At 35.5% G+C, this 144,179-nt stretch overlaps 7 protein-coding genes, 1 long non-coding RNA gene and 4 pseudogenes across 9 annotated transcripts; 3 read left to right on the plus strand and 9 right to left on the minus strand.

Annotated features, from left to right (window-relative positions):
* Nucleotides 1–15,242: 15,242 nt before the first annotated feature.
* On the minus strand, nucleotides 15,243–18,133 carry LOC148588123 (uncharacterized; annotated as a pseudogene).
* A 6,258-nt stretch (nucleotides 18,134–24,391) lies between these two features.
* LOC148588124 (uncharacterized) lies at nucleotides 24,392–30,180 on the minus strand (annotated as a pseudogene).
* A 1,054-nt stretch (nucleotides 30,181–31,234) lies between these two features.
* Nucleotides 31,235–38,984, minus strand: LOC132170771 (endoplasmic reticulum oxidoreductin-2). 2 transcript variants are annotated; one of them, XM_059581873.2, is made up of 11 exons: nucleotides 38,700–38,984; nucleotides 37,525–37,740; nucleotides 36,981–37,100; nucleotides 35,951–36,197; nucleotides 35,701–35,811; nucleotides 34,311–34,429; nucleotides 33,700–33,804; nucleotides 33,263–33,465; nucleotides 32,351–32,474; nucleotides 31,698–31,874; nucleotides 31,235–31,589 (listed from the first exon to the last, which is right to left on the minus strand). In XM_059581873.2, the coding sequence occupies exons 2-11, from the start codon at nucleotides 37,684–37,686 to the stop codon at nucleotides 31,578–31,580; spliced, it is 1,380 nt and encodes a 459-aa protein (XP_059437856.2). In that variant the 5' UTR covers nucleotides 37,687–37,740; nucleotides 38,700–38,984; the 3' UTR covers nucleotides 31,235–31,577. The 2 variants fall into 2 exon arrangements, with proteins under 2 accessions (XP_059437856.2, XP_059437855.2); XM_059581872.2 differs by having other exon boundaries at nucleotides 31,698–31,880.
* Nucleotides 38,985–48,872: 9,888 nt separating this feature from the next.
* Nucleotides 48,873–49,651, minus strand: LOC132172805 (glutaredoxin-C9). The gene has a single exon (XM_059584375.1). It carries the CDS (start codon nucleotides 49,534–49,536, stop codon nucleotides 49,129–49,131), a length of 408 nt encoding a protein of 135 aa, XP_059440358.1. The 5' UTR covers nucleotides 49,537–49,651; the 3' UTR covers nucleotides 48,873–49,128.
* A 4,371-nt stretch (nucleotides 49,652–54,022) lies between these two features.
* LOC132171135 (uncharacterized) lies at nucleotides 54,023–57,054 on the minus strand. Its single transcript, XM_059582371.2, has 3 exons — nucleotides 56,697–57,054; nucleotides 55,808–55,920; nucleotides 54,023–54,443 (listed from the first exon to the last, which is right to left on the minus strand). The coding sequence occupies exons 1-3, from the start codon at nucleotides 56,809–56,811 to the stop codon at nucleotides 54,363–54,365; spliced, it is 309 nt and encodes a 102-aa protein (XP_059438354.2). The 5' UTR covers nucleotides 56,812–57,054; the 3' UTR covers nucleotides 54,023–54,362.
* Nucleotides 57,055–58,610: 1,556 nt separating this feature from the next.
* LOC132170690 (Transducin/WD40 repeat-like superfamily protein) lies at nucleotides 58,611–62,742 on the plus strand. The gene is made up of 3 exons (XM_059581769.2): nucleotides 58,611–59,366; nucleotides 61,692–61,995; nucleotides 62,469–62,742. Exons 1-3 carry the CDS (start codon nucleotides 58,716–58,718, stop codon nucleotides 62,537–62,539), a joined length of 1,026 nt encoding a protein of 341 aa, XP_059437752.2. The 5' UTR covers nucleotides 58,611–58,715; the 3' UTR covers nucleotides 62,540–62,742.
* Nucleotides 62,743–63,142: 400 nt separating this feature from the next.
* On the minus strand, nucleotides 63,143–66,136 carry LOC132171713 (pentatricopeptide repeat-containing protein At4g19191, mitochondrial-like). Its single transcript, XM_059583099.2, has one exon. The coding sequence runs from the start codon at nucleotides 66,084–66,086 to the stop codon at nucleotides 63,912–63,914; it is 2,175 nt and encodes a 724-aa protein (XP_059439082.2). The 5' UTR covers nucleotides 66,087–66,136; the 3' UTR covers nucleotides 63,143–63,911.
* A 3,447-nt stretch (nucleotides 66,137–69,583) lies between these two features.
* On the minus strand, nucleotides 69,584–71,749 carry LOC148588125 (uncharacterized; annotated as a pseudogene).
* A 6,215-nt stretch (nucleotides 71,750–77,964) lies between these two features.
* On the minus strand, nucleotides 77,965–81,957 carry LOC132169464 (uncharacterized; annotated as a pseudogene).
* Nucleotides 81,958–86,050: 4,093 nt separating this feature from the next.
* On the plus strand, nucleotides 86,051–96,100 carry LOC132172862 (LEM3 (ligand-effect modulator 3) family protein / CDC50 family protein). The gene is made up of 10 exons (XM_059584430.2): nucleotides 86,051–86,182; nucleotides 86,427–86,526; nucleotides 87,819–87,880; nucleotides 87,978–88,052; nucleotides 88,178–88,294; nucleotides 91,815–91,885; nucleotides 93,265–93,562; nucleotides 94,268–94,557; nucleotides 95,604–95,659; nucleotides 96,006–96,100. The coding sequence occupies exons 2-9, from the start codon at nucleotides 86,451–86,453 to the stop codon at nucleotides 95,653–95,655; spliced, it is 1,041 nt and encodes a 346-aa protein (XP_059440413.2). The 5' UTR covers nucleotides 86,051–86,182; nucleotides 86,427–86,450; the 3' UTR covers nucleotides 95,656–95,659; nucleotides 96,006–96,100.
* A 9,392-nt stretch (nucleotides 96,101–105,492) lies between these two features.
* On the plus strand, nucleotides 105,493–109,253 carry LOC148588126 (uncharacterized). Its single transcript, XR_015909806.1, has 3 exons — nucleotides 105,493–105,628; nucleotides 105,713–105,829; nucleotides 108,920–109,253. It is a non-coding gene; the product is annotated as an uncharacterized LOC148588126 (long non-coding RNA).
* A 14,306-nt stretch (nucleotides 109,254–123,559) lies between these two features.
* RH1 (RNA helicase 1) lies at nucleotides 123,560–132,733 on the minus strand. The gene is made up of 9 exons (XM_059583857.1): nucleotides 132,552–132,733; nucleotides 132,135–132,369; nucleotides 131,670–131,924; nucleotides 130,791–130,945; nucleotides 129,208–129,385; nucleotides 126,450–126,637; nucleotides 125,521–125,725; nucleotides 124,371–124,476; nucleotides 123,560–123,943 (listed from the first exon to the last, which is right to left on the minus strand). Exons 1-9 carry the CDS (start codon nucleotides 132,662–132,664, stop codon nucleotides 123,831–123,833), a joined length of 1,548 nt encoding a protein of 515 aa, XP_059439840.1. The 5' UTR covers nucleotides 132,665–132,733; the 3' UTR covers nucleotides 123,560–123,830.
* Between the last annotated feature and the right edge of the window lie 11,446 nt (nucleotides 132,734–144,179).

The following is a 144,179-nucleotide window of genomic DNA, read 5'->3' on the forward strand; positions in this document are numbered from 1 at the left end:
ATTATATAAAAAAAGAAAAAAAGAAAAAAGAGAGAACAAAATAACACAGATCCAAGCAAAAACAAGAAATTTGTTTGATTAATTAGAATTAATTGTTGTATAAACAGAAAGATACCTGAGTTCTAGCAATGGTTGTAATAATTAGTACAGGTTGGTATAAGTTTTTTTTTTTTTTTTTTTTTTTTTTTTTTTTTTTTTAATAATACTTGGTTTCATTTTTTTTTTCTTCCAATTTTGTATTTGCAATTTCTCTCCAATTGAGTTAATCATATAAACGGGGTTGTTGAGGTATATCCCTTTGCCTAGATCATATAATTAAGGTAAACCTAGAAACTCTAATGACAAATTGATTGACCAACCCTATAATTTATTTTACTGTATAAAGAAAAAAATGTTGGTTTCTAAAGTTTTCTGATGTGATCGAGGATGAAGACAATGATAATGATTATTTGTTAAGAATTATTGTTAGTATTATTATTTAAAATCATTGATATATTTTACTGCTTTGGAGCTGGAATGTGTTGTTCATGCCGCAAATAAAAAAAATGCAAAACAAGTAAGTCAAGAAGGCATGCAAGTTGGCGGACACGTTTTTCATCTAGCATTTGATTTTCGTTTCATAGCTTTAAATGTGTAGTCTTGACATTTGTGTGCTTGGTTTGACTTTATGTGTTGAGAATTCCCTTTATAAGGGATGTATGGTGTGTACGTTTTTCATCAACCAAGAGCTGATCATTCTCTTCAATAATAAAGCAGTGTGTTTCAAATATTTGATTCATCTTGTTTTAGTTTTTTCTTCTATTCTTTGTATGTGAGAAGTGTGAGCGAGAGGTGTGATAGTGTTTGTAAACTTATTACCCATTTATCTTGGTATTAGTTTGTAATTTATATACCAACAAATTGGTATCTAAGCTGGAATATTGTTTCTAGTTTTCTGATATGGCCTCAAATTTGGTGCAAATCCAAGTTCCATTGTTGAAAAAATGAAAATTATGGAAAGTAGTGCATCCAATTCAAAGCAGTGTTTGGATAACAAAATCTCTAGGAGCTGAGGTTGTCAATAGTGGGTATGTTGAATCCACTTCGGAGCAAGAAGTCACCTACACTGCAGAGCGGAAGAGCTCCCACAAAGAACAGAGAAAGAAGGTCAAGAAGGTGTAACAGGTTGAGGAGATGATGGTGGAGCAGCCGGTGTCACTCCTGGCGATTGCTCTTCAGATTCATGTGAGGCAACATTTTCATTGTCCGCCTTTTTACTTTTCCAATTCCATGCCTCTTATTCATTGAAGATAACATCTCTACTAACCACCACTTTATTTGTTAGTGGGTTATAGAGCTTTTATGCCTTTGACTCTTCACTGTAGTCAACAAAGATACACTTTTCACCTCGATCGTCAAGCTTCCTTCTTTTCGCTTTAGGAACTTGAGCATATGCAACACACCCAAATCTGTAGGTGTGCAACACTAGGTTTGTATCTACTCCATGCTTCTTGAGTTGTCATGTTCTTGACACTCTTTGTTGGGCACTAATTCAGTAATGCGCTAAACAAGTAAACATGCTATAGCTTCTGCCCACAACTGCTTTGGCAATCCTTTCTATTTTAGCATGGATCTCGTCATGTCAAGGATAATGGGATTCTTCCTTTTCACTATCCCATCTATGAAGGTAATGAAATACTTGTTACCTCCAAATGATATGGGCTCCAATGGCCCACAAATATCAGTATGCACCAACTGTAGTGGTGCTTTCACTCTCCATGTCGTATCACTTCGAAAAGAGAGTCGAGGTTGCTTGCCCAGTACGCATCCTTCGCACACATAGTTTGCTAAATCAATTTGTGGTCGACCATACACCATTCTACTAGAAGATAATAGCTTCAGGCCATTAAAGTGAAAGATGGTTGAGGTGAAAAGTGTATCTTTGTCGGCTACAGTTACGAGTCAAAAGCATACAAGCTCTATAACCTGCTAACAAATAAAGTGGTGGTTAGTAGAGATGTTATCTTTAGTAAAGAAGAATCATGGAATTGGAGCAGTAAAGAGGCGAACAAAGAACATCTTGTCTTAGATGAATCTGAAGAGTGATTGCGAGGATTAACACTGCCCGCTCCACCATCATCTCCTTAACTTGTTACACCTTCTTCAATGCACATAAGTGCTACATTTGAATCTTCATCTTCCAATAATGAGAGCAAAGGAGGAATTCCAACCCATATCAAGATGGGAAGTCTTAGGGATGTCTATGAACATTTAGAAGAAGGAGAAACCAACATTTTCTATTTGTATGCAAATCAGGAACCATTGACTTTTCAGGAAGCCATTGAAGAAGATTGTTGGAGATGTCCAACAACATAGCTGTTAAGGATTTCACGGGTCGCTATGGTATGACAAGATGCTCTAGAGTCCAAGACCCAAGAATTAATAGGACTGTCAACCGAGAGAAGTAAGGCATCTTACACTTATTCTATTACTACGTTTGCGGAGTCGCTCTCATTCTTCTTCTTTGTATCCTTGCAATTCCTTCTATAGTGGCCAGTCTTGCCACAGTTCCAACATTTTGGTTGTCGTCCAAATCTAGATTTGTTTCTACACTTTTTGGATTTGGTCTGCCTTGAATAAAGTTTATTCCTTGTCCTCTACCCTTTTTCTTGAGGTTTAAGGCCTAACCAAAACTTGAGGTTTCCCTTGCATCTCTTTTGCGAACCTCCTCGCTTAGAATCAGATCTCAAATATCTTCATACTTGAGTTTACTCTTCCTTGCAGAATAGCTCACTGCCATTCTCATGGCCTCCTAATTGTTTGGCAAAGAGGCCAAAACGATCAATGCACGGATCTCATCATCGAAATTAATCTTCATAGAGGACAATTGATTTGTGATGGTATTGAACTCATCTAGATGCTGCACTACTAGAGTACCTTCTGGCATCTTCAAATTAAACAGCTTCTTCATCAAATTCACATTGTTGTTAGAAGAAGGCTTTTTGTACATATCAAACAACGCCGCCACTAGACCTGCTATGGTCTTCGCCTTCACAACATTGTGCACAACTGCTCTTGACATTATTAATCGGACAACTCCCAACACCTGTCTATCAAGTAGGGCCCATTCATTATCCTTCATATTGTTCGGTTTCGTCCCCAAAAGAGGTAGATGTAGTTTCTTCCCACACAGATAATCTTCGATTTGCATCTTCCCATCTGTGCCGCTGAACTTTTCGATTCCTGCCACCTTTCCTTCTTCTCCTGCCATCGCTCCCCCTTGGAACCAAGATTTGATACCTGTTATTAGAAAATTAATCATATTTTCCAAAATTGGTGAGATGTGAAAAGTTAAGAACGCAAAAGGAAGCAATCACAAAACAGAGAGATTTATGTGGGTCGCCACCAAGGGCTATGTCCACAGAGTTTCAACGAGGTTTCATTATTTTCAAGAAAACAATACATGAAGCGTGAATATCCAAGGATATATAAAGTCACACGAAACCCTACTACAAAAGCAATTAGGAATAAAATCCTATCGGCCCAAGCCTCCACTTCATGGACTAAGCCTAAAAAAAAGTCTCATTTAAACTTTAGGGCTTCCAACGTCGAACCGGGTCGAATACAAACTAAGCTCCACATAGTCTAACACTTTTGAGTATTAGTAGTATTAAGTAGTGAAAAATGTAGAATTGATCATTGAGAATTGATTACTATTGTCTTGTGGTTTGTCTTCACTCTCCAACTCCAATTGGAGTTTATTATCAATAATATTTGTTTTGATCGTTGTGGGTTCCCATCAAAATTGCTCAATTATTAATATCCAGTAGCCAATAGGAGCAACAAAGTGTCCTCTAATTTAATAGATGGATAAAGTCTACTTAACCTCCTCAAACTATCACTCTAATGACAATCTACTCCACAAACTATTAATTGCGACAATTTACCCATAAACTACCAAAACAATGACAATGTACTTCCCAATACTAGCAAAATGATGAAATTACCCCTATAGAATTTTCAATAAGACAAAAATACCCTTAAATTTTTTTAAAAAAAAATTTAAATTTTAGTATTTTTGTTTTTATTTTAGTAAGGGTAGTTTTGTCATTTTGTTAAAATTGGGGGTACATTGTCGTTGTTTTTATAGTTTGGGGGGTAAATTATCGTAATTGATAGTTTGTGGGGTAAATTGTCATTGGAGTGATAATTTGAAGGGGTTAAGTAGACTTTACCCTTAATAGATTGATATCTACAAACTTTTGAAGGCTTTTTGGAACCTCTATTACCCTTGACCTCTTTGATGGTCTACTTCCACATTTCCACCATTAGCTCTCCCTTCCTTTGAAAAAGTAATGTATATATAGGTGTTCCAAGACATGACCATAGAAGAGCAGATAGCACATCAAGCAACGTTCATGCTTCGTTCCCCTTGAAGCCATTTACCTCCACCACCCTAAGAGTGCTATTTATACATGGTTGCATACAATAAAACCAGTTGATTTTACACACTAATAGAAGATTCTTGTAACTATATATAGGAAAAAGAAGAAAAAAAGAAAAAGAAAAAGATTGATTTAGAGTGCTACAACAATATTATTAGACAATTGTAAGATATGTACCTAATGAACTCGTCCACCTGTTAAGGGTAAATCCTGACACAACCCGTTTAATTAAATAGTTCAAACCCTTTAACCTTGACACAACCTACGAGTAACCCGACATGGCCCACTTGACATGTTTAATAAAGAGGTCATAAACGGGTTGACCTGTTTAGACCCAAAAGGGATTGTTTAACCCATTTGACCCAATCCAACATAACCCGCTTCACTCAGTTCAACCTACATTTATTATATAAAAATATATATGTAATTTCATAAATGGGTTAAATGGGTCAACTCACAATGTCAAGCAGATTGACCCATTTATAATCCGAACATGTTAATGTCAAATCTAAACCTCTAAATATTTCATATCGAGTTTATGCCAAATTTTTAAATCGTGCCAAAAGTACGAGTCCAACATAAAGTATGTAGAGAATAAAATAAAAAATAAAAACAAAGGTGGTGTAAAACCACAAGAGACGTAGGATGTTTCACAAGTCAAAATGTCAGTACCATGTAGTGACATACTAGAGAAAAAAACAATTGACTTGTTAGAAACTTGAAACTCCAAGTAAGTAGAATTTTGACCTCTGTATAGCCTTAGAGTGTCTCTTCACAATTTTGAAAACCAATTAGACGATCATTATCAATTATTTATAAATGACCTTTTGAATTATTTTATTCATAGCCTTGAATATCTTGTTTGCTCATATACTAATGTTCTCTTTATTCTCTTAAAAAAAAAAAAAAATTATTCTCTTTATATTATTTTGTTCATTTATTTCCAACACTCAAGATTATTAATTATTAGTAATCATAGACATGATATTGACTATTTTGCCATTTTTCTGTCCATTGGATTGAATGTTAGCCTTGGATATTAATGATGTTCTATAAATAATTAAATGATGTCGTAATTACATGGCTATTTTGTCAAGCATTTTTTCTTTGTGAGCTATTGTGTAAACTGTATAGCAATGATTCTAACTAATAGACATGATATTGACTGCCGAACTTCTTTAAAAGTCATGAAAACTTTTCTTAGGGATTAAGCTCTTTGTAAAAGATATCCATTTTTAAACTAATGTATTGAAAACATTTTCTAAAAAAAAAAAAGAAAAATTATTATTTTTCGGTGTTTTGTATAATCGAAAATTTTCGTTAAACCAAAAATATTTTTCGGTTGACCACGAAAACTTCCTTTAAATTGAATAATATATATATATATTTTAAATTGCAGTAAACTATGGGTGAAAAGGCGGTTAAGGTTATTGGCTAAAACTGTTAACCGTAATTGCCTAAGCGGTTAGTAAAATTCACTAACCACCTCTGCTAACCGCCTATGCTATTAATTGACGGTTAGTGGTTTATAACCCTAATAACTGCTTTTTAAAGAATAAAATTAAATTTTTTTTAAAAGTTAGAAAAAAAAAAACCAAACAATGTCGTTTTTATGGTAATATGATAATATTCCTACTACATACGACATCATTTCTATATTTTTATACATTTCTATATACATTTAAACACAAAAATGATGTTGTTTCATGTATTTTTATGCATAAAGGCAGTTAGCGGTTAGCAGGCAGTTATTTCACTCCACAAAGGCGTAAATCATTTTTCGAGTTTAAGCTTCTCATTCTTGCACATTTTACGAACCTAAAACATCTCTATTTTGATAGCAACCCGTAGATATATAACAAGTACTGTTTGGACATTGTGTATATATATAGAAATCATTGTTAAACAATTCCCTTCAGCATACTATATAGTTTGAAGAGAAAGTGAGATACAAGTTATGGTTGGAATTTGTATAATGAAATTTGTGTGGATGATGATGGCATTGAATATTATAGTTGTGTTGCTTGTAGTGCAAGCCCATAACTCTCTTGCTGTCTCTGATCTTCGTGAACATGAAGATTTCAATATCCCTAAAGTTCCCAAATTCCCTCATATTCCAGTTCCGCCAAAAGCGCTGATTATAGGGTTGTGTGTTTATGAGTGCCATGCACTATGCCAGGCAGGAAAACCTAGCATTTTGTACAGGGCTTGTATGTTACAATATTGTTTGCCAAAAAATTGTCGTCCCTCTCGTTTAGACGTTGTTGATGATTGTGCTCTTGCTTGTATGGCTGCAACCACCACCTCTGCCAATGGTATAATCTCTCTCTCTCTCTGTCTCATGAATTTCTATCGTATTATAAATGTTTTTCTTTTCAAAACTTTGGAATATTGATTCATTTCATCAAAATTTATGAATTTAATATTTCAAAAGATATCTTTAAACAGTCTATAATGCTAGAAATCATATCATTGTCCCACCTTGCTAGCGTAGCAAGGTTTAGTATCTCTTGGATCTGCCTTTATTAAAAAAAATAAAAATTTAATGGCTACTAAACCCCACCACGTTTGCAAAATGGAATAATTGCGGGATAGTAGATGTTAGTCCTTGAATTATAAGTTGAATTTCAAATTGTCCATTCATTATTGATGGTTCTAATTTAGTCCTTGGAGTTTGAATATATTCTGATGAGTAATACTATAAGGAGGATTTGAGTCCTCCCAAATGTGATGTGGCATTATTGAATTGATCTATTGGTGATTTTAAATGCCACATTATATTTGGGGGTACTCAATGACGACTCTAAACCTTCTTATGCCATTACTGGTTTAACAAATTTTGTCCGAGTGTTCTTCCAACCCCACTTTATTTTGTCCGAGTGTTCTTCCAACCCCACTTTTTGCCACCCTCATGGTGGGTCCAACTCTTTTCAATTGCTTCTCTTTTGAACTGTCTACATACCACCTCTTATAGTCATCTCTCGCCGGCTCGCCCACCTATCCTCCTCCTCATCCTCTCTTTCTTTTTCTCCTCGTTGCCGCCGCCCATCTGCCTCTGATCATTGGACATATCCACATAATCAATTGGCTCTCCCATTGGTATTACTTTGACCCAAGGGATCGAGTCGATGCCCTACCCTCTAAATATATATATGGTCAATATTTATTTATGTATGTTCTCGTTCTTTTCCCTCTTTATTAATCAAATAGTAAAGGCTTACACACTTCAATCTCATGCATAGACCTGGAATGGATACTTTGGCGTAAGCATATATATATATATATACTTGCGATGGCCGGGTTAGACCATGATCTTATTTAAAACAATATAAAATTCATATATTGAATCTTTCTTTTTTTAACTTCTATATGGCCGCCTTAGGTCAAAGCTTACTTTGATATAAGCAATCTTAAGATGAGTAGTATATATATCCTTCTGGCTCCAACATTGAGTATTTTTATTTTTAGAAAAAAATTATCATCATATCTAAATATTATAATGAGATTTTAAAAATAATCATCCCATTTCAAATATGAGGAATCTTCTTTTAATTTTGTTAAACTACACGTACGTACAGACATATTTAATACAAAAAAACTTATGTTTAATTACTTTTAATCTCACTTGTGCAGATAATGTAGGGGGCTATATTGAAACCTGCTACAAAAATTGCGGCAAGAATCACTAGTTTGTTCTTTTTCTACTTATTGAAAAAATTGAAAGAATGATCAAGTGATGATCAGATGTGTACTTGGAGTGGATTGTCTCTACAACTGCTTTCTATACTACAATGTACATTATTGGCCATGCTTATTTAGGCCACTATTCTATTTAATTATTGAAAAATAAAATAAAATGATGCATATATATGTCCTATATATGTATAATGAGATATATGTACGTGTTGAATACTTTGCCTTTATGATTGCTTTGTATACTACATTAAAGTATTGGTGTCATGGTTGTTTTTGGGCAACTTCTATTGATATATTAATAAAATAAAAAGTATGTCACAATCCCCATATGCTCTATACTGCCTTTTGATTTTGAGATTGAAGTTTCTAATTGGATGAATTTTAGACATGTATTTTAAGCATTTATAAATCGAGATGATCTTTGTTAAGCTTTTCGTCAAATAGATAACAGAATAATTGCAAAAATACAATTATGCCTATCCAAAAACAAAACAAAACCCTACTTCCATGGCTGGTCAACCTCCATGGTTGTGGGGAGACATACGACGATGGGTCACCATGGCCAAAGATGGCCATGACCATAGGTCTTCTCCATGTCGAGGTCCAAGGAGACCCACAATCACAGTCTCTATTGACAAATGAGTAATGTTATTTAATAGACTAATATTATACGATTGCCACACAATTGAAGATGACGTGCTAATACAACTATTATATAGAATTAAGTTGTGTAACAATCGTATAACAATTTACTATATAACATTGCTCTTGAAAAATGCTTAAAACATAGGTCTAAAATTAATAAAATTGGAAACTAAGACCTCAAACTCAAAAGCTATAAAATCACTAAAGAACATTGGGGTTTGGCATATTTTCCTTACTAAATAATGAAATAAAGTTAAAAGATATCACATATTAGTTTTTATCATATCTAGGGGTGGGCAAATTAACCGGTTACCGATTACCGACTGATTACTAAATTTAACCGAATCGATAGTAACCGTAACCGATAGTTAAAGGTCAGTAATCGGTTAAAAATTTTATACCAATAAGCTTATCAGTCGGTTAATAATTTATTATCGAAAAACCGATATGACTGATAAGTTTTTTTAATTTTTAATTTTTTATAATTTTATATTTATTATTGAAACCAAAACTATGTCGTTTTGGTTTTTATTTTATATTGTAGTGGATCAATATTAAAAAAAAAAAAAAAAAAAAAAAGAAAAAGAAGAAGCTATTTTAGCCAAAAATATACCCCAAAATAATTAATTTTTAATAAGCTATTTTAGGCTTTAACCCAACAAAACGTATTTGGGCCTCCAAAACAATTAATTTTTGGCCCAATTAGCAACCAAAGCCCAATAAAAAGCCCACAAAAAATCAATTTAACCGACCGGTTAACCGATTACCGATATGACTGATAATTTTCGGTAACATTTCTTATCAGTCGGTAATCAGTTAGGATTTGGTTAACCGATAGCTTATCGGTTACCGACCGACGGAACCGATATGACCGATACCCAGCCCTAATCATATCTTATAACTATTAGAAACGAAATTAAACAGTATCATGAACAAATTGAATGCCTTAGAATTGATAATTTCAAACATAAGAATTGGTAGTAATTCATGATTTTGCAAAATAAAATGACAAACTATTCCTAAAGCATGAAGAAATTTCAACGGGCAAGCTCTAATTAATTAAGTGAAATTTAAATTGTAGTTTGAATATCTAATTAATTATATTACAAGCCGCATGTGAAAGACATTGGTGCACTCCATCACAATTTTATGAGTAATTATATAAGGAGGACACTAGAGTCTTCATTGAGTCCTCTACAATATGATGTGATTTTTAAAATTATCATTAAATTTAAGATGATCATTAATGAATTTTGATCTATTAGTAATTTTAAAAGCTACATCACATTTGTGAGGACTCAATGAACTTCTAGCATTACACCAATTTTATGGAACTACGAAAAATTCAGTTGAATGATATAAAAGTTCGCTCCAATAGGTTTTGAGTTGTGCATACCACCATAGATAAATAAGAGAAAAATATAAAAAAAGCTCCACATACTACTAGCTGTTTGCAATATAGCCCATAATATTCAAAAGGTACTAAAGTAGCTCCCAAACTACCAAAATGTATCAAAAATGCCACTTATTTTTTTATATTCCTATAATACCCTTATTCTTTTAAGAAATAAAATAATAAAATAATTGAAAAAAAAAACAAACAATTTTTTAAAAATACAAAAAAACCAATGGGCGAACAAATACAACCAAAAAAAGTTTTTTGAAATAAATAAATAATTAGTCACTGTAGTTGGCATAAATTACAAATTGCTTGATGTCGTATTGAAGTAAAATTTCAATGGGCGAATAAAAACAATTTTTTAACTGAATTTGACTCCTAGGACAAAATTGTTTTATTTTTTTATTTTTTGAAATATTTCAAGAACCGTACATTTGATTTTACTTTAATACGACATGAATAGTCACTGTAGTTAGCTTAAATTTTTTATTTATTTCAAAAAAAAAATTTTTCCACAATTATTTTATTATTTTATTTGTTAAAAGAATAGGGGTATTATATGAATATAAAAAAAATAAGTGGCATTTTTGATACATTTTGGTAGTTTTAGGGGTTACTTTAGTACCTTTTGAATATTGGGGGGCTATATTGCAAATGATTGATAGTTTGGGGGGCTTTTTTATATTTTTCCCTAAAAATAAAGCATTTGTGCATGTTTAGAGGATTATTATATGAACAACATCAAGCCAAAAAGTATATAAGGTTGTTTTAGACAAATGTCAAATACTATAGTAGGTGTTATGACAATATAATTTTATTCGGAGTAGATATTAATGTTAGAAATGATATGGTAATCAAATTATTTTGATTTCCACCTTTACCAATTGTAATCTTTTCTATTTAAGTGTGATGGAATAATGAAAAATTATGTTGAAAATTATCTTCAAATTTTGTGTTTGTCAAAAGCTTTAATTAAGTTCCATTAAAACCTAACAGTTTATCCCATTACATGTTTTAAGAAATTATTTACAATCGAATAATTTATCTCGTTACGTGTTTAGTTAAGAAATTATACACATAATAGTAGAACAATCCAGCTCAACAAGACACTCATGATACCTATACGATACTTATGCCTTGCTGGATTATCAAGACACCTAATAATTAATACGTGTTATTGGAAAAGGCTTAAAAAGTAATTGAAGAAGGACATGGACATGATATTTATATATATGAATAATATGATGAAGCAATTAATGATATGAATGCATATATATATATATAATACACAATTGGGAGAATCGAGATGATACGATAACAATGGTGACATATGTATAACGAAATAGCATATGGTATTTTTATAATAATAATATTAGTAGCATAAATAAATAGCACAACCTAAAAGTAGCATCATTCACTTATAATAATAATAATAATAAATAAATAAATAAAAAGTAGCATTATTAATTCAGCAAGCAAAAACAACTAGCGCGATACAGCAAATACTGTACGTCCTCGATCGATTGGTGCATGCATGAGCAACGTCCACGTATGTGCTTTGAGCTCCAATTTGCAATCGTGTATTACAACATGCTACGAAAACAGGTTTAAGACAATAAATTTAAGTGAAGTATTTAAATATTAATTATATTTATTTTAATTTATATACTATATATTTTTATTTAAAAATCACTCTTCTTGTTTTTTGAAATGTAAAATTACAAATTAAATTTTTTGTTTTGACAAAATAAAATTTAGGATCCCCAAAAATGGTAAAGAGCAAAATAAAAATAATCAAATCACACACGACATTAAGACAACTTTTGGATCAGTTTAACAAGCATATATTCACAGACAAAATAACCCAAAAGAAATTACTCAAACTATTAGATGTTTCACAAGTCAAAGTGTCACTACCATGCACTTACGTACGTAGGAGAAAAAACAATTGCCCTATTAGAAACTTGGGGAGTGCTATGCTTATAAACAAATTTTACAAAAAACTTTTACAAACTGATGTGGTACAATATGATTAGGTTTTTCAAAATTTGAACTTATTTTATAGCCAATCATGTTGTACTACATCAGTTTGTAAAAAAATTTTTGTAAAATTTGTTTGTAAGCAGCTAGCATTCCTCTAGAAACTTTTTTTTTTTTTTTGTAAATTTGTTAGAAACTTGAAACTTCAAGTAATTAACAAGGCTTTTGACCTCTTTAATTAGAGCCTTAGAGTGACTCTTCACAATTGTGAAAACCAATTAGACGATTATTATCAATTATTCATACATGACCTTTTGAATTATTTTATTCATACTCATAGACTAATTAATGTTATCTTTATATTATTTTGTTCATTTAATTTCAAAACTCAATAATACTATTAATTATTAGTTATCAACGACAAGATATTGACTATTTTACCCTTTTCTCTTTTTTTTTTCTTTTTTTTTTTTACTAATGGATTGAATCTTAGTCTTGGACATTAATTAATTAATTTTGTTCCATAAATAATTAAAATGATGTCGTAATTACATGACTATTTTGTCAAGCTTTTTTTTTTTTTTTTTTTTTTCTTTCTGCGCTATTGTGTAACTGTAAATAGGGCTGTTAGGTGAGCGAAGCGTCTCGCGAGCAAGCTCGAGTTCGACTCGCATAAGCTCGGCTCATGCTCGACTCGAATATTAAATGAAGCGCTTCATGAACACAAATTCTAGTTCGAATATTAAACTAAGCAAGCTCGGCTCGACTCAGCTAGGCTCGTGAGCAAGCTCGTATAAGCTCGTGTGTGTGTGTGTGTGTATATATATATAAACTAAGTAATACATAATTAATTATAAATCTCATAATTATTAAAATCTTAAAATTGCATTTATATTTAAGCGTTAGAGAATGAAAAATTCTAAACCCTTCGTGATCAAAGAGAGAGAGAGAGAGAGCAATCATTAAAAAGACCTCAATTCAATTAGAGCAAACCCAAACGAAAGAAAGAAGAATCAAGCAGAAACTATTGAGGGAGATTGCAAAAGGCATAAACTATTGAAGAATCATACAGACTCAAACACTATCACTATCTGTTTGATGAGCGAGAGTGAGAGTGGAAAATGAGAATTCAGGTGGAAGATGCGCTATGACTGGTGAGGGGGATTGAGAGAGAGACGTTGAAAAAATAGTTTTTTTGTTGGGGGCGTTGTCCTAATGCAGTCTGAATGCAACCTGTTAACTTGTCCCACATTGTCAAGAAAACGTTAATCTCCAAGTTTGCTTATCTTTAAAATGATGCATATCCTCTCTCTTTGAAACCAAATGCCTTACTGTATTGACTCAGGCTCCATACTCGACTAGCCAGGTTAAGCAAATACTCATATGCAAACTAACTTCTTAAGCCGTTTAAGAGTACTTGAAGTTAAATTTTTTTTAAAAAAAAACAAAAACATTAAATATAAGAGCAAACTCGCGAGCTGGCTCGGTTCGACTTATTATTAGCTTGAGCTCGATTTTTTTGGCTCGCCTTTGAACTCGAGCTCGAGTAAAATTTAAGCGAGCCAAGCCTGAATAAGGGAAGCTCACTCAAACTCGGCTCGTTTACACCCCTAACTGTAAAGCAATGACTCTAACTAATAGACATGATATTTGATTGCCCAACTTTGAAATTCATCATTCTTAAACAATTTAATCATCACATCATAGCTTCTTTTTTTTTCTTTTTTTTTTTTCTTTGGTTTTTAATGTCGTTAATTTACACAAAAATAATGCCAAACTATTTACGTTGTTTCATTTTGAAACGATGTAAATAGGTGTCGTATGTGGCTAAAACGGCATACAAAAATATTATCAACCGAGGGTATTACAGCCAAACTGAAACGACATGGCAAAAATGACGTAAATTGATTGGTGTCGATATTTAATTGCTGATTTTTTTGTAGTGAGCTCTTTGCATGTAAACGATATCATCCATTTGTTCCCAAGAGGTAGTTCAATTGGTTGGGACCACGTCTAATGAAGCGGAGGTCACTAGTTCGAATTCCCTTCCCCCCTCTTGTGCGGACATATATATATATATATATATATCACCATCATCATCCATTTAAAAAAAAAAAAAAAATCTTTATTTTGAAAGTCCCATGGATATATCCATGGGTTACTTTCAAAATAAAGACGTTTTTTTGAAGAGAAAGTGAGAAGCTATGGATGTTGTATAAATGTTGTATATATATATATATATACATCTTCCTCATAATATATAGTTTGAAGAGAAAGTGAGAAGCTATGGATGGAAATGGTAGGATGAAAGTAATTGTGTGGATGATGACACTACAGGAAAATCAGTCTTTAGCGACGACCCCGGGTCGTCGCTAAAAGCCCACATGTCGTCGCTAAAAGCCCACATGTCGTCGCTGATGGTCATTAGCGACGACTATGGTCGTCGCTCCTTGTCGTTGCAAGTAGTTCGTCGTTAAAGACTAAATAGCGACGACATTGCATGTCGTCGCTGATAAGTATTAACAGCGACGACAAAAGTCGTCGCTAATAACTGTAAAAGGTGGTCGCTGAAAATGCTTCATAAAGTCGATGGGGTCGCTGATGTGTTTGTCATCAGCGACGACATTGTCGTCACTGATGACAGACGCATCAGCGACGACATGTGTCGTCGCTGATGACACACGCATCAGCGACGACAAATGTCGTCGCTGATGAGGCACATATCAGCGACGACAAATGTCGTCGCTAATGATGCACATTTTAGCAACAATATTTAGCATGCATTAGTGACAGCAAATGTCGTCGTTGCTGATGATCGTCGTCGTCAACATCAAATGCTTTTCTTTTTGGCCGATTAATGTTTTAAATTGTTTGGTATAAATGATCTAAACATAACAATATATTAAAGCTTACTTAAGAACTCTTTTTCTAATTAAATATGCTAAAAGGTCTAAAACAGAATTAATTACAAGTGAAGAAGTCTCAAAAATGGCATGAGAAAACTACATAATTGTCAAGTTTTAAGCAAGTGCCAAAGAAGGCATACATCAACAACAATGTTCATTGAGAAATTAAACTTCATATATAGCTAAGCAGCAAAAAAAAGGATTACAAAAAAAGCTTTCCAGATGTAAGAACTGATAACCTGTACGACTCATCAATACCATATATAACTGCACAGAGAAGAAGAGCATATATTAGACAAGAAAACTCACTTAAAAACTACAAGCGTGTCTAATATAATAACCACATAGTTGGACAAACAGTTGCTACTCAAACATGAAAAAACGTAGTAGAAAAAGAACATTGTCCATCATGTATCACAGCATAGAGGAATTTCATACCATAATTGATATAGTAAATCATGGCAAGACAAAGCAACAGGTTCCCAACCAAACAATGAAGAAATTGCGGGGCTTGAGACTTGGGACAATGGAAAGCCATATGAACAGGCTGCTAAAGTTGAAGAACAAGATTTATTTGAATGGAAAAAATCTTTCCCTACATGGCACCTTGAGAAAAACCAAATCAAATATCTAAAAATGAAATCAAATATCTTTCCCTACATGGCACAAAGAAACACACATGGTGCAGGCGCCAGGCGTGCAGCTCAACAAACTAAGAAGTAAGAAATAAAATATTTGCTTATTTTCCATTCTTCCTCACTTTTCTAAGCAACCTAATATATACAAAGATCAGATCCGAAAAATCATACAAAATACAAACAAAACCCAAATAAAAGAAAATTATGAACATCAGCAGCAGCTTATGAGAACCACAAGCAGACTTAATGTAATAATTAAAAAAAAAAAAAAAAAAATTCCTGTTTGATTACTGAAGAAAACGAAATGAAAGATGATAGGGCATATTTACAATACCCAGTTTCTAACCAAAAATCATTATGAGAATCCAAGTTCTTATTTCTTTCCTCCAAATTTTATCATCAACGAAATGACCTACAAGATGAAGAACTGCACTGCCAAGACTTTTACTCCACAACCAGCAGCAGTAACGGTGCAAGGAGAGAATGATGTTTGCATATGTTTGGTTTTGATAAGAAAAAAAAAAATCTAACACCAAAACGCCCTGAGTGACTATCGCAAGTGTAAAAATGCCTCATAAGCTGTAAATTTAAATAATTTCCTAAGATAACAGCAGAAGTTCCCAGAGAACACAAAATAAGTAAATCCAAAATGAAGTTTCCTTATAATTATAAACAAGACCCAAATTCCTAGTTTCACATTCCTAACTTTTTTTTAGATAATTAATAAATCAATCTCAATAAAAGAACACATTCCTCACTAACATCCATTTGCAGCCATTGCTGATGGAAAAATACAATTTTCTAGTTTGCACATTACAATTACCTAAAAGGAGAAACAATCAACTGGAGTTGATAGATACTTTAACACATCAACCAAAATCAAACTTCCATCCGAAAATCAATCATCCAAATTCCATCAAAGTAGTAAATAAATCACAAAATGAGCAAAATTCTTACCCATTTTCATGTTTCTTTAAACATTCCAATCAAAATGAGCAATATTCAGACCTTGTGTTCCTATAACATATAGAAAAGAAAAGAAAGATGTCATCAGTAATAAATTAGTTGTTCGGGTTCAATTAAAGCATAACGAAACATATCTATCACACAACTATTTTACCTAAAACACGTGACATTAGGAGATCAAATTGGCGCTTTGATTCTTGTCTAATTTGCTCTATTTGTTCATCCCTTTTTTCTATCTTTTTCCACTAACTCATTTTGCAGTTTCTCTATTTGTTCATCTTTTTTTCTATCTTTTTCCACCAACTCATTTTGCAGTTCCTCTATTTTTCTATTTGTTTCCTCCAACTCAAGGTTGAGTTGGGTGCCATATACTTGCGAAGAAGATGATGGAGTAGGTATGACAAATTTTCCCATCCCTCTAACATGGCCAGAACGTTTCCCACCAAGAGCTTATGTAAATATTTCCTCTTCATCTACTTCTACCTCTTTGTCAGCCAACTTCTCTATCATCAAATTCTTCAGAAGCAACCAAAATCAATAGGTTAGTCGTATAACAATGTGAGACAAGATATTAACAGAGACCAGAAATTTCAACTACTTACGTATCGTTCTTCACACTGCGGAGTCACAAATTTCCCGTCTTTATTTGTGTGAGAGATCTTATAAAAGTCAATTAGATTGGGCTCTTCTTCATCCTCTCCTGCGTACACATAATCGACATATAATTAACATATGCTCTAAACATAATTATTAAAATAATGTAATAGTATAAAATTGTTACCTCACTATGGCGATGATTAAGAAAAGATCTAGAGCCAGATGTGTGATTGGTCTTCAACTCCGATCTATTCTTCTTATTACGTGTGGACTTGTCCTGTGACAAATTTTCACTAAATTATTACAAAATTATACTCCTTTAGATTTGTTGTCAATTTAGTTTAAAAATATTTACCTTTCATTCAAATGACTCGCATATCTTAAGCCACATGGGTTGTGAGATAAGCTTTGGAACTTTTGTCTTCGCGATTGTTGAGTCTTTATCACCACCGAATTTAAGAAAATGACGGTGAAATCCATGACGAAGTGTTCTATAACTATTTGATAAAGCCAACTCAATAGATCCAATATGGTTAGCCAAATGCTCGTCTAAAGTCCACTCAGCCTATATATTATAAATAACAATAGTCTTAGCATTTTATATTATATGTAGTAAATAACATAACCTCAAACATTATAACTCACCAAAACACGAGCTCTTAACCGTTGCTGCTCACTTGGTGAGACACGAGTCCAAGAACTATGCCAGAGCTCGGCGTGTCCACGAACGACATGTGTCACCCTCCTACTAAAATAACTCGCATTTTTTCCTACAGGTCCTCTTGCCTTGAGAGGGATTGTTATCTCAACAGGACGACCATCCTTAAAAAGCTGATTGAACTTAGTGGATTTATTCGGACCTCTTTTCTTCTTGTTGGACATAATAGTTGTGAGACAAAATTTGAAACATAGTTAGTATTTTTGGTGAAGTAGTTTGTTCATAGTCTATACAATAACATAGACAAAATATGTGCACTTACAAGATGCATTGGAGGGCCCCTCAGTCATCGTCTGACATGGTGTTACATCAATTTCAAGAGGCACTTGTGATTCTAAACTTGCATTCTCAACTTCATCATTGAGATGCAATGGTGTAGAACGAGCCACGGACACACGCGATCTTCCTCGATCCATGATCTTCATTGCGTACAACTGATTCCACAATAAAAACAATGAATAAGAAAATATGAAAATACAAACATATATAATAATTGAAAGATTGGTAACGAGACAAACAAATATATAGCCCGTATCATCTTACCATAGAATAAATATTTATTTACAATAATATTCAACACATATCATCATCAGAGTTGCAAGATAACTCCTCTTCATGAGCGGAGTCATCATTGAGGAACATGCTTTCATCATCAAGGTCTTGTTCATCATCAGAGCTTGTTTCGTGCCCCTCATTAGAGAAGTCATCATTGAGGAACATGCTTTCATCAAAGTGCACATATACTTCATCAATAGCTATTGGTTCCACATCATCTCTACGTAACGGAGTTGAGTCTACATTGTTTCCTTGTTGCACAGGTGCATTACCCTCAACCAATTCATCATCTTCTTCCTCATCACCAATGCCTTCATCATCTTCTTCAATCTCTCCCTCTAAAATAGTTGGAACATTGTATATGTTTCTATTGCTCACTTTTTGCACTACTTGCCAATTACCACCCAATTTGGGATCTTTCAAGTAGAATACTTGTGAAGCTTGGCATGCTAGGATAAATGGGTCAGATGTATACCATGTACGAGATGTATTCACACTTGTAAAGTACTCATCTGTTTGTATTCCCGTTCTATGCCCAACATCCCACCAATCGCACTCAAATAGATACACGCGATTTCGACCATAACGTAACACCAAAATGTTCTTCAACTCACCATAGAATTCAATATCCTTCATGTTATGCTCACCTTGAACAATTATACCACTGTTTTGGGTACGTAGAGTTCATTCATAGTCTTTTATATGGAATCTAACCCCATTCACAATACAACCTTTGTACATTACAACTTGATGATCCGATCCGGATGCAAGATCATATAACTGTTTGGACACATTTTCTACATTAGGCCCACATATACGATGTCGAAACCATGTTTCGAACTCAGCTTCATGCTTATGTTGGATGTCCACAGTATAGAAGTAGATGATTGAAATAATTTTGCCTTTTGATATTTTCATTGATACGATGGGTTTATATACATGAGATTACATTTACATAATAGGAAGAAAATACAAATCAAATAAATGATTTCCATTTTAGAAGTAGCCGTTGCTGCATTTATTTTTGATTGATTTGGGTTTCCTTGTTGATGGTAGCCGTTGCTTGATATGTGGTTGCCTTGATTTGGGTTTTAGCCGTTGCTGTAGTTTCCTTAGAGAGAGTGGTTTCTTGTTGAACACATGTAGGTTCAATACGCCCCCGCAAGCGAGACATGGTACACACGATGTGGAGCTTGGACCGCATGGTGAAAAAATGAGGTGAGGCAGTGGGTTTGGTGAAAATGTCAGCGATATTATCTTTGCTAGAGATGAATCGGACGTCAAGAGTCTTGGAGGCGACTTTGTCACGAACAAAGTGAAAGTCGATTTCAATGTGCTTGGTGCGGGCATGAAAGGCAGGGTTGGCAGTGAGGTATGTGGCGCCAATGTTATCACACCAAAGGGTGGGAGGTGTGGGAAGAAAAATGCCAAGTTCGCGGAGCATGGATTGGAGCCATATGAGCTCGGCAGCGGTGGTTGCGAGAGTACGATATTCGGATTCGGTGCTGGATCGAGCAACAGTCCGTTGTTTGCGTGAGGACCATGAGATAAGATTAGGGCCAAGGAAAACACAAAATCCACCGGTGGATTTCCTATCATCGGGGCAGCCAGCCCAGTCAGCGTCAGAATAAGCTTGGAGGGTGCGAGAGGGTGACTTGCGAAGAAGGAGACCAAAGGTGAGTGTAGATTTAAGGTAGCGCAAGATCCGTTTAACAGCTTGAAGATGAAGAGAGGTAGGCCGGTGCATAAACTGGGAGACTTTGTTGACGGCAAAGGAAATGTCAGGTCGAGTGAGGGAGAGGTACTGTAAGGTACCGACGAGACTGCGGTAAGTGGTGGGGTCGGGGAGGGGATCCCCAGTGAAGAGTGAGAGAGAATGTGCGGTGGACATTGGGGTCTTGATAGGCTTGGCTTCGGACATGTTGCTCTTTTTGAGGAGATCAAGGATGTAGCGTTGTTGAGATAAAAGGAGACCATCAGGAGTGGTTATAGCTTCCATACCAAGAAAGAAATGGAGAGGCCCTAAGTCTTTGATGGCGAATTCAGCACGTAGAGAGTTTATGAGGTCAGTTGTGCCATGAGGTCGGGAGCTAGTGATGAGAATGTCGTCAACATAAATAAGGACGTACGTAGTGCATTGAGGTGTGTGGAGGATGAACAAGGAGGAGTCAGAACGGGATCCGACAAAACCAAGTTCCAAGAGGCGATCACTAAGGCGGGAGAACCAGGCACGAGGGGCTTGTTTGAGGCCATAGAGGGCCTTGTGTAATTTGCAGACATGCTGAGGAAACTGAGGATGGATGAAGCCAGGGGGCTGGGCCATGTAGACATCTTCGGAAAGCCAACCATGGAGGAAGGCGTTTTGTACATCAATTTGTCGAATGAGCCAACCTGAGGAGATGGCGAGGGACAGAACAAGTCGAATGGTTGTTGGTCTGATCACAGGGCTATAAGTATCTCCAAAGTCAATGCCAGGTTGTTGGTGGAATCCTTTAGCAACTAGGCGAGCTTTGTGACGATCAATGGATCCATCGGCTTTCCGTTTGAGACGAAAAACCCATTTGCAGCCAACTATATTCATTGTGCAGGTGGGAGGAATGAGAGTCCAGGTGTCATTGCGGAGGAGGGCATCAAACTCGATGTTCATAGCATCACGCCAGGCGGGGTGCTTCGCTGCTTGGGAGTAGCAGCTGGGTTCGATCTCGTCGAGGTTGGCAGTGGCAAGGAGCGCTTTTGGAAGCGGGTAGCGAATTAGACCATCTGGAAGAGACTTGGGCTTGAAAATGTTGTTCTTGGACCGAGTTTGCATTGCATGTCCTGGTTGAGGCATGGGAGGTGCAGAGGCTGGAGAGGTGACAGGAACCTGCAAAGAGTCAGAAGAAGAACTAGTATTAGTAAGGGCAGGTGTGTGAGATGTAGGAGGGGATGGCGGGTCAGGGGATGGAATGGCAGTTGTTCTTGGTGCATCGCAGGGTGAAGTAGATGATAGGGTTGGGGTAGGAGGGTTTGGGAAGGGGGGAAAAATAGTGGTCTGGGAAATGGGGGATGGAATTTGGGGGAGTTTAGGAGGGGAGGTGAATGGAAAAAGTGATTCATCAAAGTTGACGTGTCGGGAGATGTAGATGCGACCGGTTGATGGATGAAGGCATTTGTAGCCACGGTGAGAGGGACTATACCCAATGAAGATGCATGTGTCGGAGCGGAAATCGAGCTTGTGTTTGTTGTAAGGGCGAAGATAGGGCCAACAGGCACATCCGAAGACGCGTAAAAAACTGTAATTTGGTCGGAGAGAGAAAAGTTTTTGAAAGGGTGATGTATTATTGAGGATGGGTGTGGGTAAGCGGTTGATGAGATAGCAAGCGGTTTGAAAGGCCTCAGCCCAATATTTGAGAGGGGCGGAGCAATGGGCCAAAAGGGTGAGGCCCATTTCGACAATATGTCGGTGTTTGCGTTCCACAGACCCATTTTGTTGATGGGTATGTGGGCACGTGAGTCGATGATGGATGCCATGGGATGCAAAGTGGTGACGCAATTTTTGATATTCACCACCTCCATCTGTTTGGATGGATTTAATTTTACGATCAAATTGGCGTTCAACATAAGCCTGAAACTTAGGAAAAATAGAGAAAACATCAGATTTGCATGCAATGGGGTAAAACCACGTGAATTTACTAAAATGGTCGACAAAAATAACATAAAAGCGTGCACCATTATTTGATAAAATAGGGGAAGGTCCCCAAACATCAGAAAAGACAAGTTCAAGTGGGACACTTGATTTATTTTCAGAAATATTAAAAGGAAGCTGATGACTTTTGCCTCGCTGACAGGCCGGGCAAATAGGAGGCTGCTTATTTTTGGTAACTGGAAGTTGAAATCTAGTGACGACATGACGAACAATGCGATCAGCAGGGTGGCCGAGGCGAGCGTGCCAATCCACGAAGTTAGCACGTTCACTAGATAAAATACTAGGGGGTGCAGCTGTAGGTGAAAACCAATGGTAGAGGCCGTGTCTACTCGAGCCGCGGTGCAGAATTTTCCCGGACGTACGATCCTTGACAAAAAAACAAGAAGGGTGAAATTCCATATAAACATTATTATCAGAAGTGAATTTTTGGACTGAAAGTAAATTTTTGGTTATTTTAGGAACATGTAAGACATGACGTAAAAGAAAATTAGGAGAAAGTTTAGAGTTGCCCGTATGTTGGATGGCAAGGTGGGTACCATTGCCCACTTGGATTTCATCGGGTCCATCATACGCTTCAGAGTGGAGATTCAAATTGTTGAGGTCGGAAGTGACATGGTGAGTGGCGCCGGTGTCCGGATACCAGTTGAGATCCCGGGTTTGGGCCTGAGCAGCAGTGTAGGCAGTGAGATTGGGCCCTGTAGTTTGAAATGCTTGGTCAAATCTGTGATAACAAGTCATAGCAGTGTGGCCCAATTTGCCACATACTTGGCAGGTGGGCCGAGGGCCTGGGCCTAAAAGAGAGGGGGACCCATGTGAAGATGAGGAATTGTGAGAGGGAGGCGGAATATTTCCACGCCCCCTTGTTCTGTATTGCCCAAATGAGTTTGGGGCAGAACGGTGCTGCCCATGTGAGGAATGGGTTCTCATGGAATTGAGATGCCGTCCTCTTCCACGATGTGGATTCCGGCCCCGTGAAGCAAGGTTGGCGGTGACAAGGAAAGTGTCGTTCCGGTGGTGTTGTTCGAGTCTGGTTTCGTGAGCTAGCAGATGGCCGAGCAGATCGTCCATGGTGAGAGGTTCAATCCGGGTAGTCAAGGACGTGACGAGGGGGTCGTATTCGGGACCCAGTCCGGCAAGGAGCGACGTGGTGAATTCGTAATCGCTGAGTTTGTGACCGGCGGCAGCAAGGGTGGCGGCGGTTTGCTTGAGCCGTTGAAAATATGCTGTGATGGAGGAATTGCCCTTCTTTGCAGTAGCAATTTCGTAGTGAAGCGTCATGGTACGAGCTCGTGAAGCTGAAGAGAAGGTGCGTGCTAGAGCAGTCCAGAGTTCTCGGGCAGTGCGGCACCCAAGGACTTGGGGCAGCAATTCTTCAGAGATGGTGGACATAAGCATGCTTAAAATAAGCTGGTCCTGACGAAACCACCGAAGTGACTCTGGATCGTTGGAGATGTGGAGAGAGCCATCAATGGCGTTGGAGGTGTGAGGATGGGGAGGCTTGTTGGTTCCATCCACAAAAACATAGAGATCGTGACCTTGAAGAAAGGTTTTAAGTTGATGGTGCCAAACCAGGTAATTGTTTTGGGTGAGTTTAGAAATGGATTGGGCAAAATTTGAGAGAGATGCGGGTGATGGGTTTGAGTTGTTTGGGTTGTTTTCATTTTGGGTAGGGGGAATGAGATTGGTGACATTCTGGGTAGAGGGGTTTGGGTTGTTTTCATTGTGGGTAGGTGAAATGGGGTGGGTGACATTCTCGGCAGAGGGGTGTGGGCTGGTTTCAGAGGAGGTGGAAGAGGCCATTGGGTGTGCAGTTTAAGTGTTTGATAAAACACTTCAGAGAGAGGAAGAAGAAGCAGAAAAAAAAAAAAGGAGACAACGTGGGTTGCTCGTTAGTGCTCTGATACCATATAGAAGTAGATGATTGAAATAATTTTGCCTTTTGATATTTTCATTGATACGATGGGTTTATATACATGAGATTACATTTACATAATAGGAAGAAAATACAAATCAAATAAATGATTTCCATTTTAGAAGTAGCCGTTGCTGCATTTATTTTTGATTGATTTGGGTTTCCTTGTTGATGGTAGCCGTTGCTTGATATGTGGTTGCCTTGATTTGGGTTTTAGCCGTTGCTGTAGTTTCCTTAGAGAGAGTGGTTTCTTGTTGACCACATGTAGGTTCAATACACAGTGCCTTCTCCTTCAATCTTGTCATAGTGTTCACTACATAAAGAATACATAAGTATTCCTCTATATTCTCAAGTAATCATAATTTTTAATAAAAATAAAATAAAAAAATAAAACAAAAAACAAAAAAACACTATAAATCATACACTTACCGAATGTACGAAGTGATTTCGTCACAATTGTTAAGCACATACCATCGAGCCCTTGTGAGAACCTTATCTTCAAGTGTTATAAATTTTGCTGCTCCTAAAGGACGAACTCGTTGAGAGAACACAGACAAGCCTTTACTCCTTCCCACCTGCCGCACATCACTATTCCGTTCTTCACGATTCCATTTTGTCTCAATCCCATTGAGATACATGGAGCAAAATGTCAAACATTCAAATGATAAATATCCCTCGGCAATGGACCCTTCTGGATGTGCTCTATTTCGCACAAATTTCTTACATTTACCAAGCGTTCTTTCCATTGGATACATCCAACGATATTGTACTGGTCCCGCAAGCTCAACTTCTCGTGGTAAATGTACAGCTAGATGTACCATTATATCAAAAAAAGCCGGTGAAAATATCTTTTCCAACTTGTATAAAATCAAAGGAATGTCATCCTTCATTCGACTCACGACATCTAATCTTAATGTTCGTGCACATAATTCCGTAAAAAAGGAACTAAGCTCAGTCACTGTTGTACGTATTTCAGTTGATAAATATAGACGAATTGCAACAGGAAGTAAGCGTTGTAAGAAGACATGACAATCATGGGTTTTCATTCCCGAAATCGTACCTTCTTTGACATTCACACACCGACTAATATTAGATGCATACCCATCAGAGAACTTTACACCTTTCAACCAATCTAAGAAAGTTGTCTTCTCAGCTTTTTGACAAAGTGTAATTTGCATGTGGCATTGATGTAAATGTACCATTTTGTTGTAAGTGCAAATCTTTGCGTATTCCCATCACACACAAATCCTGTCGTGCCTTCAAAGTGTCCTTTGTTTTTCCTTTAATATTCAGCAGTGTACCTAAGAGACTATCACATATGTTCTTCTCAATATGCATGACATCCAAATTGTGTCTCAGTTTCAATGTTGACCAATAAGGCAAATTAAAAAAAATACTCTTCTTCGTCCAATTCAACTCACACTCTTCACGCGTTCTCTTCTTTTTTTTGGTCTCATCTTTTCCAAACGGCAAATTTGGTACATTCTCTAGTTGTTGTAACAATTGATCTCCAGATAATTCATTAGGTGCCATTCTATGCTCCTCAGTACCGTCAAAGAGAGATTTTTTTGTGCGCCATATATGCCCCTGAGGTAAGAACCGACAATGAGCCATGTAGCATGACTTACCTCCAAACTTCAACCTTTTGGACGCTGTATCCTTGTTACATACTGGACACGCCAGGTGTCCCTTAGTCGACCACCCAGACAAGTTTCCATATGCAGGAAAATCATTTATAGTCCATAATAATGCTGCATGCAACTTAAAGTTCTCCTGCGTCGATGAGTCATATGTAAGAATGTCTTCATTCCATAATTCTTGCAAAAATCATAAAAATCGTAAATATGAAATTACAAGGAAAGAGATTTCGGTGATAATACAAAAATCATAAGAATGGAGAAGTTTTATACCAGGAAGGCGAAAGCTGAAGAAACCCTCAGCAAAAATCCAGCGGGTATTCTGCCGTGGAGGGAGGAGGAAGCTGCTCTGTTTCTTTACGGAGGAGGAAGCTGCTGTGTCACAAAAGAGAATGTGAAAGGTGTTCTTTTAGGGCTTCTTTTCAAAATGGTATTATCATTATTCATTAACCGTCCAAAATGGTATCAAAGAAATTTTGGGTAAAAATGGCAGCCAAAGTCTCTCCCGCGCCCTTATGAAATTAATAATCGCGCCAGAAATTTCATTAAAATTAATTAGCGACGACAATTGTCGTCCCTAAAAAAAAAAATTTAATTTTTTTCGTAAACTAATTAGCAACGACACCTGTCGTCGCTAATTAGGAATTCGATTTTTTCCTTCGTTATTTCGCGACGACACTGTCGTTGCTAATTGAAATACTTATTAGCGACGACAGGGGTCGTCGCTAATGATCTGAACCCCTGTCACAATTTTTTTGGTGCGCCTTTTCACGCTTGGGGAAAAATATTATTTCGCCATTAGCGACTGCATATTAGCGACGACATCTAGTCGTCGCTGTTAACACATTTTTTTTATGGAATTAGCGACGACAAGAAATTGTCGTCGCTGATATTGAGAAATAGCGACGACTTTTGAGTCGTCGCTAAAAATATGGTCGCTAAAGACCAATTTTCTTGTAGTGTGATGATGATGGCATTGATGAATAACCCTCCTGCTGTCTCTCCAACTTCCCTTTCCTATCATCATCATCCTGAAGATGCAGATTTTAAATTACCAAAAATCCCACATATTCCAGTTCCACCAAAAGTGCTAATTGTAGGGCTGTGTATTTATGAGTGCCATGCAATATGCCAGGATGGACAACCTAGCATTTTGTACAGGGCTTGTATGTTACATTGTTTGCCAAAAAAATGTCGTCCCTCTCATTTAGACGTCGTTGATGATTGTGCTCTTGCTTGTATGGCTGCAACCACCACCTCTGCAAATGGTATATTCTCTCTCTCTCTCTCAAGTTTTTACAAGAACTCTAATTTAATTTAGTCATGATGAAAATTTTAAGCATTTTTTTTTAAAAAAAAATTTTATGTAGACACATCAGTTCAAGTTCAAGGGGAGTGTACTATATATCATTACTCTTTAATATAAAAAAAAAAAAAAAAAAAAAAAAAAAAAAAAAAAGAGTAATTCTACGTACTCTTCAAACTCATATATTACATTTATTTCACATTGATTGATGTGGTGTGTTTTAGTTGAAATATGATCATCTCCATTCCAAAAGAAATTGAGAGTATCCCGTTAGATGTTAGTGTTTTCTAAAAGGATAAAATTGTCATATTAATTTTTTGGACAATTTTACCCCTTTAAAATACACTAACGAGATACTTTCCATTTTATTAGAAATGGAGTTTTAGTTGGCTTTCCTTTTCTTTTCTTTTTTTAAGTGGCTGACATGGAAAGTGTCTTAAAACACGCAAGCCATTTAAAACACGTCACATTAACCAGTGTGATAAATAGGTGTGGAGTATAACATTACTCATATATTAATACTCAACTTTCATCTTACCACCAGAATTCACTGGGCTGATGTAGTCATGCCCATTAGTTGTTGAATTTTTTACTTTTTAAATAAAGGCTAATTCCAAAGGCTGATGTAACATTACTCATACCCTTGCATAATGCAAGGTCTCTTCATTGTCTTCATTGGACACATGTCCTCTCCATTTCCATCCGGCTTCTCTCCATTTCATTTGAAATTGAGAGGTTTCATTTCTGTCTTTATAAGTTGAAACTTTAATAATCTTAAATATAAAACTCTGCTTTGAGTGGAGTTGTGCTTCAACACCTACTTGATTAAAATATTAATACCAGTTGTTTTAGATATAAAATTTATATATTTAATACTTTTTTTGAAATTCTATGACTACAATTTCTGTAGTGTGAGCCCCCTTAGGTCAAAGCTTACTTCAATATAAGTACTTGATCTTAAAGTGAGTAGTATATATATCTCCTTGTGGCCCCAACATTGAGTATTTTTATTTTGAGAAAAAAAAAAATTATCTTATTTAAATATTATAATCAGATTTAAAAAATAATCGTCCCATTTCAAATATGAAAAAGCTTCTTCTAATTTTGTGAAATTATATATATACACACATATTTAATACAAAAAACTTATGTTAATTACTTTTAATCTCACTCTTGCAGATAAAGTAGAGGGCTATATTGAAACCTGCTACAAAAATTGCGGAAAGAATTATTGAATAATACTAAAAGTCACTCTTGTGTTACTGCATAATGTCGCTCGCTCTTAAAATTACTATTAAGCTTGTGATTGATCATTATTGAATTTTGATCAAATAGTAATTTTAAAAATCACGTCATTTTAGAGTGACACAAGATGAAATTTTAGAATTATTCATAATTAGTAGTTTGTTCTCTTTCTATCAAAAATATTAAATAAAATGTTGTATACATGCCAAGTGTATGCAGATGATCGACATCAAGTGAGATGTGTGGAGTAGATTGTCTCCACAGTTGCTTTGTTACTTGTATTCTAGAATACATTATGGGCCATGCTTATTTCGGCCAATATTCTACTTATTGATAAAAATAAAATAGAATTATGCCATCATGGGTGCTTTGTATACTGCATGAAATTATTGGTCATGGTTGTTCCGGCCAACTTTTATTGATATTAATAGAAGTGAAAGTGGAAACTTCGTAAAGGACCCTTAAACTATCATTTGTTTACCCTCTAAATCTCAAAAACCTTTAATTTCACCTTTTGAACTTTTAATTTGATGCAATTTATCTCATTCCGTCAATTTTTGCTATTAAACCAAAATAAAAACCCTTAAAAAGACCAAATTACCCTTTGATTTTTTTTTTTTTTTTTTAAAAATGAAAAACATGAAGAACAAAAAAGATGGTCACAAGGTGACACACGGTTAGGTCACCTTGTGATTTTGTTTTAATAATAACATTTTTTATTTTTTATTTGAAATTAAGGGTAAATTTGGAATTTTAAAAAAGTTAGGGGTATAATGGTCATTTTATCACTTTTAACGTTTAAAAACTGACGAAAGGGATACATTGTATCAAATTAAAAGTTCATGGGGTGAATTCGAGAGTTTTTTAAATTTATGGATGTCTTCTCAAAGAAGAGTGCTACACATCCCAAATTTTTCTCCCAAAAGTTAATTCTCAAATGATGTGTCACTATCTCATGAGATTTATTATTTTGAGAAGTGTGTTACCAATTCATGGGATGGTGATACATCATTTGGGAACTAACTTTTGGAAGAAAAAAAATTAAGATCGATGTGTAGCATTTCTCTTTCTCAAAAACCCAGGTAGTTTAGGGGTGTAAAATGAAGTTTTACCAAAGAGAAAATATATATCATGGGTCTTCTTAGCCATGGCTGCTATGGAGGTTGATCATCAGCCAAGAAGATGTGGTTTTGCCTTTTCTTTTTCTTTTTTTAATTATTTTTTTATATAATGGACATAAGCACATCACATAGTCGCGAATTTTTATTGTCACGTCATCACAATTATATAATGGGCGTATACTATTTGGAAAAGATTTTGATGGCATCGAAGTCTTGACGGTGGTATTATATTAGTTCCTTACGCAATAATTGGTCTTTTGTATTTGTATAAATGAAATAAGACACAAAAGAAAGAAAAGCTGCACAGAAGAAAGATAATCAATGACCCATATTGCCTTCTCTGTGGGTTGGCAACCGTAACCAATTTTCATATCCTGTGGGATTGTCCCTCTGCGCGAGATGTGTGGAGCGCTTGTGGGAGAAAAATCCAAAAGAGTTGTTTCAACAGGCCAGAGTTCCTGGAGGTGGTGAACGGGATTTTTTAAAAAATGCGAGGAGGAGGATATAAACCTCTTTGTCGGGATAGCAAGGAAGATATGGGGCAGAAGGAACGAAGTGGTCCACGGAGGCCCTTTCACCCACCCAAACATTTTGGTTCAACGTGCTAAGGAAGCTGTGACTGAGTTCAGAGCTGCCAATATGCAAGCAGATCATGGTGGGGAGGGGACTAGCAGGCTGCAAATGGGTAGGACCAAGCCCAGGGTGGCACAAGCTCAATTGGGATGCTGCAGTGTGCAAAACAATTGGCATGGGGGCGATGGTTCGGGATGAGGTGGGCGCTGTGGTGGCGGCACGATGTCTAGTGGGGCTGGGTTTCTTGGATCCCTGTGCTGCGGAGGCTTGGGCGGGAGTGCAGGCCAGACGGTGGGGACTGGAGCTTGGGCTAGCTGCTATCCAGTTGGAAGGGGACGCAAGGAATGTGATGGAAGCCATTAATTCAAGAGAGGACATGAACCAGCTCTTGAGCAACCTTACCCAGTGGAAAGTGGACGTGGTGAGTCGTGATGCTAATAACGCAGCTCATATTCTAGCCAAATTGGCAGTCTCTCATGGAGTGGATAGATTATAGATGGGGTTACCCCTGATTGTATTCGAGAGGTTGTTCTATCAGAGCAATCTAATCTTACAGTCTGATTTCCATCAATGATATATGTTTTAGTGTAAATAAAATAAAAATAAAAATGAAAAATAAGACACTATAAGCTTCTTGGAAATAAAATCAAAATTTCCACTGTTATAATTATTATGATACATGAACATGCTAACACTCATAAGCAAACTAATTTCTTAAACATTTTCAATATGCCTGAAAACTTATTTCCCCATTTTGTTTTACCATGCAACATGCCCAATTAGCTATTTTGACTTGGATCCTCTCTCCAACCCTAGTATGAATTTGAAATCTTGGCTAGATCCAGAAAGTTGTGTGTACTTTCTGAATCAATGTAATGGATATCTTGAAAAATGAAATGATTATATTTTTTAGTTATAAAATTGCATGGAAATAAAATAACTTTTCTATCCAACTTTATGGTTACCAGGCCTCCAGTTCTAAGTCGGTTCAATGCCCAACTATAACAGTTGAAAAGGTCTTAGATATGGTTGAAAAATCTTAGAATTGGTTTGCTTTACTGCTGCCCCAATTCAAACCTCAACTAATAATTTTCCCAATTAATAATAATAGAGTAGAAAATAAAAGATTGAGGCCTTTTGTAAACCCTTTATACCCAGGAGTAAAGACATTGTTCTAACTTGTAGTAAACCAAAGAGAAATAAAGAAAAAGAAGAAAATTCAGTATGTATGTACTATAATGTTCTTCACCTTTCAAAATTTTCATATACGACGAATAATGCGAAAAATCATATTTTTATCTTACAACTATCTCACAATGTTGACGTTTCGGTCTCTATCAACTAAATTTAAGGGTTGATTGAGATTGTCACGCCAATATTGTGAAATAGTTGTGAAATAAAAATGTAGTTTCCAATGTTACCCGATGCAAATTTACCATCTGCACATGTCTTTGAAATGATTCTTATACAAGTATATTCTATCCTTTCATGGGCCATTTCTTTCTGAAACCTACACTGCTTTCCTGATAATTATCTCTCTCTTGGAAGTAATCTATGGTTGTTTCAAACCGAGCTCAACTACTTACCTGCAAGTAAAATAAACACAAACGCAGAACACAGCCTGCTAAGCTACCTTAAAAAAGCAAAGAGCCAAACTAAAAAGAAACATGCTAAATAGAGTGGGGTATATATACCTTGGTTTTAACTATGAATGACAAAATCCTTTGCCATATGTTATTTGGAGCACTGAGTGAAGAAATCTGCCCTTCCATGATCCTTTCAACTGAAGGTCCCATTTCATGGACAAATCTGACAGACTCTGACAGTCGATTTAGTAGGTTCATCAAGGCAATCACTTCATTCCTTTGCAACTGCAGCTGAAGGCCAATGCAACATGATTTAGTGTTTAGAAAAGAAAAAGTACTGTTTGCTCACCGATGGGCCTTGTTTTTTTTTTTCGTTTTCTTCTGATTTTTTTTTCTACTACATCTCGGAGAGTAATGCTACTCTTCATATCATTTATCACACTCACTCTACACTAACTGATGTGACATAATTTAAGTGAAACACTTTTGGTTTTTTTAAGTGACTAAAATAGGATGCTACTTAAAACACGCCACATCAATGGGTGTAAAATGAATGTGATAAAGGGATGTGATGAGTAGCATTACTTTATCCCGTACTCGTGTCAGCACACTAAAAATGCTGATCTTGTAGGAAAAATTGAGTGGCTTCTAACTTAATAATCTTTCGGATAATATTATAGATACTTACCACTTAAGGAAGAATATTTCAGTGACATAAAATTGGAATTTGGAATTTCAAGTTAACTGTAGAAGATACTTACATTCTGAGCAGAGTGTTCCTGACCATCGACAGAGAAGAGGATTTTCAATGCAGTACCAAGACCAAGGACCTGAAGCTTTCCCCACAGACGACACTTCTCACATCCTACACAGTCCATCAATGCACTGCAATGGCAATCATCATTGCAACAAGGTTGAGCCAATCAAATTAGTAGTAATATAATCAAAGTGAAAGTGGAACTACGTAGGGTAAAACTTGTCATTCAGCATTTTATCCTGCTGAGAGGAATATTTAAAACCAAGAGTGGTAACACTCATTGGGGATTCTTCCTTCCAACCAAAATATTAAAACAAAAAAGGATTGAGTTCATACTTTTACACACATGATACCAGACAAGTAGTGAGAACTCCATTCTAAACAAATGATAGTAACTTTGCAGTGCTTTGGTTTGGTATAAGAGCAGTAAATGCAAAAAATGAGGGAAAAGGTGTGAGAAACAGGGAAGGGGGATAATTTGGGCAGTCCACCAGGGCCCAACTTTTTGTGTCTGCCCGAATTGGACTGAAAGGAAGGCAAAGGAAGCAGCAATACCATGATATTACCACCATGCCCCTTATTCTCTATTCCACCATATTCCCTTGTATAAGAGAATATAAGTCGAACAAAGATATAGTTATCATTTCCCTTCTCTCGACAAACCAAAGAAGAGAAAATTATTATCTTCCCCTTTTCTTCTTTCTTTTGTTTTCTCTATCCAAACATACAAATGAAGAAACCTCTTCCCTTCCCCCCTCCTTTGATCTTTTTTTTTTCCAAATTCATTTCCTCAGATGCCACCAAACAGTGTGTTAAGAATGAATTCTACAAACTCCTTGAGACACTACCCATACCTTTTCTTTTGATTTCTTTATAAGTAAAAATGACCATTAATCAAATGGGTTACGAGAAGCACCTTATGTTTCTGAATTGCTTTTGTATTTGCTGCTTTAATTCAGGTCCACGTTGACCTTTCCACAATTTGGCTTCATCAAATGGGACTGGACATGCAGCTTGTAGTTTGGGATTGAAAAGTAGCTGTCTCATCAAGGACTGCGTCTTCAGATCTTCATTCGGGTTTCCAGTATTGTACTCAGCATATTCCAAATAATCTGCTGCCTAAAATGCATTCAGCCAGTGATTGCAATCAGGATGAATTTTATTCATCATTATAGACCCATCAGGATACACAGTTTATACAACACCTTTTTTTAAATAAAATAAGTACAGTTCATATAACAATACATTATAACATATTCCATCAAGTGAAATATTTCTCATATATTACGATACCTTACACTAACAAAAAAATATAGGGCTTGAAGAAGGAATCAAGAGTTAACTAACACTCACCTTTGTCACGGCTCGAAGAACAAAGAGAAAAGTGAAGTACAAGTTTCTGACACGATCTGGGTAACTTAGGACCCGATCATACATCAAGGAGAGATTTTGACCCCACTGAAATTGAAAAGATAAAAAGGCAAAATTAAAGAATGGTCAGATCTTTCAATACATTATTATTGCTACAAGTCTTAGGGAAGGTTATACTTTGGCCCCTATGCTGGGCAAAGTTTCTTGCACCTGAAACTACCCACTTCTAATGTAAGATTTTTCTATAAAGCAAGTTGCAGCATAGATCATGTAAATGAAACATCAGTTACCAACTAAAATTTTGAAATATCTATAGTGAAATATACCAACAGAGCTCTATCTTTTAATCATTTTTTTATTATTATTTTATAAGTAAATGGAAGGAAAAATTAGAACAGCTTTACCGAAATTTAAAAATAAAATTTTTAGGGTGCAACATAGAGGGTTCAGAAAATAAGTTGCATTGACCATGGGCTAAGAAAATATACTGGTCAAAATGGGTAAAATATGTAATTTGGAAAATCTATGTGAACTATCAGTTGGCAAGAGTAAAATGGCAAGTGTCTAAGGGTATGATAAATCAGAATTTGTACCGAGTTTATAGCTTCATCGAGTAGATAATCAGCAGCTATATGGATAGAAATCGATGAGTGAAGACCAGATATCAGTTTGTACAAAATTTTTTCCTCGTGGCATAACTCTTCAGATGGATCTGCAGAAGTTGAACCAGCACAACATTGTTGTAATAAGGGTCATGTTAAGAAGAACTCACATCATAACTGCTCAATATCTAGAAAATGAATGAATTCTCATAGAAGACAATAATTAAATTCTAACAATTACAACTGGCCACTTGATGATTGAGTATAAACACAACATTAAATGGGCAACATGAAAGCCCAGTATTTTAACAATAATAAGAAAATACCATTGACTTCAAAACCTTATCATATTAGAAAAAGAAAAATAAACCACTTTTAATTCTTTGAAACTTCAACGAAAGTGAGGATGCTATGTCCTGTATCCAACATCAGAAATGAAAAATCATTTATTGGAGCTAAATGGGCACTGAAAGTAAAGGAAACAAGGATTGCAGTGGGAACCCAGCATTCAGATGAAGCAGGAACATTAAACACCAATTTTACGAGTATCATTCTAGCTCCTCCCAAATGAATTCAGTAAAGGGGCAGAGGACAACCTCCCCCCCCCCCCGCAAAAAAAAAAATACCCATGGCAAGAGCTTAGCAACCTTTGTTCAATAAAAACATAACAACAACAACAATAACAAAGGAAAAGTATATCTCCCTCGACTTTTCACAAAATAATACACTGAGCAGTAGCATCCACCACATGAAGAAACGAAACTTTTTGTTAACATAAAAATTTCAATTGGAAATTGATTAAAATGTATACAATACTATTTTGCCTTTAAATGGGCAACATTATTATACTTAATAACCATTGCACTAACCATCAGGAGCTAAAATTATTAAGGGAGCTTAGTACCAATTGGACTATTTCAGCTTATATTCTTACAAACCTGTTGCTCCTCACTCAATCTTGAAGTCCTGGTTAAATTTCATATTATTGAAATTAAACTACATTTTGAAGAATTTTACTTCGTAGAACATAATTTTTTAAATTATTAAAAGTAGAAAAAAACCAGAAATCAAGTGTCAACTATCATTTTTGGGAAAAATTATTTTTGCTTTGGTTTTTTGTGTGTAGATCGGTAAGTCAATTGGAAAAATTGGTTTTTAGTGGCTCAAAGGTGACTGGTGTATAAGGATTAAGGGAGGTTAGTATCTAATTCAAAACATGGAGGAAATGTTAAGTAATTTTGCGAAAGCTTGAGGGAGGTTAATGTAATTTTCCAAAGTAAAAATATTAACAGTAATGAAAACCATTAAAAACAATTACTTTGAAAGAGAGAAAATGCATTATCCAAAAATATGCGGCATAGAACAGAAAATGAGAACTCACATTTTGGGCAGTTCTCACTGTAGATAGCATCCCATATCCTTCTGGCGGATGGACCAGTGTAACCAGTATAGCGCTCAGGATTCAGTTGAAGGTTAACATATGTCATCTCAGCTGCAAATATAGATGGAATGTCAGTTGTAAGCCATAATAATCTTCAGGGATTAAAGTCATCCAACAACAAACGTAATCCACAACTGTCGTATTAACATTTGACATTAACATCAACACTTAATTCAAATATGATACAAACAATTGTCGGTTTCATCATCATATGTCCAGGGGTTGTCTGCTTCTGTCCAGCCTCTGAAAGATTTACTATCTATTGTACGGTCCACAGCTGCTTGCGGCTTTCCCTCTTGACAGATAGGATCCTCTTGTGAATGGGGCATCTTAAATGATTCAGGGAACTCGCTATCTGGGCATTCACAGACACTGCAATCCCGCAGACGGCACATTCCATCATCAGGCCAGAAAGGGCAGTCACACCACAACTTAGCCTACCATTAATTAGATTCACAAGGACTTTCAGCCAAGTAAAACAATTATTTCAAGAATAGAAGCAAGTAACAATGCTTGAAAGGGGGGAAAAAGATTATATTTACATTGATAATTTACACTCTAGATAAAAAAAGACCTAAGGTTGTATTTATGGCAAGGGATTTCACATATGTAATCGGTCATATAGGTTAATACTTGCTATATCTGGACCAGAAAAACTTTAAACATCTGCAAAGACATGGCTTGTTTTCATTCTGGTACCTTGGTATCATGCCAATATTTATATTATTATCAGAGTAAAGTTCTATTACAAGTATTCTGTTTCCTAAATGGATAAATACAAGTATTCCTAGGCCAGACAAAGGAAATATCTTTTTAAAAAATCTACCAATATTTGTGTGTGTGTGCATGCATGTGTGGGCATGTGCGTATATGGAGCATTTCTATATTGATACAACATACACGTTCCAAAATGTACATTGTAACTAATATGAGAAGGCATCTCATTTCAGTCCACACACACTCATGAGTTTAAAAGCACATTAGCTCTTTGAAACAACTTGCAAACGATAGGTATTATGATAGGTATAGACCATTTTTATTAGGTAGTTAAAAAATAAAAAATAAAAAACATTTTTATCAGTAAAGCCTCATATAGTGTAACCATTTTCTTTATATCCTACTTAAACACTACATGAAAATAGTACAACAGAAAAGGACCACATAGTAGTTCCTCATATAATTAGCCTACTCCTAAATAATAAATTAAAAAACTAGAGTACCTTGAAATACCGGAAGAACGCGGTTTTAACAAGCTCTTGAAGCGATGGATGCAACAGTTCCTCATTAAGACGGTCCACAGTTTCATAATCACAACAACAATCTTCGACAATCCCGCTATACTGCACAATTGTAAAACCAAAAACCAATTAACAATCAAAAATCACAAAGTACTAAATTTGAATCAAATTCAACTCTAATTCCCCACTCAGGTTTTACAGAACAAAGAAAAACAATAAAAAATAGCCATCACAAAATCAGTTCAAAATATAATTGATTTGGCGAAAACACAAAGAAAAGCAGAAACATTGATCAATTTTTTTGAAATTACAAAATATTTTGGACTAAGAAATGGAAAACCGCTTCACTCAATCAAGCCTAATACAAAACAATTTAGCTCAATTGTCCTAAAGTCTTCCCAAGAATCTAAGATTTCCATTCTTCCAATGCATTTTCCATCATTTTCTCAGTAGCCAACCAGAACCTCTAAGAAAATGAAAAATGAAACTTCCAAAAAAAAAAAAAAAACCAAGGAGAAGAATTCACCTTAGCACAAAGACAAGGCGTGCGAGTTAGTCCGAAGAGCGACAAATTCGGAGAGGTCCTCGAAGACACAGCCACAGCGACAAAGATGGCAATGAGAGCTCCAGCCACCACCCAATTCCATCGCTTTCTACGGCCCGTGTTCTCAGCCTTTGCCTTCTCCATCACCAGCCTCAATCAAACAATGCCGAAACGTATCCCAGCCCTCTGTTTGGCTCCCTAGAAAACGAAGGAAAATGTGATATCAGTGGCAAACTCAAAGTTGTGGGTTGGTCAATTGTGGAATAAGCGGTGGACTTAGAGCATCTCCAGCAACATTATATATTTTAGCTATCCAAAAATCCACATTCTCTACTATAGCTACTTACTTTTTCAATACATACTCCAATAGATTTTCTATTCTCTTCTTTATTTTCTTTAAATGTTATTTTTTTCATTTTCATTTATTTCCAAAAATAACATTTTCAAACAGCAACATATGACATGCTTTTCCGAAGGCATTAGGTCTTGAACAGCCAATAACTGAGATGAGATCAAAAATTATAATACAACAGCCCAAAATCTGTCCCAACAAAAGGCTAATATGAACATAGGTGTCACAATGAGTAATCCGAATCTTCCTCTAAAGAAATGAGGAATAAAAAGGCCCTAAAGCTATTATCTCAACTGTGGCTCATTTAACCATCAATCTATGTTCATATTAGCCTGAATACTAATATAAGAAACATATAACTTGCTAAGGACCATGAATGCTACATAAAAGGAAAAATGGGAGCCCCTACCAGTATGAGAAACATACAACTTTCCCAGCCATTTCTTGTCTGAGAAGAACATTACAGGAAAATGGAACAAATTTGTAAGGCATAAAATTCACGACAATCGGATGCAAGTTATCGAAAAACTCATGAACGCCAAAAACCAAAGGTACAAACAAAACAAACAGAGCAAGCGACAGATCAACGAGCGAATTCTAAAAATCCAACAAAACCCATCAAAGAGGGTGTGCCTCAAACAATCATATACGAATTTAAAAGCCCCAGAACCCAAATTTCCAAAAACCCATCAACTATCATTGACAATTCGACTACCAAAAATCAAAATTTTCCCTCATGCATTGAAATCTTAAAGGCCGACCATGAATGAGAAGAAACACAAGCTCACGGAGCTCAAAGACTCACCTTCAACCGAGCGAATGAGGGAGAGGAATTGTGCCACCTTCAACAGAGCGAGCGAAGAGAAGAGAAGAGAAGAGAAGAGGGACAGAGAAAGGAAGAAGGTATTTCAGAGACAGCGATGAAGAGGGAGAGGAAGACGGGGGAGAAGCGATTAAGAAATGTAGAAGTTGCAGTCGTAGAAATATGATTCGAAAGGAAAGTCAAGTCGGTGGGTGTCGCCGACGGTATTCGTTCGTTAAATTCAACGGCTGGCAAGTCAGAGAAGAAAGTTGGAAAACCAACGGCAGGGACTTCGGCTGAAATGCAGTAAATGCTATTTTGCATATTAGTAAAATGTTATTTTGGATTTAATTTTTTTTAAAAAGAAATATGAACAAATTTATGTTAATTTGGGTTTGTAGATTTTCAATGCCATGGCCCATTTGTGCTAAAGTCAACAAAATTTTAAATGTAATTAATTTGGTATTAAAATCAACTTATAAATTATTGAGATATGCCCAAACCCCACCAAAAAAAAAAAAAAAAAAAGGTTCTTACAGTCAAATTACGTCCACTAATTTAACAGATTATATTAGTGTGACACTAAGTTAAGTAAAACAAGTGTCACAATTTTATTGGTTTTAACGTTTTATGCTTTATGAATCTAATAAGTTGGTGAACATAATTTGACTGTAGGAACTAAATTATTTTTTTGGCATATTTTGGGGACTTATGAGTTCATTTTGATTCTACATGAAATTAATTATAAACCAAATAAATCACAAAGACTGATTTTACATTTTCTCCAACTCTTTATATATATATATATTGTGTGTGAAATTTGAGTGATATAAGTAGCTACAGCTCATGCAAACTAATAGAAAAATACGATCATGAAGGGGTAATCGTCTCCTCATTCACATGATGAGATCACATACATCTAATTTGGGCACATCGTTTTTGGAAAGGACTAAGAAGTTACCTATTTGATGAGCAATTGAATCACACACGTAGGCTAATTTTAGTATAATATATTTGAAATAAAACTAAACGAAGACGATCCTTTACACCTGTTTTATCCCATCCACCTCACACCGTTGGCGTGGCATGAGCTGAATGGATATATCAAGTTCTGTTTTTTTAAGTGACCACTCAACCGTATAAAGTAGGGAAAAGGATCCTTCTATGTAGACGTGACAAAATAAATGTAAAGAATAAATTTATTGTGCCAAATATATTGTAGGTTGTATACACCTACAAGTGTGTGCAATTAAGTTTCCGAGAGGTAGCTCAATCGACTAAGACCACGTCTCATGAAGCAGAAGTCACTAGTTCGAATCTCCCTTCCCACTTGTGCAGACATTGTCAAAAAAAAAAAAAAAAAAGTGTGTGCAATTAAGTCTTGAATGGGTAATAGTCAAAATAATGGATATAATTAGGGAGGGAATAGTTAAGAGTCAAAATAGGTTGTGATTGGTGACGTATGTAATTTAAGCTCCGGCTATAATTTACTTCATAGCTTTTAATTTGTTCTGTTTGTAAGAGTTTTTTGCTCGCAACTTTTATAAATGAATGAGAATGAAATGCTTCCTTTTCGAAATAGGTTGTGTTTCCTAATTTTAAAATTTGTGCATAATTTAAGACACAACCAGATGATAAGCAATAGTTGTGCTTTCCCTACCTGAATCTCTTGATTGACTATTAGGCAAAAAAATAATGACTTAAATTAAAACGCTCCAAATGCGCAGCTCCAACCAATCCCTTCTATTGCGACTCATGAGTGAGCGCTATCATAAAGAAAAAAATGTTTGAAATACTACAATTTTTACTATAAAAGTTATTTATAAATTGAAGTTTATCATTGGTGAAATTTAAGAGATATTGATATGCCATATTTTATTTACTTAATTATTTCACCATTCATCATATCATATATATATATATATATAAGCCGAGTTTTGACTTAGAGAGTACTTAGAATTATGACACATGTCCTAAACCCATGTGTTTTTGTAAATGAATGGCCGGTCCTCTTAGAGAGTGCCAAGAATTGCGACATTTGACATTTTTAAAGAAAACCTCCATTTAGGTGAGACAATTAAAACGTAATGCATTTAAAACATATGGGTTTTATTTGTAATGCATTTAAATGTTTTAATGAAGAAAACAAAAGGTTTCTAAATTCTCTCTATCTTTATTTAATTTTCTTTTTATTTTCTCTTTCCAAGTTTTGGCTTAGAGAATGCTTAGAATAACGACACGTATCCTGAACTCATGTGTGTTTTGTAAGTGAACCGGTTCTCTTAAAGAGTGCTTAGAATTGCGACAGCTAGCGTTTTTGAAGTAAACTTCCATTTAGGTGAGACAATTAAAACATAATGCATTTAAAACATATGAGTTTTATTTGTAATGCATTTAAGTGTTTTAATGTTGAAAATAAAATATTTCCAAATTCTCTCTCTCTTTATTTAATTTTCTTTTTATCTTCCTTTATTGAGTTTTGGATTAGAGAGTGCTTAGAATTATGACATGTGTCCTGAACCTATCTATTTTTGCAAGTGAACTGATCCTCTTAGAGAGTACATAGAATTGCGACATGTGGCGTTTTTGAAGAAAACTTCCATATAGGTGAGACAATTAAAACTTCATGCATTTAAAACATATGGATTTTATTGTAATGCATTTAAGTGTTTTAATGAAGAAAACAAAAGGTTTCTAAATTCTGAATCTGGATTCACAAAAATTCCTAGGGGAATTTCAGTTTCTGAAATTTCAGATCCAAGTTGTCCATTTCCATTCAAGGGCTAATGTCCTGCCACATGTCCCACTAATAATAAAATAATAAAATAATATTTAAAATTTAAAAAGAAAATAAATAAATAAATAAAATAATGGCCACCCCAAAAAAATTTGGGTTTGGCCCTTGGGGGTGGGATCACCCCCAAGGGCCAAACCCAAATTTTTTTGGGCAAAATGGTTTATTTATTTACTTTTATATTTTCTTTTTAAATTTTAAATATTATTTTATTATTAGTGAGACACGTGGCAGGACATTGGCCCTTAGATGGTGGACGGCCTAGATCTAGAATTCCAGAAACTGGAATTTCCCTAGAAATTTAAGTGCATCCAGATCCTCAAATTCTCTCTCTCTCTCTCTCTCTCTATTTAATTTTCTTTTTATATTTTCTTGATTTCTATTTATATAACAATGTGAGACAATTAAAACGTAAGAGTTTTATTTATAATATATTTAATTGTATTAATAAAGAAAACAAAAGGTTCTCAAATTTTCTTCTTTTTTTTCTATTTTTCTTTTTATCTTTTCTTGCTTTCTGTTTATATCTTCAATATGAGTCAATTAAGAGAAAGAGAGAAAGAGAGAGAGAGTTTTTCGTCGTTGTTTCTCAATGAAAAATATATACTAAAATTCTTTATTTATTTATTTATTTTTAAAAAAATTATAACAGTTCTTTTCAATTATATTAATATTTTCATTTTTTTCGTTTTTTATCTTTTTTCCAGTGGTTATGTTCTTCCATTTTTATTTGTGTCCCTTATATATATATATATATATATATATATATATTTTTTTTTTTTTCTAATTTATATATATATATATTTTTATTCAAATGGATTACTTCTCTTTTGCAAATTTTACATTGAATTCGGAAAATTTTCCAATTAAAACGTAAAGATTTTATTTGTAATAGATTTAATTGTCTTAATGAAGAAAATAAAAAATTTTCAAATTTTATCTTTCTCTATCTATTTTTCTTTTTATCTTCTATTGCCTTCTCTTTATATTCTACAATTAAAATGTATGAGTTTTATTTGAAATGCATTTAATTGATGTCTTAGTAAAGAAAACAAAAGATTCTCAAATTCTCTCTCTTTTTATTTTTCTTTTGTAAATTTTACACTCAATTTAGGAAAAAGAAGAGAGAGAGTTTTCAATTGTTGTTTCACAATGAAAAAATATACTACAATTCTTTTCTTTCTTACTTTTTTTTTTTTGCTAGAACAGTTCTTTTCAATTATATTAGTATTTTCTTTTCTTTTCTTTTTTTCTTTTTTCTTTTTTAATCTTTATCCTGTGGTTATGTTCTTCCATTTTCATTTTTGTCCCTTATATTTTTTTCTTTCTAATTTATATATTATTTTTATTCAAATTGATTACTTTTCTATTATAAATTTTATATTGAATTCGGGAAATGATAGTAAAAGATAGTTTCCTATCATTATTTTCAGTTGACGATTTTTTAGTTTGTGTTGTTGTTCATTGAGTAATTCGTTTTTCTGTTTATATGCTTAATTAATGGACGACATTGGTTTTTAAGGTTTCATTGGAATTGGGAAACGTATAAGTAGAAAAAAAAAAGACAATTTCTACTAATTTATATATTATTTTTTATTCAAATTGATTATTTTTGTTTTATAAATTTTACATTGAACTAAAGAAAATGATAGCGAAAGAGAGTTTCCTATCGTCATTTTTGGTATGAGCGGACAGCGGTATGACTTTTTTTAGATTATGTTGATGTTCAATGAGTTTTTTTTTTTTTTGGTCCTGAAAGTAACCTTTTCCGTTATATATGTGAACTATTTTTAGATTATGTTGATGTTCAATGAGTGTTTTTTTTTTGGTCCTGAAAGTAACCTTTTCCGTTATATATGTGAAGGATATAAAACTTTATTTGATAAGACTTTTTCCTATACCCCTGAATAAAAAATATGATGGACATGTGTGTTTAAACTTTGAAATTAAATTATAATGAATAATTCTGCGCATTACGCGGGTTGTGAGCTAGTTATGTACGAATGTGAAAGTTGTAATACCCGTAGCACCACTCTAGTCGTATGTTTTTTTTTTTTTTTTTTTTTGTGGAAAAACAAGAAGGGAAGGGGGGAATCTCAAGGAAGGGAATGGTTACACCAAATAAAACAAAAAACGAAGAAAAAAAAAAAGCTAAGCAATCCAACAATAAGCCCATATACAACAAGATCACTAAAAGAAAACATAAATTGATAGGGAATGTGTCAAATGTATGACACAGCCCTATTTATTCTTGGCACAAACGCCTAAAATATTGGTCTTCATTTAAGGTTGTTTAAGAGGGCATACTAGGGATAGCACACCCAAAAGAAAAACCGTTGCAGCTACACACAGAAGCGAGAACCATAGAAGTTAAGGGGGCACTGATGGAGATTGGATTGAAGCCACCGATATGAGGCACCACCTTGGTATCTGTAGAACAGCTCAAAAAAATTTGCAACCAGATCTAAAGAACACCATAGGCAAAAACCGCTAACTACTAACCGTTAACCGCTAACCAAAAGTCAAAATAACACTCTTTTTACAAAAATCAAATCAAACGTGTTAAACCAAGACACGTGTATAAACAACAATGGAAGCTAACTATGGGCTATTAAGACATCACTTCTAGCTTAAAATCTAAATTAATGGGCATGTTGTCTACTCAAGTATATTAACCATCATTTTTCTTTATATTTTTTCAATATGAAACTTGAATCTCACGAGTGTATACACAACCCACGTCATATTTATATTCAATTAAATATTTCATTTCTTGAGCATGATGGACAATAAGGAGGAGTGTTAGAATACTTCCTCTATTTTCATTCCACTAGTTAACTTCTAGATTTATTTTTCTGAAAATCTTATTATTAGTTATGAAAATATCAATAACATACACAATTTTTGCCTCTGCTTTTAAGAGTTAGACTGTATATTTATTTATTTAATCAATAAATAAATAAAAAGATTAGCAAATATTCTACTTGTTAATTTTCTTGTCTTTTTGTCACGTGCCAACAACAGTAAAAAGAGCAACACCTACCATCTGATAGGTCTGCTTCAGTACTTTTAAGTACTTTGGAGCAAGAAAGTTAAAAGTGATCAATAATACTTGATATTATCAATATCTGGTGAAATTATCCCACCTCATTGGAATTATATTTTAAAATAATTTACTGTCTTGTAGTTTTTTAACCTAAGTTTTTAAGTTTAGCCCACATCAAATGAGAGATTTTTAAAATTTTACTAATTTTTTTTTTTTAATCAAGAAATGAGGATCAAAATAATTAAGTTAGAGAAATATGCTAATAAGCTCGGAGTAAATCTAAAAACTTAACTCTTATACGACTTCTATATAATTGGGCTGATGCGGAGTGCTTATAAACTATTGAAATTTATGAGCTTTTTTTTAATAAAGGTTGATCGAATAGTTTATGTTACGATATCACTAATCCAAAAAGTAGGATGAGGTAAATTTAATAATTTAATAAATACTTTAATATTTTCCCTCAAGTGTGAACTCAAACTCCCTTTTAATAGGTGATACCCAACACGTACCAGTTATTTCAAAAGCTTAAATTTAACCGTTTATGAGCATTTCACATTAGCTAAGTTATACAGAAGTTGTATAAGAGTTAAGTTTATAGCATTGTTCATAAATTTCACATCATTTTGATACTCATCTCTTACTAAAAAATTTGATGTACCCATAACATTTTCTAAAAATTTTAGGGTTAATTAAATTCCATATTGCTTCCATTAAATCTGGATAATTATTGATATTAAAAAATAGATATTGTTAAAAAATAATAATAATAATAATAAAATCAAGACAACGGATTCAAAAGATGAGTTTGAAAATGGGCAACGCAGTTCTGGAATACTTAATTAAAAATTCACAAGTATTCTATTTTCTGGAAATAGAAAAGTCATGGTCAAATTTCATATCTGCCTTATGATTTCATTGTGGATATTCACAAATCCAGAAAATAAAAATAAAAATAAAAACTAATTAATTTTTCTCCAAGCAATCATTCCCTGCTGGCCCCTCTGCTTATCCTGTCGTACAAACTGCCTCTCTCTCTCTCTGATCCTCTCTCAGTGTGTCTCATTCTCTCCCTCATCGTGTTTCTCTGTTGATTCGGATAGCAATAATTAATAACATATTTCATAATTTATAAAATAATTATCAATTTATTTGTGTTATTTGTGTATTTTTTTTGCAAATGAAAATATTGTTATTTATTTATTTTTGAGTGATTATTCTATAGTCATTTGGGTTTATAATATTTATTTTTTGTATCATTTTTCTTGAATCTTATAGATCGTGTTTAGCTTATTTTGCTAACTGTTTATATTATTGTGTGTTTGTTATGCCATGAGATTAAATTTAAGACTTCTATGTTTTTATTTTATATAAACGCGACAAACACACATACAAAAAAATTATATGTATTTATGTGATTTTTTATTTATATAAATCAATGTTCCCAACTTATCAAACAAAACAAAAACAAAAATTCCGTCCCTCCACACCAAACTCCAATATTTTAAATGAAATGAAAAAAAAAATATTCATTTTATGTTCAAGATTTGATGCTGAGTTTGGATGAAATTTAATTCAACTCACTATAATAAATGCAAAGTGTCTTCTAACCCTAAAAAATCGAATGTTTTGGTTCTTATAGGTTAGCAGAATGGTAATAAATGACTGTTAAAAATGTTAAAGAAAATATATGCATCTCACATGTTAGATGACAATTAGTATTTATTAGAATGAGTTTGAGAAAATTTTCTTAAATGTCCTTTAATGTTAGTACATCAAACGGTTTTCAATGTGACGTTAAAATGTGTGAACATAAGTATCATATACGAATTACGATCATGATCTTCAGTTTAGTTAGTTATATTTGATTGGTATTTTTTATCTCTAAAAAGTGAAAAAAAAAAAAAAAAACAAAACAAAACAAAAAAAACAAAAAACAAAAACAAAAACAAAAATACCCTTAAAATATAACTAACTAGAAAATTCAGTTCTACCATATAGTGCACTATTAAATACATCAACAATCATTACCGAGTTCATCAAAATGGCCAACTTGCTGGTTTTTTTATTGTTATTAGTATTATTATTTTATCATTTTCCATTGGAAGATGAACTTCAACTTTTTAAATATTTTTAATAGGTGAGTTGACCAAATTCTGCCACTAAAGAGAACATTGTTATTACCCCACTCATTGTGCTGGATTATTGTTCGTACTCACATGGACAACGTTATTTCCCCCGCAAATTATGCTGGATTATTGCTGGTACTCCCTCAAAAATTTCATCCCCCGTAGTCCGTACTACAACCTTTTCTCCTTCTCAAACGTGTCTAATTAAATCAATGCAAGCTGTGAACGAGCAGAAGAGGGCGATTAACTGTAACTTCTTTTTTTAAGTGTGTTTATAGTAATTATTGTGTAAATACTTGTGAGATTTGTGTTCAACATTAAAAAAGTATAAAGAAGAAGGGTAATTAATATACGTAAATGGATTCAAATCCATTAACTTAGGCTTTTAGGTTAAAAGTGATGTCCTAATATATATATATATATTAATTTACTTTTGCTTAACTTCTGCTGCTGATACGAGTGTCTTGATTTGACGCATTTAATTTAATTCCGATAAAAAGAGTGTCGTTTCTTTTGAAGTATGCATGACGAGAGAATTTGGTCAATGTTTAAATTGTGGGTCCTCATTTAAATCCGATTGAACCACAGTTTAACTCAACCCAACCGAATAACACTAAAATCTAAAACAACTAATTAATACTACTCAAATTAATGTAAGAATTTTAATTGCGAGACCACGTCATGGAAGTGCATTTACGAGACTATATTGTAAACGTGTCCAAAGGACCAAAGCAATAAGTGAATGAGACCAATATCAGATTAGACCTGGTACTACTGTCTGTCTATTATCAAAATTAATGTGTCACGAGCAATATAAGTGAACATAGAGCCAGCCCCTCTAGCTAGCTAGCTACTTGCTGCATCATCGCTTTACATGAAGCAGGCATGAGGAATCAATTAATTAATCAAAATATATATTTATATATATTATATGGTAGCATATAAATTACCATGCACTGTGATGATCAAAACAAATTAAGAAACAGAGATAATTAATTAAGGCCCAAAATATATAATTAGGTTTGCCACGATGTTTTATTAACGTGGGAGAAAAAAAATGATTAGCTGAAATTGGGATGCCATGCAATCATTTTGTTTGCAGATGCCGTCAGTTTAATTAATCCGTAACTCTGCAGTTTCGCGTGCCATGCAAGCCCTCAGTATTTCATACGGACCATGACGTATGAAACACTTTATTGTCCGCCGACGACCGACCACTTTTTGCATGGCTCTATTCTAACCTCTTTATTCCACCGCCGGCACCACAAATTCCGGCAGCCTGGTCCTCAATTTTTTTTCTCTTGCTCATGACTATCTTTTACAAATCCTCTCCAATTAATTGAGTTCTTTAATTTTAAATTTTATAAAAAAATAAAATAAAATAAAAAAATTAGAAAATTTTCTAAAATGACATTTAACAAGCTCTCAGGGTCGGGACGTTGCAACCCTAAAACGATCTCTCTAAGAAAGAAGAATCGTTTTACTATTAAAATGAACTCATGTGGAGACGTTTTGTTAAAAAGGCTTCGTTAAAAAATGTCTCTAAAACTTGATTATTTTTTTACCATCTTTACCAATCTATTTCATATTTAACTTTTGTTGATAAAACTCTTCAAATCATAGTTTTTTAGGATTATATATTCATTTCCTTTCTTTCTCTCATCTACCAAAAACAAATAAAGAATAATAATAAAAAATTGACTTTGATATTGGATTCATTTTAAAAGTAACTATTTAAATTAAAAATAAGTTTTTCTCTCTGAATTTAATTTTGATTTGAAGAAGTCAATGACAATATTGATCTAATGAAGCTGTTGTAGGCTTGCTCCTCGATCGTTATCAAAAATAGAAAATGCAAAGGATGAAATACCCCAAAAACTAAACTTTGCTGCTGTTGATTGTTGATTTGTATATTATGTGTTTCCTTTATAAAATACTCATTCATCAAATTAATATATATTCAAAATTAAAGTTTTATTAGAATATCTAATTAAATTCATTCATCTCTTCTTATCTTCTCCTTAATAATGATTTAAGGTATGAGCATTAGCAAGAGATGAATTTAATTAATGATATATTATAAATTTGAAGTGTCCCAAGAACCGAAAAGGCAAGCTTAATTAGCCGCAAATATTTAACATGAAATGTGTAAAATAGTTCAATAACCCAACAAAGGCTTTGATGATAATAAGATAATGTGTCAGATTTCATATATAATGTTCAATACATTCACTTCACTGCATCTATTGCAAATTAAACAAACTCTTTTTCTTTCGTCTTCGGAGTGAAGAACCGGAAGATAAAGAAACAAAGCTCCGGCCGGTCGGTCTGTCACTCCGTACGTTGTACGACCACATCCTACGTAATATAAAAAAGATAGACAAAGACGGTCAAAGAGAAACATAGCATATGAAAAAAAGTTAAAGGACAGTTAGGTAATTAAGCATATTCTGGTCATCAATGTCAGAGCCAGAGAGCTCCGGCGTCCTTGAGGAGAGGCACGAGGGAGCCATTGATGTGGCATGCCATGAGGGTTTCGACGCCGCCCAAGAACTTGCCGCCGACGAACACCGCCGGGACCGGCTTCTGGCCGTCGGGGCAGAGCTCGTAGAGCACGGCCTGAATGTCCGGGCCGGCCGAGTGCTCGTCGAGCTCGATGATGACGGGGCCGACGCCGAGGCCGAAGAGGAGCCGCTTGGCCACAGTGCACATGCAACAGCCGCTCATGCTGAACACCACCACCGCGTTGCAAGCCGCCAGCTGTCGCACTGTCTCGTACGGGCTGTCCAGCTTAACGGCATCCGACGTGTCGCCGTTGATGGAAGCGATGCTGCCGTCCATTCCGATCCCGGATTTCTTCACCACCTGCATGCTTGAGCTAGCAAGCGCTGTAGAAAATAAAGCTATTTAGGTTTAACGTTTTAAATGGACTGCTTTATACGATTAAAGAGAAGAAGAAAAAAAAAGGTGGCCAAGAAACGAAGGGTTGAAGTTCTAAGGCTCTGAGTTATGAAAAAGAGAGAGAGATAGCAGTGGGTTTTATGGTACAAGTTGGGAACCCCAATGAAGCAAAAATGAACACCAAAAAGTTTTCTAGGGTTAGCAAATATTTAAATAATCTATTCACTAAGACAGATTTTTATCATTTAGCCTTTCATAGAGTGACATGTGTCTCTTAAAATATAAAAAAGTACATACTTTTTTAAAATACCACATGCATGCATGTTTCTCACATATTTTGCATTAATAAAATAAAATAAAAATTATAAAATTAATTCTTTCAATAAATAGATGAATTCACCATTAAATTTGTGTGAGACTCATATGAGTTCACAAATTTAATAGTTAATCCGATGCAGGGGTGGAGCCAGGGGCTTTGCCCGCCATTTTTTTTTTTTCTTCATATGGGAAAGGAGAAAAAGAAATTATACCTTGATAGTTAAGTTGAGTTTAGCATGTTAACAATCGACACACATTATATATATATATATAACCGAAACTCATAAACTGTGTTGCATGTGATTTGGCGATATCAAATTTGTGATTTGTAAATTTAATCAGCCAAATTTCTCTTCTTCAAGCCATTAAACAATTCAAATAAAGTGTTTAATTATTTTTTCTGATAGGCATGTAATCAAATTTTTACACTAATTTATTATTAAATTGGTCAATATATATTAATTGTTTATGAATATAAAATAAATAAATTATAATTTACATTTATATGTTTTAAACAATAATTAACTTTTATTTATTTATTTTGTTAACTATATATTTTTTTTAATAAATTTTTGTTCAATTTTATTTTTTAATCTTGACCCCTCTTAACCAAAATCCTGACTCCACCACTAGTGAATATTTGAATTTGTTAAAAAAAAAAAATGTTAAAAGATATCTCATAAGAAAACATATACTTTGTACATATTGATAATATACGTGTCATTTTTAAAAGTTGAATTTTATGAACTCTTACCACCCAATTCATAAGAAACTTTTGTTAAACTAAACAAATATTAAAAAAAAAAAAAAACTCATTCATATATATATATATATATATATATATATATATATATTGAGAGAGAGAGAGAGAGAGAGAGAGAGAGAGAGAGGGGGGATCAAAACCTTTGGAGCAGGCAAACTCTGACGGCTTGATCTCTGCTTATTTCTTCTACTGTACGGACACACCTCAATGAATAATAATCCACCTCGAGAGAGCCAGAGGCATGCCCTTGTGTTTGTTTTGTTTTTTTGACGTGAAAATATTACACAGAGAGAGAGAGAGAGAGAAAGTCAGAGAGTCAAAGCGGAGACCAAAGAAACATGCATATAAGGGCAATTCACACACAAACAACTGGGCCCTGACAAAATGGGACCCGCGGAGGAAAAATCCCAACGGAAAACAAAAGAAAATCTGTCACGCGGAAAATACAAGGAACGCGCGGTCTGAGGGCCTACCGGAGAGGGACACGTGTTCAACGGCCACCGCCGTTGCTTAGTCATGCACTGCGAGTCTGCGACTCTCTTTTGACGCGTGACTCCTGCTGCGTACGCCCTTTTTTCAACGGCTAAAAGGCTTTGAACGAGAACGAAAAATATTTTCCCAAATTAGAATTTTTTTTAATTTTCTTTTGTTTATTTTGGGAAAATGTTGTTTGCCCTTAATGGTGGATATTATGGGTAAGGGAACCGACAGGCCGACAAACAAGGCCTGAAACGCCGTCGTTGGACGGTCAGCCTGGCTGAGCCTATTGTGTCCTACTTCTCGAGGACAGTGACGCCGTCAGTTTATGCCTTCATCTCCCTCTCTCTTGTGCTATGTTTGAACGAACCGAACCCCACTGCTTTTACCCTAGGATCCCACAAAATATATCCGACTCCCACCCATTTTGTCCTATTTTATGTTTTTCCGAGCCTTTTTCTGTCCTATTTTATTGTTTTCTCCTTCAATTTATTCTCTCTATTTTTTTTTTTTAAAAAAAAAAAAAATTAACTTGTGACAAAAAATCCACTTCTTAAAAACTTTTGATAGACTTATATAAAATTAAAAAATAAAACTTTTGATATTATATGCGGATGTAATTAACAGCAATACCGTTAATCACTATTTGCTATTTATGTTACTGTATGCAAATACGATTAGTAAAAACTACTAATTGCATGTGTAGATGCGAAGAACAATTTTAAGGTAGACGAAACAATTTTAAGGTAGATGAAACCTCCCACGCTGCACGACTACATCTCAACAATCTTTGCATAGGTGTGTGTTTAATCAACTGAATTTTTATATATAGACTGTTTTTATTTTACTGCACTGCTTGAGATTTTCATTAATTGGAGGCTTTGTTTTCATCGCTTTGATTGATCTTTTCGATTCATGTTCTAGACTATTTATTTTTTTATGTTTATGTTTATTTTATTTTTTCTAATCTATAGACTGGTTTTAAGATGGTATTGTTATGCATTAATGTTTGAAGATTGCTAAGTAAAAAGAGAAAAAAAAAAAAAAAAAAAAAAAAAGGTTTTAGAATACAACAACAACCATTTTAAATAAATATGTGGTGAGCATGAAAGGATGGTCTTTCACCTCCTTTGCTTCACTTTCTATTCAAACCGTACAAAACGATGGCAAGAAGAGGAAAATAAAAGAAAAATGGTTTGTGAACCATACATATTCACAAAGTTGTGCTAAGATCAATAAGATGCTAGAAATTAGCCTAATAATAATAGGCTTTAATAGAGGCCCATTTTCTTTTCTTTTTTTTCCAAAATCACTTAAAATAAGCGGTAATATAGAGCTAAAGAAGTTTCGAAAGACTATAATAAGCTTGAAATGCCCATCACTTGATATGCAGATAGCCATGCATATAACAGTTGGGAAGAACATGACGTAGATGTGATTACTTAAAAGTGAACCGCATAATGCGACGCGCTTATTGCCAATAAGCGTATCCACATGTACAACCTTACTACATGATTTGACAATTAATATACAAATAGATATTTTATTTCACAAGGTAATTTTTTTTTTTTTAAAAAAAAAAATGGAGAAATGCTAGGAGTACGAATTCTTTTACTAACCTGATGTGAAGCTTATTTGTTGGTATTCGTAACATTTTTTTTATTAATTGTTTTGATCATCTCCAATGAAAAAGCTCCGCATCATGTTAATACCCATATGTTAGTAAATGAGTTAATACCCATAGCATTTCTCTAAAAAACAAAAGTTAAAATAAAAATTACAAAAATGTAACTAATGAAATGAATAAACAATTTATAAAAAAAGAATTAATTATTGTTTAAAACATATAAATATAATTTATATTTGAGGTGGATCACTAACAAAAATAGTTTTTTTATCGGTCATCACATCACCTCCCCATATGGTGTTTATTTTACATGGCCCAACACCTAGTAGGATGAAACCAAGATGTTTATTTAGGAAGAAATATATAATTTTAAAAATATAGTTTTCTAACAATTGATTTATGACTAAATTTTCAAGTTTTTTTTATACAAAAACATGATTTATATAGTACTACTATTCATGTAAAAAAGTATATAATATAACTCAAAAGCACATATAAAAATACATATTGGTCAACTTTAAATTCATATGTAAATAAATAAATAAAAAAAAGGAGAGAGAATAAAAATAACATTAATTCTGATAATTGGACATGCTCCTTCAACGAAAATAAATCATTAATTTTCTCGGTGAAAATCTGGACCTCATCAAATCAAGGGTTTGGAAAATAAACTTCCAAAAATTTTATTCAAGAACTTTATTTAAATAGACTTGCAACCACAGCAAGACTAATCTTCATGTAAAATAAGCTCAAGACTCCTAACCATGACTGAAACAAATAACAACTTCTACTCAAACTAAACTACTCAAGAGGCAGGTAGAGAAACAAAGAGATAAGATGAACTTCTTGCCAGAATAGTCTTCTAAGCATGCACTTCTCTAGTGACAATAAACATTTTAATCCCAAGCATTCGCAGACACTTTAGTAAGAATACATAAACATCATAGATCTTGTGGCGAAGTGTCGACTAAAGATGCACTTTATACCAATTTTATCATACTCACTTCACACTGTTCAGCCAGTGTGAAGTAAGCACAATAAAATGGGTGTTACGAATAAATTTATTCCGAAATATCTAATAAGCACGATAAAATGGGTGTTAAGAATAAATTTATTCCGAAATATCTAATGGCACGAGCTTTTGAAACCACATCAACGTGTTGCTAGTCAAACATAACAAATCAAATCCATAACTATGCAGAAAACGCACGAAAAAGCAAAAGCATTAAAGAGCCACGAAGCACTCTGGCATCCAAATAGCACACAGTAGATGAATCATATAGGGTTACATTTGTGATTATATCAAATCAAACGACTGCCTATTTAATGAAAGCATCCATGTATGATATGTACAATACAGTGCACCAGTAATGGTACACATCTCTTAATGAACAACAGGTGTTAAATTTGTTAACACTCTCTCCGTCTGCCCACTTCATATAGTACGAACTAGCAAAAAAAAGAGCTTATATGTAGGATGCAAGGAATCCATGAAACAGTTGTTGCATCTAAGCATCTAACAGAAACTTCAAAAACAAATACATGTGGTTGCCTCAATGGTGCAACCGAGGCGAGATCAAGATACAAATCTTACACGTCAGTATCAACTGTCTAGCGGGATTTCTTTAGTCGTTTGGGGGGCCGCATTGGTTCTTTCCTTGAATCCTCAGGAGGCTTTAAGTCAATAAATGGCTGCAAGCATTTGAAATCCACTAAAGTCAGAAATAATTAATATGTGAAACGGTACATCATATTGTAAAATCACCAATTAGCATAGAAACACAGCAACAAAATTTCTTCAGTTGAAAAAAGATGGTTTTGCCAGTAAAAATCTTCTGATGTCAAAAAGTTGCATTGTTTCCAAAAGTAATATCAAGCTATGACAGCATGATTATAACAAGTCAGATATACAAAACCTCTCTATTATAGCAGCACTTTTTCTCTAATCTGCACATCAAGTTGGACATTATGACTGATCAAGTACAGCAGTAAACATAATTCAATCCTGCTCAATGGGAAAAGGATCAAACGGAGATATCAAGAAATCAAATGGGACTTAACCAACCCACACTAGCCATATAAACGTCACACCATGAGAGTGTACTGGCCCGTTGGCTCCAACATTATCTATCTCAGTAGTTAATGGTTGGTCATATTTGGTCCACTCTAAGCTATGAAAAAGACATTCTCCCTTTTAGCATCTGTCTAATCTTCTTGTGCTTCCTAATCCTATTAATGAAGACTCTACAACAATGATTCCAAACAAATGTCTTTTTACATTTCATAAACCTATGATCATTCTGTTCAACAAAAATGCAATGAACTAATCAAAATTCTTTAAAGTTCTCATAGGACGTAAAATTTCATCATTCTAAAGCTATAAAATGCAAGGTGGTCTCCCCAAATGTCCATCATGTCTCACCTAGACCCTTCACCACCCTTCCATTGAAAAAACATGACATGAGTAATGGTATGTCTATTGGATATCCAAAGCAATGGAAAATATCTCTGAAGAACATAACAATCCAAACCCAACAACCCCACCTCACTCAACCCTTATAGACAATAACTCAAAGATTTTACCTCTCCAAATTAGGAGATCCGGGTTAAAAAGAGTTCCGAGATAATCTTCTGAAGGTTTAAAAGGACTTATCAAAACAATATAATTAAGACCATACACGATTTGCCCTTTATAAACCCAAAAAGAACTCCAAATCAAGGTCCTTTAAGACCAGTTCAAAAGTAGTAAGTATCAAAGCAAAACCACAAGATATTCATAACCAATTAGATATTCCAATTCCGCACCCTGAAGTCTCCAAGTATTCTATACAAATAGCTAGCTAAAGTCAACATATGGACAGAATCACCTTGGAAACATGCAAGGAGACCAATAAGTAGCTTGAGTAAGTTATTATCTACTCAATTGTTAAAAAGAAACTATTTACATTGATCACTACAAATGAACATGCCTAAATTATGAAACATAGCACCTAACAAACGAGCGAAAATAGTAATATATAAATGCACAACTGAAATAGGAGGACATCATTTCTAACCTCTTCCCATTTTCTTTGAAGCTCCAAAAGCTCTTGACAATATACAAGGCACTCCGCATGGTATGCTGCAGCTAACTCTTTTATTAAAGCCTTCCTTTTAATAATGCCAATCACTTCAAAGAAAAATATGGCAAGTGTGAGATAAAGAGTAGGATGATTGTAAGTCAGTTTCTATATATTTAAATAAAAAATAATAAAAATTAAAAATTAAAAATTAAAAAAAAAAAAAAAAAAAAAAAAACCATAAAAGTCCAGAATCCTCCAAAGAACAAAATTAGGCCAAATACAACTCATTAACAAGCAAAATTTTGATGCTTTCTTGATGATTATCATTATCTTCTAAATACCCATGCCTGCCGATCTAACATCAATGACACTTGTTCAAAATTAGGACCTACAATGCCATCAAGCCATGATTACTAATTCATTACCTTCAAAAGACCGAATAGATGAAATCGTTTCTCGAGAAACCATGTCTAGAAAACTTGAAACAAACACAAAATTCGGTAACTTCAAAGAAACTTGCTACGTACTTTTCCAAGAATCACTTGTGGATCGATTAATTGCATCATAGAGAGGGAAAACCATGTCGTTGTTTTTTTTTTTTTGTGGGTAATCAAGGAAACCATGTTGACCCACAATTGCAATCGAGTTTGTTAATGATTCAGAGTCAATTTCAGTGCTGTGGAAGGCAAAAACAAAGAAGAGATAGAACCAACCCCACAAAAATCCAAATTGAAACCCTAAAAATCCTCAACACAAATAGAAGAGAAAGAATTCCCAATAATCCAAAAACAAACATCAAGAAAATCAAACCAAACTGAACATGCATTATCACTACTCTAATTACAACACAAAACAGCAGCAAGAGGGAGAGAGAGAGAGTTACTTCGACTAGGATCGAACGGCGGCGGCGGTGTTGGCGGCTGTTGAGGAGGGTCGGCTTGAGTGGAAGGCTGCAGAGGCGGCGGCTCAGGAGGAGATTGTTTTGGGTCTTGGACCATGTTGCCGGTGGGATCCTGGAAACGACGTCGGAGGTGGTGTTGAGGGTGTTGTTCAGGAGGCGGACATTATGGGACGGAGCGAAAAGGTTTATAATATAGTAAAGTGGGTGATACCGTGAGATTGAGAGACGCTGCTCCGACCCATGTTGGATTTCTATTTACATCTCCGGAACCCGTTCCGTTACCAATTCAAACTCAAGGACATCGAGACAGACACAGAGAGAGAGAGAGAGATTCTGGTTTCCAAAGGAGGAAAACTTTTTATGTTACAGATTGGTGAAAATACATTATAATATATATTTAAATTAAAGGCTTTAATTTGTAACTACATATATATATTTGTAATTTATTCTTGTATTTTTTTTTATATATAAATTACTTTATTCTAATGAACCTAAGTGTCCGTTTGTGTTTGCGATTTTAAAAAGTGTAATTTAAAAATAATAATTTAAAATGTGCATGATTTTTAAAAATATAATTAAGAGCTTGTTTGAAATTGTGTTTGAGTGGCCTAAAAGTGTTTTTAACACTCAAAAAGTCCGTATAAAAAAAAAAAAAGTATTTGTTTGGTAAAAAAATTAAAATCGCTTTTAAGGGTCCAAAAAGCTTAAAAATGACCAAAACACACTTTTTATAAAAGCTTAAAAATAAAGTCTTTACCAAAAAACTCTTTTTATCCAAAAGCTGTTTTTTAACAATCTTTCCTTTTTCTATTTGTGAGAAAACAAAAGTAACTAAAAAGGACGAGTAATGATATAAGGAAGATTAAAATCCTCATAAATGTAATGTAATTTTTAAAATCATTATTAAATTTAGAGATGATTATTATTGAATTTTAATCTATTAGTGATTTTAAAAACTATGTCACATTTAGGAGAACTTTAAAAAGAATCTAATCCTTCTTATTTCATCACTCAAAATTCAAAAAGAATAGAAAGACATGAGGGTTTTTTTAATTGTAGAGTATTGTGGATAAAGCTCTATTTTACTTGAAAATATAAGAAATTGCTTTTTATTGCACCTAATGAGATACATAATATACATACGAGTCCTGCTTTTTTCTCTTTCATCATATCGTGGATATTTTTTTTTTTTAAAAAAAAAAAAAAAATTTAAAAAATGTCATGTTGTGAACCTTTTGAGTTGCATTATAATTTTACACATGTATGATGGATTTCACTTCTTTATATCCAAAATTAGGTGTGATAATTTATATTTGCGTATTTAATTTGGATTGTGTTCAGATATAGGTTATACACGTCAATCCTAATCCGATCTATTAAATTAAACTGTTAAACTCGTGAACCCTAACTTACTAATTTCATGTTAAGTTGTGTTAGGTTCACAAGTTACATAAAAAATTATCAGCTTTAAATATCGAATGTCGAGTTCATATTGTGTCGAAACATGTATATAAGCCTATATAAATCAATTATAACATGCTTCATTAAATTAAACATGTCAAATCCCTCGATTTTAATAACATATTGAACTCACAAATTGCATAAACAACTGTCAATTATATCAAAAAAAATATTTTTGCATATAAATTTAGGGTGCCCAAATAGGTAAAGCGCTAATTTCAGTATCGCTTCCACTATAACTTATAAGTACTTCTTATATTTATCTTACGTTACTCCAAAAATAATATAATTTTTAAAATCACCATTAAATTTGTCATTCATCACTATTTTACACTCTTTCTCACTTCTTTCTTCTTTTTTTTTTTTTTTCTTTTTTTTTTTTTGGGAAACAAAAACAAAAAAAAATTAAACCTAAACCCAAAACTAAAACCTCGGCCTTTTTTATTCTTCCCCAGAGGGTTTTCGTTCCTTTGCCTCCCCTGTCCAGTGACTCAGTGAGGCAATCAAAAGTAGAGAGACAGAGAGCTCCAGCAACCAACCATGAGTCTGATTGCAGGCTCATACGAGAAATACATATGGGGTTTCAAGCTCAAACCCCACAAAGCCCCAAGCCTCTCCCTCACCCCACTCTTCTCCTATCCATCCCACCAATCCCCCATCACCACCGTCGCCGCCTTTGGAAACGTCGCTGCCTCTGGCGGCGCCGACGACACCATTCATCTCTATGACCTGCCTTCAGCCTCCTACCTTGGCTCTCTTCATGACCACTCCGCCTCCATCACCTCCCTCTCCTTCTTCTCCCCTCCCCACCTCTCCTTCCCTCGCAATCTCATCTCCGCCGCTGCCGACGGCTCCGTGTCCATCTTTGACGCCGACCCTTTTGTCCTCCTCAAGTCTCTTCGCCCCCACAGGAAGGCCGTCAACGATCTCTCTGTGCACCCATCTGGGAAGCTGGCTCTGACTGTGAGCAGGGACGGGTGCTTGGCGATGCTCAACTTGGTGCGTGGTAAGAGGAGCTTTTGTGGTAGGATCGGGAAGGAGGCCAGCTTGGTGAAATTTGATGTGGGTGGGGACAGGTTCTTCATGGTTGCGGAGGACAAGGTCGGAGTGCACGAGGCCGAGGACGCCAGGTTGGTCTGCGAGTTGGAGAATCCTAAGCAAAAGCGGGTCCTCTGTGCCGCGCCCGGCGAGGTTTGTTTTTGTAGGGATCTCTGTGATTTTGGGTATTGATGGTTGCTGATTTCCTTTTGCTTTCAGTAGTTGTGCATATTGATTGTTGACCTTCTTGTGCGGGAAATAAATGAAATTTTGGGTGTTAGGTATTTGGGGCTGAAACAGCTGTTCATATTTGAGCAATTTCATGTGAATGCTAGTGATTGGAAGTGCATATATGAGTAGTATTATTTTTTTTCTGAGTTATTAGATCTTAGAAAGAGATATTATTAGGTATTTGGGGCTGAAACAGCTTTTGATAGTTGAGCCATTTCATGTGATTTCTGGTGATTCGAAGTGCATATATATGAAGAAGGAATTCATAACAAAGTCTGGACATTACTGCATCAGGAAAGAATAATGAAGAAGGAATTCTAGTGACACCGCTTGTTAATGGGCACAACACAAGTAGTATATGGTATTACTTTTTTTTGCCCAATTCCTGCAGTTTTGAGTCACAGCATGCCACCTTTGAACTGCTAGTCTTTCTTGCAACTTGAAGAAGACTCTTTTTGTTCAAATACTGCTTCCAATTTCGTGTGAATTCTGGTGATTCAAAGTGCATGTATTAGTAGTATTATTGTTTCTGAGTTATTAGATCTTACATGGCAATATTATGTTATGCAAGTTCTTCATGTGTAGAGACAATTTCATATGGCATGAGCTGTATTTTCCATTCACTTGGTAGCTGATTGATACTCCATGCATACTTCATTGCCAATTTGTGGATTTTAATAAGTTATGCCTGATGAAGCTTTATGCGTGAGAGAATGGCATTCACAGGTTCCTTGGTTTTTATCCAGTAGAATTCCTATCCTTGTTCGTTCTTGTTTCACAAGCTTTGTTTCTGTTTTTCCAACTATGCGACTAGTGCCATTGTCATGTTCCTTGAAATCCTCTACAATTTGTTCTGCCTTTTTTTTTTTTTTTTTTTTTTTTGGGTAGAAATTGTTCATTAGTGAAGGAAAGATAAATCTCTCTACTTTCTTTGCTCTAATTTTAAGAGCAAAGTTTAAGCTGCTTTTATATCCTCGTGGTGATGCTTCTATTATAAATAGAGACAAAATGGATTCAATTCAAATGCAACCAGACCAAAACGGAATCTTGTAGTAGTGTTTATCTTACCCTTGTTCATGGCATGCTGCTGTTAATAATATTATTCTTAGTTCAGACATGATGCAATGTCTGTTTTTTTTTTTTTTTTAGTGTTCGAAATAAAGTTGGGCGAGATTTAATTTTTGTCATACTAAAGAAAAATATTAAAGAAGTTGCTGAACCCGATAAAGTGAAATACCTAATTGATCATAAGGAGCCTCTAAAACCCACATGACAAGGTATATCATGCTTTTCTGTGTGTATATATATATATATATATATATATATATATATTGTTCTAAATGAAATGGTCCCAAACCATAATGTAACTTATATGCCATGAGAAAGAAAAATAAAAAAGGAATAAGGGGTATTCCCCTTGGCCATCTTGATATTAGCATTATAACATGACTAAGTGGTAGGGAGTTATTAGTGTAGTTTTATTCTTGTAATTAATATAGACGGTTGATATTGCGAAGTATCACCATTTTTAGGCTTACATGCGATCTTTCATGTTTATGGGAGTCAATATTTTATTCTCAGTTACTAGGATTGTTTTCTGGAGATGGAAAACAACTAAATGGATTATTCGGATACTATTTGGATAACTTGAGAAAGAGACACGTCACTGTGGCGGATTGGTGTTGTATGTGTAAATAGAGTAGGCTAACCATTCATCATCTTTTGATCCATTGTGAAGTGTCCAGAGACTTGTGAATATTGATTTTCCGTCTTCTTGGGATTGAGTAGGTTATGCTCCAATGGGTGGTCAAGTTGTTGGCTTGTTGGAGAGGTCAATTTAGAAGCCATGCAATATCGAAGTTTGAAAGATGATTCCTCTGTGATTAATGTGGTGCATTTAGAGATAATGCAACGCAAAGCTCAATACTTCAAATATTGTGAAGAGACGGTGATAGAGTTAAAAGTCATTATGACTTATCAAAAAAAGAGTTAAAAGTCATTATGTTCAAAACTCTTTATGTTTGGATAGCTACTTACAACAGTTTTCTTTTTTTCTGACTTCTTAGAGTTTTTTATGTGTGTTTTTCTTGTATACTCCCCGTGTACTTGGGTTGTATTCCTCTTCTACCTTTTATGAGATTGAATTACATATCAAAAGTTATGAGCTAAGTTCCATTAAACCCATTTTAGATTTTCTTTGCAAATTGTGTCTCATTTCAATTACTAAAATTTGTTTAAAATTGACAGAATGGACTTCTATATACTGGTGGTGAGGACCGGACTATCACTGCATGGGACACAAAAAGTGGCAAGATTGCATATAGCATTGAGGATGCACATTCTAACCGTTTGAAAGGTATTGTGGTTCTCACAAGGAGTGATGGTACTGCTTCTGGTGAGGATCCGTATCTAGTGGCATCTGCATCGTCGAATGGGATTATACGTGTCTGGGATGTTCGCATGGCCGTTAAAGAAAAGCCAAACCCATTGGCTGAGGCTGATACAAAGTCAAGGCTTACTTGTCTTGCTGGATCATCTATCAAAAAAAAATGTGAGTCTAATAAGTTCCCTCTTATTATGAACCCTATGACAAATTGCTGTGCTTTCAGCAAAACAACTGCTAATGTTTCTTATTTATAATTGCTTAGATTATTATTATTGACATGATATGTTTGTTTACAACAAACAATAAGTAGTTATCATCTTGGATAGTTTATGTTTTTCTTTTTTGGGTTCTTCTTTTGTTATTTTCAGTCATTATTCATTGATTTGGGCTTGTTAGGTCATAGCACTTCAGAAAATGATTGAATCATCTCAAATTTGATTGTCAAAGTTATTCGTTTTAGTAATTGGGAATGGTATTATCTAATGGTTATTTTATTTAGGTACTGTTTTAGAATTATATGAAGTCCTGCATGAATATAACTTTTAGTGACCTTTGATTTCCATGCTTTATACTTCCATGATCTTGCTTCATGTTCTTGTAAATTGTGAGTCATTAACATGTTCTTTATCCTCTTCCAGCTTTCAAACCACCTGCAAGCAGCAGTATTCCAAAAGAAGAGCAGGCTGCAGAGAAGGAAGAAGGTTCATAGCATAAACAAAATTTTGGTTCCAAATGAAAGAAGTTGCTGGTTGAGGAAATTGGCTTAAACTTGTTGAATGGCTTATGGGTTCTTGCTGACAAATTTTGTTTGTCCAACTCAAATGTTGGGCTCAACCAGTCCCAACTGATTAATTTTGACATTTATGATACTTACTTATATTAATTTAAATACGTAGGCTACATTGGTTATTAGTTAATGTTCTTTTAGGGTGTTTTTTTGTTTCTTATTTGAAAGAGTGTTCTAATGTAACATAAAGGTGAAAACAGTATTTTGTGTTTTAGATTGTTTGTTAATGTTTTTATTTTGAAGAGAAAAAGTTTTAACAAACAAAGCTGTTTCTTTTGAGTTTCCGGCGGTCTTTCCAAATTCTTTTCTTGGGTTTGCTTTTGTAAAATATTCTTGAAACTGAGACATAGCAAAAGGCCCTAATGGATCCTGTGTCTCAACTCTCGAGTTGTGGCTGAAGTTTCAAGTTCCTGCAATTTCAACTGTACGAGTGATATTCACCAGTCAGGACTCAGAATATTGCCATCATAGAGTCATGTTACATGGCTATTTTCCTATCCAAATTCGGAATCTTATCATCTCCATTAATTTCTTCTAAAAAGTCTATCATGTTCATATAAATACCCTCATCCCTGTGCACACCAGAACATAATTTTTTTTTGCTGCACTTATTGCAGTAACTCAATTTCCACATTCGTAAAACAATGCAAACATGAGAATCCAGATACTTGTAGTGGTGAAACTGGAAAAAAGAAACAAAGTGACTTAGCATAGTTGATTTGTCCAGGCCTCTCATTCCATGCGAATATGCAAGACAACTTTTAGGCATCCACGTAATCGGTTTTATATTGATAGGGTAAAAGCAAATTCTCAGAAACCATTCCTTGTTGGGATTGGAAATAAGACAATTCAGTGGCAGTTTTATATTGAGCCGCTGTCTCTCCCGGGACAAGTCAGTATAGTTTTAGAAGGATGAATCCAGGTACTGAGAAAGAATTCTAGGGTTCTCTTGGAATTCTGCAATAGCTTGTTCCCCAAAGTACTCTTCCAATCACTAAAGCAGCCTTACCTTTTCCATGAAAGTAATATCCAAGGCAAACCATGAAAAGAAGCCTCTGAACATGAAAATTGGCTTACCTTAGGTGGCTGCTAATCAAAAAAGCTCCATGAAATGGTAGCTAAAATTTTGAACTCTACTAAAACTCTTCTTGTGATATTACCTATTTTGATATCAACCCATATGAATCCATCTCAGTACAAGGCTGTTAATGGCATTCAGATGCACTCTGCATTTAGAGACATCATAAGAGGGTAAAATCTTTTCAAAAACTTCTCCAACGAACAAAATTGAAGTCTAAGACACTGTTTCTGAACTCTTCTTTCTAACCTCCTTGATTTCGAACTCCAGGTTTCTTAAAATGGTGTATATATCATCCGAACTACGATGCGATTGATCGGCAACACGGAACTCATGTACATGTCCATTTACTTCTAGCCAGCTAGAGCCAGGGGTTTTCTTCAATCCTCGATCTCTAAGAAAGGTCCTCATTTTAGCGACCCCATCCCACTTTCCAGCTGCAGCATAAATATTGGAGAGCAATATGTAATTTCCAGCGTTTTTCGGTTCCATAGTTATAAGCTTCTCAGCGGCAAACTCCGCAGCCATGGTTTCCGAGTGCATCTTACAAGCACTTAACAATGGTCCCCATACCTGAGCATCTGGTTTGAACGGCATAGTTTCTATAAGTTCTCTGGCTTCATCCATCTGCCCAGCACGCCCTAATAAATCAACCATGCAAGCATAGTGCTCTTGGGTTGGCCGGAAACCATAGGTTTCCATCATCTCCTTGAAACACTCCCTCCCTTCTTTAACGAGGCCTGAATTTACACATGCTGTCAATAGCCCAAGAAAGGTGACTTGATCTGGTTTAAAATTAGAATGCTTCATTTTGTTGTACAACTCAAAACATTTAGACCAGTCTCCATGCTTAGCATATGCACTGATCATAGAGTTCCACATGATTAGATCTTTTCCATTGATTTTCTCCTCATCGAAAATCATCCGGGCCATTTCTATGCATCCACATTTTGCATAGCTGATGAGCAGTGCCGTATTAACAGAGGAAAGTAGGTTGAGGCCAAATTTCAATGAGTAACCATGAAGGTATTTTACAGTTTCTAATGCCCCAATATTCACACAAGCAGGCAAAATGTTAATAACTATAACAAAATCAACTCTTACTCCTCCTGCTTTCATCATGGCAAAGAGAGACAAAGCATCGACAGAGTGATCATGGGTCACATATCCTTTAATGATTGCGCTCCATGAAACCACAGTCTTGTTTATCAATGAGTCAAAAATCTTCCTTGCAGAATTCAAATTATCACATTCACTATACATGTCAATAAGAGAATTATGGACTGATACTTGATAGTCTGAACCGTTTCTTATCACATGGGCATGCAATTGTTTGCCCCACTCAATAGACTTTAACTGTGTAATTGAAGAAATCACAGGTAATGCTGTGAATAAATCAGGTCTAACCCCTGATCTTACCATACACCTTAATAGTTCAAGGGATTTCTCGAGGTACCCCTTTCGAGAATATGCTGATATCGTTATATTCCAAACAACAGTGTCCTTCTCGGGCATTTTCTCAAATAGCAATTGTGCATCTTCCAAACTACCCAACTTGGCATACATGGACAATAGTGCTGTATTCACTGCCAAATCCTTACACAAGTTGCTCACAACAACCAAACAGTGAATAACCTTTCCCGCCAGTAACGAGCTCAGATCAACGCTTGACCTTAACAAGTTAATTATAGTAACCGAATCCGGCTCGACTCTCTTCATTCTCATTCTCTCAAAAAGCCGAAAACACTCCTGGGCATTTCCTTCTCGAGAAGCCTCAAAAATCAAAGAATTCCAAGAATCCAAATCACATACAGACTTTCTCACAACCAGTTCGTGCTCATTGTCAAAATCACCGCAGTTCCTATACACCTCTACCAAAGCAGTATCCACCAAATCAAATGAATCAAAACCGAGTTTCACCACATGCCCATGAATCCTTTTCCCATATTGAACATCTGGCAAACAAGAACATGACTTCAGAACAAAAGGGTAAGTATTTTCATCTGGGTACATGGAATTCATGACCATTTCTTGGTACACCAAAAGGGTTCTCTCATGTTCACCAAAATTTGACAAACTTCTCAAATTCGCGTTGTAAAGAAGTGAACTTGGGTTGCTAATGGAATTGAAGACTTGTTGGGAGAGATGGAGGAGGCCAAGATTGGCATAGGAGTCGATGAGTTTGGAAGAGAGTGCTGGGTTTTGGTGAAGGCCATGAAGGGTGAACCTGGCATGGATTTGTTGAAGGTGTTGGGGTTTTGTGCAGAGGTTCAAGAGGGAAGATGGCGTGCTGAAAGGTTTTGTTTGGGTGGCGCGAAAGTGTGGGAATTTGAGTGGGAAATGGTTGGGAACGAAACGCCTTAACTGTTGAATTTGATGCATGTTGGGCATTACCTAAATAGCATTTTTCTGACAATGCCGCCTGCTGATAATGTTATTTTGTTCGTCGTCCCTGCAAACGAGCGATATATGTTTATTAATTATGATAGCTTTGGGATCAAGAGGTGGCTTAATCGGCTGGGACCACGCTTAATGAAGTGGTGATCACTAGTTTGAATCCTCCTCCTCCTATACGGACATGTCAAAAAAAAAATTATGATCGCTTTGAGATCTTTTGCAACCTCTTATTACTTCTGTTTTTTCTTTTTCTACTTTCTACCTTTTTTTTATTTATAGCAAAAATACAAACAAATAACAGAAAAGAAAACAAATGCTAAACTAGGGAAAGAACAAGAAAGGGGAATCTAGGGGGTTTAAATGAGTTGAAGGACTACAACAATTGGGAGAAAGAACTAATACGATGCCTAATTCAATCGGTCAAAAATCAATTTTTGGGCCCAACTACCAAAAGCTTGTTGGGCCTCCAAAGTAAGAAATTCGATGCAATGAATGTCCCTCGGGGGCAAGAACGAAAAGGGTTGATAGGAGGGCCTATTATTGGTTGTGATCTTGGTGCATCCTAATCGTGTCTCCTTTAATTTATATATAGGAAAAATTACAGTTTATCCCCTTAAAGTGGTCAGTAATTTGCAATTCGACCTCTAAAGTTTCAATTTTTGCAATCCACCCAACTTTCAATTTTTTTCAATTCAGGCATTCCGTCAGTCAAAGCCGTTTTGATTGACGGAACAGTGATCACGTGCGTGATCACTTTATGCGTTTTAGTACCGAAAATACCCCCATCAACATTACCACCCTCACGCACGCCCTAGCCAACTTAACTCATGCCTAACCCATCTGACCCATGCCCAACCCAACCCAACCCAATCAATGTTTAGGGTTTACTTACTTTAAATAACAAATAAACAAGTCAAAATAGAAGTACGAGTTGAAGAAGCTGCTGACTCACAATAGAAAGGGACGCGACAGAGGAGAACCCACCTCCTCAACAACCACTCGACAACCTGCACGACAAGTCGACAACCACTCGAGAACCACCCAAACTTTGAACTTTTGCGCATTTGTGTACGACGAAGTAAGTTTTTACCCTTTTGGATTCGTATATTCGCACGAAACTGTGTAGTAGAAAACTGGGGTTTTGGGTAGACAACTTGCCCGATAACCACTCGAGAACCACCAAAACTTTGAACTTTTGCGCATTTGTGTACAACGAAGTAAGTTTTTGCCCTTTTGGATTCGTATATTCGCACGAAACTGTGTAGTAGAAAACTAGGGTTTTTGGTAATTTGGGATTTTCGTGAGGGGGTTTTTCTTTGGTTATCTTTTAGTCTGTGATGTTGATTTATTGTTAACAAAAGTTGTTTTGTGTTATATTTGGATTTATTGCGAAGAGAGAGAGAGAGAGAGAAACGATGGAGTATACGTCGCGTTCTGGAGCTTCATCTTCACCCCAGAGGCTTTGCTACTGTGAGCGGCCGATGGTTGTAAACATAGCTCAAACAAAACACAATTTCGGGAGTAGGTTCATGAGTTGCGAAAATTTGGGCAAGTTTTTCGAACACATAATTTCTTGTTTAGGGTTCTAATTTTTGTTGTGGGTTCTTTAGGGTTTAAGATGAGTATTGATAATTTCCTGTTTTAATTTCTTGTTTATGGTTTTAATTTTCGTTGTTGGTTACGTGTTTAGGATGAGTATTGATAATTAGGGTTTAGGGTTATGGTTGTGGGTTCTTTGTTTTGTTCTTTGTTTAGGATGTGCTATAATATTGTTTGGAAAATTTGTAGGGAAGAGTGCTTTGAATCTACGCACATGAGTGGTTTCAACATGTCATACTTCTCGCGCATGACTTTTATTGTCAATATATAAGAGCATCCAGAAGGTTTATGCATTTTAAAATTTTATGTGTAATGGTTTAGGCGTGATGCTTATGTAATGGTTTTTCATCATTTAGCTATCGAGTTTTATGTGTAATGGTTTTTCAACTACACTATTGAATTTTATCATATTCGATAGCGTAGTTGAAAAAAAAAATGATTGTGAAAAAACTTCACCATTTAGCTATTTTAAATGTAAAATTTGTTGTACATGAATTCTGACCATTATGTTATATAAATAAGACCGTAATTAAAGTTCCAACTATTATGTACTCATTACTTTAATTTTGAGTGAAAACCCTAATTAAAAGGGAATGTCATTAACTGCTTTTGTCATTAGAAAGTAATATTTTATGTGTTTAGATTGGTGATTAATATTTGTTTACTATTTTACAGATCAACCGAGATTGTTGTTACTTTGAATGGATTGATCCTGAGCTGTGTGCGAGATGTAAAATGGTTGAAACTTTGTTCTGGCGAAAGCACCAAAAATTGTTGTCAGAAGCAAAACGGTGTGAAGACATGGTTGAAGTTGAAGTCAGTAAGGTGAAGGTAGAAATGGAGAGAGAAAATCTGTGTGTGAAGGTAGAAATTGATAAAGAAATTGCCAGGTATCAGAAGGAAGTAGAGATTGGGGAGATCAAACTCCATGCAGTTAAGAAGAATTACCAAACAATTCTTGCATGTTCCTGAGTAGTTTGTTTAAGTGTCATTTTCGTTTTGTTGTTTGGATACACTCAAAGTGGTCCGTATGAATGCAAGCTTGGCCATATGAAGTTGAACTGAGGTGTATGTAATTTTGAGATCACATTGTGGTTTTTTATGTTTATGACTTTATGTGTCATTTTGGGAGCACAATGTGTTACTTTGTTTAGGGTTTAGGGAGTACAATGTGGTATTTTGTACTTGTGTAATTGTGGGAGCACAATATCGTTTGTTGTAGAGTCGTGTAATTCTAGAAGCTTATCTGAAATGTAATGTAGTTTTTAATGAAGTTATTAGTTGCTATATGAACGTAATTTCCTGTTTTATGTAAACATGAATTGAGTGTATGCCATGCCTTTGACCATAAAGTCACTTGGTTTATTGAGTTGGATTTTTTACCTTTAAATTTTTTTTTATCATTACAGCTGATGCACCTTATTACAAAATTCTCCTGTGCACTTATAATTTAAATGGGTGATATAATGACGATTTACCAAAGAATTATAACGCTCGTGCCTGATAATTCCAATACCGACTTGCAAATTATCTAAAAGGAAAACCTATACCATAAAAAAGAAATCAAGGTATACGAAAATCTATACCCTTCAGTAACGATTTTATGAAAGACATATATGAAATACAATCTAAGCAGCTTCACATCATAAGCAAAAAAAAAAAGCTGCAACAGGTAACTAAGCCTACAACACATTCACAAATTCCGTACAAAATATGTCCATATTTCCTACCTACTTCCAACCAGGTAAAAAGTTATCCATATACATTACCAACTTCCAACCACATATATTGTTATCCATACACATTACCAACTTCCAAAGACACTAACAATTTAACAAAAAATGTAACATAGCAAAGCAACAAAAAACACATAAGGCTAATTGTCCATGACTTTAGGGCTTCCATCTTGGATTCAGCCGTTTTCTCTTGGCTTCCACAATTTCAATATCATTTTCTATTGTTGTTACAATGCGTTCTTCCAACTTTGCAATAGTATCAGACTTTGTTGCAGCACCAGTACTTGCAGCTGTAGCACTAGTAGGTGCAGCTATACCACTTTTGCCTGCACCACTAATGCCTACACCACCTCTTCCTGCACCACTTCTGTCTCCACCACCCCTCACTACGAAACTTTTGCCTCCACCACCTCGAACTGCAAATCCCCCCCCCCCCCCCAATTTTAGCCCCTCTAGGTCTACCACCTATAGTTTTCCGTCTAGTTCCACCACCTCTAGTGTTAGGCCCTGTATTTGAAGGTTGAGTTGCAGTAGGGACCTCTTCAGTGAGGTCAATATGTACAGGAGCCCTTGTAAGTGTACTATGAAAAATACATCTAACCTTATCAGATATATGAGTCTTTGATGCAGGACCTCCTGTGACCATTACATGAATTTCTATATCTTCTATACCTTCCATCTTGCCCCATACTAGAGGTAAGATAATTCCTGCTCCAGTTTCAAAGGGGGTGAGATTGCTATATTAGTCTTCAACAGGTGGAGGTCTTACTCCTCTTTCAGGTCCAAATTCAGGGGGAGGTGTGTGCTCTCTTTCATCAACAAGACTGGGGATTACAGATCCACGTGGAGAGATCCACGTGGAGCATGTGTAGGCTGAACTTTCCCCTTACCCTTCTACAAAAACAACAAATGAAACAAAATAAAATAAATAAGTAGTAGATGGTAGCAAAGATCCTATCTGTCATCTTAGGGTTTAGGTGAATAAATGTACAAAGTAAAGAGGGCTAGCATATAATTAAGTACCTTGAGTATGATATATGCTTGTGGACTAGTGGTTGACCCAGATGCTGTATTCTTGCTGTTTAAGTCCTCCTTATCCTTAACAAGACCAAAAAAAAATTATAAAGTAAAAAAAATAGCAAATGCGTGGGTATGAGAAAACCTAAAACTAAAACAACATCCTTGCTAAGTACCTTTACTGCAGTTGATAACTGGTTGGGACCACAACTACCACAATTTTTCACCGTCTTAGCTTTCTACTAACATCAAATGTACCAATTTTCAGTCTAAAAATTTACTTACAAACCCTAAAAAAGGGGCAGTACAAGCGCCAAAAAATGTCTACCTTGCACACAATTCGTGCCTTGCTTTTACCCGTAGTTCGAGTATTGGACGCAACACTTTGTGATTGCATAAAAAATGGCACAAAATATTAGCATATTCATGTGAAGTCTAAAACAAGCTAGTTAAAACCAAGGTTATCTATTAAGGACGATTTAATAGGGTTCAGTAACACTTACACTTGCTGTAGGGGGTATTAAGCTGACTTCCTGAAGATTGATTAAGTGGACAACTCCTCTTATTATGACCCAAACCAGTACACTTTCCTCATCTCATCCTTGCTCCATATTTCCTCATTCGGTTTGGATTTTTGGGGTCATTACTCTCATTAGGAACCCTCTTTCTTAGCCTCATTGGTCTCCCGGGGGTCACTCTAATTCTAGGTGGTTCCAAATGATCATGTCTGGTCTTCATCCATTGCTCCTCACTAGGCATTGGGTAAATTATTGGTACATATGCCTTTTTGTACCTCTTGATTGTGTAACATTCATCAACATAGTCCTCAGGATTCCCACAATTATAGAGTACAGCAGCAAATGCATGGGGACAGGGGATTCCAGTGATTTCCCATTGCTTGCATCCACATTGTCTTCTACGTAGGTCTACCACATACTGTTTGTTGCTGGGAGCAGTAACCTCAAACATTCCATCACCAGCATAGGTTGCAATGCAGTCCATTGCGTCTAACTCAATTGCCTCCAACTTTTGCACAATTCTAGGGCACAACCTACCAGTCAACTTCTCAATCCCTTCTCTCTTAACCTGATATCTCCTCAACAACTTTTTCCTTATCATCTCAAACAATGTCAAAATAGGCTTATCACGAGCCTTGAGGATGTATGAGTTGAAACACTCACATATATTGTTCACCAGCAACTCACACCTTGGAGATTCATTAAACCAAGCCCGAGACCACCCACTGTGATCAATCTTATTCAAGTACTCGTATGCATCCTTGCTAAGTTTTTTCAATTCTTCCATATGAGCTGTAAACTCATGTTGAGTGTATGCGGTTGCTGCAGCCCACAACTGTTCTTTCAATGCCAATCCTTTATGCCCTTCTAAGTCTCTGAAGTTGGCATACAGATGCCTAACACAAATTCTATGACCTGCCATTGGAAGCACAGCCTCTAAAACTGGCATGAGACCCTACAGAACAAATTCATAATGCATGAAAAAATGACCAAAATTCTAAAATTATTGAACAAATTTATTTAAGTGTGATATAAAATTATTGACCAAAAATTAAATGTAATATAACTTACCTTTTGTCTATCTGAAATGAATGTTAGTCTGTAGCTCCGTTCATGTACTCCAAGATCAGACACAAGGATTTCCAAAAACCATGTCCAAAAGTCTTTTGTCTCAGCTTCGACAACAGCAATTGGATACATATTGTTATTCCTATCCTTTCCAACTGCAACTAACAGTTGTCCTTTGAATGACCCTTTCAAGAAGCATCCATCCACCTCTATAACAGGACTACAACCATCCAGAAACCCCTTCTTCATTGCAGTAAGAGAAAAATACAATATTCCAAATTTTGGAAGCACATTTGGGTTTGGTTTGTCAACCTTCATCATCACACAACTTCCCTTATTAGTTTGTCTCACTGTCTCGCAATAATCCCACAAATGACTATATTGGTCTTCAAGCTTCCCGTATATTTTTTGACATGCCTTGACCCTAGCCCTGTACATCATACTTGGAGTTACATTCACTTTCCACTTTTCCTTCACTTCGTGTTGTATGACATTCAAGGGCATATTAGGCTGAATTCAAAACTTCTCAATCAACTTGTTGGATATCCAAGTTGAGTTCACGATGTAGTTCTTGTATTGCTTACCTCACACATGTTTAGACTGCATAGATCTTATCTAAAATGTTTGTTCATTAGAAACCTGCCTTGCATATACTTGGTACTAACACTTGTCATCCTTACACACAATGATAGACTTTCTTCTTTCATTCTTTTTGAACCTAATTTCCTTGCCCCTCAAAAGATTGTACTCTTTAACAGCTTCTCTAAATGTTTGTATGTCTGGAAAACTCATGTAGAGATGCAGCACTGGGTTAACTAGGTCCATTCGGTGAAATTCGGGAGTTTTTGCAGATGGAACTTCAGCTTCCTTATCACTATTCAGTGGTGACTCCAGTATGTCACTTCTAGCCATTTCAGAGTTTGTATCATCATCTACTTCTTCAAATTTTTTCTTATTCTTAGGCCCACTTTCGGACCTAACATAATCATCACTTGGATGGGCCTCATCATGGTTCCCATCTTCTTCATCATCTTCATGTACATCATTTGTTTCTTCCTCATCACCCTCATTCTCATTATCACCATCACCATCACCAATGGTTCCAGCTTCACTAGTTCCAGCTCCAATTGTTCCAGTTCTGGTATCACCTACGTCGAGATCTACATTAAATAAATCCTCATCATCACTGAGTTTGTCTTTCCACCAAGGGTCATTGTAATCAACCCTCCCCTCCTCTTCATCATCATCTTCTTCTTCGTATTCCTCAACATCACCCTGACCCTCCCCAAAACACACAACATATAAATGCACAATAAATTGTCCTTTATGGCAGCCAACCATGAACAATACGTTGTCATCAGAGCTTATTAAATGCAAACCATCCATTAACGTCTTATCAAGTTCTCTGAAGTACATTAGATCTCCTGCCTTGTACTCGTAGTCTTTACAAATATCTTCAAGTTCAAAAAAAGACAAGTTATCATGATCGTATCCTTCACCATGAACAGTAACTTCTCCACCCACGTACTTGCAACTAGAACTCCTGTCGAATCTATACCCCAATAACTAACCTTGAACACTAGCTTTAAAGACATCCTACAAAATTAATGAATAAAATATATGACAAGCAACTTTAAATACCTTTACAAATATAATTACTGCTTAAGAATTAAGTTATGCAAATCTAAACTAAAACTAAAATTACATGCAAATATTTTGGAAGCAAGACAACCAGGTGATAATTCAAATATTTTTTAGGGTTAGGGTTTAGGGTTTAGCTTTCTTAATCACTCACTTGATATTCAAATCGTAGTTTGGACTTAAGTGGTAGAAAAAGACTAATTACTCATGCTAGAAATATAAAAACTTTTGATTTCAACTCTGCGCACCGTTAATGCCTTTTAGGTTTTAAAAGGGTTATACATTTTTACCACTAAAAAATGCTACGGTACAACAAAAGCTCCACCCCTAAAAAAATGAAATTGTTTGTGTTTTAAGAAAGAGTAATGTTACCCGTAAGTCCGTTTTATACATTCCACGTGTTAATGTGACAATCACATTGAAGTGCCGTATCAACCATAAAATTATTTGCATTCAAAGATAATTGGTGATCAACCACCAGATCCCACTAAACCCTAAACCCTTTATTTGTATACATTCCAAATGTTCATTTGTCACTTCATCAAAATCAAAATGAACAGAATGATTTAAACTTTTTTTTAAGAACTACTATGCCATTTACAACATATATGTTATGAAAAGGGCATCGAATTAGAAATAGGAAGTGAAACATATATGAATAATGAACTCCAGCGAGCACCCCATTAATAGACACAAAATTTGATATAGAACTAAATAATAAATAGAAAAAAATCCTGTAAGATAATTTACATTAGAATTTGACTGGTTACATACAAAAATGAGGTTTGTGGGGAATCGACACAATATTACTAAGATGAGAAACTTTATCTGCCTAATACAAACGCTTTCGACAGTCTTGCGCACCACAATAGCAAGATAAATTTACAATGATATTAAAAAGTGAACATTGAGTGTACTCCAATTTACCGAAAACCCTAGTTTCATGGTAAGCCAGTTAAAAATCTCTATCCAACAAGATTGTACACTTTGGGGACCACTTTTGTTCCAACACAAACAACCAACTTCACCCAATGTCGCAATAAATGCAAGTACAATACAAAACAACTTTTGTTAACAATAAATCAACATCACAGACTAAAGGATAACCAAAGAAAACTCCCCTCACGAAAACCCCAAATTACCAAAAACCCTAGTTTTCTATTACACAGTTTCGTTTGAATATACGAATCCAAAAGGGCAAAAACTTACCTCTTCGTACACAAATGCGCGAAAGTTCAAAGTTTGGGTGGTTCTCGAGTGGTTGTCGAGATGGTGGGTTCTCCTCCGTCACGTCCCTTTCCATCGTGAGTCAGCATCTTCTTCAACTCGTGCTTCTGCTTTGACTTGTTTATTTGTTGTTTAAAGTAAGTAAACCCTAAACATTAGATGGGTTAGGTTGGGCGTGGGTAAAATGAGTTAGGCATGAGTTAAGTTGGCTAGAGCGTGCGTGAGGGTGGTAATGTTGATGGGCGTATTTTTGGTAATAAAACGCATAAAGTGATCACGTGCGTCACACATGATCACTGTAACGACGCAATTAATAAAACATGACTAAAAAATTTTCTTTTAAAAAGCATTACCCACAACAAAGCGGATTGTCACAGTGGCATGGGGATACCGCAATATGTCATGAACCCATGCATTAACCTAATTGACAGTATAATATGCCACACAGAGCTACATGCATCATCAATGATTTGTCAAAGTTCATATCTTTGCAGCAGAATATAAATAGCATTAGGCATACGTATCACATCAAAGCTAATTAATACATCTAAGTGATTAAAGCTTACATACAAAACAATAGCTATACAAAAGTGTCACATGCGACACGAGCCATATACAAAATAATAATGCTTAAGCATATATATGAATGCTCTACAAAAGAGGGCTATCAACTAGTCTAACAAAATAAACACCTAATGTATCCAGGCCTCAAACACCATGGTGACCTAGATACATGGCCGCAGGGTCATCGTCTATTGTCCAAGTACCTGCATTAATAACATTGTCTGCACAATGAGAATCACCACCACCCATGATACAGGCGGAATTATGAGCCCGCTGTCTCCATAAAATAGAGACGCTCAGCAATATAAAACTTACTAGTTTAATTCAAAATAACAATTGAACTTTGTTCACACTTACAAGATACATAGCTCAACGATAAAACATAGGGAAGTCATCATGCAATGTCTAGCCATAACAATATACATATATGTTCCGTCCCATACCAATCGCATATGCATATTGATACATCTAGTATAAAAATCATACAAAATCAATCATCATCATCATACAATCATATGCTATGCATGCTTATGCTCATGCTCATCATCTTGTGCTAGTTCCATTGCGAGGCCAGTTCTCAGTAGTGAGACAATACTCAATTACCACTAGAGTTATACATGAGGCCAGCTCAACGATAGTGAGACCATACTCAATCACCACCGGAGTCATATATGAGGCCAACTCTCGGTAGTGAGACCACACTCAATCACCACCGGAGTTGACACCCCATTTTCCATTATGCATTGGGCTAACTCCACGGTAGTTATGCCATACTCAATCACCACCAGAGTTGTCACCCTGATTTCACTGTTCTGTTAGTCAAAGCGGCTATGACTGACGAAATGCTTGAATTGAAAAAAATTGAAACTTTGGAAGTCGAATTGCAAATCGCTGATAACTTTGGGAGGGTAAACTGTAATTTTCCCTTATATATATATATATATATATATATATATATATATATATATATATATATATATATATATATATGGAGCAGCTCACTGCCATGGCTCAGCGGTAGATTACCATGGAGGAGTGTTAGGTGACTATTCAGGCACTCATTTAGAGTCATGGGAATAAATTGGAGGAGCTAAAGCAAGGGATGTGGAGATATGAAAATGGATGTGGAGTAAAACATGTCTCATGTGAAGACTGGCATTCACATTGTGTTACCTGAAGAAGACAAAGCCGTCATGTCTTGATGATTTGTTATGATAGTGATGCATTTTGGGATGTTGTCATTTATGCTACACTTTGATATTTGTGACATGATTTGATATAATTTTTGTGGATGTTCTGTTACTTTGTCATGTTTGAGTTGGGTTTGGTTTTCGTTGTTTGATGTAAAAAACTGAGTTCCAGCTTTCTTGCCGATGTGTTTGGGTATTTTGTTTGTGCTTGAATGAAAATTCTTTTCATAATATATATATATATATATATATATATATATATACTTGTGGTTTCATTCAAGACCAAGAAAAATATACTTGTGGCAATGTGGTTTGATAGATTGGGACATCAAAGTACATGTTTCTTGTAATGTTTGGACATCAAAGTACATGCTTCTTGTGATGTCCGAACTTGATTAGCTTTGATGAATAATGTCTGGACACGAATCTTCATAGGGAGTGCATATTTTCTGAGCTATTGGGACATGCCTAGGTTAAGAACCATCACTAGTAGTGATGTTTGGACATGGAGGACACATGTCCAAACATGGTTTAGACCAAAAGAGTGCATGTTCCCTTGCATGTGCCTTGATGTTCAAACATGCATGGCTGATTAGGTGTCAAACCCTAATCATGTCTAGACTTCTCCATGCAGAACAGACTCAAACTTTTCTTTAAAAGGTTAATTTGGTTCATTCTTTTGATACCTCTCAAAAGCACCCAAGAGGAGTTCATGAGGTTGTTGTATGCCAAGCTTCCTTGGTTGTGTTGATACACAAGGAACTTGGGGCGTGAGCCAAGAAGCTGTTTCATCTATTGAAGGTTCTTAGAGTTTGAAATCAAACCATGGTGTTGTTGCATGTTCTTATCAACAAGAAGTTTATTGGTGGGTCGGTAAGGAATCTATGAGAAGTCTAACCAGTAAGGCCCTGGAGCCTGTGAGGAGGCAATGAGGTGAGTTTTCACATAGAATTTATACAAATGACAAAGTTTTCTTCTAAATTGAATTGGAGAAAATTCCTCCAATCACATTTATTAAGTTTATATTTGTTCTTAAATATTGTAATTCTCACATGTATTTTTTTTAAAAATGCATAACAGACCACTAAATGTATTTTTAATTAGATGTATATAGAATCACATGCTCTATTAATCCTACATATTACAAGTGTATATGAGAATCATATGCTTTAAAGACATGCCAATTTAATATAAAATACTCTTTAAGACATATTATAACTGATTAACTTGTTGCACACTTTCTTCATCCATGGAAAATTCCTAAAGACAACATAGTAGTACTAGTTCCAAAGGCCAACTGCCATGTACCTTCTCAAACTAAGAAATTAGAGGTTTGAGTTTTGTAGTAGCTGAACAAATTGGTCAGCCTAGATAGCATTGAAATACAATGGTTCCAAGGAATTGCCTGGCTTGCCCTCTTGAGCAAGTATTTGTAGGTTTCTGATAGTGATAGATAGAGAGGGAAATATGACAATGCGAAGATGCCGACTGGCAAGAAAGAGAAGGCATATAGGAGAATTTGTCTCCAACTTTCCCCTTTGTGTAACATGAGGAGGACTGTTGCTGCAAATGCTACCATCATCATGGACACAGAGAGGAACAAAAATGTAAAGCCTAACATCAGCTTATTTGGAAGAGAATGCCTAAAGTTTGCAAGTCGAAATGGTGATGTGAGGATTGAGAGAAATATAACAACTGATGTCAAAGCAAATGAAAGGGACAACACGTCAGTAACGGTAAAGGCAACAAAGAAAGGTTGATTGAGGAGGATTGGGATACCGGTATCATTAGGGCCTCTAGGGACTGTGTAGGCTGCAGCAAAGGCAACAGTAGCGATAAGAACTGCAACAATGGAGCATCCTTCTGAGGTCCGCTTTAGCCATTTTACAGATGCTTTTCGAAGCTCTTTATTGTTGCAGCAAAGAACCCCTCTGCAGTCTGCTTCATACTGTTGCGGTGATCGATTAAATGGAGTGGAAGGACTTCCTTTATACGCTGCACATGAACACGAGATAGCCCATAAATGATTAAATTAATCAATTCCTATTAGTTTAAGCTTTTAGGATGAATGATTATTTAGCATGGTAATATATATAACAAACATCTTGAGTTCGAACCTTATCTCTCTCATTCACCTTCTATTTCAATTAAATGTTTTACATGTTAGGCTTCACTTATTAAGTGAAAATTTGAAGCCACATACGGAAGCAGGAGTGTTAAAGTATAAATTAAAGGAAAAGTTTTACAAAGACCCCTAAACTTTCACCTGTTTTAACGTGACTCCCATAAAGTTCAAAAACTCTCAATTCTACCTCCCAAACTTCTAATTTGATGCAATTTACGCCCTCCGTTAGGATTTGACGTTAAATCCTAACTGAGGCTATGAAAAATATGAAAATACCCTCAATTTTTTTTTAAAAAAAAATGGTCACAAAGGAATAATTGAGGGTATTTTGGTATTTTTCATAGCCTATGTTAGAATTTAACGCCAAATCCTAACAGGGGGTAAATTACATCAAATTTGAAGTTCAAGGTGGATAGAATTGAGAGTTTTTTAACTTTGGGAGGTCATGTCAAAACGGGTGAAAGTTCATGAGGTTTTGTAAATTGTTTACCCTAAATTAAATGAGTAAATTTGTTCATCCTTAAATCTTAATATTAGCTTAAACTTTTAGGATAAATGGTAGTTTAGCGGTCTTTGTGCTTGTGTGTCCATAGCAGTAAGAAAAAAGGGTACTAGAAATTAAGTTGAAACTCCACCTCAAACCAAATCAGCTCCTCTTGCAATTCAAGAGCAAGGCCTTGCATCTTCTCAGGTACATAATCTCTAATTTTTAATCCAACTGTATGCAGTGTAGAATTCCCTTCCTTGTCAATTTTTCTAACCAACCTCTTCATTGGTACTCCCTCTTTGGCTAGTAGCTCAAATATCTTTAACTGGCGGTATTTGATTGCTAAATGCAATATGTTCCTGCCCTTCTCATCAATATGCTCCACTGCTTGGGGGTATGTGTTGAGTATTTCTTCAACAATCTCTACGCACCCGGATTTAGTTGCTAAAAACAAAGGGGTTCCTGTTTCCCCTTCCCCTTGACCAAGTGAACTCACGGGGGTCTCTGGTTTTGGAGTATTACCACCATATTTGTGAAGCCTAGACTTGTTCTGGTCAATTCCAGGATAAGTAGCCTCCCACGAGGTATCTGTTTCTATTAAGAACTTGGCAAGCTTCACAGCTGATTTATATCTTTCCTCTTACTTTTCAGCTGGCACTCGTTTGGCTGAAGTACAATGTAAGTTGACTGTACTTTAAGTTAGTAATTTTTGCACATAAAATTTAGTTTTTCTCCAAGGGGATGGAGAAATAATAGAGCAAGCTCTTCTACACCATCTAAGCATAACACAACGATTTTCGTGAACAAAAAATTCTTCAGCAATTTAAACTTATTCAAAAAAATTTCATGCATTAAATTTCATTTAATGCCACCTTTTCATCGATCTAAAGGCACTTTAATTTCAATGTTACTTTTTAGGAAAGATCGACTTCACAAACCTTATCTAAACTTTTACGCATTTTGAAAATATGATTCAAATATCAAGAACTCTCAATCAATATCAAAATTTTAATTTCTTTTAATTACTCAATTTTGTTACTTTTTTTCGTTAAATCTTATCAAAATTCTTAAAATACCCTATCTTTTAGTAAAAAAATTGCAAAGATTTTTTTTTTTTTTTTAAAATAAAAATAAAATAAAACGTGTGAATCTTTATAATTTTTTTATAATAAAAAAACATGGGTATTTTTAAAATTTTGATAAAATTTAATGAAAAATTCTAACGGGAATAAGATAATTGAAAATTCAATACTCGTAATTGAGAGTATCAAACTTTAAAAACTCACATGCACTTCCACTCGTTTTGACAGTACCTCCCAAAATTTAAAAACTCTCAATTAAGGGCATTGAACTTTCAATTACCCCATTTCCATTAGAATTTTATGTTACTTTTTGTCAAAATGCTCAAAAAAATCAACTTCTTATATAAATAAAAAATAAAAAATTGCAAAGATATTGCAAAAATATTTTTTTACAAAAATAATAATAATAATAATAAACGTGTGAATCTTTATAGTTTTTTTTTAATAATTAAAAAATGAGTATTTTGAGAATTTTGACAAAATTTAATGAAAAATTCAAACGGAATGAGGTAAATTGAAATATATTGAAAGTTTGATACTCTTAATTGAGAGTATTTTGAACTTTAAAAGTACTTTAAAAACTCATAAAAGTTCGGAGAGATTTTAAAAGTTTTCCAAAACAAAACCAAAAAAAAAAAAAAAACGAATCATACAAACAAGGAGACAACACTATATAACACGATAAAGACTTGATAAAACGAACCAGAACTGACGATGTGCTCCAAGAATTCCCTTTTAGGTTCACGTCGAAAAGCTCCAGGGTTGCATGATAGCAGCTGAAGACCCGTCATCCCGTCCGCGTCTGTTTCTTCAACTAAGTGTCCAAAACGTTTTGCAATGTGCAGAGCCAAATCTGTATCCCAATTTCATGCATTAGATAACCAAAACGGCACATATAATGAGAAATTGCAATAAAAATATAATTTTTGGTTTATAAAAGTCCTAGGTGGCAAAATGTAACAAGTCCTATCTATAGTTGTTGTGGCCCCACTCATTGATGGGGGCATGTGACCTTTTGCCACCTAAGACAACCAAAAATAATTTTTTTATTGCACTATAGCATATCTCGGACTTAATTACCGAAGTGCTGAACAAGAATAGCCATGCGTAAAATTGTAGTTTTATCACTCCTCTGAAGGAAGGGTTGCTGATTTTCTTTATCATAACTGCCAATTTGTTTTTCAAGAAATCCTATCACATCCATTTTACCATGACGGACTGCCCGGAAAAGCGCCGTCTCTCCGAGGTGGATGCGCATGCATAGCAGTCCCGGAGCTTTCTCCAACACCTTCTTCGCCACCGCGAGTGACTGGCTGGAATTGGACGTGGCGGCGTCGTGGAGGAGAGTGTTTCCCTGGAGGTTTTGCCGGGTCATTTTGTCGAGGTGGCAGGCTGGCAAGGCTCTAGAAGGCTGAGCACCAAGTCGGATTGGTTGGAGTAGGTGGCGGCTTGGAGCACTGTGTCGTCGTGTATTGTCAATATGTGCAATCCTTGCTCCTCCACATTTTCACAGAGCTCTTTCACCTTCTCTGCGTCTTCTTTCAGCAAAGCGTCATACAGCTTCGCGTTTAAGCTATGCTTTTTAACATCCTTCTCTCCCTTTGGACACATCGCCAGCAGAGAAGAATAAGCTTCAATATGCATGGGACTTGTGTGTAGGTTTCTTGAACCACCTATATATATAGATTATAGGTTTTTTTTTTTTAGTCAATAATGAGAAAATGGTTACAAAGACAGTACAATTGAAACGGGATGGGCTACCCCAACAATAAAACCTAAACGGAAAAGCAATACAAAGAATAAAACAAACGGTATATAGAGTAAAGTTGGAAGCAAATTAAGAGACCCTAGCAGCTTACCATCAAAGGTGGTGAATCAATGACACAAGGAAATTTTCAAATGGTAGGGTATGTATTAGGACATGAGTTCGAATCTCCGCAATAGAGAATCCTCACATATGTCTTATTAGTATTAGCCGCCTTTGATTCCCATTGATATCCTAGTGGGACTGAGTCAGGCTATATGGCTTAGTCGAACTTGAGGGAGCGCCTACGGTCCCCAGAGGGTAGGTACTATTATGGTCACATCTAAGTAGGATAGCCACAATTGGTCTCCCTAACCTACCAAATTTAAATAGAAAATAAAAAAATAAAAAAAATAATAAAAAGACCATCGCAGCTTGTTGTAGATGATGCCTGTTAGGCTACCAAAGTTGAAGGCTATGTTTGGCAATGACTTGTTACTGTAGCAATGGCCTGTAGTTGGAAGTGATAGTGTGAGAAAAAATGAAAAAAAAAAAAAAAAAATTATAGTAATCTTTTGATTTGAATTAATAATAGTAAAAAATGATTAATGTAATGTAAAAATTAAAAATGTTAGAAGTTTAATTATATATGATGAATAGTAAATGGCTTTGGTTTGGCCATTGCCAAACACGCCCCAAATGATGGTGTAAGACGGGCTACAAACGTCTCCTTGGGTGTCACGTATCGTTGCCAAAAAAAAAAAAAGACCTGATTCCACGTACAATATTGCTGTAGATGATGCTCGATCATCAAATAAAGGCCGGTACCCTCTGTGATCTATCTGTGTCTTACACCATGGTTTGAACTTTGAAGGTGATGGACGCATCGTTTCAATGGCAGCTTGGATTCAGAAGAAATTGGAATTAGATCCTCTCATAGCACATTTAACTAATAATTTTTGAACCATTAATTAATATGAGCATCAGAAAAAGGGTCATTCGCAACTCATCAGATGCTCATTGTGTGTTATAATATTCACTATAACTTTATTCTAGGACTTTTAAAAAGGAATCACTTCTCCATGTGGGATGTTTAATCTCTTTCATCAGCTCTCTTGTTCGATCTACTTCCCTTTGTCCTTTGTGTTTGCTTTTCTTGTTCTGTTTCTTTCAAATTTGGGAGTTTATATAGTTTGTGTCCGTTTGAGGGGGAGGGTTGTTTTCTTTGTTTTTCCTGTAAATTTGTTTTATATCTGTATTGTCAGGTTTTAGAATTTGGTCATATTTATTTAGTATTTAAATAATTTTAAAACCATTAGTGTTTGGTGTGAAAATGAAATGTTTTAGAGGGTTCAATGTGTTTCTATCAGGAAGGTGTCACCAGGGTCGTCCGAAATGAATGTAGCTAAATCATAGGCGAGCCATGAAGCACCATATGTGATACAAAATGAAACTGATGTTAGTAAAGATATAGTAGTTAAACCACAATGAGTAATACGTGTTTAACCCTAAATTTTTTAATGAAAACATATTTAAGTACTTTAAACTATATAATGCAATTCTCTTCCTAATATGATAGATATCGCTTGCACTATTATTTTTGTGAGTTTTAATATAGATATATTTGTGTTTTTGTGTACGTGAGTATGTTTATGTATATGCATAGATATTTGCATAGCGGATAATGAATTTATATACACACTATAGATATATGGATTGTTTAAGATTCAAGTTAATTTATGGGAAAACTTCATAAAATTTTCTTGAACTTTCACTCGATTTGACATTACTCCCCAATGTTAAGAAACTCTCAATTTATAGTATTGAAATTTCAAATGTTTGCAATGTACTTATCTACTAAGACTTTCGTTAAATCATATCAAAATTTCCAAAATACATCTTTTTTTATTATAAAAATAAAATAAAATATTGCTAAGATTCAGACCCTCTACCGGTCGAGGGTGCATGGCTCTAGCCACCCTTACTTTTTCAGATTTTTTTAATGTTTATTTATTTATTTATTTTAATGAGGTATAGAGACACGTGTCCATTTTTTAAAGGCATTGGTGTGGATTTCTATCAAATTTTGAACAAAAGTTGGACGAAAGTACCATGTTTGTTTTTAGCTATAAGCGAGATAGCATCTACGATACAAATTGAAACCTAAGTTGAAAAAAATAAAGTCGTTAATCACATGGGGTCAAACATATTTAACCCCTTTTTTTTTCCAACTTTATAATGAAAACATGTTAAGTATTTAAAAAGATAAAATGAATTATCTTCATAATTTAATATACATAACTTGAGTTATTATAATTATGAGTTTTGACATAAATATATGTATATGAGTGGGGTAACTCAATCGGCTGGGGGCTACGCCTTATAAAGCGAAAGTTACTAGTTCGAATCTCCTTTTCGTGTGAAAATTACATGAGCCTTATGTGTGTGTGTATATATATATATATATATATATATATATATATAAAATTAATTTATTTGATTATTTAAATATAAATTTTAACAATAATTACAAATTACTAATAATCAGTATAAAATATTGATTGTTTGGTGCATATGTGTTTTGTTTAATATGCTAGTTAATATTTGTGTACAACCATTACTTGAACCTTCTAGGCTACCGGTGTGAACTACAATATATTTTAGGGGAAAATACATTTTATCCCCCTAAACTATTCACCTATTTGCACTTTTAACCTCAATGTTTAAAAAGTGACACTTTACTCCCCTCAAAGTATATGACATTGACATTTGACCCCCATGAAGTACACTTTGCCTCCTGAAGTATTTTGAATTGATAATTTACCCCTGGAGTTGACACTATACCCCCCAAAACTTAGTTACTTTGGAGGGTAAAGTGTCAACTCAAAATATTTCAAAGAGTAAAATGTACTTTATGGGGTCAAGTATCAATGTCAAATACTTTGGGGGTAAAATGTCACCTTTTAAATACTGTAGTTAAAAGTGCAAATGATTGAATAGTTTAGTGGTGAAGTGTATAGAGTAGATTCTCTTGTTAAGGGAAAAAGAAAAAGTGGGTTATGAACATATTGGTGTGAAGGATAAGTCGAGGAGCAAAGCGAAAGGCCTCAATATTGACTAAATGATTAAACTTATTCTTTTTATCAGTTTAAACTTTTGTGATAAATAGTAATTTAACATGGTATCAGAGCAAAATATTATGAGTTTGAATTTTGTCTCCGTCAATTCACTATTAATTTTAGTTAAATATTCAACGTATTGAGCATCGCATATTAAATTTACCCATTTGTATTGGTCATTTTCTCTTGAGATATGCTATAGTGTAATAAAAAAACAATGTTTAGCCCATAAAAGTCTTAGGCGACAAAAGGTCACAGGCTCCATCAGTAGGTGGGGTCACAACAATTACGAATGGGGCTTGTAGCCTTTTGCTACCTAAGACTTTTATGGACAAAAAATGGTCCTTTTATTGCACCACAACATTTCTCTTTTCTCTTATTGGTATGATATTTTCAAGAATTTCTTGACAATTGGTGAGTTTAGATTGGTATGATATTTTCAAGAATGTCTTGATAATATGTTTTAGGGGAAAATACACTTTACCCTCTGAACTATATATCCATTTGTACTTTTAATCCCAATGTTTAAAAAGTGACACTTTACCCCCTAAACTTCCAAATTGTTGCAATTCGACAATTTTGACTTTTTTTTTTTCCCCTATGTTTTAAAAATTGAAAGTATAATTTTCTCTAAACATTAACATAATTTAAAATAAAAATATTTTTCAAAATGTAAAAAACTTTTTCAAATTTAAACTCTACTTTTCAAAACATTAAAAAACATGAATGGTGAACTTATTTTATCCAATTTAATTTTACTAATTTTGGTGCCCATTAGTATTAAAAAAAAAAAAAAAAAAAAAAAAAAAAAAAAAATCTAGCAAGCTCCCCAAGCAAAGAATAAAGCAAAACTTCCAAATTTTCCATCACCCCCAAGCAACCCCATATTCCCTCCAGTTTCTTAACTTGTCGTCTTCACGTCTCCCGCCTCTGAAATTCAATTCCCCATTTCCGATCGCCACAAAGTCATCAGGTATTCCTTCTACTCTCGTCTCTCGCTAACGCTGTTTGGTTGCTGAGAAAATGCAAGGAAAACCAAAAGCATATACCCATTCGCACTGTTTCTGCGATGGGAGAAAACGAAATCTTTCGAATTTTAGCCCTTGATACGAGAAAGCTTTGGTTCTGATGCAATGTGTGAGAACATTCTCAATTCTGGTGTGATTTGTTTACCATTGGAACTTAAGGACTGACTTCTAAAGGTTTGGTCTGTGCAGTGGCATTGCTGAGAGTTAGAATTGATGGAAATGGAAAGAGCGAGTACCTCAGCAGCTCCAGTAAGACCCCGAGAGGTTCCAATAGAAGGCAAATCTAATGGTATAACAAAATCATGTCATTGTTTTTTGATTTGAAGGTTTATTAGGGTTTGCGTGTGTGTTTGTGTGTGTTTAATCATTCTGTTGTAGAGATTGGGAAAGTAAGTTGAGCTGAGTAATCAAATGCACTTGTTTACTGGTTATTGAAGTGGTAAAATAGTTGTACATTAAATCAATGGACTTTATGATGTGTTAGTTGGCTAAGTCAGGACTAGGAGAGGATTATTGTGTTGTTTTTTGTCATCAACCGTTGTGGGGAACATTAAATACTATGCATTAGACTATTATCTGATTCTGTGAAAATCCATAAAATCATTTGACATATTAGACAGGAATTGTATCTATATTTTACTTATGGTCCTTAAAGATGAATAATCATCATATTTGAGTTGCCAATTTGTTATTCTAAGCGGTTCAGCTTGGGGGGGGGGGGGGGGGGGGGGGGGGGGTACTGGTGAGAAACACATTCTTAAGGGTATTGAGATTTTTAAACTAAGGTTAAGAGATTAAGATAAATGGTTAATATGCTCGAGAAGAAGGTCCATACAGCTGCTTTTAGATGTTGTTTATCTCAGTCACTTTAGATCTTGCTCATGTGAATTATCTATCACTGTTAGTTTTTTAACCTTCAGAGCTCCTGGAAACTTCCAGAAAAAAAGTTTTGTGAGTATGGTTCTGCACATGCTTCTAGCAAGCACATATTTTGCCTCATTTTCTTATTTGTTCACTTTACACCCAAAAATGTTTTTCTACCCATCTTGACTTCTATGACATGATTCTTCACTTACTCTCTCACATCTGGGCAACCACATGTGTGAATAAAATGTGACTAATGTTGTACTATGTTCTTCTGCATCATTTAGCATATGCTTCAGATATTAGGGATCACTCAATTTTATTGGAATTAAGTATTGAATCAGCAATCTGTATGATTCTGGCAGCCATCTATCTCAACCTTGCTTGGAAGGATGTCAGATCACTTTATCCCACAGAGACACCGATTAGTTCTAATATGTTAAGGGGATTTATTGTTGTTCCATTGCATTGCACTGCCAATTTTTTTTTATCGACTTTGACTCTGTAATATGGAATAAATCTATGCACCATTAGCTGAGGTGTTTTTTTTTTTTTTTTTCGTCCTTTATTTTATTAGTTTCTTTTGCAGTTTGGATGTAATCTTCTGAGAAAATGCCAGTTGGCACATATCGACTATTTGTTAAGACATGACATATTTGCACTTAACTTTCTTTGTCTAGATTAATTTATAAAATTCCTAATCCAGTGCTTTTGCAGTGTTTCATCAGTTTAAACAGCAGAAACTCCCAGCTTGTAAACCTATCCTAACACCAGCATGGGTACCTTCTCAATGACTAGTATTTATATCTGAATCTTCCATAATCCACCATTCATCTTTATTTTTGTACTTTGTGGTGTTCACTTTATATTCTTCAGGTCATCACTACGTATCTATTTATGGGTGCTTTTTTCATTCCTGTTGGACTTGTTACTGTTCGTTCTTCGAGAAGTGTAAGTATTTAAGTTGCTTGAACCTTTTCAAATTGCTGCCCACGCGTTCTTTTTCTCTTCAAAGGCTTGCAGTCATATAGAGCATGGATCTGTAAATGATTATTTATTTGACATTTGATTTCTAGGTTGTTGAACTTGTGGACCGGTATGATATTAAATGTGTACCAGATGCATTTAAAAGCGATAAGCTACGATATATCAAAGATAGCTCAATTCCCAAAAATTGTTCTCTCTTCTTAAAGGTGATACTTCCTTTTCTTTTCTTTTTTTTTTTTTTTTTTTGGGTGTTCTCCACATATTCAATGACAATTCCTGTGACTTGTTGATTTTATGAGATTCATAAAGCTTTCAAGGATTTCATATTGCAAACTTCGCCAATACTCATTCTTAATTCTGATGATGATTTCTCCTTTACTGAAATGTACAGCCTTCATAGATTTAGCAGTCCACAATTTAGTGTCGTAAACCTACCAAGAATCCCAACATATTGCCGACGAAAACATTCATATTAAAATCAAGTGGTTTGGATTAAGCACATAGTATAGTTCATTTCCCAAAACAAGAAGAAGAGCAAACAAAAGAAAAAAAGAAAGAAAAAAGATCAGTTAGGACAGTTTTAATGGGTGGAGTAATGTGCTCCCTCTTGTCCAAAAGCATAAATACTTTTTCTTACAATAGAAGAAGAAGAGCTGGTAGATGGACTTTCTATAATTGAGCAAATCTAGAAAGAGATATTTTTAGGAGGAATTTCTGACGCGCTTTTAGACTAGATTCAATGGCTCTTGAATCCAATTCAATTCTGTTGTGTTCTTTTCATAAGTGTAAATAATAACAAATTTTTTGGATACGCCTCTATAATGCATTCATTTGCTTTATGTAATTTCACCAGTCTCTTTGATGCTATCTTATTATCATCTTCCCTTGATTAAATGTGTTATGTTTTATATGTATACTTGTTCTAAAACTTTGTTAAGAAAGGTGAACTAGTCGAATATAGATCTTATCAACTTTGTACAGTAATACACTCAAAAGGGAAAAGAACACAAGCTAAACACTGTAGCTAGCTGCTAAATACTGCTACCTTAAGTTACTTAACCTGATCCAGATTGCATCACCATTGGAGTTCTATCTTACCTCTTGAAGCTTCGGTCTGAAAATTGTTTTGGAGGAGTTAGCGCATAGAGGTCCTAGATGTATGGAGGTCCATCTGCACCACCAACATTCTACTCAATATCCTTGTACGAGTCCACAATCACTACACGAGATGAACCTTGGTTTTGTGAATTGGAGTTGGCCTTAGGTGTAATAGGACTCCTAGTTACTGTATGCAATCGATATAGGTTCTTTTTAACACACCATATCTATGAAACTATTTGTACTTGTTTCTTCAGCTAGTTCTAAGGTGGATACATTATACATAATTAGCTTTGAATGAACCTGTTTAGTAGTTATCTTTAGAAGTCCCTATTTTCGAAGACTTTTGCTTAAAATATGAAGTCCCACTATTTGAAGAGGACATCAGATGACTCAAAGTCTACAGATGTTCTTAGCTGCTTCCTTATGTTTAGTCTCAAGTGAATGCAAACAATCCTTGCATAATATTTGACCATGTAAGAAATTAATGGGTAACCAATCCACAAGCTTATAGGCTTCTAGTTTTAATTAAAACAAATTTTTGGTTGTTCTCCTGTCTTTCCTGATTTGAGTTTATTTCAAAGACATTTGACAAGTCTTAAATTGATCTGCCATGATCTTTGTTAGTTTATTTCTTTCCCCCACCTTTCACCCTTAAGGCTTTGTAATTTTAAGTTGAAGCTTTGTTGATCTATGGAAATGAAATATTTTGGAGGGAGTGAAAGGAAATCAACTAAGGTATCTAACTTCTGGCTTAGGCTCAGAAATTCTGGTGGAGCGAACTCATGTTTACTTAGCCTTTACTAAAATTGCACTTTTGAGTCTATCCCTTATTGTAGAGGCTTTAAACTGTACATATATTGTGCACTTTTCTATGTGTCTAGTTTTTTTGTCTATGACAAGACATTTTATTGGATAGATATATGATGCATGATATTCGTGTCTTTCTTATATAGGAACAGGAAAGGGAGATAATTAGGTTTACAGTGGTGGCCTCGACATAAAGCAATAAGGGCCAATATGGGATTTAATATAGAATACGCAAAAGCTCACATAAATTAAAGAGAGATAAGAAGAAATCCAAAGAGAAGAAAAAGCGGAATCGATGCAGTTATGCCTTTGATATACCAAAATACTGAAAAAAAAACTAGGCCCTTTCTCCATGCGTGCACCAGGGTTGGTATTGTCTCCCTAGCGCATTAATGGCATTGGCTAGGTCGGTGGCCTTCGAGCCCATTCCCTGGGTTTTGAGGTTTGATTCAGGAATTTTGTGCCTTTTCTCTCTTTTAGCTGGGGATATCTTGTGCCATTTGGCTATGTGCATGAGAGAGGCATGATAGAGAGTTGTGGTGGACCCAAAATTTGGCAGCTCGTGGGGTGGTTGGTGTTCTAATGAGCTTGTTGGTTCGTATGGGGTGGGGGTTTGGAAGAATATCAAGAGAGGTTGGGGGATATTGTTAAGTCATACTAGGTTTGAGGTGGGAGATGGCGTCAATGTTAGATTCTAGCATGATCTGAGTTGTGGGGACAAGGCCCTTAAGGAAACCTTTCCAAATTTATATGGCATTGCCTGTGTACAAGATGCTTCAGTAGTGGCTCACTTGGAGTTTTCTAGTGATTCAATTCAGTGGAACGTAATCCTTGTTAGAACAGCTCATGATTTGGAGGTAGATGTCTTTGTTCCATTCCATAAAAAGGGTTTTTCGCTATTAGCTCCTTCTACAGTGTCCTTGCTTGTAACGATAGCACTCCTTTCCCTTGGAAGAGTATTTGCAGGACTAAGTTTCCCTTGAGGGCAGCCTTTTTTGCTTGTTTGGTGGTTCTAGGAAAGATCCTTACTATGGGCAATTTTAGGAAGCGGCATGTCATTGTGAATGATAGATGTGCAAAAGGGATGGGAAGTCTGTGGACCATCTTCTCCTTAATTGTGAGGTTGCTGCTCCTTATGGAATGCCTTTTTCAGTCTTTTTAGGCAGTCTTGGGTGATGCCTAGTAGTGTAGCTGACTTATTTGCTTGCTAGTAGACTGATGGTACAACTCTGAGTGTTGTTGTGTCGAAGATGTTGCCTTCTTACCTCTTGTAGTGTCTTTGAAGAGAAAGAAATGATAGAACTGTGAGAGAATGTTGGCAGACCTTGAATCCTTTTTCTTTTTTACTCTTTATACTTGGACGTCTATGTTTGTAGCTCCATGAGAGCTTAGTTTTCATAAGAAACTTCTCCTAACTAGGTGTTTCTCCTGTATACTCTCTGTGTAACGATTTTTTGTTTTTAATGATATTTCGATTACTTATCCAAAAAAATTTTGTGCCATTTGGCAATAGAAGAATGGAGGCTTGTAGGATATGATAGTCTGGATCTTCGAAGTTCAAAATCTTTGACGAACTGCAATAAATTAATGAATTGCTTAAAATGAAAATCCTTTGGTTGATGTCACCCTGCATAATTTTCTACATGTGATAGAGCTTAGGAACATTACTTTGTTTACTTTATACACATTTGGAAATTCATAGAAATAGTGGAGCTTTTGGTCATTGGATTTAAGCCATTACTTTTCACCTTTTTTTTTTTTAATTTATTTATTTTTAATTTATTTTCTTTTATTATGTGTTTTTGAATTCCTTTGTAGGTGTACAAACACATGAAAGCTCCAATTTACATCTACTATCAACTTGATAACTACTATCAGAACCACCGAAGGTGAGAGTTCTTTATTGTATGTTTGGTAAGTGTGTCAAAAAGTGTGTGCGTGTGTGTTTTTTTTTTGTGTGTGTGTGTTTGTGTGTTTTGATTTCAAAAGAGTTTTTGACGTGATGGAAAGTTGAGAAATATTTTCAGTGGGGTCCACATTTGAAAAGAGTTGTTTGTGGAGTTAGCAAAAGAAAATTGTTTGGTAAACTTCTAGTGTTTAGTGTTTTCAAAGAAACAAATACTATAAATGTTTATTTTGAGAAACACATGCTTATTTTCTCAGGTCTGGAGTTTGACTTCTTTCTTAAAAAAATAAAAAAATAAATAATAATAATAATAATAATAATAATAAAACGGCCACCCTAACAGGTTAGAGGTGGTCGTGTGCTGCCACCTCTGACCAAGATAGAGGTCGCCACTCCTCGATCTCCTCCCTTGGGCTCGGCCACCTCTCTATTTCTTTTAAGTAACAAGTTAGCTTCCACATCTGAAAAAATAAATGTGTTTTTTCGAAAATATACTTATAAGGTGTGGGGAGTTTTCTAAAGTGTGTTATGTTTTATTTTTTTAATATTGTTTTGTGTTGTGTGTGTTTTTAAAGTGTTTCGTTCGGTAACAATTTTCTGAAAAGTGTGTTTTTGTATTTGAGGAAAGAAAAAACTTGTTAAAAAGCTTACCAAACATAGCCTTAGTTTCTATTTCTAATGTAGTGATGAGTGCTATGCTTACTTTTGATTACCTGTGTACCTATAATTGTCTCTTACCCTATTTACCCTTTAAAATTTCTCTTTTATTATTATTATATTGTTGTTGTTGTTGTTATTGTTATTATTTTAAATTCAGTTTGTTATATGGTTCTATGGTTTCATCCAGGGAACTGTGATGGAGTTTTTTGCTATTTTCTGGCTTTTTTTGTTTCATAACTGAAGTATTGTCACGTGGCTCCCTTTGGTTCAATAGAAAATGATGGAAAAAAAGAAATAAGTTGTAAATATGGGTACCTTCCCACATCTATCTATATGTACATTATACAATTATTTGAACTTCATTAATTTTCATCAACATAAAAAAAAGTTTAAGAGCCTTGATTATTTTTAAACTTAAATTGGTTAAGATGGAAAATATATCTTGGAAATTCTTTTATAAATTTTTCTTTGCTTTACACTCCATGCCGAAACTTCTTATTTATGAATATTTTATGGTGAAATTTGGAGAAATTCATTCATTTCTTTGTGTTAGATTATTTTTTATGCCTAAAATCTTTAGAAGAATTATGGGATTCTTTTTTGTTAGACCAAATGATAATTTGGAAATTTTCTACTGGTTGTAATCTCAACTGTGTGCTTTCAAGTTGGTGCCAACTCCAATTTTTTTTTTTTTTTTTTCAGGTATGTCAAAAATAGAAATGATCAGCAGCTGTTGCATGGACTAAAGTACAATGACTCCAGTTCCTGTAAACCTGAACAGTCCAGTAATGGTCTTCCAGTTGTCCCCTGTGGGTTGATAGCATGGAGTTTGTTTAATGATACATATAAATTTATTCGTGGGAGATCAGAATTGAAGGTTAACAGGAAGAACATAGCTTGGAAGAGTGACCGTGATCACAAATTTGGGAAACATGTATATCCCTTCAATTTCCAGAATGGAACCTTGATTGGTGGTGGAAGGCTAGATCCAAGTATTCCTGTAAGTAGTAGCAGTGTACAACAATTTCTTTCTGTACTCCTTTGCCCTCGAATATCATGCTACATAATTATGACTTGCAAAACCTTTATGTAACCACCCCTGTCTAGTAGTTATGTAGTTTTTTCCTCGACTGGTATACGGCCCTGACTCATGAAGCATGTGTTTTAAATTAGTTCATTGCATACAATATTTATTTCATAGTAGTAGGTTGTATCATCAAAACATATTGATATATTGATTATCCCTTCATTTTGTTTCATAATAAGTGAGTTGCACCCTCACAGGACTGATTGAATAGGGTAGTGCAGTGGTTGTGATATTCTTTATAATGTTGTCCAGTTTTACTCGGTGGAATACTGCAAAGAACCAGTGTTAAGATTGACGACAAGATGGGATTGAGTGTTGTGCTCTCTAGTTAGGCATTAAGACTGTAACCAAATGCCATATTGAATCTACGACTGGAGTATCTGATTGCAGAGAAGTAATAGGTCCCAATCCCCTGTCAATGCCCATACCTACCTTATATGCATATGATATCTGGGAAAAGTTCTTTCTTTTTAAGTGATCTTCTGGGTGGGTCTAATCCCCTATATTTGCACTGTATATCTTTTTTCTAGTATTGGCTAGAGTGTGAGTTCTAATGATGCCTTTTGGCCTTGTCTTGTTCTTTTGTACTTGGTTGGTGGGTTGTGACAAAATAATTAGCTAAGTGATCAAGAAGATCTTATTGTATGGATGCGCACTGCTGCTCTCCCTAGCTTCCGAAAATTGTATGGTAGAATTGAAGAGGATTTGGATGCAGATGATGTTATCGTAGTCAAGTTGATGAACAACTACAACACCTACAGTTTTGGCGGGAAAAAGAAGCTTGTTCTTTCAACATCAAGCTGGCTGGGAGGAAAGAATGACTTCATTGGGGCTGCGTACATTGTTGTTGGTTCTGTTTGTTTATTGGTCGCCATTGTCTTCATATTACTTCATATCAAATGTTCAAGGTAATACTCTGTAGATACATCATCACAACTACTTGCTTTCTCTGCATATTTATCCTCTGTTACATCTGAAATATACATGCCGCTTAAGGCTTTTGACAAGTTGTTAACAACTTGAAGTCTTTCTCTATCATAAGGAAACTATTGCCCTTGTAATTCTGGAATTCCATATGATTGTTTAGATCATATCATACTTGGTCATTCCCATCATTCAAGACTGTTATTCAAGTATTTTGCCGCCCCCTCTCTCACTCAGTCTCACATGGCCATTCAACAAGATCTGTAACAGACTTAACATATTTTTGTCAATGGCTTTTATCTCTCAAATATTTTGTCGAAATACAACCACGATGGGTTTGAATGATTTTGCTTTGGTGAGTTTGTTTGAGGGTTTTTGGGTGGTTTTTTGGTTTTTCTGGGTGGGTGTGCTGGGGTTTTTCTTTGGGTTCGCTTTGGCCCCCTTTGTATACTTCGTGTGTAATTAGGGGCGCGTCTCACTTTTCTCCTTCTTTAATAAACTTCTTATTACTTATCAAAAAAAATATTTCCACTATTAGAGTTTTCATCACCTTTCTAATCTAATCGGGTTCAATTAGTTGTTATTATACAGGTTGTAAGCATATATACATATGGCATACATCATGTCCACCCACTATGTATCTGGCTCTATGATGTTTGGCATAAAATGCATATAGTCAATGAGTCGGGGCCTCATCCTCAATAAATGAAGCTTTTTTGATTGGCTGCTCATAGTTGGCATTGTAATGTTGTTGAAGTAATTGTACTGCATACACATTTTCATCTTGAGAGTGCCCACTACTGTACCAGATTTTGCTATTAACAATTGTGTTATTCTTTCCGGCACTATCATGTCGCCATGTGTAAAACCACATTCTGCTGATAGCTCTTAGTTCTGTGACTATCATTTACTAGAAGTTGCAAATAGTAAATAGTTATCTATCCAGTTTGAACTGTCTCAACTTGTCAATCTAGACACCCTGTTGTGGAAGCTTAATATGGTATATTTTTTGCTGCCATTATTTTTGCAGGCCTTATGGGGAGATGCATTTGTCTTGGAACAAGAAAGCCATTTCTAGTTGAAAAGGTGAAGTTGATACAATAATTTGTGTTAATGAGAAGTTTCCCATCAATGTCATATATCCATGCGATTTTTTATTCAGTGATATGCATTTGTATTCATACCAATACGAGTATGAATACCTACTAGTTTCATGTTATAGGCATCTCATCCTAGTTCATGGTGCATATAAACCAACATAGGTATTAATTAAATTTTAGGGAAATCCTTGCTGATATTTGTATATTAATCAAATCAAATATATTCATTGGAAGTTGTCTTAGTATAGGGAAATGCCTTCCATATTTCACCATTTTCACATGTCAATCCACTTAATTGGACAGATTAGTGATTTGATTCGTTAGTGTAACAGGTTACGCATTATTACTCGAAGTTGTACATTCCTGGAGTAAAGAATTAAAGATACAATGGACAGTGCTTTGAATCTAGAGCAGACACCTTGCAATGGAGTTGGTTGAAAACATGATGGTGGGTTTCAAGGACTCCCAAGTTTTTATAAGATGAGTGTTATTATATTATGACATATATAGTGATTGTTATTTATAAAGGGGTGGGGTTTGATCATTATTGGAGGATGACCTTGAACATATTATGTTTGTCATTCTTTAGAAACACCCATAGTGGAAGCTGATAGTGTAAACATATGTGATTGTTAAGGTAGACATTTGTTAAATCTGAGGAAAAAGAAGTAATTACATACAACCTTATTGATCGAAATAATATAATTATGCCAGATTATGCTGGTAATTTCACTTGTGTGCTTCTCACTCCCATTATGAGGTTGTAAATTCTCAATTGGACTATGTTAGACTATAAATTTTGCAAGTATTGTACACAAACAAAAAAAATTGACTTTTCTTTTCTTTATTATTATTATTATTATTATTAAAAGGGATCAAGCAAACAACATGAAAATTTGCGAAAATTTAATTATAAGACAATAAATTGAAGAAAAAATAAAAATATGTAACGTAATTTTTTTTAAAAAAATTTATGTAGGACCTTTGCAAGCAATTAATCTTATCTTTGAACCTAGTCCTCAAGGGGGTAGCTTAATCGACTGGGGACTACGTTTCATCATGTCAAAAGAAAAAAAAAAAAATTATCTTTGAACCCCACTTCCACGTTTAAAAACAAGACCAAAAGGGAAATGACACAAGAATGCAGGGACTAGCTTATATCCTCCCTGCCTACACAACGAGTCGGCTGGATTGAAGGTGAAACAACATGCTAGGTGAATGTTGACTTTCACCTAGTATGTTGAAAGGCTTATATTTTTGTCTCTCTCTTTTTAAAAGTTTTATTCTCAAAGGTGATGTTACTTTTAAAATAATTATTGAATTTGAGATATTGAATCACTATTGAATTTTGATCCAATAATAATTTTAAAAATTACATCACATTTACTTTAACATTTAAGCGAAGGGGCATAGACTAAAAACAAAAGAGGTATTTCCCCTCTCCTCTCTGCTAGGGTTTCATCTCTAGCAAAGAGCGTCGTCGGAAGGGGAGAACCTTTGTTCTTTGTTCTCCCCCTCTAGCCCTCCTCCCCTCTCCCTCTTCTGCCTCCTCCCTCCCCTCCCATAGCCCTCTTTTTCTTAGCGAGTTAGCCTATTTACCTGATGCCCCTAGCTCTTTGGGTGATTTTTTCCTTTCCCTTCCTCTTCGCGTCTTCCCCCTCCTTTGGTCCCTAATTGTGTTTGTTTCTTTCTGTATTTGCTTTTGTTGTTTTTTTCTGCTTGTATAGGTACACTTTGTGGGTGATGCTCTTGGAGTTTCACTCAAACTTCCTCCTCCATTTGAGTGCGCCGCTGATCTCCTCCGCGTGCTCCGCCTCCCACCGTCCTCTGCTGAGCCTTTTCTCGCACCCCCACCGCGATGAGCTTCCAACACCCCTTATGTTTTCGGTTTCTAGCGAGCGTGCGATCGGTTCTTCTTTCTGGCTGCTGTCATCCTCTTGGTGTGCTTTTTATATTGTTTATTTTCCTGTAATTTTGTATGGCTTTCCTTTTTTTTTGTTCTTTCTATCATGTTTCGTTTCCTTGTAATCGTTTTTGTTTTTGCTTGTAATAATGCTCGGTCCTCTCTCTCGATCTGCCTGTCTGATGCCCTTCGGATTTGTTTGCTTTGGTCAAGACCTTTGGGTTGTGAATGTGAACATTATTCTGACTTTCGAGTTGAGAAGGATGAGCTTTGGCTTGGGGTTCTTTGCCCTCAGTGCCGAGAAATAAGAGCTATCTATGCATTAGTTTGAGTCTGTTTGGCACATATCTGCTGTTTAATTTGAAAATTAGTCATAGGTTAGCGGATTTTGTTTAAGTCTGGAATATAATACGTTATCTTTGACGCTTGTAACCTCGTAGCTTCGGCTATGGTTTCTTCAAAGTTTTTGCTCTGTGTTATTTGAGTTTTATGTTCGTTTATCAATTAATGAAATTGAACTGATTTCTTTCAAAAAATAAAAAATAAAATGACCAAAAGAAATTATAAAAATAAAAAGATGGGAAAAGATAAAAATTTGGAGACGCGAGGTATCAATCCTCAAGCAAAATCTTGCTCTATATTTTTGTAATATGCCATATAGCTACATCCCCTTTCATATGTAAAATTATTATTATTATTATTTTATTTATTTATCTAACCGTGCAAATAAACCTAATCAGCAAAGTTCAATAAAAGATTCAAACATGCACGAAAAAATGGATTTTCACTAAGGGTTTTCTTTTACTTTTTGGGGGGTTTTTTTTTTTAATCCTTTACCTCACGTGGAACACACGTGACTTAATTTCCGTCCAAACAGACAGATTAATTTAACGGAGGGGCTAAAGTGTTGCAATTTGATAGTTTGTGGGGTTCAAGTATTAGTTTTTAAACGTTAGAGGTAAAAATGCCAAAAAAAAAAAAATGTAATGCGGTTGTCGTAGGCGGTTAGTACAAAAACATCGTTGCCTGTGTGTGATTATGAGTGGATTTTGCTCGCTTTGAATGAGTGAGTGGTTTCTAAAATCCGTCTTCCACTGCAAACGCAGAACAAATATATTATCTGTCTATAGGACCATGATACAGCGGACGCTGGTGTGCATGGCACGCCAGCTAATTTTTTTTTTTTTTAATTATAAAAAAAATAAAAATTTACACTGGTGTGCCACGCACGCCAATGTGCTGTTTTACTTCACCCCTGTCTATATAATGCGATTTACACCCTAATTTATTTAGGACAAAAATTTCCTCCAAACCTGGAGGAAATATCTCCCAACCCATATAAAATAGTGCCAAGTATTTATAAACATTTAAAAGGCACATTAAATTTAGTCTACATTAGTAAACTACTATTAATGAGATTAAGAATTTAATGTGCGTTTTAAATGTTTATAGATACTTGGCACTATTTTACATGGGTTGGAGAATATTTTCTCTAAACTGATTTGAAAGAAATTTATATCTATTTATTATTAAGGGATAAAGTGTATTTTCTCGTTACATTTATCCATGTCTGCTTTAACTTTTAAGCACACAAAATCCAAAGTTATTCGTCAGCAATTTTTCTGTTTAATTTTATACTTCCTTAAGCATTTTTTAATCACAAAACAGAGCATTTTTCATTTATTATAAACTACTAAGACATTCGCGCGCAAGAATGCACGTAATTGTGCCAAAGACTAAACATAAAAGATGAAGCAAAAACATAATCACATTAAGTTTTAAAATGAGAAACTTTACATAAAAAATTAAGAACTAAAGAGTCCGAAAATAACATTTTCCTATTTTTTTTAGTAATGCTATTTCTTTACACTTATTTGTCACATTCATTTCATAGGGGCCGACATTACACGTTTGATGAGATAAAGGGACGTGAAGAGTAGCTCTTTGAAAAATTTGAGGGAGTTTGCGAAAATTAAGTTTACCATCCATGTATTGAGAAATTTCCCACATCAAACAACTCTATAGAACAAATGATAACAAAGAAAAGGAAACAACACAGGCAGAAGAAACAACACCCTCTTTGGCAGAAGCTCGAAGCACTCAGATCCTTCTTCTTCAATGGTCTCTAATTTATGACAATTACTGGAGTATTTCTGGTAGGAGGATATGAGAAGGGCTGGTGCAACTTCACCCAAGTTCTGCATGTACCTCATCTCCTTCATCATCTCTATAGCTCTCTGAGAAAAACCTTTTATGTAATAATTCTCTCCTACAAAACCTCAGAATTAATGTGAGAGGCACAGAAACAATTGGCTCTGGCTGCTTGTAACAATGGAGGAATGTTTGAGTTGAAGAAAATGTGTAGGTTAGCCGGGCTATATACAGGTGAACCAAGGGGGGTGACACAAGGTGCAAAAAAATAGGTCGTGTTGGGTTGGCATGTCAAACATTTATCGGTGGAGACTAATTAAGCCAAAAAAGCAGCATCTGAAATAGGCTAGGAATTGTTGAATCATATACACCTAATCTAAACAAATATACATTTCAAGAACATACTCAAATTGGCAAAATCAGGTTGCATTAATGCTGGCCGTAGGTTTATCCAAATCAGAGTTCTGATCCTTAAGAAGCTTCGCTTAAAAGAAGACCCTCTAGAACTCCATACTTGATTGGGCTACCATATGAGCCACAATAGGATCAACTTGACTAGGAAATGAAAATGGGCCAACTATGATTAATAATATATTTATGATCACTTTAGTTAGAATATTTTTCTCCTTTATTCTACTTCCTTATATGATTTATTTCATTCCTTAGTTTATTTTACTTGTTCATCATTCTTAGTCTCTCTATAATGGAGATCACCTATGTAATACAATATTATATACCTTAATACAGTCAAGTTGTAGCCCATCACTTTCTCTCTGCTTCCAGTACTCTTCTCTCTTACATATTATACTCATCATATATTTGTACATTACATCATAGCAACTTTTCTCTTGCCTTCAACAAACATCTTTGACATTTTCTTGATGTTCTTTTCCGACGGTTTCACAAGCCGCCACGCACCTCCACTTGTGCTGTTAGTGTCTTCTCTGTCTTCCTCAAACCAAGATTTGAAAATCCAAGGCTATAATTAAGTTTGCAAGGTACAAATTTATCGATATGTGGGAGACCCATCTCCACCAACAACTCCACGCGCCACTAGCAGAATCTCCACGCGGCTCCACCATTCCGCTTTTCAGCAAAATAACCACCAAAAGTGGTTTGTCAACCTTAGATAGGTGGATCTATGAACTTTCAACTTGTTCCAACACTGCACGCGCCCCCATGCGTTTCCTGAGTCCATTTCTGATCCTCCCACACAAACACATGTCTCCATTCACCAACCCTCTATGTCACGCACCTCCACACGTTGGTGGAGCTTCTCTGTGCATCCTAGTGCCATCTGCGTGGCTATCCACACGCATGAGTTACGCTCTATATGCGTGGTCCACGGGACTTGACCTTACCCATGATTCTAGTGGACTGGGTTTAGGCCAGTTCGGCCCACTTCAATCTTGCCCACCGCTTTCAACCTGCTGGTTCACCTTAGTTTCAGGCTTGTTCAAACCACTCTTTCAACCCGATCCATAAGGCTCAGGCCAATTCGGCCCAGGTCGTCAACCCGCTCCACAGGATTCGACCCGATTCAATTGGATTAAGGCCAAACCGACCCTTCTCAACCTAGTCTAAAACCGTCTTTTTTGGCCCATTATGATTCAAGCCCATTTCAATCGGTCCAATTGCTCAATCTGACCCTCAATTGGCCCACAACAGCAATATGAGATCCAACTCCAACTAGCCTTCACAAGCAATCCAACAACTCAGCTCCGTCGCGCCTCCTCCTACCATCTCGTCCACTGCCCAGCACCGGATTTTGTCCTTCTCAGTCAAGCTTGGCTTCTTCTATGCCAACGTCCACCTTCCGCTGGCCATCAACAGCCCTTTTTTGGCCTCCGTGCCATTTAGCCGGCCTTTGTGCCGTTATCCGGCCTTCCATATCCATTTTAATCGATGCTTCCTCCAGTCGTCCACAAACTCAGCACTGGTTCCTCCTCCTTCGGTTTACCCGCCCAATGCCAATGATGTCACCGGCATTTCACATCAGCCTTCCACCAAAACCCTGTAATCAATGACCAAAGCAAACAAATCGACACAAAATATCATTTCACTAAAGAATGTATGTGTAGGTAAAAAGAAGTGAAGCTCAAATTCACGAAATCACAAAATCGAGCTTCCAATATTTTCACCATGCATGCCCCTCAAAGTTACATAAAATTTATCATGCATGCGAGAACGTTACATATGATTTATTTTTTATGTGGAGTTATATGCAATGTAAATGAGTGAATTAAATATTGACAGCTTGAAATATCCAATATAACATATTCTCAAATTAGTGGAATAATAAAAAATATTTTTCATAATTTAATTTCCATTTCACTTAATCGTCCTTTTCTTGATGATATATATATAACGGCGTATCATGCCAAGATGGTAAGGTCCACAACTGCCAACTGGTTCAGTTCATGTCCTTGAATTACCTTATTGTGAGGTCTATTGATATGCTTCTAGCAAAGGGGACCGTTCTAGCTAGCTACATTCTTAATTAATAATTATTTATTAAAAAAAAATGGTTGGAAATTGAGGTACATGCACCATGTGAACGGATTGTACACCCAATTTGTCATTTGGGACACAAACTATTGCATTGCCTGCGCATGGAACAAGAAGAGAAAGATAAGCTAGCCTAAGAGCCTATGCCTATGCCTACCACAAACATTAATTTTTATAAGAGACGAAGTACTTCTGGCATATTCCTTTCCGGATCATTGCCGATCCGAGTTTGGCTTGCTTCTAGTGAAAAGTAAAAAGAAAAAGAACGGAGAGTTATCTCCTATCAACCCATCTCTACCGTTTATTTTTTTCATATAAATCTCTAGTAATCTTTCACTTGGAAGCCTAAATTGGTTTTCTAATTAATCTTAGGGAAAACTTCACTTTGAATCCTTGAACTACCAGTCTTTTTGACATGCTACCTTCAAACTTTAAAACCTTTCACTTTGGTCCCTTGAACTTTCAATTTCTATCACTTTGGACCCCCCGTTAGATTTTAAATGTTAAAAGTTAGACAATGACATTTATACCACTGGCTTTTTTATAAAATTTCAAATTAAAAATTAAAAAAATATATATTAAAAAAAATCACAAGGTGACCCACGGTTGGGCCACCTTGTAACCTTTTTTTTTTCAATTTTTTATTTTTTAATAAAAAGAATATTGAAGAGTAATTTTGTCTTTTTAAGAGTTTTAATGGCAAAAATTGAAGGAATGAGTCTAAGTGATAGAAATTAAAAGTTCAGGGGTCCAAAGTGAGAGGTTTTGAAGTTTGAGGGAGACATGTTAAAAGGGGTGATAGTTTAGGAGTCCAAAGTGAAATTTTCCCTTAATCTTATGTTACCAAGGTCCCTAGAAGGAATGTTACACCTAGCTAGCTTGAGAGGCTATGATCTTTCACTACAAGCAATATGGTCTTTAGCGACCAAATAAATAGCGGCGACCCCAAAGTTGCCGCTATTGAGGGGTCATTAGCAGCAACTTTTGAAAGTTGCCGCTAATGACCCCTCAATAGCGGCGACTATAGAGTTGCCGCTAAAAGCAAAAAAATATATTATTTAGCAACAACAACAATAGTGGCCACTCATAGTTGCTGCTATTTACCATCATTAGCGGCAACTCTCAAGAGTCGCCGCTATTTAACATCAATAGCGGCAATAATAGTCGCCGCTAATACGATTAAATCAGCGGCAACAATAAAGTTGCCGCTAATGAGGGTAAATAGCGGCGACTCCTGCGTGTCGCCGCTGATGGGTGGTCAATAGTGGCAACATTCGGGTTGCCGCTGATCAGTGTCAATAGCGGCAACTCTGGGGTTGCCGCTATTGAATGAGAAAAAAAATGATTTAAAAAAAATTAAAAAGCTCATTAGCGGCAACCGAAAGTTGCCGCTAATTGGCGTCAACAGCGGCAACTCCCGTAAGTCGCCGCTGATCCGTGGTTAATAGCGGCGACGTTTGGGTGGCCGCTATTGACCCCTGAAAAAAAAAAAAATAATAATAATAATAAATAAATATTGGGGTGATGCTATTGACCCTACATATATAATGGAAAAAAAAGTTATTTCCCAAAAATTCACCTCCGATAATATGTCATTATTTCTTTTATATTAATTATTGGTGATTTTTTTTTTCTTTTTTTTTTCTATTCTTATTTTATTTAAAAAATAAATATTTATTTTTTTCTTTTAAATAAAACAAAATTTCCTATTAAATTAAAACGCTTAGAAAAATTATTATTATTATTTTTTTTTATATTGTTATTGAAGTTTTCTATTTCTTAGTGAATTAGTTCAATTGATCGTGATAGAATCAAATGTTCAATCAAACATCTGATCGATCCTAGTGAATTAGTTCGATTAATCGTGATAGGATCAAATGTTCGATCAAACATCCAATCGATCTTATTGAATTAGTTTGATTGAACCTGATAGGATCAAACATCCGATCGATCATAATGAATTAGTTCGATTGATCATGATAGATCAAATTTCCGATCGAACATCCGATTGATCCTAATAAATTAGTTCGATTGATCATGATAGATCAAACTTCTGATCGAACATCCGATTGATCATAATGAATTAGTTCGATTGATCATGATAGATCAAACTTCCGATCAATCCTAGTGAATTAGTTCGATTGATCGTGATATGATCAAATGATCGATCGAACATCCGATGGATCTTACTGAATTAATTTGATTGATCGTGATAGGATCAAATGTTAGTTCAAACATCTAATCGATCTTATTGAATTAGTTCGATTGAACGTGATAGGATCAAACATCCGATCAATTCTAATGAATTAGTTCGATTGATCATGATAGATCAAACATCCGGTCGAAACATTTGATCAATCATAATGAATTAGTTTAATTGATGATGATAGATCAAACTTCCAATCGATCCTGGTGAATTAGTTCGATTGATCGTGATATGATTATATGATCGATCGAACATTCGATGGATCCTATTGAATTAATTTGATTGATTGTGATAGGATCAAATGATCCATCAAACATCTGATCGATCCTACTAAATTAATTCTATTGATTGTGATATGATCAAATGATTGATTAAACATTCGATCAATCCTAATGAATTAGTTCGATTGATCGTGATAGGATCAAATGATCGATCGAATATCCGATCGATCCTAATGAATTAGTTCGATTGATCGTGATAGGATCAAATGTTCGATCGAACATCCGATCGATCCTAGTGAATTAGTTCGATTTATATACCATTATTGAAATTTTCTATTTTTTATTCTTATTTAAATGTGAAGATAAGAGCAAATGTGAATATATATATATAATTTCCTATATTTTTGTGTATATGAACATCCGATCGATCCTAGCGAATTAGTTTAATTGATCGTTATTTTTATTTTAATTATTGGTGAATTGTTTATTTTTATTTAAAAAATTTAAGCTATTAATAAATTATAAAAAAATATCTTGTGAATTATATGTTTCCTGAAAAATGACTTTTATACCCTTATAAATGTTATAGAATTTCAAATTGACTCTACATTTTAAATTAAAATTATTTTTAAAAAATTAAAGTAATTAGCGGCAACAAAAGTTGCCGCTATTTGGTCCAAACAGCGGCGACTCTTAAGAGTCGCCGCTGATGAGTGCGAAAAATAAAGCGCCAATTACCAGTGGCGCGGTTTCTGAAATTTTTGGACAAAAATTTTATGAACCGCGTTTTTTTCCCCCAATCCTCAAAACACCAAAATCCCTAACACCCTCTCTCACTCACCTCCCTCATCACTCTCACTCTCGATCTCTCTCCCTCAAAAATAACCCCCCTCTCACTCGATCTCTCTCCTGCTGCTCACCACTCTCTCACTCCAGCGAGGTCTTCGATCGGCCACCGGCGAAGCTGTCTCTTCGTTTCTCTCTGTCTCTGTCTCTTTCAGTCTACTTTATTTACATTTGAAGGGTGACATATTCTCTGTGATTGTGTAGGCACAAAGTGATTGTATGCAATAGGCCAATACCAGGTTCATCGATAAGCCCCTCCTCTCATGGTCCGCTTCCGATGTTGAAGAGTTCATTGCTTCAGACCCTGTTCACGGACCCACTGTAACTCTCACTCTGTCTTGCTCTTTTTTATTTTGGGATTTTACATTTCGGTTTGTCTTTGATTTGGTGTTTTGTTTCACTTTGTGGATCCCTTTTTTTTTCTTCCGCTATTCATCTTTTTTTGTTGGTTATTTAGATTGTTTTTGCATTTTTTTTAAAAAATTATATCTGATTTATTTTGGCTCTAAGTAGAGAATATTCTTGTGTGTTGGTCTTATTTTTGGTTTTTTCCTCTTCATTTGTTGCTTTACATTTTTTTTCCCCATGTTATACGTCCTTTTCCATAACTGATGGTGATAGATAGCTTTGTATACATGTAGTGATCTTTATTGGGTATTTTGTGGGAGATGTTTATTTTGGTCTTTTCTCTATTCTTTCTCATTTGTAAAGGGTTTTGGCTATTTAGTTGATTATATAATAAGAAGAGTTAGTATGAAAATCATCAATCTGTAGTCGGCCTTTGGGAGAGGTGTATGTCCAAAATTTTTGATGAAGAGTTGGGGTCAAAAAGGGATCTGATGAAGGGTTGGTTCATGTAATACAGTTCCAGCTTCTTTGGAGGGGGGGGATAAGGTCTGCCACTGTGAGGTTTGCGATGGGGGAAAGGGATGGGTTTGGATGAGGCTTAAACAGAATTCTAGCAGTTTCAAAATGGCTTTCGACTTTTTGGACATTTAGATACAGTAAGTTTTACTGCAGTTTTGATGATATCATGTTAAGATATTTTTCTGTAATTGGGCTTTCTACTAGTTGATTTCGTTTGCTAAAATGGATTGCACCTATAGTCTATAATGAAATAGAAATTGGTCCCATATATATATATATATATATATGCATGCTAAGATATAGGAGGCTGCGCCAACATAACAAAGAAGATCATTACATTTTTTTTTTTGGTTATGCTAAGACAAAAAATTTGAAGCTAACAAGATCAAAGCATATATATATATATATATATATAGTTAAGAAGATCAAATCATAATAAAGTGTTGAATGAACAAAAAAGAGAGTTTTTTGAACTGTTGGGTCAAGAAGGAAAGCTATGTGGCTGAATGAAAAGATGTAACTTGAATAAAGGCCATAGGAGAGCAAATTGATGTGCTCACAATATCACAAACGTATAGGCCGCTAGACAACCCCCTCCTTAGCCTCTGGTTAGATAGTGACAAGGATCTCCTCTGCAATTCGGTTGTTTGTTTATCATTTCTCACAAAGCATTCCCATAGGCTCACAATATATATCACAAATACATATAGGCTACAACATTTCAATATTGTCAAAAAATAAAATAAAATAAAATAATGAAGGCCATTTGGGTGAATCCAAAGGAATTTGCTGTCAAGGCCAGGTGTTAGAATTTGCTTCTTCTTGCTGGCAATGAAGGGTGCTTATGGCTAACATAGCTGCTCAATTTTGTCTTGCTGTGAGATGGCTAAAAGGGATGGGTTTGGATGAGGCTTAAACAGAATTCTAGCAGTTTCAAAACAGAATAACAATGAGGTATATCTGGTTCTGATGTTGCTCCTAGTATCTAAATGGCTTTCGACTCATGTTATCTTGACTTGTTTGTAGTTAGTGCCCAGCCAGGTTTAAGTATTAATATTTTGACTTATGTTATCCGTGGGATACGTGTTTGTAGTTCATTCCATAATATGCTTTGAGGTATCATAAACTAGGTTTATTAAGAGTATGATTTGAGGTATCATAAACTAGGTTTATTTTGTGAAATAATATGCTAGGAGAAATTTTTAGTTTGGGTTGTGTATCTGCTATGGTTATCTTGCATTTGCTGAACTCTATGGAAAGTTAATTGTGAGGATGATGAATCTACTCATGGATATGTGGAAGGTCGTGTGTGTGTTAATTTAAATTGCTGCATTTTGTTTGGCATATGGTTTGAGTTGTCCCTTTCTGTTTTCCTTGAGCAGATGCCTTCTTTGTTAGTGGTGAGCTTCTTTTGTATCCAAAAACATCAAAAAGGAGTAAGAAAATGTCAATGTCTTGTCTTGTTCTGCTAAAGAAGTTTGTTGTTTATTTAAGTTCTTGACCTCTATATCCCTTTCTAGAAGATTCTCATTTTGATTGATTTGATGGGGAAGGGCAATAGTGCAGTCAACTAAAAAAGAAATTTCTATTTTCATATTCTTGATTGCATTATGTACCTTGAGATTAAGATTACTTTAATACACATATTCTTGATTGCATTATGTACAGATATTCTTGATTGTATTTTTCTTATTGCTTGTCTTGCATAATACACACTTTGTTCAACTCTCTTCTCTTCCTACATTGTTAATGTTTTGGTTTTGAAGTTTAACGATCTCTAAGAAGGAAAAGGAAAAAAAGTTTGCTTTTATTTATTTCTTGTCTTGGGAAAGAACCATTCCATAGGGAGGGAGTTATCTTGCATATTTTGTTAGCGTAAAGATGTCAAATCATTGCAGGTGGTAGTATACATTAGGAGTATATTATCTTTCTGTAAAGCATATGATTTTAAAGATTTCAATTTATATACGAATTCTTTTTATTTATGTAGTTATTAGAAGTTTTCCATGTTAAAGAGTGTAGAACAATCCACCTCAGGCCAGCAATTGATGGGTGTAAAAGATGAATCATCTATCCATTATATTTAATTTTATTGGGTTTTAGAATATCTGGTTTGAGTCAAATTAATTCATTATGGATGGAAATCGACTGCCCATAAACTTCATGAAAAATGTTTTACGTTCCTTTTACATTGCTTTGTCCTTTTCTTTTTTTTATTGAAAGTTGTTTACATGTTAGGAATTTGCTTTTGGTTTTAAGATTTGTTGTTGAATGCTGTGGGATTTGCTTCCTGAGTTCTAAAATTTACTTATCCAATCTCAAGTTGATGGACAAGGCTTGATTGAAAAATGACCATCGTAGTAATAACTTTTGGATAATAATATACACATTTGGATTATTATTAAAGTTTCTGTTCATCTGCTTGTAGCTAGTTTCTATACATTTCCAAACACTGGCTGTGGGTATTAATGCTGTTCTATACTGTAGTGTGGTGTGGTTTAATGTATTTTCATTAGATCTGGTTTTTTTATGTCCCTATTGTAGGAAGCTGAGCTCGCTAGAGAGAAGACAAATGGACACAAGCTGGACAGGTCTCATATTTTTGCTGTGAACATGTGCCTTATAGAGTATGGTTTGAAGGGCAGCAGGGGAATCTTTTTGAAGACTAATTAATCTCAATAACTACCAAGTGTTACTAGGATAAGAAGCTTTTCTTCTCTGTTTCTAATGAAATTCTTCTTTGTTGACACTTATTTTGTGCATATGTACTTGCATAGCTATTTTTCTTTAGGTATAGTAGGACTTGGAGAAAAATAGCAATTCAAAATACAAATCTTTCTAGACCTGTCACATAGAAACAATTGAGATTATAATGTGATCTCTTGCAAAGTTTTTATTCAGATAATTTTCCTTTTCAATAGTTATGTGAGCATAATATATATATATATATATATATATATACTTTTAATTTAATGTAAATCATATTTTACTCAAATAGGGTGTGAAAATACTTGTATGATGTAAGAGTTTAATGGTAAGTTTGGCCTATTATAACTACTATATATATAATAAAATCCAAAAATTAATTATTATTATTATTATTATTATTATTTTTTTTTTTTTTAAATTTTCTCATATCATTAGCGGCGACCTTAAAGTCGCCGCTAATGATAGTGGAATAGCGGCGACTCTTAGAGTTGTCGCTGATAATAGTGGAATAGTGGCAACTCTCGGTTGCCGCTATTAATTTTTTAAATTTTTTTATATAATTAGCGGCAACATTAACGTCGCCGCTAATGATAGTGTAATAGCGGCAACTCTTAGAGTCGTCGCTGATGATAGTGGAATAGCGGCAACTAAGAGTTGCCGCTATTAATTTTTTAAAATTTTTTTATATAATTAGCGGCGACCTTAAGTCGCCGCTAATGATAGTGTAATAGCGGCGACTCTTAGAGTCGCCGCTGATGATAGTGGAATAGCGGCAACTAAGAGTTGCCGCTATTAATTTTTTTTAATTTTTTTTTATATAATTAGCGGCGACTTTAATGATATACCAATAGCGGCGACCTTGAGGTAATTTCGAACATATTTTTGCGGCGACCAAAAAAGTCATTAGCGGCAACTCAAAGTTGCCGCTAATGATCCCTTATTAGCGGCGATCCTAAAAGTCGCCGCTATTTGGCATCAGCGTCCGATTACTAGCAGCAACCAAATAGCAGCCACTTTGTTGCCGCTATTGGTAAATAGCAGCCATTTTTGGGTCATTAGCGGCGACTTGGAGTCGCCGCTAATGACCAAATTTTTTGTAGTGTTTGCTGATCTTTTGTTGTGAAGATTACTTCTCTTAGCGATAAGGTTTAGGGAGGTGGTTAATACTAATAGGACTAACGTACGATTCTCATTTTGAAAATCAAACTCTTATTCTAATACAATTCAACTACTTAGAAGATTTTTTTTGAAGTTACTGAACCGCCACCATTAATGATAAGCCAATGTATTTTTAACTACGATAATTGTGTTTTTGGGGAAGGGTTACATGAATTGCTACTAGCAATTTTGTGGGAACATTGTTTTTCACAAAATGGATACAAATAATTAAAAAATTTGGTCGCTAAGAGCCGAGTGTGGCCTTTACAACTGAAGTGATGGTGACTCAACTATTTTGGAAAGAGAAACTGGCAATAGATAGCTCTGACACTTCCTTGAGCCAAACCTTTTGTTACAATATTTTAGAATATTCTTTATATTAAGTTGATTGATTTTTTTTTTCTTTTTTTTTTTTTTCTTAAAATTTTTTTTTTTTTTTATGGAGTCATTTACCATTTATGTATTAGTGTAATCAAATCTCTCGATTTGGCTATTTTAGTGAAAGATTTCGAGAAGAAACTCTATATGCTTTACGATTGATCCAAAGGATGCCCAAAGAATTTGGGCGTTAGTTTATTCATTTTTGTTAGAATATAAATTAAATAACATTTATATCACGTGTGAATTCAAACACTTCTTTAGTTGAAATTGAAGATAAACGACGAAGATAAGATTCAAACTCATAACTTGGCTTGGATAGACTGATACCATGTTAAATCAATATTTACCGGTCATATTATTTTCCACCCACAAGATAGTTCACTCAAGAGTGGTTCCCTAGGTCTTTGGTCGTTTGAGACATCTTCGATTCATTTTCATTTTGAAAGAGACACTTCTGGAGTTTTTTTTTTTTTTTCCTATGGATATAGAATCTAAAAAATGAACTCTTTTTTTTTTTTGGTTATATAATCCGGAATGAGTACAACAATTCTTTTTTAAAAAAACAAAAATCAAAATATGACTTTTCTCATTGACATCGGAAGCACTAGAGGAAAGAAAATTATTAAGAAAAAAAAAATACCTCTACTACTTTTCCATTTATACGTACCAATTAAGCTTTCCACAGCATACAACCACAAACCAGTACTTCAGAATGAACAATAGTTTGCTAAATTGCTTCAAACAGAAAAGCAAAAGAAGTTAGAAAATGTCCAACATAAACCATGATTTTACATTAAAAAACATATATATAATATATATGTTTTTCCTACATAGTATAATTTCCAACATAACATCGAGAGTAACGTTTCATATATTTTCCTACGCACACTGGCAGTTGTGAGTGTACGGCACCAACAAGGGCTTCCGCACTTCCAGGAAACACGTGGACTGCGGCGGAGCCATGAACGGTGCTGATGAAGCAGCCTGAGATGTCTCCATGCATTCGCTTTCGTTGTCTTCCTCGTAAATTGTTTCCAATAATATTGTTCTTTGAGGCCTGCAGCTGGAAACTACGACAGAGCGAGGCGGTGCAACTGCAGAGAACGGTGTTAAAGATGAAGGCTTAGGAGGGGAGAGAGTTTGCTGGCGGATTATGAGCACTGCAGGGAGGGGTACCTGAGGCTGAGATATAATTGCTTCACCCATGATATATAGTTGGCAGCTTGGATCATATATGCTTTGGAGACCATGTTAGCCAATTTGGCTTGCTGGGTTTGATTTATATAGAAGGTTGTAATGACAAGCACGACCTTTTGGTGGGTAAATGAAATGGACAGATTTTTCTTTATCAGTGGGATTGAAGAATTTTTTTCCGACTTATAAAAGAAAACCACACAAATATCTCACAAATATCTTACAAATTAAGGTGATGTGACATTTTTTAATTAGTAGCTGTAAAGTTTATGGCTACTAGACCATGTGGCGTAAAAAAAGGATCGATATGAGAATTTTATAAATTGAGTTGGAAAAAATTCATCCACTCATTTTAAAGGAAAACTCTATCCAAATCAAATTGGATGAAGTCTCAAATACTATATCACATTTGTTGAATGAGAAATGCTAAAACCCACTCTCATTTTATTGGACTAATGTAATGGTGCCCATCAACCATTAAATTTACGTCAGCCTAATAACATAGGGGCGGAATGGGGATGTGATATCTAAGATTAATCTTACTGATTGAATCATGGGAAAAATCATATTGACCCCATATATTTTCATCAAATTTGAATTTAGTCATTAAGTTTTTAATTTCAAGGTGTTGTCCAAGTTTAAAATAAGTTTCGTTGTTACTTTACCGTCAAAGTTAACAGTTTTGTCATTAGCCATATGTCTCATTTGACACGTCATGAACACTCAAATGCAATGCCACGTCAAAAAGTGTTAAGTCATTTGTAGAAAATAAAAATAAATAAATAAAAAAACAATCGATCTGACAAGTAAAACTTAAAGAAACACAAAACCTAAGGAGCACACTCGCGTTAAGAAAAGACTTTGGTTTTGTTGGCATGACATTGCGTTGAGGTATTGAAATGAACCTTGGCTCGTCAATTGAGACACATGTGCATGGCATGCTATGACGGTCAGAAAAGTGTCTCGTATCACATGTGCTCTTTCTTCCTCTTCGGTCTTCGGTCTCTTTCCAATCCCTTCTCGATTTCTGGAGAGAGCTGGTGTTGTTCCTTTTTGGGTCGTATGGATGGCCCCTCTAAAGCAGAAAAAGCGCCTTTACTAGTCCCACTTGTCGAATAATTTCATGCAACTTTTTCAGCTTTTACATTAATGGGGTGCCCTAGTTGACACGACAGACGTGATGCCAACGTCATACAGCGATGGTCGTATTGGCACTGCTGGTTTGGTGGCCGGACAACAACATGCAGGTTGAAGTAGTCATAGTAGGTGCCGACGGGAAGGACAAAGGTGAAATGGAGAGAGATTGTTTAAAAAATTTTAAAATATTTTGCCTTCTTATATTACACTAACGGTCGGCATCCTGTGTTCCCGACCGAAATGGCTGCTAGCGGTATAATTAAGTCTTAAGTATTAACTAGTATTTTTTTTTTTAGAGGAATCTTTTATATTCATTACTTGAAAAAAAAAAATATATTAAGAGCATATATAAAGCTCTTACATGAGTATAAAACTCTAATAAATCATAGTCAAAGCTATCAATCAGGTTATAACGTTATACAGACAAACATAAAAATTTTACAATCAAGTCTTATCTATGACTTTAATATTCGCTAACTCATGTTCAAAGTTTAGTTATACTGTTATAGATGCTCCAGGCAAACTCAATCTACTCCATAAGTAGCTCGTATTCCCAACTTTTATTTTCTCAGTCATGGGGAGTAATACCCTCACACTGAAACTGATCTTCATCGACCAAAAAGTCAGGATAAAAACCTTAACCCCTAAAGATCGCTCATGAAAGTAGATCTAAGTAGAAGTCAAGCCCTTATTTAAAAAACCTAGGGCCGGCTACCCAACCTAATTTTATATAGTAGTTGAGATAATAGGGAAATACAATATCCTCTCTCTATTTTAAATGATATTAATAACATTCATTTTAAATGAACCACTTTGCTTTTCTTTTCTTTGTTTTTCTTTTTTTTTTTCGTGGTTTTGTTGAGCTTGAATTTGAGGTTGCTTCAGTCTAGGATTCCTATTTAATCGAAAATAATGGGTTTTTATTTAAATTCATTTAAATATTTTGTGGGTTTTTTTTCTTTTCGTTTTTGTGATTTACTAGGATTTTTATTTTCTTGGAAGTGTTTTTTTATTTTCTGCTTTTGAAAGCAAAAGAAAGCATAAAAATTTATTTGATTATCTTTCTGTTCGATTCTCGAGAAATTTTCTTTGTACCATACCTCGATCGGAATTTATGTTTTGGTGGAGATATAAATTTGTTTCTCTTTTGTTAGTGAAAAGAAAGCATAAATTTATTTGATTATCTTTATGTTTGTTTCTCGAGAAAGTTTCTTTGTGCCATACTCAAGTCATGTTTGTGTGGAGATCTAAATTTGTTTGTGAAATTCTTGGTTTAGTTGTTCTTCATTTGAATGTTTTATGGTTGAGTTGTTGATGCAAATTAATTGCGTAGCCGTCAGTTTGTTTTATTTTCTAAACCAACTTTATGTTATTATTTTATTAGGGTTAGGGTTTTGGGAGTCTTTATTTCGTTATTTTATTAGGTTTCGGGTTTTTGGGGTATTTATGTCATGTTTTATTAGGTATAGGAGTCTTGGGGTTATAAATACATGCTTATAGCCTCTAATTTATTAGTTTATGTTGATTATTGATTTTTATTAATGAAAATTACTCAGAGTTGAGTTTATTCCTCTATTTTCCTTCAAAACCTAGAGAGTATCTAGTTTTGTCAAGAAGATTTCTTAGATCATTGATAGAATCAAGATCTAGAAGTATTTATCCGCTACTTATTGATGTTTTTCGTTGCAGCCCACTAAGTCACGAAACATCAGTTGATATCAGAGCTCAATTACTTTCCATGAATAGGGAGGAGCAACCGCGTTGCAAACATGAATGAGGTGTTCGTACGCACGGAGATAGCACGTAAGAGGAGGAACCGGCAATTCGCTTGTGGCACATGAGTGGTGGGCCGAACGGTTGTCGTCACCAACCAAGACCGCGATTCGCGGAGGCGGAAGGCAAATTTATCGTTGAACATTGGCAACACATGGAGGATCGATTCAGGGCTATGATGGATCAAATTGAAGACCTTACTACCCAATTATCCAACTTGTGTGGTCAACATGGGAACGAATCTAGAAACCCGTTTGCGGAGCGCCGAACGCACAGACGTCAACACCATGCGCAAACTCATGCCAATCGTAGATTCGAACTCAATATTCCGGAATTCAACGGGGATCTAGAACCCGACGAATTTCTGGATTAAGTGTTGGTTGTTGAAGAAGTTTTTGAATTCAACTGGGTGCTCGATGAACAACCAATCTCTTTGGTGGTACACACATTCCGGGGAAGAGTTGGTGCATAGCGGCAACAACTAAAGAAAATTAGGATGCGGCAAGGCAAATTGAAGATCAATAGTTGAGAGAAACTATTGAAATATATGCGAGTCGCTTTCTTGCCCATAGTTATACCATGGGACAGAAGTCATAAAATTGGAGACAAGGGTCTATGGTTGTGACAAAAAAAATAGAAAATTCCTAAAAAAAAAAAAGTATTTAGGGAAACATGGAGTGAGGGGAAGAGTCTACGACTCGCCAATTGGACCCCTACTTGCCAACCACAAATCCATAAACCGAATTTATATTATGTGAATGAGGAAAAAGAATATGTGGATGGAGAGTTTCAAGAATCCGAATTCATTGATGACGAGTTCCGACATGAAGATGTTGAAGATCTTTTGTAAGGATTCATGGCTTGAGATTCCCCACCAACCTATGATGAGGAGCCCAAAGAAGATGATTCATGGGAAGAGGAAAAAACCCCGGAGGAGCACGAAGAAGATGGGTTTTATCCTATGTTTAACGTCCTCTACCCGGAAGAAGATGACCAATTGGATGGGGAAGGATACAAAGAAGATGAATTTTTTCCCATATTTGCCGGCCTCTACCCCGAAGATGATCAATTGGAAGAGAAAGAGCCTACAGATGACATCGCCGATTATGAAGAGGGTGGTGAAGACCTTTCAGGTGAAGCGCCTAATTTTAATGGTGAAGATGTTGATTATGTTGATTTCCTTGATGTTGAAAATATTTTAAATTCTCCTAACGAAGATTATGGTGAGTTTTATGCGGATGAAGAAAATTATATGTTTACAAGGGAAACAATGGCTGACCCATTTTTGAGTATTTTCATGGCACGTGGAAGGGAAAAGGAGCAAGAGAAGTATGGCAAATCCGAAGTATTGCCAAGTGATGTGTGGGGCTGTCACGACAACCGTCAAGGTATTCCGATAATGAGGAGCATCACGCTTACTATGAGGTGTTGTCTTGTTTTGATCTTGAGGAAGGGCGAGTGGAACGAGTTGATAGGGCATCTGAAGGACCGTGGAAAGAACCGGCCGAATTCGAGGACGAATTATCTCCAACAAGGGGAGAATGATGCATATTGCGTAGCCGTCATTTTGTTTTATTTTCTAAACCGACTTTATGTTGTTATTTTACTAAGGTTAGGATTTTTGGAGTCTTTATTTCGTTATTTTATTAGGTTTAGGAGTCTTGGGGCTATAAATACATGCTTATACCCTCTAGTTTATCAGTTTATGTTGATTATTGATTTTTATTAATGAGAATTACTCAGAGTTGAGTTTATTCCTCTATTTTCCTTCAAAACCTAGAGAGTATCTAGTTTTGTCAAAAATATTTCTTAGATCATTGAAAGAATCAAGATCTATAAATATTTATCTGCTACTTATTGATGTTCTTTGATGCAGCCCACTAAGTCACGCTGCATCTGTTGTTCTTCAAAAGAACATAAATCTTTCGAAATACTAAAGAGATAACTTAGCATTGAACATAACTATTTTCAAAAGATTTATTTAATTGCGTTAAATGCTAAATGAAAGAATTTGTTTTATTTTGTGTTCATAAAAAAATTATTTTGTTCACTTTGATCTATATTTTTTGGAATATTCATAATTATATAAATTTTATTTCTATTGAAATATAATAGGTATCATACCAATAATATCGAAGACTTGTGCTAATTTTATACTAACACTTTGATAATCAAAATCTAGATTTTCTTCTTGCTACTTTTTTTTTTCTTTTTTTAATACTTCTTTCGTATTAAACTACTCCAATGAGAACAAATATTTTAACATGTTTCCAATCTACGTTTGGGTGGAGATCTAAATTTATTTCTGTTTTGTTTGTGAACATTTTTTTTTTTTTTTGTTGAGTTAAGTTGTTCTTCATTTGAATGTTTTATGAGATTTTTTTTTTTTTCCTTCTTTTGTGTGATTTACTCAAATTTTCAAATATTTTTTTGGAAGTATTTTTTCTAGGCGAAAATTTATTTGATTGTTGTGCTGAAAAAGCTTACTCTTTTGAAACACCAAAATGATAACTAAGCATTGAACCAGGTTAGACCATTTCTTAATCTTTTCTCTGTCTTCAAAGGGATCTTGAATCTCTCTCAAATTGTACTCATCACTCATATAGTCATATCACTACAAAAAACCTTTTGATTAGTAACGACACATTAGTAAGGTGTCAATAGGCTTGACATGTTACTAAATGTTAGTAACGTATGGTTAGTAACGTGTGCAGTACTGTGTTACTAATTTGGATGTTACTAAATTCCTATTAGTAACATGTCAATCATTTTCACACATTACTAAACTTTAATAACGCATAAAAAATTGCACGTTACTAGAGTTTAAAAAATTAGTAAAAAAAATAATTTTTTTTTTCAAATTTATTTTCGGAATTTGAACGAGTAGTGCTCTTAGGCCTGCAAGTTTTGTGTTTTTTCATTAAAAAGAATTTCAAAGCCTTTACTATGATCCCAAGCCAAACTCTTGCTGCTTTCTGTGGGTCTCGAATCTTGGCTGCCCATTTCCCCCACGGTCTCTGCCTTACTCATCTATAGTGTCTTGGGTCAACAATACTCATGTAATTAAGAAAAGAAACTAAACAAGTTGCAAAAAATTAATTAATTTGAAAGAGATAGAAAAATCAGAGAAAAAAAAAAATTACCTATTAGAGTATACGATGTCTGCTCCCCAAGTGGATTCAACCTGAAAAATCAAACCAAACCAACCAGAAAATCAGACCTAGAAAAATTTCAAACACCCAAACCCAAACCCAACAGACAAATTTTTCTTTGCTTTTTCATTTTCTTCTTATCTTCTCTTCTACTTTTCTTTTTCTTCTTCCCATTTGAGAGAAGAGGGAGCTGCCATGGGGGTATACTGGGCGTGAGAGCAAAAGAGAGAAAAAGAGAAGAAGAAAGAAGAAAGAAAAAGTGTGGCAGGGAGGAAGAAAAAAGAGAGAAGAAGAACAAAAAAGAGAAAAAGAGGGAAGCAGCTGGCGCATGTTTCCAATGTCCATTGGTAACGTGTCAAATTTGACACGTTACAATTTAGTAACGTGTCAAATTTGACACATTACCATTTATAACGTGTCAACTTTGACACTTTATTAAAGTTTAAGATTTGTTATTTTATTTATTTTTTTAGTTTTTGAATTAGTAACGTGTCAAAGTTGACACGTTACTAAAGTTTTCGAATTTATTTATTTATTTTTATTTATTTATTTATTTTCAGTTTTCGAATTAGTAACCTAGGTAAAGTGACACGTTACTAAAAAATTTAGTAACGTGTCGGTTTGTGACACGTTATTAAATGGTAACGTGGCAAAAAATAATGAACAGTACACACGTTACTAAAACTAATTTTTTTTTAGTGTATATATATATACATACACGTACATCATCCATCAAAGTGTGATCCATGTTGCAAATAACATGCATTTGCTTTACACCATTCATTTCTACTCCTGCCGCCCCCTGAAGTCAGCATCCATTTATCATCAAATATAGATTTGGTCGACGGCTGCCCCCATCATGTGATGTGAGAAGCAAAGTGGAAAGAACCAAGAAAACCCTTAAAAGGTCTGGTTTGGATGAAAAGCATTTATATTTGAGGCTGAATGTGGACCATGAGTCTATGGCATTTGGTCTAAGTCTTACTACTGTTCATGCCCTGGATAAGAGGCTAAGGTGTTGCAGGATAAAGAGAGAAATTGATGTGTTTCAGCCAAGACAAACCTAAATTGTGGATGAACATGACGACGACAGACCATCCATACGTATCGTTGAGGCATCTGCGTCGTCCTACTAATATTCTATAATATTAGTTTCCAAGCATGTGACTTGTAGGACCATTCACAAATCAATCGGTACGGTTTGGAATGAACGGGAGGTAGGGTGTCACAATCTTCCCAAATTTGATTCAATTATAGTATACGTGGTGTAGTTTTTTTAACAATTTAAATTTAATTTAATTTTATAATCTCTTTCTTTCTCGCTAAAACAAACTTGAAATTAAATTTAAACCGTTTCAGAGCAAATCCGAGCCGCCTTAACCTCTTATAATTGCTTGAAACATTTCTGTAGGTTCTACAGTAATGAATACTTGTGTGCTCCTCTCAAACAATCCCTCTGATCATTTTGGTTAAAAAGATTAATTACATACAAATTATATGATTTAGGAGAAAGAATGTAAAAACTTGTGCACGTGCATGCACTGCAGAAAATATACGGATATGGTAGTATTTATTTGTTTATCAATTATCATGAAGTGGACATATTAGCCAAACAAGTTGCTAGGAAATGCATCCTACTCTCAACGGCAAAGTGTGTCGACGATTTGACAGACTCAACTTGTTGAACAAAAGTATCAAGTCATCTGCAAGTTCCAGCATTACTTTTTATTAACTAGCCAATGAAAAAGAGAGCATAACAAAGTGGGGGGAGGGTTACGACTCCCTCCTCCCCGCCCCCCTTCTCTTTTCCCCTTCCCCTTTCATTTTCCTGCCTTCACTATAGATCGATCAGGGCACGTATGTCAATAGTCCTCGGGGTGCTTTTTAGTGGCGCGTGGGTGGCCGGCAGTGGCACGTAGAATGTGTGAGGGTGTGTTGAGTTTTTATTATTGTATTTTCATTGTTTTTAAATAAGAATGTATTATCTCTAGATCTACTTTTAGTAGCGATCTATGGGGTGAAGTTTTATTCGTTTTCGTAAGTTTTATTTTCACGAATCCTTAAGAATAACGGAATTGGTTTCCGCTCAGTCTTTGGTTTTCTTATGGTTCTTTTTCTGGGAGTAAACCATAGACCGATGACGGAAGAGTTATCAAGCATAAAGAAGAATTGTTACTATGGTAAAGGCAGCGAAATGAATTGGGATTGATAAAGCACTAGTAGTGAAGATAAAAAATCAAAAAGTCAGGGAATCAAGGACCTGGCAGCAGATAGAGACGTGATTCATCAGAATTTGCTATAGATTTGAAACTGATTGAGATGGTAACTTTTCATAGATATTGTCTTATAATAGCTCGAGAGGCTACTGTGTATGTCATAAATAATACTTGAGTTGTGAAGATTTCAAATTATATCTTTGGCATTGTATGGAGCATTTTGCCTCATTTAATTGTTATATCAATGAAGAGATAATTCGTTCAAAAAAAAAAAAAAAACTAGCCAATGAAAAGTTAATGTTGAAAATGATAGAATATATTGTGATATTATGGGAATATATTAGCATTGATTGTAATTGATAAAACCAAATCAGAATTAAATATACCTGATTTGATTTTATCAATTATGCACCCTACTCTCTTATTGGTTATTATTCTTTTGTCTTAGTGGCCATATATAGTTATCATTTGCCATTGTTTGGAGCTGCTATTGGATAGATTTATATATTTTCTACAATTTCTTGCTTGAAATAGAAAATGATAGAAAATTGTGAGAGGCTTCTGATGGGGCTTATATGTCCAAACAGATACTTAAGCTGTCTGAACACTTCTTTCAACAGATGAGTTTCGTGGTCAGACAAGAAATTAAAGGACCCATCGAAAGCCTCTAATAGCCCCCTGCCCAATTTGTAGGGGCATGGGCATTGTTGTGGATTACGATCTAATCTCATATCTACCCGTGTTTATCTTAAGTAAAATGGTTCTTGCATGAGTTTTAAATAATGGATCTCGTTTTTAAATCCAAACAGTAGTTAGTTATCTCTTACATTAAGTTCAAAATGCTATATTACATATGACCGATTTACATTGGGTTTCGATTTTAGAAACAAGATCTATCATCTTTAATGTGTTAAGAACAATGTTAGGGATTATGATTGATTATGTTTGATTTAAACTTACATGTATTGTAGATGATGTATTTTATGATTTCTATAATGATTAGGAATTGGGTTATCGCATGAGATTAGGATTGTATAGTTAAATCTAAGTTTTAATTTCTGTTATAGAGAACCAAACATTCGATGGTGATGGTAAGCCATGATTATAGTTCTAATTGACATGATTAGGGTTTAATGTGTAAGATTAGGGTTTCGAATTTGATATATGTTTAATATTATAGTGTTTAGGGTTTAGGGTGATTTGTAGTGTCATAAAGTTGAGATATCCGTGACTGAGGATTGCCTATAGTAAGCAAATCATCCAAATAAATTTTAAGTGGGAGAGGTACGGGGTACTTAGTGATGCCCTAAATAGTGTTGATTTGTCAAAACAACACTAATGGGCGTTGGTTTACTATTCAAACGACGCCTCTTAAACGCCCTAAATAGTGTCGTCTCTCTCGTATCATGTGCCCAAAACATTGCCACACATTCTTATCCATTTTAAGGGGAGTAGGAAAATTTGCCAAGAAAATCATTTTTACCATCATTTTCAAGTTAAATAAAAAAAAAATAAAAAAATAAAAAAAGGTAGAAGAGTAGGTGAAACGTAGCAATATCACAACCGGCTGCACCTTTTTGGCCGAGAAAAGTGCTAATTTGGATACTATCAATACCAACAAGAAGCAAATCTCTAGAGATATCTCATTCCCCATCCATGCTTCGACACATACCAAAATATGGTCCCACGCCATGTTTATCTGCTGCCAATGTCTTGGAAACATCACTCTTTCTGAAATTAATTTCAAAAGCAAGAGGCGGCACTAACAGCCAAATATGATTAAACCCCTTCGTTGGACTATTGACTCCATCTTAGCCATGCATGGCCTTATAAATCTCACACTTTTGCTCATGCTCATCCACAACAAAGCCTTGGATTCAAACCATCACCACCTTTTCTTTTCTTTTCCTTTGCTAGCTTACCTGTTTGTTTCCCAAGAAAAAACAATGGCCAATTCCCGCAATATTGCAAGGTTTATCTCAGAGGTTGCACCACCACAGTATATTAGTGTCATGAGGCAAAGAGCCTCCAAGATGTTGGATACAATAAATGAAGAAGAAAGAGATATTGCCGGTGCAAAGGATTCTTCCTCTTCTTCTGCTTCTTCATCTCCCACTTGTGCTTCTTCAGCAGCTGCTACTGCTGAGACTAAGTATTTCCTCAAAGAGGTTCACAGGTCTTTTTCGATCTTTGACCACTGAGAGCCATGGAAGCTGAGAAAATAAAATTGGAAAAGCCTTGTAAGCAGCCTGCTGAAGCTGCATGCAGTATCTTTTTTTTCATGTGTATTTTATTACCTTTTTTTTTTTCTCCTGTAACGAACCAGATCCTGGAGAATTTGGTCAGAAGGCCAAGAGTGGCTAAGACTGTAGAGGGCCTATTTGAGTTAAGGCTGAAGGAGAATTTTATATGCTGTAATCTGCTGCATGTACACAGATAGTATTCTGCCAATATATTCAACATTGTTTACAATTCAGCATGCATTATTGTTTCATCTTGAAATTTTACATATTCCTTTTCAACCTTAAATGCTGTACACTGATATCTTATTTTCCTTCATTGAAATATGAAGACAACCACAGACAAAAATCAAACAAGAAGAAAAGAAACAAAGACCTCACATAATAACAAACAACAGGTAAATAATTTTCATAAATTTCATCATAAATGTGAAATACTTAAATGGACAAATAAAAAAATTTATATGATAAAAATAAAAAAGATGCAGGGTCACTTGTTTGCTTGGCTCATCAAACTAGGGCTAGTTCATAGCTAGTTGGGATCAATTATCAAAGAATGGAGACTTTACAAATAAAGTCTAAGGATTGGCATTCCATTATTGTCATTTTATATGGTTACAATTATCTCCGTTACCAATGCACCTACCGTTGGCGATATTGAAGGAGGGGCGCTAGTAATACAGTAGGCACAGGACTATCTTGATAAATGTGAACTCCAAACTCAAAGAGGCATATGATTATTTTATGTAGCACCAGGCAAAGCGCCGTTCATTTAAAATGAACAGCTTAAATCTTGCTAATAAAACGAGAATAAAAAGAGGCTTTTTATTGTATAGTGGGCAGCTAAACCACCCGTTTGGGTGGTTCGGCCACTTCTAAACCACCCCATCTAGGGGTAGCCATACTACCCATGTTGCTAAGGGGTCATTCAGCCACCCCCAACCCAGCTAGGTCATTCAGCCACCCCCAACCCAGCTAGCTATCTGGGGCAGCTGATCAACTCTTGTAGCAAAATGGGTGATTTAGCCACCCCCAAACCATCTAGTTGAGTGGTTGGCCACCCCACTAAGACCACTTGAAGGCTCTCTATTTTATGTTTTGGGAAGAATTCAGAGGTCACAAGGAAGAGGCACCCGAGTAATATTTGTGAACACTTGAGCAAAATCAAGACGTTACCAAGTGATATGATTGGTTGGTCAAAAAAACCAATGATATGATTGGGTTCGAGGATGGTTATAATCATATTCTTCAAAAACAGAGCCAACTTATTTGAGACATTTGAAACATGTTACAAAATGAGATATACAAAGTTGTATGCTAAAAAATTGTGTATATTACATTTTTTTCAACTCCATTAACTTTCTATGCTATAAAACATCTCTCATCCATGGATCTCAACAAAAATTTCTAAAAAGCCCTTCTCTAAAACTCTCTTCCCATTCACCACAAAATTGGAATCTGCTGTTGCAGAGCTTCTTGCTTGAAGGATCAAGAGCTACTCCTTTGAATGCTTTCTTTCGTTCTCCTTGCGTGCCCTAGAAGACTTGAAACCAATTTTGCGCTTCTTGGATGTTTCTAATCCAACCCTCTCTTTTAGTTTCTCCAACGCTAACACATTAAAAAGAATAGTGAGATTTACTATACACAAACATCTAATGCTATTCTACTTTAATGATTTTGACATTCCACATGCAACCAACCCTTCAACGGGATCTAACCAAAAACATCCCCTTCATTAAAAATCAGTTTTCACAAATGCAGGGGATAAAAAGAACAGAAGTTTGGAGAAGGCCTAATTAATGACTAGGTTGGTGTGATCTATTTTGTTTTCCATAATGGAAAGACAATCAAGAATCTTGTGGCAAATGATATACAGAAAAGACAATTCAAAGATACCAAGAATCAAGATTTACTATTGTTGTCGGCTCTTGCATATCAAGTGAAATCAACAGCATACGTGAGTGACACCCAATGCCAGTGGTTTATTAATCTACTTCTAAGTTTAGCAGTAGGCAAAGAAAAGGTAAAGAATTACCAGATGTATAAATAGAGTGAAGTGACTCAACCGAACTAGAAGGAATAGAGTAAACAGGACAAGATTTATTGTCAGCTTTTTGTAACAGCTTCGTGAAACGCCTAACCTGAAACAAGGGAATAAATGAGTACGCAACATGGATCAAATGTTGAACAAGTACACAATCCCTTATCTAACCATTGCTGATATTTACATGTATCAAGACAAATTAGATGTGAATGCTGTAATTACTTAACCAAACCATGGTAGAACTAGCCTATATCAATGGTAGGCTTCAGTTGAATTAAGGAATAGGATGGCATCAAATAAACTCTCGGGGAACATCTGATGCAACATATCAGCCATCATGCTTTTGTTTCCATCATTCCATCTAATGCACGATAATGTCCAATGTCCCTAAAGTAAGCCAACCCCCCCCCCCCCCCCTCTTTTTCTCTAATGAAATGTAAGCATATTTCAAATGTAATTTATCTTTTTGACCCCAAAAAAAAAAAAAGGGACTTCCATTTACGTCTCCTTTTTGTTTGTACTAGAATTGAAGAATAGCATTACCCTGAGGATCCACATGAATAATTACACCTAATAAAATTTAAAATTATCCAATCAACATGCATGATTAGCCAGAAATGACATGAACAATTCAATCAAATTATCTGAGACTCGGCTAGGGCTACAAATTGAGCCAACTGACGGCACTGACCCATTATGGCCCTCTCAGCATAGAATCTTGGTAGGGTTCCATGGCCTGACAGAGCTGAACTACACACAATTTAGTTGGACTGGCAGAGCTCACAGCCGGAAACAGGTTGAAATGCAAAGTATATGCCTATTCATGGCTAAATTCACATTAGATGGCCCAAATCAGCATAAACTCATCATGTTTAATAGGCTGAGCCCGGTTGAAATGAAGTAGCTTAAGATCAAGATGGCATGAGATTAAGGTAGGGATCTACTTTATAAGCCAATTTCTCTTTGATGAGAGATATGAACAAGAGGCTTTGAGAAATCTAGTGCCAACCATGGCCTTGGAAGTAGGAAGGACCACCAAAATAAAAAATTAAAATGAGTTATTGGTGACAGATTCTGAAACCTATCACCTTATTACCATAGGGTATACGCAGTCTGTGAGGCAATCAAGAGAACAACATACCCCATCCTCATTCAGCAATGTGAAGCAACGCCCAGTCTGGCCTGCTCTTGCAGTCCGACCAGCCCGATGAATATATGTCTTTATGTATGCAGGCATGTCATAATTAATAACATTTCTAACCCCTTCAACATCCATTCCACGAGTCATCGCATCAGAGGAAACAAGTACTTGTATATCCCCTGCCCGGAATGCCTTCAATGTCTTGCTGCAGTACAAATTATTATTTGATAAGTAATAACCAGTTTTATTGAAAGCATAAAGGCTCTCCAAAGTACACCAAGAGTATACAACAGGATCACCTAACTAGAAAGGGAAAAGCAAACAAGAAAGTCATCAAAATTAATCGACACCGGGAAGACATACGCCACAGTCCAAAGGTACAAAGTATGAAACAATAACCCAAATGTACAATTTGTTTTTTAAGACGCAGAAAACTAGTTTTTGTAGAGCCATACAAACTGCTCATGCAGCTCAAACTTATTTCTAGGTGAGAAGCAAATATCAGTCAGCATGGGCAGCCAGCCTTGTGGCGCTCCCATTCCATTGAGAGGGTCAAATAACATGTCAATAGATGTTCTTGAGCTGATGGATTGTGCTTCAGTTATTCGCCTATAGCTGGGGCAACGAAAATAGGTAGAACTGACAATGAAATCTGCTTAGGTCATCATCCAACTAAATCACTCTTAATCTCCTTAAACATAGAATTTATACAAAATTGAAAATAAAATAAATTTCAAGTTCCGGTCATCTGGACTATTCACAATTATAATAACTACAAGCCCTTCATTTGTGCCACATGTTTTTAAGTTTAGCAGAAGCAATCACAACACAGCTTAAGTTTTTTTTTTGTTCTTTTTCCCTGGGAAGAATATGGCTTGAGTAGTTTAACACGAATGCCACTAACAAGTAAAATTAAAACCATAAATCACCTTCTTATAGATTGACGTTGAAGACCTGAATACTCCATGATCTTGATTTGTAGATCATCAAAAAAATTCAGTAAGGTGCATAAACGATGAGTTGATTCCACAGATGATGTGAAAACAATGCACTTCTCTCCACCCAGATTTTGCAGAAGGGCAACCAAATACATCGGTTTGAATTTTGATTCACAAATCTGTAAAGAGGACATGGAATTTTACAATTACAGGAGAAAGCAACTGGGTGCCCATTAAACATCAATTAGAAACATTCATCAGAAATCAATAACTAGATTGTGGGCCCACCAAGCAAACAAAATCAGTACTTAGCTGCCACATGATAGAAAGATTTTATCATGCTTTCCATCATCTTATACTTACAAGGTTGCTATATTATAATATGCCACAAAATGAAGGGTCCAATTAGGAACATCAATTAGGAACATTCATCAGAAATCAATAACTAGATTGTGGGCCGGGCCCACCAAGCAAACAAAATCAGTACTTAGCTGCCACATGATAGAAAGATTTTATCATGCTTTCCATCATCTTATACTTACAAGGTTGCTATATTATAATATGTCACAAAATGAAGGGTCCAATAGGTTCAATTGGAAGCTAAAGCATGATGGTCACTTCCATTTCCATCCTTATTATGAGGCATTAAGAGCCTCCTGGCATGCAATTCCTTTGAAGGAGTATTTGGCATAGTAAAGCTCCTGGAAGGTTTTCTTTTTTCATATGGACAGTGGCACTGGGAAGAATTCAAACTATAGCTAATTTGATTAAATGGAACATCATGGTTGTGGCTTGGTGTTGTATGTGTAAATGTAGTTTTGAGTCCATTGACTTGCCACTTCATCCTACAGTAGCAAAAGACCTTTGGTCTTTTCTCTATACAGTGTGTGAGGTTAAGTTGCTGACACCTCAGAAGGTGGTTGATGTGCACTTTTGTTGCCTAAGAATGTTTGGATGGCATAGAAACAGTTTGATCTGGAATGCAGCCTCTCTTTGCCTTATGTGGACGGTTTGGAGAGAGAAATAACCTCACCCTCTAACAACATTAAATTATCTATCATTGAGCTGAAATTCTTATCACTACGGAATAAGAGTGGTCCAACATGTTTGGCAATGTTTCTTCACATTCTTTTGTAGATTTCAGTGACTATATTTGATTGTAATTCATTAGGGGACTCCTTTCTATACTTCTGGTACATTCAGGTTCTCCTCTTACTGGTAAAATTTTAACATTCCCTACAAAAAAAAAAATTCTCAGTAAAATATGAATATTTCAAATGGAGAGAGAGAGAGAGAGAGAGAGAGAGACTTGACTACTTCCAAAAAGTGATCTATAAGAGCAGTAGAAGAATGCTTGTTGGATAGTGTCCGGCAGTCCTCAAGGAGAAACTAGGGGTGGGCAAAAACCCGTCCAACCCGCAAACCCGCCTCGCCCCGGCCAGATTTGGTTTTTTTTTGCGGATACGGGTTGGATTTCTTCCAACCTGTGTGGGGCAGGTTGCGGGTATATAAATTTTTGGGCAGCGGGTACTCGCCCCGCCCCACTGATAAGCACTTAAAAGGAACAAAAAAAAAAAAAAACCCCTAGATCCTCCTAACTTCATTCTAAATTTCTAACCTAGCCGCGCCTCCAGTCCTCTCTCAGACTCTCACTCACTCTCGCTGCTCCTCTCTCGCCGGCATTGGGTTGTTGTTGTGGTGGTTGATTGGGGTTTGGAGGCTGGGCTGTGGTGAGGGAGGAGAGGGATTTCTGCTTCTTGGGTGGAGGGTTGTCGTCCTCCTCCTCCTCTTCGTAGCCGCGCCTCCAGTCCTCTCTCAGACTCTCACTCACTCTCGCTGCTCCTCTCTCGCCGGCATTGGGTTGTTGTTGTGGTGGTTGATTGGGGTTTGGAGGCTGGGCTGTGGTGAGGGAGGAGAGGGATTTCTGCTTCTTGGGTGGAGGGTTGTCGTCCTCCTCCTCCTCTTCGTCCTTGTCTTCGTTGTTGTTGGCGGTGGTGTTGGTGGTTGTAGTGTTGTTGTTTTCGATGGTGTTGTTTTCAGTGGCGTTGTTGTCGTTGTCATGGTGGGCAGATCTGGGGGACTTGTTGGCATGCCCATAACACCCGCCCCGCCCAACCCACAGTATCCGCCCCGTTCAACTCGCCCCGCAAAACCCGAACCCGGGCGGATAGAGTTCACTGTGTCTGGGTAGCTAGTAGGATTTTCCAAACCCACAAGGTGCGGGTCAAATAGGGGAAAAGGCCGAAATTCGACCTGATCCAACCCGCACCCACCCCTAGGTGCAGCAATGTGGAAGATGGTTTTGTCCTATCTTTTGTAGCGTCTTAGGAGCAAAAGAAATGATAAAAGTTTTGAAGAACGTGAGAGAACGCTGGTGGAACTAAGTTTTTTTTTTTTTCAAAACTCTTTTCCACTAGATAGCTGCAATAGATCTTTATGTATTTAGTTTCATTGATTTTCCTAACCTGCTTTCTCTTTCTAACTAGACGTTTCTCTTGTATAAATCCAATATACTTGGGTTCTGCCTTTTTCACTTTTCAAATTACTTACCCAAAAAAAATAAAACAAGATTGTGCTTTGTGTCCAAACAAAAACAACCCTGGAATGAAGCATAATCATGTAACCAATTTATAGTATATATAAAAATATAGAGTGAAAAATTGAGATTGTTAACACAGCGAGAACTTGAAACGGACCAAGAATCATGCTTACAAAGTCAAAAACTACCAGCACAGTTACAATGGCATACCAATTTGTAGGATTCTAACTTTTCTGGAAGCTGATAACGCTTTTGCCCAGTTGTTAAAAACAAAGGGTGATGCAAATCTAGCTGTGCAAGCTTGCTTGGATCTTGGGTCAGTGTTGCAGACAGGACCATCTTCACGAGCCTGGGGGAAGGTTTACCCTTAAAACCCCTCTCAACACCACTGCAACAAATAATGTATTAGCATTCAAAGGCAGAGCTCAGTTTGTCATTTCATATAATTTTCACCTTTGAAACAGTACTAATCAGGGAAATGTTGAGACAAAATAAACCTTTAAAATGCATCCTCCAATATGAGAATACCCACTAATTTGCTCATAAATAGAAAAAGATTTTCAAATTCATAATGTAACCGATCCTCTTTTGAGCATATTTTCACTATTGCTAGTAGTCCCCATATAACTATCAATAGGCTTCTACAAGCGGGGCGCTACCCACCTAAGGCAGGGCGGTTAGTGGTTTTAGGGGTAGGGTAGGCAGTTAATAATTGTTCACTGCCTACCCTTATGATGTTTAACAAGTGTGTATGCTTATATATATATATATATATATATATATATATATATATATATATATATATTATGCACAACCATATTATTTTTTTAAAAAAAAACAAAAACAAAAAACCAAAATTATTTAAAGGGAAATGTTAGGTGTTCTTCTAGTGTTCTCCCGGTGTCCTCCTAGCTGTGATGTGGCTTTTAAAATTATCGTTGAATTTGAGATTATCATTATTGAATTTTAATCTATTGATAATTTTAAAAACTACATCACAATTAAGAGGACACCAGGAGAACACTAGAAGAACACTTAGCATTTTCCTTATTTAAAATAAGCCCAAAAAAGAGGCACAAAGAAGGTCCAAAACACTATCAAAAGGCCCAAAAGCTCATATATAAAAAGCGGTTATCAACCGCCAGCATTGGTTTTAAGAACCGCTAACCATTAGTTATAAAGAAACTGCTAACCAACTAAGCGGAGTGCGGAGCGATTACGATTAGGAGTTAGAACCAATAACCACTAACCGTAACCGCTTGTATAGGCCTAACTATCAGTATACATACGCGGGATAAAGCCAAGAGTTTTCTTAAGGTAAAATCATTCCCTCTAGAGATGGATGATATATTGATATGGGTAATAAATAGTTTTGAAATAAACACTAGGTGCTGGCTCAATGAAGGTGGGAAACATGGCAAACAAAAGGATTCTAAAAGTTGGTGCTAATCAGCCTTGGCCACGAGTGCCAACTGAAGATAAAATGGTGTCAAACTCTAAAAGCAACTTCACTATCAGCAATTCCAGATTCCCTTGTTTTGAACATAAGGGTAATGCAAAATGTGACATGAAAAATAAATAAATAGTAGAATAAAAAGAGCAACTGGTACGAGATGTGTAAAATTAATTAGTAAAACAATATTTTTAGGAGTTTTCACATCATCCAACACCAATATTTATAATCATGTCGATATTGTCTGACACATGAAACCATGCATGTTGCTGTTCACAAAGGCCAAAATGTAATTCAATGAAATAAATAGAAACGGGAGGTAAAAGAACATAGAACTTACAATCTCCTTATGGTTTTTAAGGAATTAAATGTAGAAGGAATAACATCTAGAGCATGAGGATAGAAACTTTCATCATTAGAGCGAGTCAATTGAAGCATGGTGGGTAGCCAGGACTGATATGCTTCCCTGAGCATTCGGTCTGTTTCATCAATAACCTGAAACATTCCACCTCAGCAGCCTTTGCTTTAACAATGAGAATGAATGAAAATAGAAGTATAGCTCATTGGGAGTTGCATATCTTAAAAAAAAAAAATCATAACTGAAGAGAATTTGATTTTCAAACTGATGAATCACACAATTAATCATGCCCAAGAAACACAACTAGACTAACTTGCAGAATAATGTGGGCTTTCAACTAATAAGATACTGTAGGTAGTATGCACTGTTTGCTAGCCACCAAGACAACGGTACTCATCAACAGGTTATAATGAACACATGTATACCAAAGCTTCACGTATCACTATCCTGGTGACTTAAACTTGATTCAGAAATCAAAATAGCTAAACACCATTACAAAATAAAAGCTTGCCGTCAGTTTTGAATCTCTCTAATTTTTCAATCACAAGACTACTGCTGTATCCATACATAGTAGCCGATACAAATTTTGGGACAACCATTGGGAATATGACAATCCACATCAAGATGTTCAGAAAAATAGAAATCTAATATACATAAAATATCTTGGCAATATAATATACACATAAAAATTAAATTCTACAATTTTTTTTTTTTTACTAAGTAAAAGCGCAAAGGCGCAATCCAAGTACATAGAGAGTATACAAGAGAAATACTTAGCTAGGGGCAGAGAAAAAAATTAAATTAAATTTAAAAATTGAAAAAAAAATTAAAAAACAAATCTCAAAATTATATGCTACTTACAAGATAACAGAGATGCTCAAGGGTAAAACCCTTAGTGTTATTAATATGGTCCATTAGCCTTCCAGGGGTTGCCACCAATATGTCCACAGAACTTTGTAACTCAGGCGAAAGATCTTCTGGGTCATAACAGATGCCTGCCTCAAGCTTAGGCCGGTTGATAAGTTCAGAAATTTCATCAGCTATAGAAGATTGACCGACTGCCAAACCAACAGACAAGCCCACTGCCGGTGCAATTGCAGCAAAAACCTCTTTAACCTGAAAAAGGAAAGAAAAAGAAAGGCACATATCAAGGCATCGATTGAACAGCAAAAAAGGATTTAATAATCTTGCAACATCCATCATCCCATAACTAATAAATAGAATAAAATTAATCAGCTTGTTTACTTCAGAATTAGCTCAATAATATTAGAAAGTAGTCATACAAAATACAAAATGGAAAATAGAAAACAAAGGAAGGCATTAAACCTGAAAGGCTAAGTCACGAGTAGGCAACACCACTATAGCACGTAGACATTTAACAGCACGGGTCGATAGCATTTGCACAATTGGCAAAGCATAAGCTAAAGTTTTCCCACTTCCTGTTGGTGAATTTATGCAGAGATCTCGCTCAAATGCACCAGGCCCAATCGCCTCTTGCCAAACCGCGACTTGCACAGGGAAGAGTGAAGATATGCCCATACTCTGCAAAGCCACCTTCAACCTGATTTACAAGAAATTTAACAAACTAACCAAAAACAAAGTCTTGACTAAGAAAAAATTGGAAACAGTGAATTTAGCCAATGCTTCTCCCCTTTTCCAAGGAAGGTAGAGAGCTGTTTTCGTTTGGAGCTTCGGGTTACAAGATGAGCCAACCCGACATTTTAAGAAGAAAAAAGAGGGCACCTGGTATCAAGGCAAGGGAGGAGATGGAGAGGGCACTCCTCAAAGAGATTGACATCGACGGGGCTTCGCATCCATGGCAGCACAGGCACGCTTTTCAGCTTTTGCTCCCCCATTCTCAAAACCCCTTCAGCTTCTTCAACCCACCACTAGGGTTTAAGAGAAGCAGAGCGAATTGAATGAAAAATATGAGAGCCTGCTTTGCAGCGTTTGAAACATCGGCGGGTTCCAACATGGGCCTCGCCCGAACGCGGCCCATTTTCTTACGCTTCAACCCCAACCGCGCGGGTTTTAAAACGCGGGTTCCACAACGGATAATTTTTTTTAGTAAAAATATAATTTTGATATAAAGTGAAATCTAGCCGGTTCATTTAATTTTTTCCAAATACAGAGCCGGGCTCGAAGTTATCACTGAGCTAGGTAATCCCTTCAGAAACATGTTACTCTTTCATCTCTCATCCATCTTTCATTTATTTCTTTTTAAAATTCACCATTAGATCTGAATGGAGATGAATAGGAAATATATAAAAAAAAAAAAAAATAGCATTTCTCATAGGTTTAAGCTTTATTCCTTTATTTTTTCAAACGGGCTCGAACTTGTTTACGAATTACTCAATTAACTTATTCATTTCATATATAAAGTAAATGTCATTATTTTTTTTGTTTATTTATGTTAATTATTAGTTATTTAATAAGGTTACGATTTATTATTTTAGTAATTAGAGAAATTAACTAAAATCTTTTATATATATATATATATATATATATATATATATATATATATGTGTGTGTGTGTGTGTGTGTGTGTGTTAAATTACCAATTGTCTCAAAAGTTTAAGCGGACCAACACGTGGAATATTTAACAGAATCAAGGTTCGAACTTATAACTTTTGGCTTTGATACCACGTTAAATCACCATTTATCTCAAAATCTTAAACTAATAGGAAGATGTAAATCTAATCATTTAATCAATACTTTAACATATATTCTTACTCACAATTACAATAATTTAAGTTATATCTTAATATAAATAAATAAAATTTATTTTATTTTTTAAAATACTTAACATATTCTCATTATAAAGTTAAAAATAATAAAAATGAAGTTATACAAGCTTATACGAGCCTATATGAGTCGAGCTGCTTATAAGAGTTTGGCTCGTTTAATAAACTAACTTAATTTTTTGTTAAATATCTATTCATTTAATGAATGAATTGAGCTTAGCCTAAGCCTATTCACGAGCGGCTCTATTCATTTAGAGCCCTGATATAAACTATGTATAATGAATTAATGAATGCTTTAATTTGTTCTTTTAAGTCACATTTGGGTCCAGGAACTAGTATTGTTCTTAATATCTACATTCTCACATTTTGAAATGAGTAGAAATTTGACACGATTTTCGCATGCAACGCCCCACTAAAAGAAATTTGATTCATTTGGTCCAAGTCCTGACCATCGTAGCTATTGTCGACTAGAGTTGTTGTTGTCCAAGTTCCAACCATACTAGCCGATGTTTCAATTCATGCTATAGTAGCCATTCAATGTTCAAATCAACACTCGCTAACAAACTGTTCATTTTGTAAGGGCATGATAAGGATTTGTTTATCCTAAATTAACAACAACAACAAAAAAATTTACCCTAATTTAAATGATTTGTTTACATTTGAAATTATTCAAATCACTTGTACACTCTATATAAATAAATCATTGTACACAATCAAATCAATCAAGATGCCAAATTCCTATTGGCTCCATTAATAATGCTGACGTGACGATTTGGAGACCTACAGCCAAGGGAGAGTTCACCGAGCGAAGTGCCTACCATCTTCAGAAAGAGATTTTATAATCTAATAAAGGGGAATGTTCTCGCATAGGGCAACAAATGCTTTGGAAGCAAATATGGTGGATGAATACACCTAATGTTGTCAAGGTTTATCTATGGAGAGCTTGTCATAATATCTTGGTTACTAAAGCTAATCTCTTTCACCGAAAGATCACCTAGGATCCACTATGCCCAAATTGCGGGGTTGAGTCTGAGTCTACAGGGCATGTTTTGTGGAGTTGTCCTGCTGCACAGATAGTATGGAGCATGTGTTGTAGTAAGATTCAAAAAAGAAGTATCATGCATGAGGATTTTGTGATCATTGTGGAGGAGCTTTGTTGTTACTTGGATAAGGAAGAGATGGAAATCAAGGTGGTGGTCGCTCGGAGTATATGGCTAAGACGAAATGCTTTGGTTCATGGGGAAAAGGTTAGTCCTAGTAATGTAGTGGTCAAGAATGCAATTGATTCTTTGGAGGCCTACCGTACAGCTAATTCCCAGATTAAGGGAGTAATAGAGAGGGATAATACAAAGGTTCTCCATTGGAAAGCTCCAAAAGATGACTTTGTTAAAGTTAATTGGGATGCAGCCGTGGATAAACACAAAAGGAAAATGGGAATAGGTGTTATAGTCCGAGATAGCATGGGAGAGGTGTTGACAACTTTATCAGCACCAAAAGACTATATCAACGAGCCTGATATTGCGGAGGTAATGGCGGCATTGAGGATTGTTCTTTTTTGTGGCGAGTTAGGTTTCCTTCGGGTGATCCTGGAAGGTGATGCACTCCAAGTGGTCCAGGCATTGCAAAAGGAGGGAAAAAAAAAAAAAAAAATTAGAGTTGTTATGGTCACATTATAGAGGACGCTCACGAGACTTTAAATGACTTGCAAGCATGGAAGGTAAACTATGTCAGACGACATCTAAATGGTGCAGCCCACAACTTAGCAAAGGAAGCTTTATCATCGAGTTTAGAACACAGCCTTATTGAGGAAATCTCCCTTTGTATCTCTGATATCATTTATGGAGAGCGTAATGCTTAAGTTGTTTTATTTATAAGATCCGCTCTCGATTTCTCTTAAAAAAAAAAAATCAATCAAAAAAATATGTAGTATCTAAGGCTTTCAATACACTTTGGCGGAACCACTTAATTTTGTCTCTTTCTCTACTTTTATTTCTTTATTCTATTATGAAATTCTACAAGAGGGAGAATATAATTAAAAGCTGAAATCTCCGCGTCCTGAGTTGTAGTCCTTGACAAAATGTTTTAGTACATAGGAAATTCTTGTGGTAATCCGGGTAACTGAATTTTGACCCTCTGAATTTTGTCTAGTGTTGGATTGAAGATCTCGGTGATTGCAACAGTCCCATTCTCAAACAGGTCTACCTTCTTGCCCAGCCACCCCATAGGCCATGGGGTGGCCATCCAACCATCCCCATGGAGCTACCCCCAAACCATTGTTCGTTTTTTTTTTTAGAAAAATATAATTTAGCCCCCTAAACTACCAGCCATTTTTATTTTAGCCTCCTAATGTTCTAAAAGTGATAAAGTAGCCTCCCAAACTACCAACCAGTTGCAATTTGACAACTCCATTAGTCATTACCGTCAAATAGGATGAAAAATTCAATACTATGTCGTCTTGGCAATATTAAGTTACTAAAATATCCTTTTGAAAAAGAAAATTAATTTAAAAAATGCCCCCCAAAACAACATTGTTTTGAAAAAAAAAAAAAAAAAACCGAACGATGGTTTGGGGGTGGCTCCATGGGGATGGCTGGACGGCCACCCCATGGCCTATGGGGTGGCTAGGCAAGAAGGTAGACCTGTTTGAGAATGGGACTGTTGCAATCACCGAGATCTTCAATCCAACACTAGACAAAATTCAGAGGGTCAAAATTCAGTTACCCGGATTACCACAAGAATTGCTGAGGAAAATGGAAGAGAAGAATGTAGACTTTGCGGCTCATCCCTTGGAAATCAAGAAGTGGCCTGCAATACTCGATTTGTTGGGGAATTTCGCTTTTCCATTGATATTGCTTGGCTCTTTACTGCTTAGAACATCATCTACAAACACTCCAGGAGGCCCCAACTTGCCGTTTGGGCTCGGAAGGTATAGTACTAAAAAAAAGTTACCAGTCCACTCTATAAGCTAGTTTCTTTTCAAAATAGTCGAGTTTTACTTGATCCAAATTTAACAATTTATGCCCATATATATAACATCTGTACAACATGAGCAAAGCAAGATTTTCAAGAGATTGTCGAGTTCTTAAAAACCCCAAAAAAGTTTGCTGCAGTCGAAGCGAGAATTCTCATAGTTCTTTTGGTTCAAAAAGTGATAATGTTCAAAATGGCATTTTAGTAACTTAACCTTAAAAAGCGATGTCATTTTGTATTTTTCATCTCATTTGACGGTGTTAACTAACGAAGTGGCTAAATTGCAACTTTTTAGTAGTTTAGAGTGCTATTTTATCACTTTTTGAACATTAGAGGGCTAAAATAAAAATCGCTGATAATTTGGGGGGCTAAATTATATTTTTTCCTTTTTTTTTTTGAGAAAAATATAAAAAAGCCCCCCCAAACTACCAGCCGTTTTCAATTTAGCCCCTTAATGTTCAAAAAGTGATAAAGTAGCCCCTCAAACTACCAAACTATTGCATTTTGGCCACTACGTTAGTCAAAACCGTCAATTTGGATGGAAACTGCAAAACGATGTCGTTTTGTTATGGGTAAGTTACTACAATGCCCTTTTGAGAAAAATATAAAAAAGCCCCCAAACTACCAGCCGTTTTCATTTTAGCCCCATAATGTTCAGAAAGTGATAAAGTAGCCCCAAAATACCAAACAGTTGCATCTCTCTCCCCAAAACCGCCGGCCACCACATCGTTCTATCTCCGGCAGCCTGTAAATCTTACCCATAACTCAATCTTTTTGTTGTATTTCATGGTATAGCTATCGGATCAGTGTTGTTTATCTACGAACGTAGTTTTTTTGTTTGATTTCTACAATGGGTAAGAATTTTTCAGTGTTCTTTTTGTTTTTCTTTGGGCACGACACCAGATCATTGTTGGGTTATTTGTGGGTTATGTTTTAGTGAGGGTTATTTGGGGGTTCTTTGTTTTAGTGATGAATTGTTTGGGTGGATATTAAGGTTGAAGAATGATATTGCTGTTTTTTTTACTCGTGTATGCATATAAGATGCAATTGGTTGCTTTGGTCATTGCTGTCTCTCTCTCTCAATGCCTTCCGATCACGGGATTCCGGCGAGGAGTGGGTGAATCATGGCGAAATTTCATCATTCAAAATTTCATCATTTAATTCCTAACACTTACCAAAATTCAAACAGCTGAGAACCATGTCTGTCACTATTTCAAATTCCATCTCTCTTGGACGTGTAAAACAAAAATAATAATAATAAAATAAAATAAAAATTGGATAAAAGTAGGACAAAGGTATCGTGTAAAGCATTTTTCTACCGCCACACGAATCCCATCATCACACGGGCGTGGGCATTATTGTCATTCCAACATCTGCCCTTAACCCGTACGACAAGGACCAAGAGTCCGAAGTGGAACCTCCGACTCCTAGCGAGTCTGTCGACGACACAAGCATGACGAACCGGGGCCCTATACCAGTGTCCCTCCTCCTCCTTGTCCTACACTCATACACCACCAACTTCCAACACCAATTCTGTCTTTCACTCCTTTAAACGCCTCAACCTTAAACTACCACCTACAGGTAGAAAAAAGAAAAAAAGTATGAAGAGAAAGGAATACCATTACCAACCTTTCGAATAGAAAAGCAAAGGGTGCCAAAACGAGTGTAGCAATCCCTTGCCTATAAGCGTTGAACACCAGAGGGCTCAAACCATCATATGTCGACTGTATGAAAATTGTTAACACAGTTTCCGGTCAGGGATTTAGGCTAAAAAACACAAGGCGACTAAATAATACAGACAAACACCAAACAAAGGTCTACACAGAGAAGAGAGGAAGAAGACGAGTATTTTCTGAATATTCCTCATGTTCTCATTAAAATGGATTTCCATTACAAGGTCAAAGGCCAACAAGGTCATACAATCGGCGCGGTCCCTACAGGAGGTGGGCCATCCCCTGCGTGAATGGACATGGCTCGTCTTAATGGCTTCTCGTACGGTCTGCTGTGTTCAAGGCTAGGCGACTCCTAACGCTTGGCGGGGAAATGCGTAAAGAGGTTCGGCGCAGCGGGCACTGAGGATAGGTTGGTTCGCCGGCCTTGACAGCTGTCCTTCCCGTGGGGGGTGGGCCTTAAAATGATCCCAACCTTAAACTGAAGTGACGAAGCCTTCGAGATGACGTGCAGGATTCAGCAAAACTTGATTACCGATTTTCTCCCTAACAAAAATCATTGCCAACTAGGCGTGATGATTAACCACTTCCGGTGCTAAATTTTTTCCATGACTTACATTGACATTCCTTGTTAGATTAATTATATGGACTATAGTTATGTTAAGAATTCTGCAAGAGAACGTCGTCGTTTGAGTGGAGCTGGTAATCCAGTTTGCGCTAAACTCCAACCGGCCTGAAGCGATTACCTTGAGAAACGTTGTCGTTCCATTGATAGTTGTGCAATTAGCTCCTCTCCAACTCCGATTCATACTTCTGCAACTTTGAGCTCCGACCAGGTGGGCCTACAGTTAGGGGTGTAAACGAGTCAAGCTTGGGCGAGCTTCTCTTGTTTGGACTCGGTTTATTTAAATTTTACTTGAACTCGAGCTCGAGCTCGAGTCGAGCTTAAGGACGAGCCAAAAAATCGAGCTCGAGCTCGAACTCATAATAAGTCAAGCCGAGCCCAGCCAATTCACGAGCTGGCTCTTATATTTAATTTATTAATTTATTTTTTTATTATAAATTGAAACTTCAATTACTCTTAAACGGCTCAAGAAGCCAGCTTGCATATGAGCATTTGCTTAGTCTGGCTAGCGAAGTATGGAGCCTGAGTCAATATAGTAAGGTACTTGGTTTCAAAGAAAGAGGATATGCATTATTTTATAATAAAATGATGCTATTAGAAAAAAAAAAAAAAATCATCAATTTTTAATATTAATATGATGAATTATGTGAATTACAAATTCGAGTCTTATACGAACTGCTCACGAGCTTAGTCGAGTCGAGCCGAGCTAACTTCGTTTAATATTTGAGTTAGAATTTGTGTTCACGAAACGCTTCATTTAATATTCGAGTCGAGCACGAGCCGAGCATATGCGAGCCGAGCCCGAGCTCGCAAGCGGCTTGCTCTCTTAACCGCCCTACTTACAGTACATTGGGGGGGGGGGGGGGGGGGGGTGTTTGGTTACGTGGATAATTCAAAGATGGATCCAGGAAGACAGGTATTGACGGTGGATCTTCCGGAAAGATATGCGGCTAAAGGGCGTGGGATTATCACGTGCATGGCCGTCGGAAACGACGTCATTTTACTAGGCACCAGTAAAGGATGGATCATTCGCCACGATTTCGGGATCGGCGACTCCTACGGTTCGTTCTTCTCTGAATTCAATTCAATTCTGCCTGAAATGTATACTTAGAATGGGAATTCGAATTCTCAATTTCCACTCTTTGTTTGTTCGTTTCACTTTTCATCACATTTCTAGGTTTGATTTTTTTTTTTTTTTTTGGGGTATAGAGATTGATCTCTCTGTGGGTCGTCCTGGTGAGCAATCGATCCACAGGGTTTTTGTTGATCCGGGAGGGAGCCAATGTATTGCCGTCGTTGTTGGTAGTGGAGGTGCTGATACTTTTTACACTCATGCGAAGTGGACCAAGGCTCGAGTTTTAATCAAATTGAAAGGTCTTGTGGTGAATGCTGTTGCCTGGAACAGACAACAGATCACAGAAGGTAATTTTTCATCGTTTCAGCCATGGGTTGTTTGATAGATATGTATAAGCTTTTTTTTATGGGTATTGATTAGTTTAAAACACAGCTTCTACAAATGAAGTCGTTCTTGGTACGGACAATGGCCAGCTTTATGAGATTGCCGTGGATGAGAAGGACAAGAAGGAGAAGTACATCAAGTTTCTGTTCGAATTCACAGAACTTCCTGAAGCTTTCTTGGATTTACAGGTACTATTTTTATTTGTCTGCCTTTTCTTCTGGAAAAATGATTATTGGTTGAGAGTTAATGCTTCTTTCTTAACCCTTTGTACTAGTATCCTATGTGCATGGTCGGGTTGAAGAATTGGTATATTTTGCCAGACTAAAGGAGCAGTATGAAATTGTTGTTCACTACTACATTCAGGTGCTATTCTAGAAGCCTTCTGATTTTCTTGTGGAATGTTGTTGTCACTAATTTATGCTACTTATTGGTTTTCTCTCAGCTCCTGATTTTAATTTTCTCGTTCCTTGTCCTGCTATGTTTTTCCTAGTCTAAGTACTTTCAATTCCTCAATGTATTTATTATTTAAAGTTTCTAAGTTTTTGCTTTTGAAAGCTTTTCTGGGTCTCGTTTTATGCAAATGGTAGGTGGTCTTAGTTATGTGTTTTTTGTATTGGGAAACTTAGTCCAGCCTTCGTAATTCAATTGGATAATATGGGTTTTTGCTTCTTAAGTTTCCTTTTCTTCCCATCGCCATACCAACAATTCCTTTCCCTATGTTAATTAGTCGATTTGCTTTGGAAAAATGTACTTTATAATATAAAAAAAAAAAAAGTTGTGGTGGATCAATATAAAAAAACTTCAATTTTTAGTCCAAAAAACAAATATTTGGGTTCCAACAAAAAGTATTTGGTCCCTAAAACAACTCACTTTTAATAAGTTATTTTAGCCCAACAAAAGTATTTGGGCTCTCAAAAGTCAAAAAAAACTCATTTTTGGCCCAACAAAATAAATCAATATAAAGCCCCACAGTTAAACCGGTTAACCAATTTAAACGAACCGTTTAACCGTGTACCGTTATAACCGATAATTTCGGTTAAAATTCTTATTGGTCCGGTATCGGTTAATAAACCGTTTAACCGATAAAAGCCAAAACCGGACCGTTTTAACCGATACCCCGACCTAGTTTTGGTTTTCGGCCAATTGGCCATGCTATGCCTCCATTTAAATTTTGTCTTCTTAATTTTTTCATTTGTAGTTGGATTAATGGATTTGGGTTATTTATTACTATTTATGTGAAATATATAATATGGTATGTGATGATTTGGGTCAAGTCTTATTTAATAATATTGGCTGGCCCAAGAAACTTTTTTTTTTTTTGGGAACATTTTGGCTTTAAACCCTTAAAATAAGTCTAAAAAAATAGGTCAATTAAATGTCCAAAACACTTATAAAGCCCATATAAAAAAAACGGTTATAAAACCGCTGATTATTAAATTGAATAACCGCTAACCACTGACTATAGGGGGTTGTGGTTATTAAAAATCGATAATCGCCCAAGGCAGTTGCGATTAGCGGTTATAGGCAATAACTACCGATTATAACCGCTTGAGCACCCTTAGTGATTTTTATATACATACTTTTAAAAAAATGTATATGAGATTTATATACTATTTTAATCATATTAAAAATGAATGTTTCATATTTACATACTTTTTAAAAATGAATAGATTGAATTAAAAAAAAAAAAAAAAAAAAAAATCTTTGTTTTTACAGATCTATTTATTTATTTGTTTTTTTTTTTTTTTAAATTGAAGTTTCGGTAAACTTGTGCAATGAGTTTGGGCTTGCCTGGCTTACTTGTGTTTCATTGGGCTTGTTGGAACCCTGTCCAAATTACATGAGCAAATACGTAAAATCGGAGCATCAAATCCATGAGGGAAAATAATTAGAAAAAAAAAAAATCCATGAGGGAAAGTGCTTGTCGGTTACTATTGGCCACAGTCAAAATCGTTAACCAATGACCAATCTTCTAAAAATCCACGGAGAGGAGAGAGAGGGCCGTGGAGATGGAGGTGATTGGTGGAGATAGAAGAACGAGGAGAAGAAAACGGGAGAAAATGGAGGCGAAAGAAAAAGAGCTCAATATTAGCTTCGTTTTGTCCAATAAACAATCTTGATGTTGGCTGTCTGATGCACATCTTTAGTTTTCTTTCTCCAATTCCAGGTACTCCTTTTTAATTTCTCTCACGCTTTTTTTAGTTCTTTTTAGTCCGTTCAATTCAGAGTGTCTTATTATGCGTTGAGAGTAAAACCCAACCGTTAATTTCATTAAAGATCATATTTTTTTCTTGTTGGGTGATTTGTTTTCATTCATTTGGGTGTGCTTTTTGCTGAGTATAAAAAAATAGTTTATCTATCACTGAATTTCTAGAAAGTGCATTAGATATTGTAACTGGGGTGTAATTAGCCATCTTCCCAATTCACTTTTGTTGATCTAAAATATACTGGTACAAAATTCGAGAAGATAAAGTTACAAGCTTTATGAGTCTGATTGCAGTTCATGTTGTTGATATCTTGGAGTAAATTTTGATGTTTAGTTGGGTTAGCTGCAACTGCTTTGAATCTACAATCTTGGAAAAATTCTGAACTATCACACTTTCCAGGATGATATGCAAGTTTAACCAGGTGTCCTACAACATATCGCAATTATCGTTGTTATCACAAGAAATTTGTGAACACAGGTCCCAACAATTAGAGAGAAAAATATAGTCGATCAAAGATACAAGTGCACATTACTTTGCATGAGGTTCGCTTGAATAACGCATCATTGCAGGAATCAGTGACTCCACAGTTTCATACGCATCAAGCACGATGAGGTCTGGGGCAAACTTGTACTGCAAAAGAAGTTCATTGATTATGGCGGCCCAGAGTGGGAAACAAGGGGCAACCTGTAGATTCTGTTGGGGAATATGTTCTTAGTCTACCTGAAGGTCTATTAGAACAGCAGGTCTTTGAAGAACTTCCAATGCTTTCTTTGCTTCTCCTTGCTGAATCCAAAACCGAGACCAGGGGTGGGGGGTGGGGACTATAAGTATCAAATCAAGAAATTGGCTCACAAATTTAACAATACTCAATCAAAACCAGTAACATACTATCTGTATTTTAAAGTGGTTAAATAACTACTCTTTTCAATGTATTAGTTCTGTCCTTATTAGGAAATTCATAATTTTCCAATTTATATGATTAACTTCAATGACCTAATCTTTGCAGCATTTTTTCATATTAGATCCAGAAGCAAAAAGAAAGTCATGTTATTTGTGTGAAAAGGGTACAAGGGTAGAAGGGGGCTTCTAAATTTGGAATGCTCCATTAACTATGATGTGAAGGGAGCATCATCTAGGTGTGGGAAAGGCAAGGCTCACGCTTATTAGCGTTTGAGGACTTTGGGCTTTGTTGTCTTATGGGTGCTGGGGTTGTGGGCTTTTTGGGTGGGTTGGGTTGAGGGTGTTTTTGTTGTTTTTTTGGGTTTCAGGCTTGTGGGAGCTCCATGTGTATACATCTTGTGTACTTAGAGGCGCCTTACGCTTTCAATAAAAAATTTCATTACTTAACATAGTAAAAAAAGTACAAAACAGAACTGATAATCAGGTTTCCCAGTGTAGCAGAATACTATGGATCTAATTCTAATAATTACTATATCAGCTTCTAATTTTTGTTTTCCACCACTCTTGTCATTTTCTTTTTCAGCCGAAGAGAAACTGCTCAACTGACACCTAAATGCCCAGATCATAAAAAAAATTTAATAGGGGTGGCACCCAATACCAGAATCCATAAGCATGATTATGGAATTCCCCTCTCTTGATATTGGATGTTGAGACTTGTCTGTATCAGTCCCCGCTCTTAATATGGCAGCTTTTCTAACTAGAAATGAGGGAGCTGAAAAAGACTAATCGATGTCAG

Source organism: Corylus avellana, chromosome 1 (assembly GCF_965113065.1).
Source record: "Corylus avellana chromosome 1, dhCorAvel1.hap1.2, whole genome shotgun sequence".
Classification (NCBI taxonomy): Eukaryota; Viridiplantae; Streptophyta; class Magnoliopsida; order Fagales; family Betulaceae; genus Corylus; species Corylus avellana.

What these genes read in the sequence shown, in the direction of transcription:
- LOC132170771 (XM_059581872.2), bottom strand. Translation starts at nt 37,686, where the DNA reads ATGGAGAAGGCAAAGGCTGAGAACACGGGCCGTAGAAAGCGATGGAAT. An exon ending in TGATGATGAAACCGACAATT is followed by an intron (nt 35,812 to 35,950) that starts GTTTGTATCATA and finishes CTATATTTGCAG; the next exon opens with CTGAGATGACATATGTTAAC. An exon ending in AAGCAATTCAGAAACATAAG is followed by an intron (nt 32,475 to 33,262) that starts GTGCTTCTCGTA and finishes TTGCCATTGCAG; the next exon opens with TGCATTGATGGACTGTGTAG.
- LOC132172805 (XM_059584375.1), bottom strand. Translation starts at nt 49,536, where the DNA reads ATGCAGGTGGTGAAGAAATCCGGGATCGGAATGGACGGCAGCATCGCT.
- LOC132171135 (XM_059582371.2), bottom strand. Translation starts at nt 56,811, where the DNA reads ATGGTCCAAGACCCAAAACAATCTCCTCCTGAGCCGCCGCCTCTGCAG. An exon ending in GCCGTTCGATCCTAGTCGAA is followed by an intron (nt 55,921 to 56,696) that starts GTAACTCTCTCT and finishes TTTTCTTTGAAG; the next exon opens with TGATTGGCATTATTAAAAGG. An exon ending in TTCAAAGAAAATGGGAAGAG is followed by an intron (nt 54,444 to 55,807) that starts GTTAGAAATGAT and finishes AAATGCTTGCAG; the next exon opens with CCATTTATTGACTTAAAGCC.
- LOC132170690 (XM_059581769.2), top strand. Translation starts at nt 58,716, where the DNA reads ATGAGTCTGATTGCAGGCTCATACGAGAAATACATATGGGGTTTCAAG. An exon ending in TCTGTGCCGCGCCCGGCGAG is followed by an intron (nt 59,367 to 61,691) that starts GTTTGTTTTTGT and finishes TAAAATTGACAG; the next exon opens with AATGGACTTCTATATACTGG. An exon ending in ATCATCTATCAAAAAAAAAT is followed by an intron (nt 61,996 to 62,468) that starts GTGAGTCTAATA and finishes ATCCTCTTCCAG; the next exon opens with CTTTCAAACCACCTGCAAGC.
- LOC132171713 (XM_059583099.2), bottom strand. Translation starts at nt 66,086, where the DNA reads ATGCCCAACATGCATCAAATTCAACAGTTAAGGCGTTTCGTTCCCAAC.
- LOC132172862 (XM_059584430.2), top strand. Translation starts at nt 86,451, where the DNA reads ATGGAAATGGAAAGAGCGAGTACCTCAGCAGCTCCAGTAAGACCCCGA. An exon ending in AATAGAAGGCAAATCTAATG is followed by an intron (nt 86,527 to 87,818) that starts GTATAACAAAAT and finishes GTGCTTTTGCAG; the next exon opens with TGTTTCATCAGTTTAAACAG. An exon ending in CTGTTCGTTCTTCGAGAAGT is followed by an intron (nt 88,053 to 88,177) that starts GTAAGTATTTAA and finishes TTTGATTTCTAG; the next exon opens with GTTGTTGAACTTGTGGACCG.
- RH1 (XM_059583857.1), bottom strand. Translation starts at nt 132,664, where the DNA reads ATGGGGGAGCAAAAGCTGAAAAGCGTGCCTGTGCTGCCATGGATGCGA. An exon ending in AGTTAGAATCCTACAAATTG is followed by an intron (nt 126,638 to 129,207) that starts GTATGCCATTGT and finishes TCCTCTTTACAG; the next exon opens with ATTTGTGAATCAAAATTCAA. An exon ending in TCACTCTATTTATACATCTG is followed by an intron (nt 123,944 to 124,370) that starts GTAATTCTTTAC and finishes TTAATGTGTTAG; the next exon opens with CGTTGGAGAAACTAAAAGAG.